The sequence below is a fragment of the Lagenorhynchus albirostris genome, chromosome 19 (assembly GCF_949774975.1).
Source record: "Lagenorhynchus albirostris chromosome 19, mLagAlb1.1, whole genome shotgun sequence".
Lineage (NCBI taxonomy): Eukaryota > Metazoa > Chordata > Mammalia > Artiodactyla > Delphinidae > Lagenorhynchus > Lagenorhynchus albirostris.
The window spans coordinates 29,854,761-29,998,939 of NC_083113.1; the positions used below are offsets into that span (position 1 = coordinate 29,854,761).

General features: G+C 39.3%; 2 protein-coding genes across 9 annotated transcripts; one reads left to right on the forward strand and one right to left on the reverse strand.

Annotated features, from left to right (window-relative positions):
* The first annotated feature begins 7,694 nt into the window (after window positions 1-7,694).
* On the forward strand, window positions 7,695-59,532 carry RBL2 (RB transcriptional corepressor like 2). 3 transcript variants are annotated; one of them, XR_009537314.1, is made up of 24 exons: window positions 7,695-8,041; window positions 10,357-10,487; window positions 12,713-12,913; window positions 16,132-16,196; window positions 19,693-19,821; window positions 21,340-21,500; window positions 21,593-21,657; window positions 22,614-22,800; window positions 31,147-31,313; window positions 33,478-33,587; window positions 34,302-34,405; window positions 35,492-35,629; window positions 37,102-37,266; window positions 37,785-37,896; window positions 40,750-41,019; window positions 41,219-41,499; window positions 41,599-41,775; window positions 46,430-46,501; window positions 47,239-47,344; window positions 48,313-48,518; window positions 49,131-49,295; window positions 51,630-51,801; window positions 55,363-56,528; window positions 58,605-59,532. XR_009537314.1 is itself a non-coding variant. In XM_060132582.1 (23 exons), exons 1-22 carry the CDS (start codon window positions 7,799-7,801, stop codon window positions 51,798-51,800), a joined length of 3,426 nt encoding a protein of 1,141 aa, XP_059988565.1. In that variant the 5' UTR covers window positions 7,695-7,798; the 3' UTR covers window position 51,801; window positions 58,605-59,532. The 3 variants fall into 3 exon arrangements, 2 of the variants coding, with proteins under 2 accessions (XP_059988565.1, XP_059988564.1); XM_060132582.1 differs by lacking the exon at window positions 55,363-56,528; XM_060132581.1 differs by lacking the exons at window positions 55,363-56,528; window positions 58,605-59,532 and adding an exon at window positions 52,289-53,084.
* Window positions 53,145-62,415, reverse strand: AKTIP (AKT interacting protein). 6 transcript variants are annotated; one of them, XM_060132584.1, is made up of 10 exons: window positions 62,286-62,415; window positions 59,779-59,892; window positions 58,403-58,608; window positions 56,121-56,185; window positions 55,936-56,036; window positions 55,331-55,419; window positions 55,154-55,252; window positions 54,954-55,061; window positions 54,100-54,160; window positions 53,145-53,932 (listed from the first exon to the last, which is right to left on the reverse strand). In XM_060132584.1, exons 2-10 carry the CDS (start codon window positions 59,818-59,820, stop codon window positions 53,822-53,824), a joined length of 882 nt encoding a protein of 293 aa, XP_059988567.1. In that variant the 5' UTR covers window positions 59,821-59,892; window positions 62,286-62,415; the 3' UTR covers window positions 53,145-53,821. The 6 variants fall into 6 exon arrangements, with proteins under 6 accessions (XP_059988567.1, XP_059988569.1, XP_059988570.1 ...); XM_060132586.1 differs by having other exon boundaries at window positions 62,282-62,394; XM_060132587.1 differs by having other exon boundaries at window positions 62,310-62,383.
* Between the last annotated feature and the right edge of the window lie 81,764 nt (window positions 62,416-144,179).

Here is a 144,179-nt window from a genome sequence, read left to right on the forward strand (position 1 = left end):
GCTTTACCTAAAGTCCACCAATTTAAATGTAAATCTCATTCATAAACACCCTCACAGAATCATCCTAAATAGTGTTTGACCAAATATCTAGGCACAGTGGCCCAGCCACGTTAACACATAAACTTAACCATCACAGCTTCTATGTTAAGAAGAAATTGTGGTAAAAGGAAAGACAGAAGCAGGAAGGCCAGATGGAAGGACATTGCAAGGATGCTGGTAAGAGAAGATGGAAGCTTGGATCAGAGGACTGGCAATGGAGGAGCTGAGAGGTGGATGGATTTTGAGTAAGTGAAGACTGAGCTGGTGGATTGGATGGAGAAGGTGAGAGAAAGAGGAATCAAGGATGACTCCAAAGTTTTTTGGCCTAGTCAACTGGAAGAATGATGTTGACTTTTCCTGAGAGGGGAAAAATGGAGACCATGGGGTTAGGGGATGGGCTTTGATGACCTGAGGATGGAAGAGTAAGGGTTCAGTGGGCACAGGGGGTAGCAGAGAGGACACAGCCCCTGCTCCTGGCCTTGAAGCCTGGGGGATATGAGGAAATGCTGGGAGTTCCAGAGCACACAAGGATTCGGTGGTCATGGAGGAGAAGGATATTTCATCCTGACCAAAGTAACTCAGGAGAGAAATGACTGGAAGTGTTTTTATTTTTTTTCTTTTTTTAAATTGAAGTATAGTTGATTTACAATATTGTGGTAGTTTCATGTGTACAACAAAGTGATTCAGTTTTTTTATACACACACACACACACACACACATACACATACACACATATATATATGTTCTTTTTCAGATTCTTTTCCCTTACAGATTATTACAAAATATTTAGTATAGTTCCCTGTACTGTGCAAGGGTTTGCATTTTTTTAATGAAAACTGAGGAAATCAGTCTGATCCGCCTGGTCAATTTCATCTCAGGAACACTGGGCCTCACGGAATTCAGTGGTGGCCTTGAAGTCAAACTAGATGTTTAGTTAAATGAATATTAATTGAACTACTGTTAAGTGATAAACACCGTTCTAGGTTTTGGAGACAGAGTGACACTGTTCTCCTTACCCTAAAACCTTAAGTGGCATCCAATCACCTTTAGCATCAAGTCCAAAATCTTAACCAGAGCTTTGACCTCATCTCTATCCATACCTCCTGTTCCTCTTGCTTTTTACACTTCAACCACATTCATATTCCTACAACTCCCTGAACCACCCATGCTTTTTCCCAATTCGAGGTCTTTGAAAAAGCTTTTTCCTCTACCTGAGATGAACCCTTTCCTTCTTCTAGTTATGACTTTTAGACTTCTCCTCGGGGAAGTGAAGGGGAAGAAGGGAAAGCCTTTGTCCACCTCCAACCACCCAGGCACTCCTGCCCCTGTGCCTGAGAAAGGTCTTCTGGGATGCAATCCTGTAGTTCCCTGACTTTCTTTTTTTTGTAATATATTCACACTTGATAATTACTTGTTCTAGGTCTGTTTTTCCCATGAGATCATAAGCTCTTGAGGGCAGAGACCATGCATATACCATTCACTACTATATCTTCAGTGTTTGGCAAAGTACTTGACACATAGTAGGCACTCACTAAGCATTTGCTGAATATTTGAGTGGATGGATGACAAGATCTCTGGCTAAATGAATTAATGAATAAATGAGTGAAAGAGTAATCAGACCCCAAGAACCAAACCTCTGGAATAACCGAGATTGATTTCTCTTTTTTTAAAATTCTTTTTAAAATTGAGATAAAATTGATATACAACATTGTATTAGTTTTAGGTGTACAACATAGTGATTTAATATATGTGTGTGTGTGTGTGTGTGTGTGTGTGTGTATATATATATATATATATATATATATGATTATCACAAGAAGTTTAGTTAACATCTATAACCACACATGGGTACAAATTTTTTGTGTGTGTGACATGAAATTTTAAGATTTATTCTCTTGGCAACTTTCAAATACACAATATGGTATAGTTAACTATAGTCACCATGTTGTGCATTATATCCCCATAACTTATCTATTTTATAACTGGACGTTTGTACCATTTGTCCACCCATTTTTTTCACCCATTTCACCTACCCACTATTGCCCACATCTGGCAACCACCAGTCTGTTCTCTGTATCTAGGAGTTTGGTTTTTGGTGGGTTTTTTTTTTAGATTTCACATATCAGTGATATCATACAGTATTTGTCTTTCTTTGTCTGACTTATTTCACTTAGCATAATACCCTCAAGTTCCATCCATGTCGTCACAAATGGCAGGCTTTCCTTCTTTTATGGCTGAATAATATTCAATTATATACAAATGTCTTTATCCACTCATCTATCAATGAGCACTTAGGTTATTTCCATGTCTTGGATACTGTAAGTAATTCTGCTATGAATATAGAGGTGCAGATATCTTTTTGAGTTAGTGATTTCATTTCCTTCCAGTAAATACCCAGAAGTGGAATTGCTGGATGATATGGTAGTTCTATTTGTTTTTGTTGTTGTTATTGTTGTTGTTGTTGTTGCTGTTTTTGAGGAAACTCCATACTGTTTTCCATAATGGCTGCACCAATTTACGTTCCCATCAACAGTGTACTAGGTTTTCCTTTTCTCCACATCCTTGCCAACATTTGTTATTTGTAGTCTTTTTGATGATAGCTTTTCTGACAGGTGTGAGGTGAGAGCTTACTGTGGTTTTGATTTGCATTTCCCTGATGATTAGCAATGCTGAGCATCTTTTCATGTGCCTCTTGGCCATTTGTATGTCTTCTTTGGAAAAATGTCTATTCAGGTCTTCTGCTGATTTTTTAAATCAGGTTGCTTGTTTTTGTTTGTATTCGTTTTTGTTTTGTTTTGTTTTTTGGCTGCATGGTGCTTCTGGTGGGTACTTAGTTCCTCAAACAGGGATTGAACCTGGGCCCACGGCAGTGAAAGCTCTGAATCCTAACCACTGGACTGCCAGGGAATTCCTGGGTTGCTTGTTTTTTTGATATTGAGTTGCATGAGCTGTTTATGTGGTTTTGATATTAACCACTTATCAGTCATGTCCCATTCGGTAGATTGTCCTTTCATTTTGTCAGTGGTTTCCTTTGCAGTGTAAAATCTTTACAGTTAAATCAGACCCCATTTGTTTACTTTTGCTTTTGTTTCCTTTACCTTAAGAGACAGAGCCAGAAAAATATTGCTATGATTTATGTCGCAGGCTCTAGAGCACAGGCTCAGTAGTTGTGGTGTACGGGGCTAGTTGCCCCGCGGCATGTGGGATCTTCCCAGACCAGGAATTGAACCCATGTCCCCTGCATTGGCAGGCAGATTCTTAACCACTGCTCCACCAGGGAAGTCCCTTGATGTAGTTCTTCATGTTTGTTTTGATTTTGTTGCTTTTGCTCTTGGTGTCAAATCCAAAAAATTCATTGTTAAGGAGCTTACCACCTGTGTTTTCTTCTAGGAGCTTTATGGTTTCAGGTCTTATGTTCAAGTTTTTAATCTATTTTGAAATCATGTTTGTGTATGGTGTAAAATAGTGGTCCAGTTTCATTCTTTTGCATGTGGCTGTCTAGTTTTCTCAACACAATTTATTGAAGAGACTATCTTTTTCCCATTGTATATTTTTGGCTCCTTTGTTGTAAATTAATTGACCATATACGTGTGAGTTTATTTCTGGGCTCTCCATCCTGTTCCATTGATCTGTGTGTCTGTTTTATGCCAATAGCATACTGTTTTGATTACTATAGCTTTGTAATATTGTGATATAGTTTGAAATCAGGAAGTGTGATGCCTCCAGCTTTGTTCTTCTTTCTCAAGATTGCTTTGGTTATTCAGGGTCTTTTGTGTGTAAGTTTGATTTCTTTTTTTCTTTCTTTCTTTCTTTTTTTCCTGCACTGCACAGCTTGCCAGATTTTAGTTCCCTGACCAGGGATCAAACCTGCACCCTCAGCAGTGAAAGTGCAGAGTCCTAACCACTGGACCACCAGGGAATTTCCTGTTCATGTATTTTTTAAATGAATGATAGTGAGTATCTGCTATGATATTTAAGGTCCAATGGAAATATTTCAAGTTTAGTAACAGTTTCACTTTAAAAGGGCTGTAGTTACATGCTGGATGTTACATCCTTTGCTCTTGATCAAACTTTTAATGAAACCTTTTAGATGTCAACTTTAAAGTATGCTAGAAGGTGATTTTTTTTAGGAGGACATACCAAAGCGTGTGAAGACCACTGTGTTTCATTGTAGAAATGTTTATGTGATGTTTCACGGTTAAGTCATATATTTTAGGGTGATATAAATAATGTAAAGGTAAAATTTATTTTTAGATGACTGCCATTTATGGTCTTTGACATTCTATTGGACTATCAGATCACAGCCAGAGTAAGGATTTTACGTGCACAAAACCTGAGACTCCAATAAGAACAAGATATATCTTGATTATCATAATCAGTCATTTATTCAATAAATATTTTGGCGAGTCAACTAGATGCCCAGAACCATGTTAGACTCTGAGGTCACAGGATGGAACTAAACAGACACAGTTGCTACTCTCATAGCACTTAACACATAATGAGGACAATAGACATGAAAGATAAACATGTAAATAATTCACTATGACTATAATGTGTCATGAGAACATTTAATAGGGAAATTCGAGAAATTGACATTGAAGGTGGTACTTGACTGATGGAAAGCGATTTTCAAAGAGAATACAGAGGCAGGTGGGAGGGAACCTGTAGGCCATGGAGGATGTTGACTTCTAAGATCAGTGAGAAACTATTTAACTAGGGGAAAGAGGTGATCAGATTTGTGTTTTGTTTTGTTTTTTTTGCAGTACGCGGGCCTCTCACTGTTGTGGCCTCTCCCATTGCAAAGCACAGGCTCCGGACGTGCAGGCTCAGCGGCCATGGCTCATGGGCCCAGCCGCTCCGCGGCATGTGGGATCTTCCCGGACCGGGGCACGAACCCGTGTCCCCTGCATGCGCCACCAGGGAAGCCCCAGATTTGTGTTTTAAGACGGCCACCCTAACTTCTGGAGGAGAAGGAGATAAGATAAGGGGTAGAAATGTTTTGTACCCATAGTCTAGAGATTCAGTTTCAACTCTTTTCTTAGCTATGTCTAAGTCAGTTAATCTCCATCATCAAAAGTGCCTCTTTTTTCTTTTTTTTTTTAAGGAATGTTAATGTCAATTATTAAGTAATTTTAGCTTTTCAAAGTTAAAAAATTTAATCTATTGGTAAGACTAGTGGAGGCATAAAAAATTACCAAGAAAAAATTCAATTATTAAGTGATTTTTTTTTCTTTCATGATAATTGATAGATACATGTCTTACACTTAACAGGTGTTTAATTATTTATTGCTGCATAACAAACTGTCCTAAAACTTTGTGATTTGAAACAAAATAATTATTGCTTTTGCCCACAGATATGCAGTTGGGCAGGGATCAGCAGGAAGGTTCATCTCTGCTTCATACAGCATTAGCTGGGACAGCTTGACTGGAAGCTGGAGAATCTGCTTGTAAACGGGCTCATTCAACATGGCTGGGACTGAGGGCCAGGGGTCTCATGTCCTATGTGCATGGTTAGAACAGCAAAACTCTCGTCCAAACCCCTGCACTGAGATGCCATAACTCTAGCATGGCTTCTAGCAGCATAAGGCTGTGTCCTAGGGTGACTCCAGCCCCTATTATTGATAAAATGCCTGCCTGAGAAACCTCAATGCTTCCAGAATTTAAAGATTGTTCTTGCCAACACCTGAGGAAAGGTCTCAGCCTTCCCTTTCTTATAGCATTTACTAAATAGGGCTTACAATTGTGATACCTTCCTCTGTCCTTTTGAGATGTACAGTTGTCCCTGGTATATGCAGGGATTGGTTCCAGGAGCCCTGCAGATACCAGTAACTGCTGATGCCCAAGTCTCTTATATAAAATGTCATAGTATTTCCATATAAGCTATGCACATCCTCTTGTAAACTTTAAATCATCTCTAGATTACTTATAATACCTAATAAAATGTAAGTGGGATGTAAATGTAAATGCTAAGTAAATAGTTGCTAGGGTACGTGACAAATTCAAGCTTTGCTTTTTGGAACTTCCTGGAATGGTTGTATGTATTTTGTTTGTTTGTTTTGTTTTTGTTCTTTTTTTTTTAAAAAAGGGAAAGTCTTGTTTTCAGTGAGGTGTTTTTTCTTTTCTTTTCTTTTTCTTTAATTAAATTTACGTATTTATTTATTTTTGGCTGTGCTGGGTCTTCACTGGGGCGCACAGACTTTCTCTCTAGTTGTGGTGTGCAGGCTCCTCATTGTGGTGGCTTCTCTTGTTGTGGAGCATGGGCTCTAGGTGTGTGGGCTTCAGTAGTTGTGGTACGTGGGCTCAGTAGTTGTGGCTTGTGGGCTCTAGAGCACAGGCTCAGTAGTTGTGGAGCACGGGCTTAGTTGCTCCACGGTAGGTGGGATCTTTCCAGACCAGGGCTCGAACCCATGTCCCCTCATTAGCAGGTGGATTCTTAACCACTGTGCCACCAGGGAAGTCCCTGTTTTTGTTTTTCTTAATATTTTTGATCCACAGTTGGTTGAACCTGCGGATGCACAACCTGTGTATACTGCAGACCAACTGTATATCCTACAAATCAGGAGTGTCTTTCTCAATGACCTGAAAGCCATTCCTTTGATATGTAATCATCAGGAAGTACAGAGTCTCTGACTCCCAGTCTCTGTGGCAGGATACAATCCTAACTTCAACAAATTGATAACTAGCAGGTCCACTTGGCCTAATCACATATATAGTCACCAACCCTCCGTAACTTTTTGCTTGAGCTCTGCTCCCTCCCCATCTCTACTCTTTCCTTTTCCCTTTAAATCCCCAATTATCTCTGCACAATTCAGAAAGGAGTCCAGCACTTTCCCCTACTGTCAGGAATGACTGCATAAAATGTTTTCATCCCTTTCACTGATGTCTAGCTTTGTTTATCTTTGACAACAGGCTTCTCTAAGTGACCTGGGCTTCCTCACGGTATGGTGGCTGGGTTCAAATGATCAATGAAGACAGAAAATGACCCCATAGCAAACCAGAAATGCCTTAGGGCTCCTCGTGCATGAAAACGTTTTATACCATACCCCTTTAAGAAATCAAAGACGACTGGAAACAAAGTGATTCATATAAATTTGGAAAGAGAAAGCAAAATGAAAATAAAAATAAAGGAAATGTAAATTTAAGCCAATTGGGTGACTTAGAGTAGGACAAATATGTCACTTATAGTGAATGTAAATTCACCCTATGGGGAAAAAAAGAATTACTACTTTAAAAAAAAATCCAATAATTATTTGAAAGTCGCAAATAAAATTAAAACATAGGAAAGAACTAGAATTAGGAATGACGCCGAAATTTGAATTTAGGCAGACAGGCCCTTTCTATTATCTTTATTTTTTAGATAAGGACACGCAGGTGATGAGTGTTATTTCTGGGGACACTTTGGACACTAAACCTTCACATGTCAACGTTTCTTGGATGTTTTCTCTTCAGTACAGCCCTGCTGAATGGTCTCCCGATGAGGAGGTACTTGAAACGGAGAGAAGTCGCTTTTATTTCCACCCGAGGGAGACGACGCGAGATGATTTTTCTACATATGAGTTTTGATCCCCGTGGGCCCCCGGCCTGGACTACATTTCCCATCAACCCGTGCTCGGAACTACGGGCACCGATGTGTGGCCCAGCGCCGTTGGCCGCGGCGCAGTAGGCAATCAGTCGGCCGACTGGCGGGCGCTTCGCGGTTTGAATGGCTGGGGGCCCAGGCCCTCGGCTCACCTGAGGCCCCGCCGCCCAGGTGTGCGCTATGCCGTCGGGAGGCAACCAATCGCCGCCGCCGCCCCCTCCTCCTCTTCCGGCGGCGGCGGCCTCAGATGAAGAGGAGGAGGAGGATGCCGAGGCGGAGGACGCAGCGCAGTCGGCCCGGTCGCCGGCCCCTCAGACCCAACAGCGGTTCGACGAGCTGTGCAGCCGCCTGAACATGGACGAGGCGGCTCGGGCCGAGGCCTGGGACAGCTACAGGAGCATGAGCGAGAGCTACACGCTGGAGGTGCGCCCGGGGGGAGGAGACCAGCGGCTTTCCGGGCCTAGTGGTCCCGCCCCGCCTCCGGGAATGGGGCCCCTTGTCTCCCCGGCTCGGGCGCCCCGCGGTTGGGGGGTAGGGGGGACCCCTCCGCCCCTGCCGGCCCCGGCTCTCTGGGTCCCCAGCCTGGAGCGGGGAGGGAATCCTCTTTGCGAACCTTCGTCCTGGAAACCTGGCTTTTGAAAAGCTCTGTAGCGGCCCTGAAAGTGAACTCTGTCTCGCTGCTCTTCCCCCTCCGGTTCCGAAGCGGGAACAGCCCTTGCCCTAAAGTAGCACCGCGAGGCTGAGGTCGTGCTGCGGTCCGATTACAAAAACAAGCACCTTGTTGGCAGGATGAACAGGTGTAGTTGTCAAGACCATACGCAGAAGGGGGTGGGGTGGGGCGGGGGCTTGCCTGCTTTAGCTCTGAAATTAACCCGATGTTAGCGCCTGCGTTTCCGGGCTTCTTCTTCAGTTCTTTTTGAACTGTACCAAATTGCCTTTGTCCAGGCCATTGCCTCCGTTTGAGTAAAAGCGTTACGTTTCGAGCTGTGTTTATGTATGTGTGAACAAAGACGAATCTTTCCCCTGCGCAAATGAAACGGGCTTTCTGCCCGCCTGGATAAAGACACGCATTTGTCTGTAGGAAGTCAGGACTGCGACGACCTTGAGGACCTATTGGTCACTCCAGATATTGCCCAGGACTCTTATAGTCGCTGCGATCTAGGCATGTTTTGTCCCTTTCTTCCGACGGGGCTTGCAGCGGAGAAAATGGCCATTCTAGCCAGTGAGGCTCAACCCTGTAGGCACCTCCCCTTTATGGGCCAATGGGAAGTGACACGGAAGTCTGCATTGTTTATCCGCTGTTTGACTGCCTGTGTGAGTGGTATTTAAACTGCAGGCCATACGATTTTAAGTTGTTGAATAGTTTGTGGAAAGAGTAGGGCAAATAGGCTCAGAATGGGAAGGCCTAACCGAGGTGTTATTTAACTATAAGAGGGTGTTTTTGCCTGTGTGGCACTCACTAAGGTTATTATTTTTTTATTCTTGCATTAATAGAATTTTATTTCAGTTCCTTATTCCCATTTTTACATCTGCAGCGGGGCGGGGTTGGGGGGAAGCTAGTAATATACTGGCTTTGGAACCTGACAGACCTAGGTGACTTTGGGCAATTTACTTAACCATTCCAAACTCAATTTTGTGGTATGTTACTTTGAGATATTTGTACCTACCTTACAAAGCTGTTCTGATGGTTAAATAAGGTAACGTCGAGTTTCTGGAGCATGAAGCACTCATATGGATTGCGCTTTGGAGTTTACAAAGCTCTTTCACATGCTTTGGTGATCTGGCTGAATAGGCCATGTTCTTGTTTCTTTCCTAGTGGTTCCTGTAGGCAGACAAAGAGAAGGACTCTTTTTTGGTGATGGGCATAAGTGCCTCCAAATAAGCTCTTATTTTACCCTCAGGATAACCCTGTAAATTCGATAGAAAAAGCATTATTTCAACTCACAGTGGTTAAGTTGTGTGAAGCCCAGGGTTATATAAGCAAGTGACAAATAATAGATGGTTAGTAAATTATTTTTAAAAATAACTGTTTGATTTCTCAGTTTTTTAAAGACTTCGATCTCAGATTCTTAGCTCAGTTTACCCAATAAGTGAATGATATTCATTCATTTCCCAAATATTTTTTGATCACCTGTTCATGGCCAGACACCGTTACGTAGGTGCTGGGGATAGAGCAAGGCACAAAACAAAATCCCTGCCCTTGTGGAACTAGTAGTCAGGTATGCTGTAAAATAATGTCGGGTGTCAGTCTCGTGGAAGTGTACCCTGGAAAATAAAGCTCGTATGATATTTAATATAGAATAGTGGTTATAGAATTTTATCTTTTGATTTCTTGTATTTTCTCAATTCTCACAGTCCTCAGGTAAGAAAATTGAGCCTCTACAATTGTTAAGTAATTTGCCCAAGGTGATCTACTCCCATGCTGGGACTTCCACGGTGTATGTCCTGAGAGAGAGCACCAGGTGGAATTGTATTGCCTTTTATGATCTTGAAAGTTACATAGCATCACTTTCACCTGTGGTACTGGTTGAGACAGTTCAAAGTGAGAGAACACAGACTTCAACCTCTCTGTGGAAGAATGTCAGTGTCACATTATACGAAAAGCATTTGGGACAGGGACATCATTGAAAATGCAATTTCCCACAAACATATAAATAACACTTTGAATTTAAACGAGTTTTTCATACTGAAATATATATAGTTCATTAGCTAAAAATCAATTTTCTTTTCTTTTACAGGGAAATGATCTTCATTGGTTAGCATGTGCCTTATATGTGGCTTGCAGAAAATCTGTGCCAACTGTAAGCAAAGGGACAGTTGAAGGAAACTATGTATCTTTAACTAGAATCCTGAGATGTTCAGAGCAGAGGTAACTATGTCAGAGTTTGTAGAGTGTGACTAATATAAAAGCATAGTGACAGTAGGAATTTCTCTTTATCATTTTCCAAGCATTTGTACCTATGGAGTGCTAAATTTAGAAGTTAGGTCATGGTTTTTCTTTACCACATCTAAGTTAGTGTCCATTATATTTTATTTATTTGGTGAAAAATAATTAAATTTTAACGTATTTGGTACTTGTATGAAGCGTTTACTATTAGGTTATCATTACATTTAATTACATTAAGATAATCAATTACATTTTCATTCCTACTAGGTTAATATTACACAATGACTTATCATTGTGTAATATTGGGAGAACTCTAAGTAAAGATACTCTAAATTGAAAAAGTAAATATTATATGGTATTAAACTGAGAACTACATGTACCGGACTTGTATCTAAAGAGGAGGCAGAAATTGCTTTTTCTATCTGTTGTGTAATTGAATTGATTACATTTATTATTTGTGCCGTTTGGGTTAATTTTCTCTTGGCTTATTAAAGATTGGTGGAAAAAGGATGTTTGGCATTTTGGAGGAAGTGCCACTGTCAAAATTTATGGACCTAGTGGTTTAAAAAAAAATCACTTACTATTAAAATAACAAGAAATGTAATCTTTTAGCTGGAGTCTATTTATTAACCTTGAACTCCATCCTGAGTTATATTTAGGCCTAAGAACAAGAGGCAGCGTGTAAAGAGTTGAACACCTGGGCTGTAAACCTGCAGAAGTGTGCTTAAATAAGGTGCAAAGTATAATCATTACAAAGAAGAAAAGTGGAGTCAGACTCATCCAGTTAAATGACAGACAAGGGACTTTAGAAGCAAAGGTCAAATTATGGAATCATCATTATAAACTCTAGTAAACTAAGCTTACCTAATATTTTAATGCAAGTAATATCTCAGACTTCAGTTTTATTTCCAATTCGAAAGTTCAATTTTTGTTTTTAAATTTTTACCTATGGGTTCAGATTATTTACTTCTCTGCAGCAATGGACTAAATGAATTAAAAAGAAAGAGCAGATTGGGAAAAGATATTTACAGTGTAACAAAAGATTAGTATCCAGAATTACATAAAGGACTACTAACAAATAGTTAAATAATTGACAAATAGCTACTAAAAAATGGGAAAAGTATATGATTTCACAAAGGCCTAAACTCACATAGCTAATACATGTAGGTAAAGATGTTCAGTCTCACAAGTAATCAAGGAAGTTCGAAGTAAAAATAAGGTAATATTTCATTCTCATCAGATTGGGGAAATTTGGAGTCTCACGATACCAAGTTTGGTCATTATGTAGGGAAATAGGAACTCTGTATTGCTGGTGTACATTGGAGAGAGTATAAATTGGCACAGTCACTCTAGTGGGAAATTTGGCAGTATCTAGTAAAGTTGAAGATGCATATTCTCTGACTCAGCAATTCTGCTTCTCAGGGTAGTTCTTAAAGAAACTTCAGCGTACAAGTACAGAAATGTGTTCATTACAGCATTTTTGTTATAGTGAAAAATTAGAAACCTCAATTTCCATTGGTTGGGGAATGAACGCAAGACATGGTAGTTCATATGAAGGAATATTTTTAGCAATTAAAAATTAGATCTACACGTAGCAACATTAATCTCATAAACATATTGAATGAAAAAACAAGTTGTAGAATGCTACTTACAGTATGATACCATTTATATAAAAATTTAAAACCACACATACAAAAGATACTACTAAACTGTTTATGGGTACATATATAATCACACAGTAAGTGTAAAAACTCGGATGGGAAGACTCAGACTATACAGTGGTGCTTATCTTTGGGGAAGAAGAGTCCAAAGGGCACTGGCTGTTTCTGTAGAATCTGAAGCAAACATGGCAAAATGTATTTGATATGTTTATATTTGTTAAATCTGGCAATTGTTACATGAATGTTGGTTATGTTCTCTGGTTAACTACTTATTTTCCACTTCTTTTGTATTGATATGTATTTCATATTTTTTTTAAACTTTTAGGTAATCTCAGGAAAAGAGATTAGGGAAATTAGATTTGGAAGATGAGAGAAATAAACCAATCTGTGAGATTAGCCAGAGAGGCATGAGTTGTGATTTTATATCACTGTCTAAAAGTAATATAATTTAATGAGTTAATTTCAATTACTTTTAATTATCTAATTTGTATATTTTACCCTGTGTTAATTACAAAAAAAAATCTCATTTTTTATTTTTAATATCAGCTTAATTGAATTTTTTCACAAGATGAAGAAATGGGAAGACATGGCAAACCTACCCGCACAGTTCAGAGAACGGACTGAGAGATTAGAAAGAAACTTCACTGTTTCTGCTGTAATCTTTAAGAAATATGAACCCATTTTTCAGGACATTTTTAAATATCCTCAAGAGGAGCAGCCTCGTCAACAAAGAGGAAGAAAACAGCGGTATGTTTTTATATTTGTTAAGCAGGAATACACATTTGTCTGTACTACAGTTTTGATCCCTTAGTTTGTGTCCCTCAGTTTATTTTGCTGGTCTTAAGAAACAAATGTGATTTCATAAGTAATCTTTCTTTCCAATAATAATTTCTTGCTTTTCATTGTATGTTAGCTCTGAAGAGTTTGGCTTCTTTCACGTTGCAAAATGTGTGGAATCTCTGTTTCTATAAACTTTCCCTGTTCATTTAAGCAACCGAAAATGCAAAAATCAGACCTTAGATACTCTCACCAGTTAGCAATCTTGGGTATAGAATATGACTACTTAATTTTCTATTATCGATGATATTGACTATTTCTATTATTTTCTACATATTATAATACATATAGACTATTTCTTTATTTGACTTTTATGTCAAACTGAATAGTAAAAAAATCCCCCTGAAAAGGCTTCTCTATGTATTTTGATGTTTACAACCTGTGAAAAGTAGAGAAACTGGATTGGGGGGAGAATAGTGGAACTGAAAACTGAAACTATTATGAAATTCTGCTTCTGACTATGTGTGCAAATCTGTAAACTTATTCTGGCTCGACGTTTTCCATCTTTCCTGGTAGATAAGGGCAATTATGGGATACAAATTCTCTACTTTTATCACGAAAGTTTTTTTCATAAAGTAGAAATGAAAATTTGTTCTTAAAATAGAACTAGAAAAATGTTGACAAGAAAAGTAGGGGAAAAGAAGTTATTGTAATTGAATGAATAATGTTTGCTTCTCTTTCAATATAAAAATGTTCCCAAACTGTGAAGGATGTTTACAGTAAGTGAGCAGCTTTAAAAAATAAAACGATGTTCATTTTTATATACTTGACCCCACTGATACGGAAGCAGCTGGTCTAGTTTGCTTGCAGTTTTAGGGAATTGTCTATTTATAATTAAGTATTCTAAAGTTTGGATAGAAGCTTGTTTCTGAGTCTAAGTGAGGCTGATATGATCATTTATAGAAAGATATAGAATATCTTCTTTCTCTGAAGTGTTGTAAAAATGATTTCAGATTGTATTTGCTTTGATATTTATTAGGGTGTATGGACTACTTAATTCTAATTCAGAAAATTCTAATAAGTTTACCTAAAAATTTTACATCTATATCACCCTGTATACTTTTTATTAGTACTTTTGGCTAATATTAGTAATAGTAATGTATACCATTTACTGAGTATTTATTATGGGGCAGGGACTCTTCTAAGACTTAAGCATGTATTACTTCAGTTAATCATTACCATGGCTTTATGAGGTTGATACTGTTGTTACACGTGGGGGGAAACAAGCCTTTGAGAGGTTAAGTAATTTGGCCAAGGTCACACAGTAAGTGTGGAGCTCTTATTGAAACTTAAGTAGTCTGCCTGCAGAACCCGTGTATTTCACCGTGACTCAGTATTGCATCTCACACACTGGTCTTTGAAAATTTCTCACTGAGTATTTATTGAGAGCTTACTGTATGTAGGATACAAATGTTAAAAAAAAAAACAAAAAAAAACCAAAACCCAGAGTCACTGTCTTTTGAGAGCTTACAGTAAGTATAGTCAGGGAGAGGCATGTATAAGTGCAAAAGATAATAGAAATGTAGGACTTTGGGGGCAAAAATAAGCCACTCTGTATAAGACAGTTAGGTAAGGTTCCATGGAGTAGGCAGAAATAGGACTGGAAGGATGGGTAGGATTTTGATAGGTGAATTTGGAGATACAGGTAGCCTTCTATGCAGAGGATGAAGAATGAAGACACCGAAGCAGCAAAGTAGGAGGAAATTTGGCTAAGCAGGTTAAGTTTGTTCTAGAGTTCTAGAGCCAGTTTTTGGAGTGGCTTGAGTGTTGTTTTTTTCTTCCAGTTTTATTGTGGTATAATTAACATGCAGCACTATATAAATTTAAGGTGTACAGCATAATGATCTGACTTATATACATCATGAAATGATGACCACAGTAAGTTTAGTGAACAGCCATCATCTCACTTAGAAATACAAAACTAAATAGAAAAAAAATTTTTCTTTGTGATCACAACTCTTAAGATTTATTCTCTTAACTTTCATATATAGCATACAGCAGTGTTAATTATATTTATGTTGTACATTACATCACTAGGACTTATTTTTCTTATAACTGTAAGTTAGAATGGCTTCTAAAATGTTTGACTTTTATCTTGCTAGGTATCAAAACTAGGTAGTTTATCACATGCCTATGGTGGGGAGGCTACTTTTTAAAGCAGGGCAATGACGTTTAATCCTTGCCATCGACTGGTGAATGAAATACAGTATTATACCCAAGTAGAATGATCTTTTAGCAGATGGAGAGACTAAGGCACATGGAGAGCAAGTGTACTTAGCTAATGACAGTGCGGGAACTAAACCCCAGTCTTCAGATTCTTCTCTTCAAAGCACCTTGGTAGAATAAGGCTATTGGGATGTGGAGCCAACAGATGTCTTACCTAAACATTGGCAGAGGATTTGGTAGAAAAGCCAAGTTTAAAACAGGTCTGAAACTCCCTGTAGCAGACATCTTAGCAAATATAACAGGTACACTTTTATTTTCCCCCTTCCTCCTCCCTGCAACAGGTACTCCTAATGATAGAAATATAAGGAATTATGGGGAGCCCCGAATTTACATTAAAAAGTCCTTTTGTGGGACTTCCCTGGTGGTCCATTGGTTAAGACTCCGAGCTCCCACTGCAGAGGGCACGGGTTCGGTCCCTGGTCGGGGTAAGATCCCGCATGCCATGCAGCACAGCCAAAAAAAAAAAAAATCCATTTGTGACTCGATATATAATCTGGAATGTCTTTAGGGAGGGAGGGTTTACATTTCATCAACTATGGTGGAGGGGAAAAAAAGTTGGAGGAATATCTGCCTGCATACATGGGTCTTAAAGCAGCATTAGCCTTGCTGATGTCATCAGAAGAACTACTGTTACTCGTTTTATTTTCTACCTTACTTATCTTGACCTGCAAAAGCTTTTACACCTCTTCAGAATTTTCTTCTAAGATGAGTGCTTTCCCTTGCTCCCAGCTATTCCCTTACCAGTATTTGGTTGGAGCAGAACTTCTTGCACATTTTCCATGTGAAATGAATCTGCTGTCACTCCCTCTAACTGTGGGTTTTGTTTCTCACCTAGTTTACAGTCATTTGTCATGTCTTTTTCTGCTTCTTCTGTTATCTCATGACTTTTTTCTCCCCCAAAGGCGACAGCCCTGTACCGTGTCTGAAGTTTTCCATTTTTGTTGGGTGCTTTTTATATATGCAAAAGGTAAGGAAAGAGTGATATTTATTTAAATATTAGTTTATTTAAAAGTTCAGGTACTACTATTGTCAACCTATAATGTGTATCAGGAAAAGATTCTCACTGAAAAATTTCTCAAGGCTTTTAGTCCCAGGTTCTTTTTTAAGTATTGCCTTTTCATAAGAGTCTTTTGAAATTCTTTACAGTATCCCAAACTTCCTTCATTAAATGGAAAATCCTTCGTTTTGTTCTTACACAACATTTTTTCCAAAGCACATTATCTCTGAATTATGGACTGAAACACATTAGTGTGTCTGTGCTTATATCTTGGGCTGTATTTTTCACGAGACATGTCTTATTTAATTGAGTGGGACTGATCGTTTTCAGAGTAGTTCAGATTACTTTTTACATCTTGTTCAGATAAATATGCTTGATCAAATACCTTTAGATACAACTTATTTTCTCTACCTCCTCTTCTCACTTAACCTGTCCAAGGTCTGCATTCAGTGAAATACATTTTTATTCTTATTATTGTCCTCTCTGTATTTTTTTAATCAGGAATGAATTGACTATCAGTAAGTTTATTGAAATGAAATATAAAATATGTGTAAAATTTATGCAGCTTATTCCTAGGCATAGTGTCTTTTTTTTTTAATTGAGGTATAGTTGTTTTACAATGTTGTGTTAGTTTCTACTGTACAGCGAAGTGGAGTTCCCTGTGCTATACAGCAGGTTCTTACCTCTCTGTATTTCTATGTAGAAATGATTCTTACTAATATATAGAAGAGCAGAAAGTACAGTTACACAGCTTTTTCTATAGATTATATAGAATGCCTTTGCCATTAAGATATCCCAATAAAATGCAAAGTTAAAATCAAAGAATTATTAGAGCTGGCAGGTATTTCATAAATATAAGAGGTTCTCATTATTAAATCCATTTGTCCAACTTATTTAAAGAGTCAGTAACTGAGGCCCAGAAACTAGCTGCTAGAAACAGAGCTAGGATTTGAATCCACATCTCCTAGCTCTTGGTTTCATGCTGCATGTGTAGGCCCTCTAGCAGGGATATGTCCCTTGGTGTCAGTTCAATTTGTCTGATTGTAGCTGGTCCTTTCTAGCTAGTTAGGTTAGAACTTATCCTTCCTTCCCTGAGTTGCATGCTTTATTGAAAAGAAAAATCTTTCTTTTGTCAAAAATGAGCTCTTGGTTATTTTTGCTTTCCATCACACTGGATGTTTCTTTAGCAGAGATGAAGGTGGTGTGATCAGTGGCATGAAATTTAGAAAGGCTTAATAAGAGCATATAAACTGTTTTCATGATGGTTGGAACATTTGCTACCACTTGGCTTACTGTGGCTGGTGTTATGATATTAGTCTTGACAGTAGATTGTGGGCAGGTATATCTGACTTCTAGGATTTATATCTGTTTTATGTCTTATGACATATGTATACTTGGAGGTAAGTATTTGGTACTATATAAATTATTGGAAGAGAAGTGTATTTATTTAGGTTTTGGTCTCACTTGATCAACTGGGGTGGCATAGCTTTTGTCTCTACAATTAACTCAGTGTTTGAGTTTTACCTTACTGTTATTAATTCCGATATAATTATTTGGTCTAAAGAGCCTTTGTCTACCCACGATCCAGCACTATGATCGTTTATGATTCACTAGGATCTTTTCCAATAGAGTAGTTTAGTTGGTTTTATTCAGTTCTTGATTTAGTTATTTGGGGGATGGTGTACTCTTATAGACACCTTTTTCATGACTTTGTCTGCAACAGTGGGCATCCCAGATTATCTCATTCCTGATAAACAAGCTAACTTTTGCCTGTTATCTTTGTTGACTTCCAATGGCAAGTACACAAGAGTGACAAGTTTGGGCTTGTTGTCATGAAGGGCTTTGTGGACTGAAGACTGTTAGGTGCCACTTCCTGTTTTACATGTTATCCCAAGTCTTCAGTCAGATTATCTTTGTTGATTGAAAGATAAAATATCTCACGAAGTGAGATTTATTTCTAAAGTCAGGATTTGAAATGTAGAGTATGTCATGATGGGAGAGTCCTGGAGTTTAGGTTCTGATCTTTAGGGGCATTTCAGATTTTTGTTAGAAGTCACTGTGCTGCCAGTTATTTCCTTCCGTGGCAGGTACAACACCAGCGACAAGTTTAGGCTTGTCAGTGTGTAGGGCTTTGTAGCTTGAAACTGGTAGGTACCACTTCCTGTTTTACATCTGAGGAATTGAGTATATTTTAATATTAAGCATCTTTTTTGTGAAACCATGCAAGTTAGTTTGGTTATATCAATGCAAAGTTTAGCCTATTAATTATCATTTGTCTTTTTGGCAGCAGAAAACTATTTTTTCTCTTTAATCCATTTAAATTGATTTGTTGAAATATTTCCATCTATTAAAAAAAAAAAGAATTGCTTATCCTGCTATGCTGAGGTAAGTGGTAACTTTCTTTAGAGGAAAGGAGAGAAAACAGCCTGAAACAGAGTAGTGTGAGTGTGTGTGTGTATGCATTTGGGTAGTCATTTAGTGTGAAAATGTCAAGGTTTAGAAATAATTCTTCAGATGTATGTTAGCTATTTATGTTGAATTCATCTGATGTTATAAGAGTGTAAAATCAATATGAAGCATATATATGCAGTGTTTAATGCTTAAAGATACAAAAAAAATCTAGAAATATTCCTTAATGTCTAAGAATAATAAAACTGTTTTAACTGCCTATAAAAACTCTTTTCAATGTTAGAGTTAAACCAGAACTACAGAAATGACATGTTTCTTTAGGTTTAGGTTTTGGTTTATTTTTTTGTTACCAAGCATCAACAATTATTCCTGGGATACTAGCTCTAGAACTGAAATATCTTTTATTGTGGTCCTGTTGCATTAATTTATATGAGCTTGTATTACTACATCAAAAAGTATTTAAAATATTACTGTTAGGAGTCTGATTATAGTTTCTGGTCTTTTTAAAATACATACATGAAAAAATAATTACATTAATCATTTTTTCAGCTTTTCCCATCTAAGCATTTCTACCAGTTTTCTTGACAGAAAAATATTTTCATACCAAACAATTTCTTAACAGCTTGAGATCATTTATGAAGTTGTTTGTGTTCAGAATTTTCAAAAGAAAAACCAATTATGATAAAATTTTGATCAGCTATTAGGCATTTAATAAATGCTTATTTAATGAATATTAATGAATGGCATTTATAGTAAAGTTTTGGTTTTTCTTAAACTCTTTTTTTAAAAATACTTATTTTTAAAATTTATTTATTTGGTTGTGCCAGGTCTTAGTTGTGGCCGGCGGGCTTCTTAGTCTTACTCTTATCTATCTAGTTTAATAAATTTCTAAGAGTTTAATATTTCAAACTGTGAATTTGCCAAAACACTTTCTGTAGCTCTTGAGTCAGCTTTGTACACTGTTGTATAATGTCATTTTAACTAAAGGAAGAAATTATTTTAAAAATATTGTGAAGTTGATGCAAATTTAACTCTATAATTGTTTATAATCCTGTAGGTAATTTCCCCATGATTAGTGATGATCTGGTTAATTCTTATCATCTTCTGCTGTGTGCTTTGGACTTAGTTTATGGAAATGCCCTTCAATGTTCCAATCGTAAAGAACTTGTGAACCCTAATTTTAAAGGTAAGTTTGTAAATCAAAGACTATCAGACAACTCACATTTCTACATTATGTTTACTGTTGGGAGTTGTACACATACTATAGCTTTCCTAGCATCAGAGAACATAAATGCTTTTCAAAGCTTCATCACCAGAGTACTTACAACTAGGAGTTGAGCTCTCTGTAAAAATATTTATGGAAAAAGAAATTGCAAATATCACAAAGTTTAAAGTCTTAGATGACAACTTTAGAAGTTTCTGAAATATATATTCAACAAGAAGAAGGAATTTAAAAACCTGGAGTAGCGAAGATGACATTAGAGCTGACGGTGGTTTTCTACATTGGCAAGTTTCATGGCTGACACACAGGAGGAGGTCAAAGCAGATTTATTGAAAGAATCTCCATTTCAGATCTTTTCTATAGAAGAGGAGTAGCTATGGTTCTAAAATAAGTAAAATGAATTTTCAACTCTAAACTAAAAGGTGTTTGGAAATGATAGTTATTTTGGCTATCCATTTAGTAGGCTTTAAGGTATATAATTTCTATGAATGATATACAGTAAGAGACCAATTATGTATAAAGCAAATATTAAAAAGTATTTATTGGGCTTCCCTGGTGGCGCAGTGGTTAGGAGTCCGCCTGCCGATGCAGGGAACGCGGGTTCGTGCCCGGGTCCGGGAGGATCCCACGTGCCGCGGAGCGGCTGGGCCCGTGAGCCATGGCCACTGAGCCTGCGCGTCCAGAGCCTGTGCTCCTCAACGGGAGAGGCCACAACAGTGAGAGGCCCGCGTACCACAAAAAAAAAAAAAAGTATTTATTGAGCTATTATATAATGCTGCTGCTATTTGAATAATAACTTGGTAGGATTCTGAGTGATTGTTAGTTGTGGGGTGGTTACAATTAGAATTTCAGCTTGTCTGAATCTCAAGGTAGATTTTTAAAGTCAGTGGAGTTAATTACTTCAGTTGCTTCTGGTTTGGTAAGTTTAATGTTCTCTGTATTCTGTCCTTTCTTTTATTTCTTTCCTAACTCCCTTTTATATTTCTATATAGCTGCTTCCCTTCATTTTATCCCCTCTTCTTTATTTCTCTTGCATTGAATCTAGAACAAGGGCTGTAAATTAACATGATAAATACATATAATATAATTAAATCAAAGTATATAAAGAGTGTGTACTTTGAACAGTAATTTTTTTCGAAGTGCTATTTTTTATTTGAATGTAACGCTTATTGGCAAAATTTTATTTTTCTGGTTTTTAGATCTTATAGCAATATACTAAATTATTTTTTTAGTTTTTCTTTTTTAACCGTCTCCAGGTAGATAACTGAATAACTGAAATCTTTTGAGCAGTGATACGCTTTACCTCTATTTGCTATTTTTGAAGTATATTTAAATAGAGTCAAATTAGGCCCTTACACTATTTCCTGTACACTCATATGCTAACTCAAGTGCTGATTAGACTCTCTATTATTTATAGTTTAGTTTATTACAGTTTGGTTTATGGAATGCTACCTGCTATCTCTATGATTTTACCCATCACAGGTCTATCTGAAGATTTTCACGCTAAGGATTCTAAACCTTCTTCCGACCCACCTTGTGTCATTGAGAAACTCTGTTCCTTACATGACGGCCTAGTTTTGGAAGCAAAGGGAATAAAGGAACATTTCTGGAAACCCTATATTAGGAAACTTTATGAAAAAAAGGTTTGTAAGTAGTAAAGAAGTAATTTGAAAATATCTTCTGGGCAAAGACTTGATTTAATACGATGACTTAAGGATCTTTTCTTTCATCATAGCTCCTTAAGGGAAAAGAAGAAAATCTTACTGGTTTTCTAGAACCTGGGAATTTTGGAGAGAGTTTGTGAGTACTTCTGTTATAAACGTACTTTAATGTTTTAAATTATGTACCGAGGAAACCTCAGAGTTTCATGTTTTTTGTTTTTTTTTAATTTATTTAATTTATTTATTTTGGCTGCGCTGGGTCTTCATTGCTGCGCGCGGTTGTGCCGAGCAGGGGATGGTCTTCATTGTGGTGTGCAGGCTTCCCATTGTGGTGGCTTCTCTTGTTGCGGAGCATGGGCTCTAGGCGCGCAGGCCTCAGCAGCCGTGGCTCACGGGCTCCAGAGCTCAGGCTCAGCAGCTGCGGCTCACGGGCCTACTTGCTCCGCGGCATGTGGGATCCTCCCGGACCAGGGCTCGAACCCGTGTCCCCTGCATTGGCAGGCGGATTCTTAACAACTGTGCCACCAAGGAAGCCCGAGTTTCATGTTTTTATTGTTTGTGTCCTGGAAATTTAGAATATGTCTTGTGGCAGAATATAGGGATGCAGTAAAAAATTCTGTCAACTATTACTCGAAGCACATGTTTTAGATTTATTGAAAACTGTATGGCCGTTCTTTAAAGCTTTAATAGTTAAGCTTTTGGATCATGATTTTTGAAATAAAGAAATTCTTTTGGAACTACACAGGGGAAGAATGATGATGTGGAAGTACTTAGGTCTTCAAACTTGCCTGGAGCAGCTAAGAAAGATAATTAGGCTTCTCACCAGAAGCTGTACCTACCAGGCAGCTTGGTACAGGATACCCATCCTGAAATACTGTCACCAAAATATACTTACTGTACAATGCATGAGCATAATGGAGCAAGCGTGCATTTTATACTCCTCAGTTTTTATAATTAACAGTGATCCCACTAAAACTTAACTTTTACAAAATTATTAGAATTTTTAGTAAATGAAAAAAATGAAACAAGTAGCCTAAAACAACTGAAATGGCAGTTCCGTGAGTATACATTTTGCCTATTTTTTTTCCCCTATAGTAAAGCCATCAATAAGGCCTATGAGGAGTATGTTTTATCTGTTGGGAATTTAGATGAGCGGATTTTTCTTGGAGAGGATGCTGAAGAGGAAATTGGGACCCTCTCAAGGTGTTTGAATACTGGTTCAGGAACAGAGACTGCTGAAAGGGTGCAGATGAAAAGCATCTTGCAGCAGCACTTTGACAAGGTGAGTTGAGCCATGCCAGAAGAGTGGAAATACAGGAGCAGACATGCCAGAGGTTCTATTTTATTTTGGTAATTGTGTGTGTAGATGCGTTTTACTTGCTTCCAGTATGAAAAAGAAAATTCACATCCTACTTATCTTAATTGAAAAAGTTATCTCCCAGGAGATGGAAACAACCTAAGTGTCCATCATCGGATGAATGGATAAAGAAGATGTGGCACATATATACAGTGGAATATTACTCAGCCATAAAAAGAAATGAAATTGAGCTATTTGTAATGAGGTGGATGGACCTAGAGTCTGTCATACAAAGTGAAGTAAGTCAGAAAGAGAAAGACAAATACCGTATGCTAACACATAGATATGGAATTTAAGAAAAAAAAATGTCATGAAGAGCCTAGGGGTAGGACAGGAATAAAGACACAGACCTACTAGAGAATGGACTTGAGGATATGGGGAGGGGGAAGGGTGAGCTGTGACAAAGTGAGAGAGTGGCATGGACATATATACACTACCAAACATAAAATAAATAGCTGGTGGGAAGCAGCCGCATGGCACAGGGAGATCAGCTCGGTGCTTTTTGACCACGTAGAGGGGTGGGATAGGGAGGGTGAGAGGGAGGGAGACGCAAGAGGGAAGAGATATGGGAACATATGTACATGTATAACTGATTTACTTTGTTATAAAGCAGAAACTAACACACCATTGTAAAGCAATTATACTCCAATAAAGATGTAAAACAAAACAAACAAACAAAAAACACTTTTGGGGCTTCCCTGGTGGCGCAGTGGTTGAGAGCCTGCCTGCCGATGCAGGGGACATGGGCTCGTGCCCCGGTCCGGGAAGGTCCCACGTGCCGCGGAGCGGCTGGGCCCGTGAGCCATGGCCGCCAAGCCTGCGCGTCCAGAGCCTGTGCTCCACAACGGGAGAGGCCACAACAGTGAGAGGCCCGTGTACCGCAAAAAACAAAACAAAACAAAAGAAAAAAAAACACTTTTGAGGACCAAAAAAAAAAGTTATCTGTATGTTTACTGTTTTAAATTTTGTCAACCTTGACTTTCAAAATTTTTGGTTAGATCTGGGAAAAAGAATTTAATATAAATGTAAATGAATGTATCATGCTGATGATTGTTGGTTTTGAGAAGATGGGCCAGTAATATACAGCCCATATTGAACATAGTAAGTGTTTAGAAAATGTTGATTGACCCAAATTGGTACCTTCATCTAAGAGACTAGAGAAACTGAGAATCTGTAGTCTTCAAGAAAGTTCTGTTAAACTGAGTTTCAGGATCATGTGTATATTTCATGCAGACACTTAGGATGATGGCGACTAGGAGTTTCCCTTCTGTTGTGTGGTGTTCATACAACAGAAAATAAGCACCTTCTGACAGGTGCTTCCAGAGGCAGTGTAGCTAATTCCAAGGGGTAACTCACCTGTAAGACCAGACTTAAGACTGGTTTGCTTTCTCATTCAACGAATATTCTCAAGGTATGCTGTATGTCAGATTGTGTCCTGGACACTGGGGCTATGTCAGTGAACAAAACAGCTATGAATATCCTGGAATTTACTGATGGCTTGGATCTAGGGTGTGAAAAAAAAGAAAACAGTGATGACTCCAGTTGGGTGAATGGTATAAAAGCTAAAGTCCTTACAAATGCCTAAAAAGTCTTCAGTGATCTAGCTGTGCTACCTCTCTGAATTCATCTCCCACCACTTTCCTCCTCACCCTTTCCACTCATGCCACATTAACCTCCTTTTTCATTCTTCAGATATGCCAAGCATACTCCCAACTCAAAGCCTTTGCTCTTGCTGTTTTCTCAGCCTAGAGCATGTTTCTTCAAGATGCTCATGTGGTTTACTTCCTCGCTTCCTTCAGATCTCTGATAACCTGACTACTGTATAAAATAATAACCACTAGCATCCTCCCCTACCTCAGGACTTGCTTTCCCCCTTACTTTGCCATTAGTGTTCCTGTTAGTATTTATCAGTGTCTGATGGTTGGTAGGTAGGTAGGTAGAAATAAGGAATTGTTTGTCTCAAGATAATAAATACATAGAAAGAGAGAGAGAAGGAGAGAAAGGGAGGAAGAGAGGGAGAGAGGAAGAAAGGAAGGAAGGATAGATGGATTGTTTATTATCTGTCTCCCTGCATTAGAATATAAGCTTTATGAGGTCTATGACCAGTGTTGTATTCAGTGCTTGTAGGCATTCCATAAATATTTACTATTTACATTTATTGAGGGGAAAGAACAAGTCTAGCAGGGAAAAAATCAAGAATTAGAGTTATGAGCACGTTAAGGGTGAGATGTCTTTTAAATATTCTAGTAGAGGAGTTAAATAGGCCATTTAGAGATACAAGACTAGAGCTCACAGCAAAAGTAAGGGCTGTATATATATATATATATATATATATATATATACCCTTAGGATATATATAGTGTCATTAGGATATGGATGGCTTTTAAAGCCATGGAATTAAGAGAGGTTACCTAGTAGTATGAGTTGATAGACAATAAAAGAGGTCTAAGAAGTTAAAGAGAGACTCTTCTTGATCAGAATGCACAGGAAGCTTTAAACTAAGAACTTAAACAGGGCTACCAAGAAGCCCCATGCTGACCTTGAGGACTACAGGCAGGAAGTTGTTTGTGGTTGTCGTATGTCATTTCCTTTGTGGAAGTGCTGCTACCTGTGGGCCACGTGGTGAGATGCTGCTGGCTGCTGTTGCTTCTCCTCCCAGCAATGCACTGGTTCATAAACAGGGAAGAAGGTGGCTGTAAGAAAAGCTGTTAAATATAGGGAGAAATCTTCTGAATGTAGTTAATCTACGTAGATCATCTTATTGACCTAAAAAAAATTACAGAATTAATTTCTTTGAAACAAAGTGAAAGTCTTGGCTCTACTCTTGTTTAATTCAAGAGAAGACACATATAGATTTATTTCTGTATGGCAAATTACTGTGTTTTTCTGTATCTCATGAAACTTGAATAGTTCTGTTGCCAGGTAAAAATTTTGCTGGGTGTTTTTACAACTATCTCTAGAATAAGCACATTTAATACATAGGGAAATATAGTCTATCTTGAATAGTAAAAAACTCTTTAGCTATCTTAACCTTTCAGAGTTTGTTGGAAAAATTAGAAAAGATATTTTATTAGCCTATGTATTTTTTTAACATCTTTATTGGAGTATAATTGCTTTACAATGGTGTGTTAGTTTCTGCTGTATAACAAAGTGAATCAATTATACGTATACATATGTCTCCATATCTCTTCCCTCTTGCATCTCCCTCCCTCCGACCCTCCCTATCCCACCCCTCTAGGTGGTCACAAAGCACCGAGCAGATCTCCGTGTGCAATGCGGCTGCTTCCCACTAGCTATCTATTTTACGTTTGGTAGTAAATATATGTCCATGCCATTCTCTCACTTTGTCACAGCTTACCCTTCCCCCACCCCATATCCTCAAGTCCATTCTCTAGTAGGTCTGTGTCTTTATTCCTGTCTTGCCCCTAGGTTCTTCATGACCATTTTCTTTTTTTTTTCATATTCCATATACATGTGTTAGCGTACGGTATTTGTTTTTCTCTTTCTGACTGCCACTCTGTATGACAGACTCCAGGTCCATCCACCACACTACAAATAACTCAATTTTGTTTCTTTTTATGGCTGAGTAATATTCCATTCTATATATGTGCCACATCTTCTTTATCCATTCATCTGTTAATGGACACGTAGGTTGCTTCCATGTCCTGGCTATTGTAAATAGAGCTGCAATGAACATTTTGGTTCATGACTCTTTTTGAATTATGGTTTTCTTAGAGTATATGCCCAGTAGTGGGATTGCTGGGTCATACAGTAGTTCTATTTTTACTTTTTTAAGGAACCTCCATACTGTTCTTCATAGTGGCTGTATCAATTTATATTCCCACCAACAATGCAAGAGGGTTCCCTTTTCTCCACACTCTCTCTAGCATTTATTGTTTGTAGATTTTTTGATGGTGGCCATTCTGTCCGGTGTAAGATGATATCTCATTGTAGTTTTGACTTGCATTTCTCTAATAATTAATGATGTTGAGCATTCTTTTATGTGTTTGTTGGCAATCTGTATATCTTCTTTGGAGAAATGTCTATATGGTCTTCTGCCTAATTTTGGATTGGGTTATTTGTTTTTCTGATATTGAGCTGCATGAGCTGCTTGTACATTTTGGAGATTAGTCATTTGTCAGTTGCTTCATTTGCAAATATTTTCTCCCATTCTGAGGGTTGTCTTTTCATCTTGTTTATGGTTTCCTTTGCTATGCAAAAGCTTTTAAGTTTCATTAGGTCCCATTTGTTTATTTTTGTTTTCCATTTCTCTAGGAGGTGGGTCAGAAAGGATCTTGCTGTGATTTATGTCATAGCGTGTTCTGCCTATGTTTTCCTCTAAGAGTTTGATAGTTTCTGGCCTTACATTTAGGTCTTTAATCCATTTTGAGCTTATTTTTGTGTATGGTGTTAGGGAGTAGTCTAATCTCATACCTTTATATGTACCTGTCCAGTTTTCCCAGCACCACTTATTGAAGAGGCTGTCCTTTCTCCACTGTACATTCCTGCCTCCTTTATCAAAGATAAGGTGACCATATGTGCGTGGGTTTATCTCTGGGCTTTCTCTCCTGTTCCATTGATCTATCTTTCTGTTTTTGTGCCAGTACCATACTCTCTTGATTACTGTAGCTTTGTAGTATAGTCTGAAGTCAGGGAGCCTGATTCCTCCAGCTCCATTTTTCTTTCTCAAGATTGCTTTGGTTATTCGGGGTCTTCTGTGTTTCCATACAAATTGTGAAATTTTTTGTTCTAGTTCTGTGAAAATGCCATTGGTAGATTCATAGGGATTGCATTGAATCTGTAGATTGCTTTGGGTAGTATAGTCATTTTCACAGTGGTGATTCTTCCAATCCAAGAACATGGTACATCTCTCCATCTATTTGTATCATCTTTAATTTCTTTCATCAGTGTCTTATAATTTTCTGCATGCAGGCCTCTTGTCTCCTTAGGTAGGTTTATTCCTAGATATTTTATTTGTTTTGTTGCAGTGGTACATGGGAGTGTTTTCTTGATTTCACTTTCAGATTTTTCATCATTAGTTTATAGGAATGCCAGAGATTTCTGTGCATTAATTTTCTATCCTGCTACTTTACCAAATTCATTGATTAGCTTTAGTAGTTTTTTGGTAGCATCTTTAGGATTCTCTATGTATAGTATCATGTCATCTGCAAACAGTGACAGTTTTACTTCTTCTTTTCCGATTTGGATTCCTTTTATTTCCTTTTCTTCTCTGATTGCTGTGACTAAAACTTCCAAAACTATGTTGGATAAGAGTGGTGAGAGTGGGCAAACTTGTCTTGTTCCTGATCTTAGTGGAAATGGTTTCAGTTTTTCATCATTGAGGATGACGTTGGCTGAGGGTTTGTCATATATGGCCTTTATTATGTTGAGGAAAGTTCCCTCTATGCCTGCTTTCTGGAGGGTTTTTATCATAAATGGGTGTTGAATTTTGTTGAAAGCTTTCTCTGCATTTATTGAGATGTTCATATAGTTTTTCTCCTTCAGTTTGTTAATATGGTGTATCACATTGATTGATTTGCGTATATTGAAGACTCCTTGTATTCCTGGGATAAACCCCACTTGATCATGGTGTATGATCCTTTTAATGTGCTGTTGGATTCTGTTTGCTAGTATTTTGTTGAGGATTTTTACATCTATGTTCATCAGTGATATTGGCCTGTAGTTTTCTTTCTTTGTGACATCTTTGTCTGGTTTTGGTATTAGGGTGATGGTGGCCTCGTAGAATGAGTTTGGGAGTGTTCCTCCCTCTGCTATATTTTGGAAGATTTTGAGAAGGATGGGTGTTAGCTCTTCTCTAAATGATAGAATTTGCCTGTAAAGTCATCTGGTCTTGGGCTTTTGTTTGTTGGAAGATGTTTAATCACAGTTTCAATTTCAGTGCTTGTGATTGGTCTGTTCATATTTTCTATTTCTTCCTGGTTCAGTCTCGGAAGGTTGTGCATTTCTAAGAATTTGTCCATTTCTCCAGGTTGTCCTTTTTTTTTTTGCGGTACGCGGGCTTCTCACTGTTGTGGCCTCTCCCGTTGCGGAGCACAGCCTCCAGACGCACAGGCTCAGCGGCCATGGCTCACAGGCCCAGCCGCTCCGTGGCATGTGGGATCCTCCCGGACTGGGGCACGAACCCGTGTCCCCTGCATTGGCAGGTGGACTCTCAACCACTGTGCCACCAGGGAAGCCCCCACGTTGTCCATTTTTTTGGCATATAGTTGCTTGTAGTAATCTCTCATGATCCTTTGTATTTCAGCAGTGTCAGTTGTTACTTCTCCTTTTTCACTTCTAATTCTATTGATTTGAGTCTTCTCTCTTTTTTTCTTGATGAGTCTGGCTAATGGTTTATCTATTTTGTTTATCTTCTCAAAGAACCAGCTTTTAATTTTATTGATCTTTGCTATCGTTTCCTTCATTTCTTTTTCATTTATTTCTGATCTGATCTTTATGATTTCTTTCCTTCTGCTAACTTTGGGGTTTTTTTGTTCTTCTTTCTCTAATTGCTTTAGGTGCAAGGTTATGTTGTTTATTTGAGATGTTTCTTGTTTCTTAAGGTAGGATTGTATTGCTATAAACTTCCCTCTTAGAACTGCTTTTGCTGCATCCCATAGGTTTTGGGCCGTCGTGTTTTCATTGTCACTTGTTTCTAGGTATTTTTTGATTTCCTCTTTGATTTCTTCAGTGATCTCTTGGATATTAAGTAGTGTATTGTTTAGCCTCCATGTGTTTGTATTTTTTACAGTTTTTTTCCTGTAATTGATATCTAGTCTTGTAGCGTTGTGGTCGGAAAAGATACTTGATACGATTTCAGTTTTCTTAAATTTATAGCCTATGTATTCATGCTTAAATTCTTGACGTTAAGCTATATCTTTTTCATATTTGTGTTCAAGAATTTCACTTAAACTTATTTCTCTGAAGATCTGTCTGCTTTGGGGGGAAGAACTGTGATAGGTTCTAGTAACTAAAGGTAAAGAAGGGCAAGAAGACTGAAGAAGGCTGTTCTGCATCAGGTTGTATTCTGCATCTAAGAATGTTTGTTTTATCCTCCTGTGAAGCAAATTTGATTATTTTTTAATAAATTTATTTTATTTATTTATTTTTGGCTGTGTTGGGTCTTCGTTGCTGCACATGGGCTTTCTCTAGTTGTGGCGAGCTGGGGCTACCCTTTGTTGCATTGTGTGGGCTTCTCATTGTGGTGGCTTCTCTTGTTGTGGAGCATGGGCTCTAGGCACGTGGGCTTCAGTAGTTGTGGCACATGGGCTCAGTAGTTGTGGCTTACAGGCTCTAGAGCGCAGGCTCAGTAGTTGTGGCGCACGGGCTTAGTTGCTCCACGACATGTGGGATCTTCACGGACCAGGGCTTGAACCCATGTCCCCTGCATTGGCAGGTGGATTCTTAACCACTGCGCCACCAGGACAGTCCAAATTTGATTATTTAGATGAGCTTTTGTTAAATCATGGATTTCATTTGGGCCAGATTTATTCTCAGCTTTCCTTTGTCAATCTTTGAGTAATTACAAAAATAGCAGTAGATGGGAACGGTGAAATTCTGTTTGTCAGAGATAGCCTTAATATTTTCAGGCTTATGTTTGCCTTCAAGCTCAAGTTTTTGTTTTTTTGTGGTACCCGGGCCTCTCACTGTTGTGGCCTCTCCCGTTGCAGAGCACAGGCTCCGGACGCGCAGGCTCAGCGGCCATGGCTCATGGGCCCAGCTGCTCCATGGCATGTGGGATCTTCCCGTACGGGGGCACGAACCTGTGTCCCCTGCATCGGCACGCGGACTCTCAACCACTGTGCCACCAGGGAAGCCCCAAGCTTAAGTTTTGAAGGAGGAATAATAGGGAACTATGCCTTATCTTAAACATTTAACCTTTTTTTTTATTTTTACTTTTTTTTTTTGGCTGTGCCACACGGAGTGGTTGGTGGGATCTTAGTTCCCTGACCAGGGATTGAACCTGGGCCCTCAGCAGTGAAAGTGTGGAGTCCTAACCACTGGACTGCCAGGGAATTCCCATAAACATTTAACTTTTAAGAGACAAACTTCTTAGTTGTCTAAAGTGCAGATTGTTCTTTCACACAATTTCACATGGATAGTCGTGGCTCTTGGTGGTGTAACGTTTAAATTCCAAGAATAATGACAGAAATCACTAATATTTATTGATAATATAAAGTTCTGATTAGCTTGAAATTCCCATTCATGAAGTAATTGAAAGTAGTTTAGGTCTTTTTGACCTAAAATAATGTTCTTCTTCCTCCTCTTTAGTCTAAAGCACTTAGGATCTCTACCCCACTTACTGGTGTGAGGTACATTAAGGGTAACAGCCCTTGTGTGACTCCAGTTTCTACAGCTACACATAGCTTGAGTCGTCTCCACACCATGCTCACAGGCCTCAGGAATGCACCAAGTGAGAAACTGGAACAGATTCTAAGGTTAGTTTGAGCCATTCTTGTCTTCTAAGATTTGGTTGTTGACTGTTTTCCAATTTTCTATTTTAATTTTTCACCCTTTGTGCCTTAATTCACCCATTGATAATTTTATATCAATTGCATGCTCAGTTCTGTTGTTAGTCCTTAGAGGACATAGCAATATAAAACGTATGAATAGAAAATGACCCTTTTTTTCTCAGTATCTTAGTCTTCTTGGGCTGCTATAACAGAATATGGTAGACTGCTTATAAACAACAGAAATAAATTTCTCACAGTTCTAGAGGCTGGAAGTCCAAGATCAGGGTGCTAACGGATTCAGTGTCTGGTGAGGACTGCTTCCTGGTTCATAGATAGCTGTCTTTTGCTGTGTCCTCATGTAGCAGAAGGAGGCAAAGGAGCTCTTAGGGTCTCCTTTATAAGGGCTCTAATTCCATTCATGAGGACTCCACCCTCATGACCTAATCCCTCCCAAATGCCCCACCTCCATACACCATCACATTGGGGATTAGATTTCAACATATAAATTTGGGGCAGGGGGTAAGGAGGGGGGCAACACAAACATTCAGTCCATAGCTCTCGATTATTTTTTAACATAGTTCAGGAGATAGTAACTAATAACACTAGACAGTGTAGAATAAAGCACCAAACTATCTATTACCAGTTGTTCTCTCTTAAGATTTCAGGGAAGCAGGGGATCTGTAAAGATGGGTGTTTGTCAAAGGGCTTCAGGAAGAGGATTGGACCTGAGCAAATTTCTGAAGGGTTGGTCAGATTTGAAAAGATAGCCAGTTAGATTCATAACCAATGTAAAACCACTGTAACTTTCTAAGTTTTATAAAACACCCTTAGCCTGAGAAGGAAGTCAACTACCTTTAGTTCCTTTGATCTGTCTGATACTAGTAGGAATATCAGGGAGCATTAGTGAAAAACACAATAGACTGAATTTCATTACCTGTGCATAATTTTTGGCAAATTTATTTGACAAAATTACCTCCAAGACTGCTCCTGTTCCTAAAAATTTATGATTTAATGATGTAGACTCTATAGGAGCCAATTTGATTTCTGGTGATGTGGTGTAAGAAAGCTCTGTATAAACATAAAATAATTTCCCACTCATAGCTAGACTCATTAAATACCAAGGCTGACTAATTTTCCTGTACATTTTCATGAAGTCTACTTTATTCATAAACTTGATTGTGATTGACACCCAACAGGGTTTGTCTGTATGGCCTCTTCCTAAGTCATATTTCTCAGATGGACCTTGTTTACCTAGAATTCAGAAGCATTTTATAAATACATTTTAGAAGCCTGTCTTAACTGTTATGTCTTCCAGATCTCTTTACAGTCTCTAACTAGGAGTAGCAGCTTCTTTAATCTTAAATAACCATTAGTGGAGTTAAATATTGCCAGTAGCTACTAGGTAAAACCAAAGGGTCCTGTTTTTGTAACCTCTGTGTATGTTCATAAATAAAATTCTGCTTGCATATGATATTCAGTAGCCATCTCTACCAGGATTATAATTGATTATATTTCCTTTATAATTTTATAAACTTGCTGCATTTTTATAGAGAATATTTATGTTTATGATCGCGATAAAGACATAGTTGTTACAGAAGCCCACATGGTGATCATCTGTATTATGCTTCTGCATTGAACATATATTGCCTTTCTAGTAAAAAAAAAAATCAATGAAATAAACTTCATTTTAGAGGAAAAAATGTAGAATGCCAGTAATGATTTATATAAGTTTGTTGTAGTATAGATCATATACCCCTTCATTCTGTTTTTTTCTAGGAGTTCTTAATAAGAGTTGTACTGCCCTCTAGGGAAACAGTTGAGGGCAGTTTTGTTTGTCATCAGTGATTGCAGATGTGTAGGCTAGGTGGGTCATGCACATCAAATAGGCACCGGTCAAAGTTCCTAAACTTAACTGCAGTAAAAGGTACAGCTCCATGAAAGAAATATTTTTTCATTCAAATGGTAATACTAACACCTTTGATAAGGAATTATGGGATCTCCTGGATTAATAGGGAAGTGTATAGTTTCTATTTGAAGTATTTTATATTTACAGGTTAAAATTACTCTGAAATTACAGAGTTGTAAATAGTTTATCACTTTGTGACTTGACAAAACCTTTAACTCAGATAATTTCTTCTTATTTTTTTAGGACATGTTCCAGAGATCCAACCCAGGCTATAGCCAACAGATTGAAAGAAATGTATGAAATATATTCTCAGCATTCCCAGCCAGATGAGGATATCAGTAATTGTGCTAAAGGTAAGGCTTAATATTATCTATATTGCTCTCATCTTTGAACTTTAACTACATGCATTCCTTTCTTGGAAACCGAGTCAGAAATATGAAGAAAAAATTTGACTTTAGACTGAGGGCCAGAATATGGATGTCCAATTTTTCTGTCAACCAACTGATTTCTGGGCCATTCTCAATAAGAGAGAAATTTTAGACTGATAATCTTTATTATGTTGGACTTCTGGCACTTTAAAAAAATCTTTGGTTTTCATTTGTAGGCTGGATTTTCAGTATAGAACAATAGTGATTCTTCAAAATGATAAGAACAAGGACAGAATATAATAGTTGTTACATGCCCAGACCCATTGGAGTTGTTTGATGTCATGAAGTATGAATACCAAGTAGGAGTAGAATAATAAACCAATTACATATGTCTTAGCACAGAGCTGCTCTATTCAAAATACAAAAAAAAAAAAAAAGTGTGAATCTTGATGGAATGCTATTGCAGTTTTTATGTGCAAACTTCATTTCACAATTTTAGAAAAATTTCAGTGTTACCATGAAGATGAAATTAAGGAATCTTAGGGATGATTGAAATAGCAACTGTAGGAAGTGCATGTATATGAAGTGTTGGGTTGGTTTTTAAATTTTATTCTGCTGTAGGGAATGGGATGGATCCTCATTTTCCCCAATATTTATGTTCTTTGCATGTGATTTTTGTGTTTTTTATTATTTATGCAGAAATTGCCAGCAAACATTTTCGTTTTGCAGAGATGCTTTACTATAAAGTGTTAGAATCTGTTATTGAGCAGGAACAAAAAAGACTGGGAGACATGGATTTATCTGTGAGTAAATAGCTAATGTACTGAGCACCACAATAAAATGTAGTTTCCTTTCAGCCCCACCCACCAAAAAAAAGCCATTATTGAAAAAATAATATATGGCTTTGAGGGAATAAGATTGGCATCTAAGAAAACTTGTGTTCTGAGTCCTCTTACCTCCAGTCCCCCACTTAGTGTTTCTCATTGCAGCAGTTTCTGTGGGTAGTAAGACTCTGTAGTCAAGGATTAAAACATTCAGACTTAACCTTAATTGAGGTTTTTAAATAACATAGAGTTTTAATTCAAGCCATGTATAGAATAAATTGAGTATTGACTATATAGGAATTTAACATAAACATTCAACCATTGATCTTTGGCTAAGATAATTTTTCTAGATTGTACAAGTGATATTACTTTTAATGACATCAATAAAAATAATTTTTTTAAAATTAATTTTTAAATAAATTTTAGAGAAAATTGTAAAATTGACAAATAATTGTTCTAACTCCTTGTAACTATTTACACTTCTCTTATTCTATATAAAAATATGGCTGTGTATACAATGGAATGTTACTGAGCCATAAAATAGAGTGAAATTCTGCCATTTGCAGCAACATGGATGGACCTAGAGATTATTATGCTTAGTGAAATAAATCAGACAGAGAAAGAAAAATACAGTATGATATCACTTACATATGGAATCTAAAAACTATGCAAAACAGAAACAGACTCACATATATTGAAAACAAACTTAGGTTATCAAAGGGGAGGGGGAAGGGGCAAATTAGGCGTATGGGATTAACATATACTAACTACTGTGTATAAAAATAGGTAAGCAACAAGGATATATTGTATAACACAGTCAATTATAGCCATTATCTTGTAATAACTTTATTTAGAGTATAATCTGCAGAAATACTGAATCACTAGGCTGTATACCTGAAACTAATATAATATTGTAAATCAACTGTACTTCAATAAAAATATTATATGGCTGTATATGGTTGTAGGAATTTAAAAGGCTGTTTTAGGACAGTTTTTTTTATTTTGAAAACATACAGAAGGGTATATAAAGGTTTCTAAATGTTCAAGCTTTGTTTTTTTTCATAGGGCATTCTGGAACAAGATGCATTCCACAGATCGCTCTTGGCCTGCTGCCTTGAGGTCGTCACTTTTTCTTATAAGCCTCCTGGGAATTTTCCATGTATTACTGAAATATTTGATGTACCACTTTATCATTTTTACAAGGTATTTTTAAAAATCTGAAACTGATGAGGAAATTGTGGATGAGATCTACTTCCTGTGGTTAGCCATCTAATTCATTTTAATATATGAGTACATTTCTTCTATTTTTAATTACATATTTAATAATTTCCACTCTAAATGGGGAGCAGAGAAGAAATAGGAGTCTTAAGAACTATATATATTCTTTCAATGTATTGTATAGACCTATTTTGTGTAAAAGTTTCATATAATTCCTCCTTTTGTCTGATAAAGTCTTTTAGAATACTTTCATTTTATGAGCTAAGAAGGTTTTAGAAAAGTAGCAAACATATCACTAGCTAATCATGATAGCAACCTTCTTTTTTTAAAAAAAATTTTGACTTATTTATTTGGCTGCGTCAGGGCTTAGTTGCGACACACGGGATCTTCGTTGTGGCATGAGAGATCTTTCATTGAGGTGCGCAGGCTCAGTAGTTGTGGTGCACAGGCTTAGTTGCCCTGCGGGCACGTGGGATCTTAGTTCCCCGACCAGGGATCGAACCTGCGTCCCCTGCATTGGAAGGCAGATTCTTAACCACTGGACCACCAGGGAAATCCCCACAACCTTCTTTTTTATTTTATGAAAATTAAATGAAAGTGTCTTTCAAAAAAAAAAAATTCCTTTTCACATATTATATAGAAGCACAGAGTTATAGCATTGATTTGGTTTCCCTCTTAATATTGATTTAGTGTATGGATTTAATTCTCCTATAGTAGTCAAAACTAATTTTTATAGTGGCATAAACTGAATGTTCAGAGTTTTTAAATGTGAAATTTTGGGACTTCCCTGGTGGTGCAGTGGTTAAGAATCTGCCTGTGAATGCAGGGGGCACGGGTTCGAGCCCTGGTCCGGGAAGATCCCACCTGCCACAGAGCAGCTAAGCCGGCAAGCCACAACTACTGAGCCCGCGTGCCACAACTACTGAAGCCCGTGCGCCTAGAGCCCGTGCTCCGCAACAAGAGACGCCACCACGATGAGAAGCCCGTGCGTCACAGTGAAGAGTAACCCCTACTCACCGCAACTAGAGAAAGCCCATGAGCAGCAACAAAGACCCAATGCAGCCAAAAATAAAATAATAAATAAATAAATATATTAAAAAAATAAATACGAATTTTGAGTAATGTTTTTTAATCTCAATAGACAAGGCATGTTTTTTAAAGATTTTTGAAATTTTTAATTTAAAGATTTTTTGAAATGTATCACTATACAAAAGATTTTATATAATTCATACATGCAGTTTAAATAATTATTTATAAAGATAGTGAAAGGAAGAGCACCTGTTTCAAAATAGTACTATTCTTTAAACTTGTAATTTTTGATAAATTGACTTTTTTGTTTCTATAAATATGTAAAAAAACTTAAATAAGTTTACCAATTTTGCTTTTGCACTTGAACAATTTTTTTTGTTAAAAAATAATTGTTACTAAACAAACCAAGACATTTTTTAAAATTTCAGGTGATAGAAGTATTCATTAGAGCAGAAGATGGCCTTTGTAGAGAGGTGGTAAAACACCTTAATCAGATTGAAGAACAGATCTTGGATCATTTGGCATGGAAACCAGAGTCTCCACTCTGGGACAGAATTAGAGACAATGAAAACAGAGTTCCTACGTGTGAAGAGGTTCGTGAAAAGATGTTAACATCTTTCTATGATAAAAGTATATCAATATATAGTCTATTCATAATTCTCTTTCACCGACCACAGTTAAACTTAGCATCTTCCTCATAAGTATGGGAGGGTAATAGCTGGGTTTAATTTGGTACAATCACCCCTATATCTAAGGGGAACCAAGAGTCAGAAATAACTTGTGACTGCCCCAAGGTTTCAGTGACAGAGTAAGAGTTCAGTGTTCTTTCTTGATTTTCTAATCAAGTTTCAATACCTTAAAATGGTTGTCTAATTCTCTAAATCAGTAATGAAGGTTAATTTATATTTTGTATCCAATTATTAGATTTGAATATTTTAAGCCTGCCAGAATTTTTTTTAACTTCAGTATGAAAGTGGAAAAGACAGGGGATTTTATTTAGGTGGAATAACTGATGAGCCAAGATAGTTTTCTTTTGCCTTAGATTATTATTATATTTCTAATTAAAATACTCTTTTGAATAATGGCATTCTGTGTAAACATTCCCTAATAGGTCATGCCACCTCAGAACCTGGAAAGAGCGGATGAAATTTGTATTGCTGGCTCCCCTTTGACTCCCAGAAGGGTGAGTGAAGTTCGTGCTGATGCTGGAGGACTTGGAAGAAGTAAGTTTAAAATATTAAGGGAAGTATTTTGGGGCCTAGCATCTGGAGATTTAAATTCCATCTAAAACTACAAGTGAAGTTAGTAGGGTGTATATAGAAGAAAGTGTTCTGTACATTATAGTACCACATGGATCACTTTAACGCTTTTGAAAAATATTAAAGAACACAGGAAAATGCGTGAAAAGTCAAGTGTCTTTTAAAATTGATAGAATGCCGTATAGTAATGTGATTCCTATTTATTAAGTGTATCTTTTTTTTTTTTTTTTTTTTTGTTTTTGTTTTTGTGGTACACGGGCCTCTCACTGTTGTGGCCTCTCCCGTTGCGGAGCACAGGCTCCGGACGCGCAGGCTCAGCAGCCATGGCTCACGGGCCCAACCGCTCCGCGGCACATGGGATCTTCCCAGACCGGGGCACGAACCCTTGTCCCCTGCATCGGCAGGCGGACTCTCAAGCACTGCGCCACCAGGGAAGCCCAAGTGTATCTTTTTTCTATGAGCATGCAAAAGGGCTGAAATGGAAAAACCAAACTATTAATGATTATTGTTGGGTAATAGAATTCTAGGTGATTTCTGTAAAGTTTTTAAGATGAATATGTATTACTTTTAAAATCGGAAGAAACAGAAAAATCTTCTTAAAGGTAGAGTGTATGATCTAATTAGGTACAGATGAGCCATTGAGTTAAGAGGACTGAATGGCCTGAGCATGTTCAGCTTTTTTTTTTTTTTCTTTGGCTGCACCTTGCAGCTTATGGGATCATAGTTCCCTGACCAGGGATTGAACCCGGGTCGTGGAAGTGAAAGCAAGTCCTAACCACTGGACTGCCAGGGAATTCCCAAGCATGTTCAGCTTTGACTCTTGTCAGTTGAGCAGTGCTACCCTGGTTAATACAACAGCATTGCTGGCCCTGAGGTACAGAAAAGGGAAATTTTGCTTTTCATCTGGTTACATTTTAGGCAGTTCTTTATAACATCTGCCAGGTGCAACGTTTGTTTACATCAGATAAAACAACTTTTTAAAAAAAGCAATTCTGTAAATCCAGAGAGTTCTAAATCCTTGAATTCCATTAGAAGGACATTCTTGTTTCTAGATCAACTTTTTAATGTAATTGATAAGCACTGGCTATAGAAGAAAGATCAGTTTTAAGGAATCACTTAAAACTGATCAGAGTGAGGAATCAGAGTGAGGAATCACTCTGTGTCAGTGCATACTCAATGAATATGGATGATCTATATGAAAACTTACTCATTTTTGAAAGAGGAGGCATAAAGGCTTAATGGTTTATTTTTCTGCTTATTATCCACTCAGACCCATAGATCTGATAGCTGGTCTTCCTCAGTCCTATTTCTGTAGAGTTTTTCCTTCCCTAATCAATGGATTAGGACTTGACTTTAAACTTCATTTTTTTGTACTTATCACTTATCACTTCTCCATTTTCATGAGGTCTTTTAATATTTTACGAGATAATGATCGTAATTTGAAACACTTATTTTTTTTTTTGGCCATGCTCTGCGGTATGTGGGATCCTAGTTCCCCACCCAGGGATCAAACCTGTGTCCCCTGCGTTGGAAGCATGGAGTCTTAACCACTGGACCGCTAGGGAAGTCCTTGAAACACTTTTAAAAAAATTTTATTGAAGTATAGTTGATTTACAATGTTGTGTTAATTTCTGCTGTAGAGCAAAGTGACTCAGTTATACATATTCTTTTTCATAATGGATTATCAAAGGATATTGAATATAGTTCCCTGTGCTATACAATAGGACCTTGTTGTTTATCCAGAGATAATGATCATAATTAGTGTATTCTTCCTAACTCTGCAGCTTTGTTCCAAATATAAATCTAGTACATTTATTTGCTTTTGTATCACCAGGAAATTATAATGTTAAGCCGCAGTCTGTCAGAACTGCTCCTGTCAGTCCTCTTATGAACTCCCTACATAGATTTTAATATTTAAAACCCAGTGATGTGCAGTTTTTACAGCTGGACATGGAAGAGGGAAAGGGATGCCTCTCAAAAATTCAGACAGTGGGGTGAATACTTAACTGTAATGATTAACAGAGTTTCTGTGTGGGATGTTGAAAAAACTTTGGAAAAGATGGTGTTGGTGTTTGCACAGCACTGTGAATGCGGTGCCGCTGAGCTGTACACTTAACAGCGGGTGAAATGCCAAGTCCTATGCTATACGTATTTTACCACAATTTTAGAAAGCTAGTAATATACCCAGAACCACTGAATTGTACAATTTAAGTGGGTGAAATATGTGTGAATCATATCTCAGTAAAGTTGTTTAAAAAAAAATAAACTAAGCTGAATTGAATCCAAAACATGTATATCCATTCTTGCTAAAGAACCGAATTGAATTTTAGTAACTTTCTACATGTAAAAAATGACAAAGATGAAAATGCATAAAACGGGGTAAATGCTCCCAGATGATACGTAGTAATATCAAATCCATCAAGTCTTATCAAGTAGTGTCTTTACAGTGAAATCACATCTTACATGAGTGTTCTGTAGAAATTGAATATGGTAGAAAAATAGAAAATTATTTAAATTGCCCCTCAGTCCTCAGGACCCTGTGGTAGTGGAGGGCAAAGTCTAGTTTGATTTAGCAAAAGGTGGAGTGAAGAAGGGAACACTGTGAGACACATAGAGAAAAATCCTTCCTTTAAATTTTGCTCTTAATAGTATTCAGTTGAATTTTCATTCATTGAATGTAGCTATGATGTGACTCCTGTAATTTTTGTTTTTTGATTATATAGTATTTCAAACACTAATTAGTTGTGAACATCACTTCTAGGATGGAAGTCAGATCTGTCTCCTTGAGTTAAATGATTTTTTTTTTTTTAACCCTAGGCATAACGTCTCCAACCACATTATACGATAGGTACAGCTCCCCAACAGCCAGCTCTACCAGAAGGCGGCTATTTGTTGAGAATGATAGCCCCACTGATGGAGGGACACCTGGCCGCATCCCCCCACAGCCTCTAGTCAATGCTGTCCCTGTGCAGAATGTATCTGGGGAAGCTGTTTCTGTCACACCAGTTCCTGGACAGACTTTGGTCACCATGGCAACAGCCACTGTCACAGCCAACAATGGACAAACAGTGACTATTCCTGTACAAGGTAAGGAAGGCAGAGTTGAATATTACGTTCCTTCTCTGTGGCACTTATTAGAAAGTTACTCGAAATTTGGCTGGAATGATGATATGAGAGAAGAGTGGGGGAAAGGGGTTGGGAGGGGAAATAATTGAAAACCTCCGCCTGGAGAATCTTATAGTATCAACATTTTCTTCATGCTTTTTTTCTCTGAAACAAATTCTAGGCATTGCCAATGAAAATGGAGGAATAACATTCTTCCCAGTCCAAGTCAATGTTGGGGGGCAGGCACAAGCTGTGACTGGCTCCATCCAGCCCCTCAGTGCTCAGGCCCTGGCTGGAAGTTTAAGCTCTCAACAGGTGACAGGAACGACCTTGCAAGTCCCTGGTCAGGTGGCCATTCAACAGATTTCCCCAGGTGGACAACAGCAGAAACAAGGCCTACCTTTAACCAGCAGCAATATTAGACCCAGGAAGACCAGCTCTTTATCGCTTTTCTTTAGAAAGGTAATTTTTCTAAAGAAAAATGTACCTTACCAGTTCTAGAGCTTGGGAAATACAAGGGTTAGATAAACAAAGTTTGAGATATTTTTGTTTATCTACTAGGTTTATCACTTAGCAGGTGTCCGTCTTCGGGACCTTTGTGCTAAATTGGATATTTCAGATGAACTGAGGAAAAAAATCTGGACCTGCTTTGAATTCTCCATAATTCAGTGTCCTGAACTTATGATGGACAGACATCTGGACCAGTTGTTAATGTGTGCCATTTATGTGATGGCAAAGGTGAGTACCATTAGGAATTTAAAGGAAAAAGTAAAGATGCTACTTCCTTACTCTCAGAACACTTTTAACAGCTTTATTGAGATAAAATTCACATATCGTATAATTCACTCATTTAAAACGCACAGCTCAGTGGATTTTAGTACATTCATAGGTATGTGTGACAATCACCACAGTCAATGTTGGAACATGGTATTCCATTGTATGCATATATAATATTTTGTTTACCATTCATGGACATTTAGATTATTTCTACTTTGGGGCTATTATAAATAACGCTGCTATGAACATTTGTATACAAGTTTCTGTGTGGACATCTTTTCATTTCGCTTCTGTATATACCTTAGGGTGGATTGCTGGGTCATAGGGTAAACTCTATGTTTATTTGAGGAACTGCCAGACTGTCTTCCAAAGTCAATGCACCATTTTACATTTCCACTGATAGTATATGAAGGTCCTTATTTCTCCACATTCTCATCAACACTTTTTATTATCTGACTTTGTTTTTTAAAATAATTTATTGAGGCGAAACTCACATAACATTACCCATTTTAAAACAAACGTTTCAAGTTTTAACATTGGTAACTTTTTTCTTCTTTTTCAAGGTTTGTTTGGCTAGTCTAAATCCCTTGAAATTCTTTATGAATGTGTCAGTTCTGACTTCTTGTCACAAAGAAGTCAGGTGGGGTTCAGATAGAGATTATGTTGAGTCTGTAGATCAGTTTGGGGAATATTGCTATCTTAACCATATTTCACTTTCTGATCAATGAACGTTCGGGACCTATGCTTTTCTTTATGGGTAGTTTATTGATGGATGATTCTTTTTCTTGTTATGAGTCTATTCAGATTGTCTGTTTCTTCTAGAATCAATTTTGGTAGTGTATGTCTTCCTAGGAATTTGTCTGTTTCCTCTGGGCTTTCTAATTTGTTGGCACACAGTTGTTCATAATATTCCTTTTAGTCCTTTTTATTCTTTGTCAGTAGTAATTTAACAATCTCTCTTTTTATCTTAGTGTAGCTGAAGGTTTATCAATTTTGTTGATTTTGTCAAAGAACGTGATTTTGGTTTCATTTATTATTATGCTCTAATCTTTATTATTCCCTTCTTTTTGCTTGCTTTAGGCTTAGTTTTGTTTTGTTTTTCCTGGCTGTGCTGCACGGCTGGTGGGATCTTAGTTCCCTGATCAGGGATCGAACCCAGGCCGTCAGCAGTGAAAGTGCCAAGTCCTAACCCCTGGACCGTCAGGGAATTCCCTAGGCTTAGTTTTTGCTCTTCTTTTTTCAGTGTCTTAAGATGAATGGTTAGGTAATTAATCTTTCTTCTTTTTTACTATAGGCATTAAGAGCTATAAATTTCCCTCTAAGCACTGCTTTAGCTGCATCTCATAAGTTATGGTATGTTGTGTCTTCATTTTCATTCATCTCAAAGTGTTTTCTGATTTCTCTTTTGATTTGACTTACTGGTTATCTAGGTGTGTTAATTTCAACATATTTGTGAGTTTCCCAAATTTCTGTTAATGATTTCTAGTTTCAATCCATTGTGGTCAAAAAACACACTTTGTATTAATTACTTCAATCCTTTTAAATTTATTGAAGTTTCGTAGCCTAGCATATGGTCTATCCTGGAGAATGTTCAATATGCACTTGAGAAGAATGTGTATTTTATTGTTGGGTGGAGTGTTCTATAGATGTCTGTAAGGTTTTTTAGTGTTTTTTATAGTGTTAAAGTCTTCTGTTTCTTTGTTGATCTTCTATCTAGTACCCATCCATTATTGAAAGTGGGGTATTGAGCTCTCTAAATATTATTATTGAATTGCCTATTTCTCCCTTCATTTCTGTCAGTTTTTACTTCATATATTTTGGTACTCTGTTATTAGGTGCATGTGTTTTTTGTTTGTTTTTTTGCATGTGTGTTTTTAATCGTTGTACCTTTCTGATGGATTGACCCTTCATCATTATGAAATGTCCCTTTTTATCTCTAGTAACTTTTATTTTTTGTTTTAAAGTCAGTTTTATAGTGTGATATTTGTATAGCCACCCAGCTTTCTTAGGGTTGCTGTTTGCATGATATACCTTCTTTCCATCATTTTCTTTCATATCTGTTTGTTTTAATGTAAAGTGTGTCTCTTATATAGGGAGTTGGATCTCTTTTTTTATCTAGTCGGACAATTTCTGCCTTTGATTTTGTTGTTTAATCCATTCATATTTTAACATAATTGTTGTAACTGGATTTACATCTATCATTTTACTTTTTGTTTTTTATATATGTCTCATGTCTTTCAGATACTCTCTTCCTCCTTTACTGCTTTCATTTTCATGTGCATTCATGGCATTTTAATTTCAGTGATGACTTTTTTTTTTTTTTTGCGGTATGCGGGCCTCTCACTGCCGTGGCCTCTCCCGCCATGGAGCACAGGCTCCGGACGTGCAGGCCCAGCAGCCATGGCTCACGGGCCCAGCCGCTCTGCGGCACGTAGGATCCTCCCGGACCAGGGCACGAACCCACATCCCCCACACCGGCAGGCGGACTTCCAACCACTGCGCCACCAGGGAAGCCCTCAGTGATGACTTTTAAACTTTATTTTTCTTAGTGGTTTCTTTGAGGCTTACCATATACTTTTTCTTTTTGCTCTATCCCCCTCCATTTTTTTGCCCCATCTTTATTGATATATAATTGACATATCACATTGTATAAGTATAGAATGTACAGTGTGATGATTTGATACATGTATATATTGCATTGTGATTACCACTCAGCTACTTTTTCTTGGTAGTAAGAATATTTAAGATCAACTCTCTTAGCAACTCTCAAGTATACAATTCAGTTTGTTAACTATAGTCATCATGCTGCAAATTAGTTCCCCAAAATTTATTCATCTTATAACTGGAAATCTGTACCCTTCGATCAGCATTTCCCCACTTCCTCCAACCCCCACATATACATCTTTACTTATGAAAGCCAGCTTCAAGTTTATAGTAACTGAATGCCAGTGAGATATAGAAGTGTTACTTCTATGTAACTGTTTCCTTTTTGTTATACAGTGGTAATATTGTTATACATATTATATCCATGAATGTTATAAATTCAAAAACATTGTTATTATTTTAATATTTTTATGACTTTTAAAGGAGCTGAGACAAGAAAGGAGTGCAAGTATTTATTTATAGCTTTTATCATATTAACCTTATTCACTATTTACTTATTTACCTTTTTTCTCTCTGTTGGTTCCTGGGGATTTGAGTTGTCATCTGGAGTCATTTCCTCAGCCTAGAATAGCTTTCCTCCTAATCTCCTCCTTTGTGCTGTTTTTGGCAAATATATATATCACGTTTCTTCATGTATGTATGTTGTTTTATACAATTTTTAAAAAATCAGTTAAGAAATATGCATTTTATATTGCCTTTCCAGTTACATAACAATCTTTACCATTGCTCTTTGTTTTTTCACTTGTATTTGAATTTGTGTGGGGTCACTTTTATTATTTTATTTTATTTTATTTATTTAATCTATTTATTTGGCTGTGTTGGGTCTTCGTTGCTGCACACAGGCTTTCTCTCGTTGCGGCAAGTGGGGGCTGCTCTTCATTGCAGTGCACGGGCTTCTCATTGCGGTGGCTTCTCCTGTTGTGGAGCACAGGCTCTAGGCGCGTGGGCTCAGTAGTTGTGGTGCACGGGTTTAGTTGCTCCGCAACATGTGGAATCTTCTTGGACCGGGGCTTGAACGCGTGTCCCCTGCATTGGCAGGTGGATTCTTAACCAGTGTGCCACCAGGGAAGTCCTGGGGTCACTTACTTTTATTATGAAGAACTTTCCTTAGTATTTTCATGTAAGATGGTTCTGCTAGCAGCATATTTTCTTTCTTTATGTTTATGTGAGATTGTATTTATTTCACTTTCATTTATGAAAGATAACCTTGTTGGATACTGGATCCTTAGTTTTTACTTTGTCCATCGTCTCATAGCTTCCATGGTTTCTAATGAGAAGTTTTCTGTTACTTTATCGGAGTTTCCTAGTAAGCAAAAAGTTGCTTTTCTCTTGATGCTTTCAAGATAATCTCCCTTTCTTTGGCATTCAGCTTTTTTACTCTATGTCTTGGTATGGAGCTCTTTGCATTTGTCCTACTTGGAATTTGTTAAAATTCGTGGATATATAGATTGTTTTTAAAATAAATTTGGGAATGTTTCAGCCTTTATTTCTTGGAACATTTCTTTCAACTCCTCTCCCTCCCCTCCTCCTGGTACTCCCACACTCTCTTGGTGTGCCACATTTCTCTGAAGCTCTGTTAATTTTTCCTCATTCTTTTTTTTCCTCTGTTCTTTGGATTGCACAACTCCATCTTCAGGTTTGCTAAATGTTTTTTGCCAGTTCAAATCTAGTGTTTCATTCCTCTGATGAATTTTTTGTTACTATAATTTTTTATTCTAGGTCTTGGCTCAAATACCATTTATTCCCTCTGTTGTTACTGAATTTCAGTAGATTTTCTTGAATATATATTTCTTCATTTGTTATATGCCTTTTAGGGCCATTTCCAGAGGCTTTAAATGATGTTTTTTAATATAATTTTCACCAGTTTCACTGGGGAGCAGGTTCACGGACCATCTCATAGTATTATGCTGGAAGTCACATTCTCTCTCAGAGAACTCTTATTCTTTGCCAGGTCACAAAAGAAGACAAGTCCTTCCAGAATATTATGCGTTGCTATAGGACTCAGCCACAGGCCCGGAGCCAGGTAACTTACTACATTTTCTCTCATGGCTGAAAATAAAGATCAGTCTTTGAGGCATACAAAAAAGTTAACTACAGTTGATTCTGTGGCCTTTTCTCCAGGATAAAAAACTAAGGTTCTACTTTAAGGGAAGTCTTTATTTTAATCTTATTTAATTATTGACAGATAGCAACGCATCTTGATTAACAGACAGCTACACATCTTGATTAGTTTAAGTTCTCTTTTCACCAAAAGGTAATGATGTGAAATAACTGATTCCTTTTTAATTCAGATAATCACAAGATAGATGTAAATTAGGAAGGTGTTTGGATTCTGTGTCACCTTGAATTCAGTCTGGTTTAGGAAACATAACGCTGTACATTTAACCAAAATGGCATTAAGTGAAATTTTAAAACTCATTTTACCTTTAATGCTATTCATTTGTTTCAAGAGGTAGGTAGGTATGTGAGATCTCTGTATTGACATTTGACTTAGAATGACTTGATTTTACAATTGCATATTATTACTGCTCTGTAGTATTGTAGGCAGTACTTGGAAGTTGAAGCCTGACAGGCCCTGATGTAAATCCTGTATCTGTTATTTAATAGATATGTAACCTTGGCTGCATTTATTAACCTCCCGAGTAGGAAAACTACTACTATATGGAGTTGTGAGAATTAAATAACATGTCAAAGTCACATAGTCTAGGATGTGCTCAATAAATAACTCGTTTCTGTTCCCTCCTCATGACCTGTCTAAAGGTGTATAGAAGTGTTCTGATAAAAGGGAAAAGGAAAAGAAGAAATTCTGGCAGCAGTGACAGCAGAAGTCATCAGAATTCTCCAACAGAACTAAACAAAGACAGAAGTAAGTGGGATCTTTATGAACTTATAAAATGAAATTAAAAGCTTCTCATTTTTTAGGCCTAGGACTAAGGATTAATAAATTACTGTTGTAGAAACTATGAAAATATTTTATTGGCAAAAGATTTGTTGGACAATAAACCAAATTCTAAATTTAGTCACAGAGCTGTTTGTCCTTTATCCCGTGGCTTTGAGGCACATTGTGCATAACACTTTTCTCTAGAGGGATTAGCAAAGGATGGAGAAGGCAGGCATTTGTTAACTTGAGTTCGAGAAAAATGTGGCATGTCAACAGAAACCATGCTATGGAAACACTATCCTTAATTGTTGGTTTATACTACTTAATGCAGGGCTCAGGTCCTAGAAAGCTTGGTATAAATTAATGAAAACTACTCAGTAAGCCCTTGCTACGTTAATAGCATGGTAGTACAGTTAGTATTTTTTTTTTATTAATTAATTTCTTTTTGGCTGCATTGGGTCTTTGTTGCTGTGCATGGACTTTCTCTAGTTGCGGCAAGCTGGGGCTACTCTTCGTTGCGGTGTGTGGCCTTCTCATCGCGGTGGCTTCTCTTGTTGCGGAGCACGGGCTCTAGGTGCGTGGGCTTCAGTAGTTGTGGTGTGTGGGCTCAGTAGTTATGGCTCACAGGCTCTAGAGCGCAGGCTCAGTAGTTGTGGCGCACGGGCTTGGTTGCTCTGTGGCATGTGGGATCTTCCTGGACCAGGGCTTGAACCCGTGTCCCCTGCTTTGGCAGGCGGATTCTTAACCACTGCGCCACCAGGGAAGCCCTGAAGTTAGTATTTAATATCTTATCTGTGCTTTGCTCCTTGGTATGAAGAATAAGAGTGCCCATTTGCTGCTGTTCAGTAAGTAGAGCAGGTAGCCATTCAACCTTATCTTACTGAATTTTCTTTTTAAAAGCAATCTGCACTAGCAGTCTTCCTGTTTAACACTTTTTGTTCCACCGGTTATAGCCAGTAGAGACTCCAGTCCTGTCATGAGGTCAAGCAGCACCTTGCCAGTTCCACAGCCTAGCAGTGCCCCTCCTACACCTACTCGTCTCACAGGTGCCAACAGTGATGTGGAAGAGGAGGAGAGGGGAGACCTTATTCAGTTCTACAACAACATCTACATAAAACAAATTAAAACATTTGCCATGAAGTACTCACAGGCAAATGCAGTAAGTTTGATGAGGATCATTTCACACTTTTTTCACTTGTGAGGAATGAGGAATCACTTATGTTTGAGCTGCTTCTGTGTAAACTAGTTTTACAAATAATTCTTTTTGTTAAGTAAGACTAAGGAAGTCTCTAACAAATAATGGGCTTAACCAACATTATTTCTACTGTTGTGAAGCATTAAACAAGATGATATTTGGATTCCCTACAAAGTATAGTAATATGAGACAGATTGCATAGGTTCAAATTATCCAAAACTTACCAGTTGTGGTGACCCTGCAAGTTATTTAACTTCCTCTGTATCTTGTTTCCTTATATATAAAATGGGACTAGAAGTAGTCCCTCGCTTATAGGGTTGTTGTGAGGATTAAATTACATAATGTATTTAAAATGCTTAAAACAGTGACTGGCACAAAGAAAGCACTTAGATGTTTGCTATTTGTATGGTTTTCTTTAGGTTAAATTTTTGCCACTAATACATCACTATCTACCATTCATAAAGCTACTGGTTTATTATACCTCTTCACTCTTTCAATAAAAATAACCATTTTCAAAAAAAAGCACCTGGTTAGAAATTTCGTTTACCTTTCTTAGAAATTTTTTTTGTTAAACAGATGGATGCTCCTCCACTCTCTCCCTATCCGTTTGTAAGAACAGGCTCTCCTCGCCGAATACAGTTGTCTCAAAATCATCCTGTGTACATATCCCCGCATAAAAATGAAGCAATGCTTTCTCCTCGAGAAAAGATTTTCTACTACTTCAGCAACAGTCCTTCAAAGGTGAGCCTAATATAAATCTTGGCCTTTATTAACCCCAAAATGCTTAGGATTCTAGAAACAGGGTTTTTGGGAAACCCTCAGTACTCACATGAGTGATGGGATCTGTCAAGGAAGAGTGACCAGTAAGTCCCAAAGCAGCAAAAAAACAAGGGTTTTGGGGGAGAACTTTAGAGCTGGAGATAGGGTAAGGGATCTGGATTTTCATTCCTCCCATTTCCTATTTGTACATTTGAATATTCTGCTATAAATCTGGAATTTTATTTTTTTATTCCATTTGTAAAACTTTTAAAATTCCAAATTTCAGTTAGGGAAGGAAAATTTGGATCCCTTAACTGATTTATTTACTAAGTGCCTCCTTCTGGGACAGGAAGTGTCTCAGTCTAAGGGGAGAAATGGGCATTTTGGACACTTGGACAGTGTTACATTAGCACAGATTTAAGTGGTAGCATCTTCCTCAGTCTGCAATGGGGAGGGAAGCTTGAGTGAAGCCTTAGTGGATGAAAAGTTAGCAGATTGCTGAGGGGTAGAAGGAAGGGCATCCAGGATGAAGCAGATAAGGGAAGGGAAACAAAGTTCTTGAGGCAGTAAGGCTAGATCCCTAGGAATCATATGCTATGTTAAGGAGTGCACCTACATCTTAAAGGTCCTTAAGTGATATTTGTATTTATAAAGATTGCTTAGGAAAAACACATATATAACACATTGCCTAGACTCTCAAAAAAATGCCAGTATCATGAAGAGATAGATGATAGATAGATGGTAGGGAGAGTACTGATCTAGAGTAAAGGAGACTAAACAGACATGACAGCCAAATGCAAGGCATGATGATTGATTGGATCCTGCATAGAAAAGCACAGCTATAAAGGATATTTGGGGGACAAGTGGGAAAACTGAATACTGACTTTAACATTAATGTTTATCTTTAAATTTCTATTAAATGTCTTTGGTATTGATGATGGTACTAGATTATACAGACTGTACTGTAAATTTATACATATTAATGTACAATGTATAAATGTATGTTCTACATTAATGTATATTAATGTGTTATGTATAGTAAGGTACACAATTATACACTGCACAGTATATTCATAATATAATGATGTATACACATTATATACAAATAACATTTATACAATTAGTGTATACAATTAACAATTTAAGGAATATTCAAGTAAATGGGAGACTAGAGATAGGAAGTGCAGAGCAGACTTAGGGAGGCAAAGAGTAGAAGAGTCAGTCAGAGGAAAGCTTTCTTAAGATGGTTGAAATTTGAGAAGGTGCATATACTGATAATGAAAAACTGGTGGTTTTATTTAAAACCTCAGAAAAGTGTATTATTTCAAAATAAAAGTAAAATAAATATCTAGGATTTGGTTTAAAACAATCTGGGGGGTGAGAAATGAATGAGGGGTATAGATCAAATAAGACTGGCCAAAATTGTTGAAGTAGGGTGATGGTCATGTGAGGGTTCACTATACACTTCTACTTTCCCGTATATATTTGAAATTTCCTATAATAAATGCATATGAAATGTGCTCAGTATGCTTTCCACTAGGAAACATGGACAATGACATTAGCAGCACATGAAAAAAAATTTTTTTAACTACCAGAAAATAATGCAATAGCTAACTTTTGGGGCTTTGGAGAAACTTAGTGCTGAAGGCACCTATAAATAAATCCAGTCTCTCTAGCCCTCTGGCGAAGTTTTTCTCAATCCGAGTTCTTCATGTGAACCAGAGAATGCAGAAAATAACTGGCCTGAATTTTTCTCAGTTCTCCCAAGGATGACATGTAACTAGTATCAATACATTCTAGAATTCTAGATCATACTAATAAATTACCTACAATGGATGCCTTAGGGAATTAAGGCTTCTCTTGTGAAATTCCATGGCTGTTAAAAAATGAGTAACACTAGACTGGGGGAAAAATGGCCTAATACTGTGTAAAGTCATGCTATTTTTTTAAAAAGAAAATGGAAATGTATGAAACTGATTAAATGTGGCATAACAATGTGATGCTCTATAACTTTTGTAAAAAAAAATCATAAATTTGTGAACTCTTACATTGTGGAAAAGCTTACATCAAAATCACCTCTGGAGCTTGTTAAAAAATAGAAATACTCTGCCTCTATCCCAGATAGTCATCAATGTCAGGCAGCTGAGAAGTGAAATTGGAAGGACATAAAATTTGGTAGTACGTTTCTCTATAAAGATGTTCAAACTCTTCAAGATAAACTGCTTAACTTATTTGAGGTTCTTTGACTTAACACTGAACTATGTGTATTAGAATTTTAAAGTTTTTATATTTATTTTTAACCCCCTGCCCCCCCAGAGACTGAGAGAAATTAACAGTATGATACGGACAGGAGAAACGCCAACCAAAAAGAGAGGGATTCTTCTGGAAGATGGAAGTGAATCACCTGCAAAAAGAATTTGCCCAGAAAATCATTCTGCCTTATTACGCCGTCTCCAAGATGTAGCTAATGACCGAGGTTCCCACTGAGGTTAGTCTGTTGTACTGAAACTGTCTTTTCACAAACTCTGTTTAGCAGCATCATGTAATGCATGCTGGATTATGGGGCTCTTTTCCTTAATCCTTCCAGTATCCTTAGGATATTTTTACTTATCCCAACTGGCTTTTTCCCTACCTTTCAGTGCTTGCCATCAAGGCTGCTTAGAATCCAAACTTGGATTTTTTTTTTTAACTCTTTGGCAAAGCTACTACAAGAATTGCAGAAAACAGAGCGCACTCAAATGTGTGTATAAGAGGTCTCTGTTGAAATACAGTTCCTCTGCTGGAACACGCTAATTCATTCCTACCTGGCCCTCATGAAAAGCAAAAGTAGGTATTTTTGTCCTAAAACACTTGGTAGGAGTGTAAGATTTTTGCATTCCTAAAAGGTGACAAGGTAGAGCGCCCAGATTTGAAGGTCCTAGGTTATTAGTCCAGTCTCCCATTCCCTTTGTGTAATTCTTCCCTCTCCCCATTAGGTGTGGTGCAGTGTGACAAGTGCTTGACTGGTGTGCAGTGTGTGAGTGAACCTGTATAAGAAGTGGCACTTTAGGGCTGTATAAAGCATGATTTTGGAACCCAGATTTTGCTGTATATTTGCAATGGCACTTTCTACAATGTGAACTTCATTAAGTACAAAACTTCTAGGCTGAACTTAATTCAGTATCTTCTTTGATGCTTTTGTACTTTTTAAAAATTGTTAAAGCCCCAATAGCTACCTTTTGGGCATGTGTTTTAAATTCTCCATTTTTTGTTGATAGGGATCAGCTGGCTAGTAAAGAGTTTAAATCAAGTTGAATTAAGAGATTATGAAAAATTATGACCTCTTCCTTTAGGAGGTAGTTATCCAAAAGACGTGTGTCTTTATTAAGGTGATATATTTTAAATATCTTTGGGTGTGTTCCTGGAAGTTTAAAAAATAGATTGGAGAATTTAGGTTTTTATTAGTACATAGTACCATTTATACAAATTAGAAAATGTTAATTTAACAGCTACTGAATTATCTATATATACCTTTATTAATCACTATTGTTCCAGCAGTTTTAAAGTTGAATGAATAATCTTATTAGGGAGAAAATTCAATTGTAAATTGAATCAGTATAAACAAAGTTACTAGGTAACTTCATATTGCTCTGAAAGAAATATGGAACTTACTTACACTGTTCAATTAGAATAGTGTTCTGCAAAAATATTTATAAAACCTCTCAAGATACTTACTGCTACTGTAATTTTATATGAAAATAAGTATTTTTCAATAAAGCACTTATAAATTAATCTTTGTTTAGTTATATTGAGAAAAGCGTATTTAATGTCCTGCATAAATGACAAAGAACAATCATTTATTGGTTTATTGTCTCTACGAAACACATTAGTCATTCATCATTTAAATATCTGACTTCATTAGAAACCGTTTTAACACTTTTTCTCCCTCCTGCCATAAAAATACAATAAGTAATTTGCTTAAAAAAAAACTATGAACAAGTGTTCTGGTTTCTTCTCACTCACCTAATATGTACCTCAGTGACAGCAGTTTGTATATCAGTAACACAGTAGGCTGAAGACTGAGGTTCAAATGCTCTTCCACTTAAAAGTGCTAATAAGCTATGGAAACTGCTCTCTCTATACATCTCCTCTCCATATCCTAACATATGTACACCTGAAACCACTGATTTAAAAATCATTAGATAGGGCTGAACTCCGCCTACTTCATTAGTTTAAATGAATGCAACTTACCTTTAGCATTATATTCAGAAAAATGCATAAGCCTCCAGGTCCCCAAGAATTTGGAGTACTGAACTAGATAACCACCCTGAAGACACTTCTGACAGAAGTAATGCATTACGTAAAGAGAGGTTTCCAGAACTTGCTGTTAGAACCTAAGCATACACGGACAACACTGACACCAGTCACTGCGCACACCGTTTTACTCTGCAGGCAGTCCTTTGCCATTGGTCAGCTCTACTAGCCCAAGTCCAGCAGGAAAGTGCACGGTGCACCAGATTCGCCAGCTCTTAAGTTGCTACCGTTTTCTCTTCTTTACTGAAAGGTTGTACTGAGCCAGGCTTTACCCATGACAGGCCAGCAACGTGAACACTTTTATTGTGCTGTTCTTCAGGCTTCTTCTAGGCACAATGAAAAACAGACATTAAAAAATGACTGATGAGGGGATTTCAGCACTGTGCAAATTTGTTTCCTCAAAAGTTATTTGTATATACTGAGTAGTCTCCAGTGAAGATATTTTAGAAAGGAAACAGTGAGTTAACGATTTCCAAACTGGTAATCTACTTACTTTCTGAGTTAGCATCTTCTCTCTGGCTTCATCATGTACAGAAGGATTCCATGGAGAAAAGCTTCGAGAAGAGAAAAATATTAAAAAATAGCTTACTAAATTTGTTTAACATCCATTGTTTTTTACATTTTTAACCCAGTTGCCCTAACAAAAGTTAACAAGGAACAATCTTTAATCAGTTGTCAATATGTAAGTTTTAGACATTATCTAAATGATTTTCTCACAATAACTATCCCTTAGCACTTTACATGGGTTAGCTCATTTAAGCCTCACAACCACCCCTGAAGTCCTATTACTTGAAGAAAGTGAGGCACAGTAAAATTACGTAATCACTCTGGGTCACCAAAGCCAGTAAGTGCAAAAGTCACTCAGTCTAACCGTAGAGCCCAAGCCCTTGACCACTCCCACTATGCACAGCAACACCAGTGCTGCCCAAGAGCTCAATCGCTTCCGTTTTCAATACTCCTGCAGACACCCTTCCTCAACATAAACTAACACACTGCTCAAGGAACCATCATTCACACTATTCACACTGTTCAGCTTCCCTCCTTTCACCACATCTGTAAGTTGGTTGGGGTGTGGGAGTTTAAGAGGGGCTCCAACTGGAAAGAAAAGTCCTTACATTTGAATGAGCACATTACAAGGATCCTTAGGAAACCAAAGTCATTAAATAGCTTGCTATTGGCACAATGTGTCAGTCCACGTTGAAAGCAGAAATCAAGCTGATACCAAGTTAGAAAGGTTGTAGGCTAACAGATTATACACTTTCCTTTTAAATCCCCATTCTAAGGCCACCTGGAAAACAGCAGCACAGTACTGCAAAGTGTAGTTTATCTTGATAATGTACCACTTACCTAATTGCATAGGGGTCTTCTATTTTAGGTTGGTCAAACAAATGAGCAGTGCACACCTTAACACTGTCAACCACTTTACTTTTAAAAAGCTGAATATCTTTTTCGTACCTGTGTTAAAAGTTTAAATCAAAAGGTTACCAACATAATCTACTTTGCTATCTTTTCAAATTTATCTTACATAACAAAGCAAAGTAACATACAGTACTGCAGCCTCTGGGTTTAGGGGGCTTGCTGTATCAATCTTGTAGAAAACTCTCCTTGCATACATCAATACTTGCCAAATATGATTATAGTTCCGCCTAAAGGGAAATATGGCAGGATTACTGAGGCTTCCTCTTGCTGGCTTATGTCACCACACGAAACTTTTATTTACTAACCTCCATTTTGCAAATGCTCTCTTCACATCCAGTTCACCTGAGGTGGGATCAACTAGCGGGTGAAAGACGGGAATATCAAACACCAAACGCTACATTGAAAGAGAGACACATCCTTTAATGGAAGCAATGGAGCATATTAAACCCACGCGGATAAGTTGTAAAAGAAGCTTCAGGACAAGGCAGTTTTGTTGCTTAAAGTCAAAGAGCTGCCTCAAGAGGGACACCTAACTACTTTCACCATTTTCCTGTAAGACTAAATTTTGCAGTGAAGCAGGGGAAAAGTCGCCCTTCTCTACCACAGCATAACAATCGCAATTCACGTAGTGAGAGCTGTACTACAGCTTCCAGCCTCACTTGCACACCCTGAGCAGAGAAACAAGTAAAGCTGAAGGCAGAGGCTAGCATGGCAAAAGATGCAACAAAGCAAAAAATCCCCCTGAAAGACTACTGAGTAGACAAAACATTTCGGGAAACTGAAATCATAAAAGTATTAGGCCAGGAAAAGAACCAAGAAATCTTTAAAGCCCCTTAAACCCTCTTCCTGCAGTAAGGAGGGTGAGGAGGGTCCAAGAAAGAAAAGAAGCCAGACTGTATCCCCAACTTACTGGACAGTCACCATCTGGGTAGTTATCGGGGATGTAAACTGTAAACTTAAATACACCATCTTGATAAAGTCCATGCCGTATGAATATTACTCCAAACCACACTGTAGGAAAAAATAAAAACAGTTACAGGCTAAGTTTGTGTCAGAGGAACCAAATATGCTATAAAAAGAGCAAATCCTTCTTACTTAATGCAGATCGATAAGATGGCTGCACATAGACACCAGGTAACTTCTGCTTCACAACCAAGGTACTGAAACAGAAGCAGCAGAACAGTGAGATTGCACGGATGGAAACGACATACAGACCAAACCACCCACGTTCATTTTTTGAAAGAAGGAATAGTCCCTTGAAGGGCAGCTGATACTCTAACCATACAGACAGAGTCATCACAATCTCTCACCTGGCCCTGACTGCTGCCTGTTTACTGGTTTCATAACACATGCTTACAGAGAAACACAGCCAAATAAGGGCCCCAGATTAAGAAATTAAAGCCGAAAAGGGATACACAATCAAGTTTTCCACCCAGAAATCAGCTTCCCCAAAACACCACCTTGGAAACCAACCTGTAGGTAATTCTGGACATCAAATTTTAGGTCAGTGCGAGTATCTGTACGATTATTGCTTTTGTGACCATGAACAACACATCTTACCCACACACATTTAAAAGCCTTTTTAAAATACAACTTTAGGTAATTAAGACATTAAAATTCCATGGAATTACCCTCATTTGGGGGTCATTTTAAGTTTGAACACCAGTCGGTGCGGCAGTGTTCCTGGTAGAAGGCAGGCAGCCTGAGGCGCTCACACTGTACTCTGCTCCTGAATTTACCCCCAACTCAGACACTTGAACTCTGTGGGCCGTGGCGTGGGAAACGGTGGGTGCTGAAACAAGGGAAGACAGAGGCTGCACTGGCTCTTCTGGGACCTGGTCACCTGACAGCCATTCTGCTCTGTTCCTGTTTTAGCTGAGCTATGAGCCTAAACAAGTAACACTGTGACCAGACCTTGAAAAGAACAATGTTGACTGAGGGTCTTAAGACACATTAACCTGCCAATCCTGAATGTTACTGCGAAGCAGCTTATTGGACCTCAGCTGTCTGTTTTTATTTATGACCTATTTGCTACCACACTTGTATTTCAATCATTTTAAAGTAGTTATCCCATGTTTAACTCCCTGTAATTCAGCATGTCAACAGCAGCATGGTTGGCAGATGTATCTTCTGCAGTGAGGTTTGCCAAAAAGGCAATTTTGTGTCCTAATACAGACAGCAGATTTAATGCCACAACAGAAGCCTGTCCAACTCACTGCCTCGCCTCAAACACAGGCTTCCATTATAAAGCTAAAGGGACCTGTGCTACCAAATCACACTCGCCATTTACACTGGGGCCTCAGACCCTCTGACCATTACAACGTTAGCACAGTGAGGGACGGCTGAAGGATGCTTTTAAAATTAAACTTCATGTACAAAGGAAGTTTTACATGACTGAAATTCAGAATTAATTCTCCAGACGTCCTGCCCATATAACAAATGATCAAATCAAAGGCCATCTGCACTCAATCACTATTTGAGCCCCTCTGATGGGCCAAGCACTGTGGTACCACTACTAGACTCTGCAGAAGTGCCCGTCTCCTCACACTCTACTGATATGTGCAACTTCAGTCCAATTTTTGACTTCTGTGACCAGTCAAGTTCTTACTTACATGGAGCCCAAATCTTTAAAACTTCCCCATAATGGCCTAGTTCTGCCCCTGCGGGTCATACAGAATAAGTCAAATCCCCTTTCTAATGACGGACCTTCAGGTGAAGACAGCTTTAATAAGTACTTTCCAGGTTTTCTCCAAGTCAGTGGTTCCCGTTCCTTCAACTGCTGACTGCCAAGGTCAGGCTTCCTGACCTCCGCCTACTGGGACCATCTCCTCCTGGGACCATCTCTTTCGGGGACCCTCTCCTCAGTCTGTCAGGATAGATGCCTCTTACAGGGTGATCACCAGAATGGAGCACAAACCTCCAGCTGGGTTTGACCCAAGAAAGAATAGATCGCCACCCTCCCACTGTCCCACCCTCTACAACAACCTCTTCAGAGGTGAATTCCTCACCTCATATAAAGGTAGACCAAAATTAAGTTCCTGGTTGCTTAATAAATCTGTTTCCCCCTCCTCTTGCTCTCCAAAACAGACATGGAAATTAAAGCACACATTTGCCTTTAAATCTTACTTAGCCAAGCTCTCAATAAGAATCATTACTTTTAGAAGAGGATATTTATATAACACCGCTTAGGCCTTGGTGAAGAAAGGTGATTTTGCTAGCAATAGAGTCCATCCTATATACATTAAGGCTAATACTGGAGGGGGATGGGTTTGAGCTTTAAGATTAAATGGCTGCTGTTTACTGAGTCCTTCAGAATAAGTTTCATTCTTCACCTTCAAGGGTCATTCAAAAGTTAACCAGTTTGTTTCAGAACTTACAATTCCGCAAGAAGGGAGTATTCCAGGTAGAAAGGTCCGTAAGAAGCATGCGTGCCATTTGCTGACTGTGTTGCCGGGGCAGGAGATGAAGGCTTAGTTATGGGCAAAGCATTTTTGGGAATAGAAGGCAGCTGTTTCTTTGGAGCAGTGCGTGGAGGACTGGTTTTCACATCCCCTGTTAATGTCTTTTCTTCACCATCAGATCGCTATTCAAGATGAAGCGGTGAGAACATTTGTTAGGATGATTCTTAAATCACAAGACTACATGTGATGTCCTTTAGTCTTTGACTGAAAAGCTGGAGTTACTCTTTTACAAGGACATTCTAGCACCACGATCAAGATGACCTGAAAGTCTGTTGAGCAGGCAGGCTATTACAGAGAGCAGAGCAAAGCTGAAGCAAGGCTAAATCGTAAGAAAATTCATGCATCAGCTGCAGCCTATAAAGACAATAAGGCCAATATTTACAGGATTTACTTGAAACAGAGAAAGAAATGGTTTCTCCTGGCGGCCCCAGAAAGAGGGCAAGGGGTTACTATACAATTAGACAAGACTAGAAAGGTCCCCTAGCATTTAGCTGTAGAAAGTCGGGTGCTAAGCATCTCAAAATAAATAGTATAGAGGACTGAAAGCAGTCACTACCTGATGCCACCACTTCGGTTAGAAACTAAGAATGAAGCTGTTCTCTCACTTGCACGGGTCTGATTTTGATCTTGTCCCTAATGGACACGTTTCCACATCTGGACTATCATCAGTATAAACTGTCATTCTTAGTCAAAGACAGAGGGGTAAATGAGTCAGAGGCTAAACTGCCGTCTCACAGGCATCTCCTCGGCTCGAGCGCAGTCAAAGCCTGCGGAGTTGGCTGCATTAAAAGCGTACACAGCATCGTGTACAGGAAAAAAGATTAATAGTGGTGTTCTCTTACACGTGGAATTATGGGTGACATTCATTTTCTTTTTGTTTGTGTATTTTAAGCTTCCCTAAAATGTATTTTATTTAGAAAACTTAAACCAGTGCCCTCAAGTCTGACTTGACCATATTGGACTGGTCTTGCCCAACCAACACTTCTCTAACCATGAAATCTTGCAGTTTGTCAAAAGACTACTACAATAAAGTGTCACAAATTTCATCATGTGTAAATATAACCTAAGTCAAAATAACAGAATTTTGATTACTAGAATGATTTCTATTTGAGATGTGATCTTGGTCTCAGAAACTGACTTTAATCAACCAAATAATTGTTTCCCAAAAGTAAAACCTAAACTAGAAAAACAAGGTAATTTTGTTAACATTATAGGCAACCTTGGTATGAATTATTTTGGCCTCTGGTCTGACACAGATGGGCTTCCTCAGTAAATTTATCAACTATACCTACTTTGCGTACAGAGCTTGTAGACATGCTCCAGAAAGGGTTCATAACGTGTACTCCAAACAAAGAAATTCAGTGGTCTGTGTCATCAAACTCTTCCGTCCGCAGAATTCACTTTACCTTAAAATGAGATGGGAAAACAGAGAAACAGACCAACACCAACAGTTAAGACTTCTGAAATAGTTAAGAACTAAATCTGTATCTCTAAGCAGAAATACAGTATAATGTTATATAACATGTAGTTATAAAAACCTAGGGGGAAAAATCTTTAGAAATAGTTTCCTTCTATACCCCCTCCCTCTCCTGACTCCAATTTCTTTCCCATCTTTAAATGCCGACAGGAATCTGTGTACCAAGTCCTTGGCCAGGATTCAGAATATTCAGTGACACAGTTCAGCTCTGGTGCCAGAAGTGCAAAAGATATGGACTACAGCAGCTGCTACTAGCATAATGTCTAGGCATTTAACTACTGGGAAAGCCAGGTTCAGAATGCACTGTACCCACTGACACAAAAGGTCTATCACAGTTCTCAGGGTTATGGGAATTAAAGATCCAAGGGAGCTGATTTGAGAGTGTCTTAAGTACAGAATGATTCTCTCCCACAAAACTAGCAACCAAAGGCAGAGCATACGAGACAGAGGGGGAGGGAGAACTGGGTCCTGTCTGGACCATCCACAAAACAAACAAACAAAAAACGACCTTTCCCAACTGCTTCAAGTGTGGAAACAGCAGAATTATGCGAAGTGGATAAGAAAGCATGTCTCAAAAGTCACCAAGTCAGTGGGTCATTTACTAAAAATACAAAGGAAGAGGCAAAGGACAAGCAGCAAGCGGAGCGTAAGAACAGTAATTTGTCTGCTCTGGTGACTTCCCCCAGGCTTGGTCATGTTTAAAACAGAGCTCTGCTAAATTCCTACTTGCACCAGTCAACAAGCTGAAGGTGAAAAGGGTAAAAATTTAAAGCAACATTTTACAAAATTTGTAAGAAGCAAATCATTAGAGAAGCATGTACCAAATGTCCCTAATCAGCAAAAATTTGTTTTCTGCCGAGCCTATGACATCCACAGGTGGGTCCCATACCCTACCAGTGCCCATTACTGCTGCTTTGCTTTCCAAGATACAATGCCACCCAATAATTGAATCCAAGTAACAAGGATTCTGGTTCTCCCACCTACCTGATGACTTACATCCAGTAAGTAGCAACTTATTGCTGAGAGCTCTCTGCAAATCTGTCTTTAAAGGTAACTATGATACAAGCCAAAATGGCTGGGACATCAAAACTGTGTGGGTGTGTATGTTCCTGTTCGGTGCAAATAAGAACAACACTGGTTTTCAGATCCAGAGTAATGTGCAGCACCCAACCATCATCTAGAACAGACCTGATTTAACAGGGAATCCTGTCCCTCTGGGATACAGCGCTCACCACCATGTAAATTTACTGGGGTGGATCAGTCACCTGTAAGGTCCCTTCCAAGTCTAACACGTAAAGATTCTATGACTTTGCCATTAAGAATCAAATAAAACTTAGTCCCAGTTCCTCCTGTCTTTAAGAAGGAGGTACTGTCTACTGCTGCCTTTGTTTCCAGCGACGACATAATCGAGAAATTGTAGCACGCTTTTCATGAGCAACTACACTCTTTAATAGCTATCTACTTTACCCAGGCACAGTACAGCATTTTTCCAACAGGAGTGACATAGATGGAAGAAAACACAAGGCACGTCCTACTCATTCCGAAACAACTTTAGAATTTCTGCTGGTCTGGTCGTACAAACAACACATGATTGTCTCTTTATATCATACAGCTGAGAAGTCGTAGCTCGGCCCTATAAGAATGATCCGCACCTGTCCTGAGCCAAAACTTAAAGAGACGGGCGGTGCTTACCTCCTATGTACCATAGTTCCTAAATAGGCACCTCACCCCGAACAGCCTTAAATTCCACGTTAAGAGGCGACGGAGCAGGGCCCAGGGAAAAGATGAAAACAGCCTCGGCCCCGTCTCTCTGGGGACAGCCGGGACGGGCACCCGCGCCCGGGGCGGAAACGCATCTCCGCGCACGCAGAGAATCTGGACAAACCTGTCTCGGGATGATGCAAGGCAGGAGCCAAATCCCGACCTCGCAGATAGCTCGAGGCCGGCCAGGCCCGCGAGACCCTCTGGTGGGGGGCTGCGAGCCTCGGACGCCCCCCTCAACCTGGGAGCGGGGACAGAGCCGGGAGTGGGGAGCGGGCCGAGGAGTGCGGGCCCCGGACGGGGCGAACCGGTCCGGCCCACCTCCCCTCCTCAGGCCGGCCCGGCCCCGCTCCCGGGCAGCCCCCAGCGCCAGGCCCCGGGCCCCGCGGCGGCCGGTGCAGCAGGTGCCTACGAACGCGGACAGGTGCCCAGCCCCGCCCCCGTGTCCCAGTGCGGCCGCCGTCGCTACGGAGTCGAGGGCCCCTGGTAGGGTATACAAATGCCGGCCCCGAGGACGCTGGCGGTCCGCGTTTGAGGACTCGACAGCCCTCGCGTACCTACCACCTGCCTGGCAGCGCACCCCACCTCGGTGTTTTTAATGCAGTGCTCCCGGCTGCAGAGCGCCGTCGCGGCCCCTCAGCATCTCTGGCCGCAGAGCCAGCCCAGCCCCTACCTACTCCCCGCCCCGCCCCGCCCGGCTCCCAGCCTCCGGCTCCGCCCACTGCCCCCCTCCCTTGGACCCGGACGCTTCCGCCTAGCCTCGCGGCGCCGAGTGGCTCCTACACCTGTCCGTCAAGGACGTTCTTCCGGGGGCGTTGGGGCGGCAGCACTAGGTCCTGCCAATCAAATCTGCTCGGTTCGGGTGGGGCCGCACTTGACCCTCCCCTTACGTAACAGCGTCCAGAGGGAACTGTCAGTCACGGAAGTATCGGCCCCGGGGGAGGGATGGGGCGGAAACAAACGCCGGTACATAATTGGTCACAGCGTCCGCCAGTCACCATGGAGACCCGCCCACAGGTTTGTGCGTGGCCACCGCTGTTGTTCAGGCAGGCTATGGCTGCGGGTTTTCCAAACCCGAGGCAGGGCGGGGCCGGGCTCGGGGCAGGAGCCCGAGAGAGGAGCCCGGTCGCCGCCCGACCGCCTGGTGCCCGCCCCTGCTCGGTCCTCAGTCCCTGGCGTCGCTGCGGGGCCGGAGACCGCCACGTCGGGTCCGCCCGACGTGGGAGGGGCTGGGGCCGCTGTCAGGTTGATAGACCCTGGAAGAACTTCTGGTGTAACATTGAGAAACGCCCGTTTTCTGTGTCAAAGAATGGAGGAGCGAAGGGATACAGAGGATGGGAGCTAAACTCCCAACTCATGCCTTGGCAGTAGCGCTGCCAGAAGGCTTTTTTAAAAGTGTACGTATCGGACCCAACCTATAGAGTCCCAATCCGGGGGGTGGTGAGTACCAGGAATTTACATTTTTCACAAATTCCTCTGGTAATTCTGGTACGGACTGAAGTTTGAGAACCTCTCATGGTAACGTAGCGCCTGGTCCTCTGATTTTTTTTTTTTTAACCTAACAAAGGTGATCTGGAACACCTTTACCACATCTAACTCCTTACTGTTCAAAAACCTTCCACGGGAACCGTTTCAGACTGAATAAAATGTAAACTTAGCCTGATTTACAAGGCACACCCTATGCTGACCTCGTTCCCATATTCCCATCTCATTTCCCACGTTTTTCTCCAGCCTCGTTCTGTGACGGATGCCCTTGGCTTACACCCTCCGAGCCTTTTATTACGATGGTGCCTCCTCTTGGGATGCCCTTCCAATCTCCACCTAACTCAGTATCTTACACTCAGAAGAGGAGGAGTATTCCCTGATCAGGTTGTTTGTTCAATTTTTGGTTGCCTTTGAAATTCTGGTAAAATGACCTCCTTGTAAAATGGCAGACAGCCAAACTCCCCTAATCCCAAGGGTTGGTTCTGAAATCCAACTTCCTCCTCTAGCGAAAACATTCCTGAGCCACTTCCTTTTGTCCAGTTTGAATACACTTAGGAATGTTGTAATGCCCTTCCTTAATATTAGTCTCAATCAATATAAAGAGGAAGATAAACAGGAAATCCTTTCTCCTGGCCACAGGTGGTCTCCCTTGGCACCTCTCTCTGACCCAATCCCTCCTAAACTTCTTGGCAGTCTCATCCTCTCCTAAACTTTTTTCTGATCTCGCCTTCTACCCTCCTCCTTGGCAATCTGTCCCTTCCCTCAGCTTCACCAAGGACTCACATATATTTCTCCAGCTCGGACCTCTCCACTGAGCTTCAGCTGCACGTATCCAACTGCCCATTTGGCACCAGATGCTTCAGACACATATCAGAATCCTTACAGCCGCACATGCCAGAAAACCCAACTCAAATCGGCTTGCATAGCCAGGGGATTTGCCTCACGTGTAGGGCAGGTTCCAGCGGTGGCACTCTGGGCTTTAGGCACTGCTTTCAGGCTGGTCGCAAGATGGCTGCTGCCATTCCAGACACACCCAGATGTGACAATGTCTAGCAAAATAAAAAGCATCCTTTTCTCCCAAAGGTCTTTTTCGAAGAACAAGAAACCCTTTCCCAGAAGCTCCCCCCAAGCGATGCTTACCAGAAATGAGTCACTGGGTCTCTGCCCTCAATGAAACCAGTCAAGGGCAGGTGGAATGAGTCTGTCATGATTGGCTAGGGCTTAGCGAGATTTACCCCAGATCCCTGGCCTTCAGACAGAGAAGTGATATGATTGGATTTGTAGTTTGAAAAGGCCACTTTGTATGGAGAACAGATTGTGCAAATACAAGAGCGTGTGGGGAACCACTGCGGTGGCTCAGCAAGACACCATTGCATGAATTTGACGGTGGAGATGGAGAAGTGAATGAGTTCAGATATTTAAGAGGTAGAATGGACAGGACTTGGCCATGGATTAGATATGGAGGGTAAGGGGTTGAAGACAAGGGGGAGTATCATGGATGGAGCCTAGATTTTGACTTGAGCTACTGGGTGAATAGTGAGGCCACTCACTGAGATGAGAAACAGTAAGCCATACTGTTTACGGGGGTGGGGGAGATGGGGAAATAGTTCTTTTTGGGATAGGCAACATTTGGGGTGTTTCTGTAAGTACTGTTGCTTGCGTACCTGGTAACCATTCTCCCCTTCTTCATTGCTAACAGAGCCTTGATTTTTATTGAGGAGCCCCCCCCCCTTCAGTGGTTTCCTGTTGCTCTTGGGACAAAGACCAAACTCCTTACCATCACCGAGGGCCCAGCATGGCAGGGCCAACACCTGTCAGCCCCACAGGCCCCAGGTTCCAACCACTTACATCCTTTTAATTCCTTGGATGTGTGATGCTCTCCCTCTCTGCCCCACCACAAGAGGGGGCCTTTGCACTCGATGTTCCCTTTGCCTGGACCTTTCTTTTCTCTCCCCCTATACAGACCTCTGCTCAAACACCACTTCCTCAGGGCAATTTTCTGTCTATTTCGGAGATGACTTATTAGTAGCTCTCTCCATACTATACAGTAAGCTCCACCAGGCAGGAACCATGTCTGTTTCATTCCTTCTGGTCTCTGCAGCATCCAGTCCAATGCCTGGATGTAGTAGGTATGCAACAAATACTCGACAAATGAAGGACAGAAGCAACTAAAGTATATTTAAAACACCTGCCTACCTGCATGCCCTCAGCTCTCCACCAAGAAAGGACCTCATTATGAAAATGAGGATGATTTATTTAAACGGAAATGAGGAGGCAGCCTTGAGGTACCATTTCTTTAAGACTAAAATATAAAGTACTAAGAAAAAGAAAACTACTGGCCCTAAACATTACCTGTAAAACATTTTTAATCACTTCATATTACATTCATTATTGTAAGTTTTGGAAGCATATCTGATATTTGTGTCAAAAGATGAATTCTGCATAGAGGGAACTTTCCTCGACATAATAAAGGCCATATATGACAAACCCACAGCCAAAATCATCCTCAGTGGTGAAAAACTGAAAGCATTTCCACTAAGATCAGGAACAAGACAAGGATGCCCACTCTCACCACTCTTATTCAATATAGTTTTGGAAGTTTTAGCCACAGCAATCAGAGAAGAAAAGGAAATATAAGGAATCCAAATCGGAAAAGAAGTAAAGCTGTCACTGTTTGCAGATGACATGATACAATAAATAGAGAATCCTAAAGATGCTACCAGAAAACTACTAAAGCTAATCAATGAATTTGGTAAAGCAGCAGGATACAAAAATTAATGCACAGAAATCTCTTGCAATCCTATACACTAATGATGAAAAATCTGAAAGTGAAATCAAGAAAACACTCCCATTTACCACTGCAACAAAAAGAATAAAATTTCTAGGAATAAACCTACCTAAGGAGACAAAAGACCTGTATGCAGAAAATTATAAGACACTGATGAAAGAAATTAAAGATGATACAAATAGATGGAGAGATATACCATGTTCTTGGATTGGAAGAATCAACATTGTGAAAATGACTCTACTACACAAAGCAATCTACAGATTCAATGCAATCCCTATCAAACTACCACTGGCATTTTTCACAGAACTAGAACAAAAAATTTCACAATTTGTATGGAAACACAAAAGACCCCGAATAGCCAAAGCAATCTTGAGAACGAAAAACAGAGCTGGAGGAATCAGGCTCCCTGACTTCAGAATATACTACAAAGCTACAGTAATCAAGACAGTATGGTACTGGCACAAAAACAGAAAGATAGATCAATGGAACAGGAGAGAAAGCCCAGAGATAAACCCACGCACATATGGTCACCTTATCTTTGATAAAGGAGGCAGGAATGTACAGTGGAGAAAGGACAACCTCTTCAATAAGTGGTGCTGGGAAAACTGGACAGGTACATGTAAATGTATGAGATGACTCCCTAACACCATACACAAAAATAAGCTCAAAATGGATTAAAGACCTAAATGTAAGGCCAGAAACTATCAAACTCTTAGAGGAAAACACAGGCAGAGCACTCTATGACATAAATCACAGCAAGATCCTTTTTGACCCACCTCCTAGAGAAATGGAAATAAAAACAAAAGTAAACAAATGGGACCTAATGAAACTGCAAAGCTTTTGCACAGCAAAGGAAACCATAAACAAGACCAAAAGACAACCCTCAGAATGGGAGAAAATATTTGCAAATGAAGCAACTGACAAAGGATTAATCTCCAAAATTTACAAGCAGCTCATGCAGCTCAATAACAAAAGAACAAACAACCCAATCCAAAAATGGGCAGAAGACCTAAATAGACATTTCTCCAAAGAAGATATACAGACTGCCAACAAACACATGAAAGAATGCTCAACATCATTAATCATTAGGGAAATGCAAATCAAAACTACAATGAGATCATCTCACACCAGTCAGAATGGCCATCATCAAAAAATCTAGAAACAATAAATGCTGGAGAGGGTGTGGAGAAAAGAGAACACTCCTGCACTGCTGGTGGGAATGTGAATTGGTACAGCCACTGTGGAGAACAGTATGTAGGTTCCTTAAAAAACTACAAATAGAACTACCATAAAACCCAGCAATCCCACTACTGGGCACATACCCTGAGAAAACCATAATTCAAGAAGAGTCATGTACCAAAATGTTCATTGCAGCTCTATTTACAATAGCCTGGAGATGGAAACAACCTAAGTGTGCATCATCGGATGAATGGATAAAGAAGATGTGGCACATATATACAATGGAATATGACTCAGCCATAAAAAGAAACGAAATTGAGCTATTTGTAACGAGGTGGATAGACCTAGAGTCTGTCATACAGAGTGAAGTAGGTCAGAAAGAGAAAGACAAATACCGTATGCTAACACATATATATGGAATTTAAGAAAAAAAATGTCATGAAGAACCTAGGGGTAAGACAGGAATAAAGACACAGACCTACTAGAGAATGGACTTGAGGATATGGGGAGGGGGAAGGGTGAGCTGTGACAGGGTGAGAGAGAGGCATGGACATATATACACTAACAAATGTAAGGTAGATAGCTAGTGGGAAGCAGCCGCATGGCACAGGGATATCGGCTCGGTGCTTTGTGACCGCCTGGAGGGGTGGGATAGGGAGGGTGGGAGGCAGGGAGATGCAAGAGGGAAGAGATATGGGAACATATGTATATGTATAACTGATTCACTTTGTTATAAAGCAGAAACTAACACACCATTGTAAAGCATTTATACCCCAAAGAGATGTTAAAAAAAAAATAAAAGATGAATTCTTGGGACTTCCCTGGCAGTCCAGCGGTTAGGACTCTGCGCTCCCAACGCAGGGGGCGCAGGTTCAATCCCTGGTTGGGGAACTAGGATCCCACATGCTGTGCAGCAAAAAAAAAATAAATAGAAAATAAATTTTTTAAAAAAGATGAATTCTTCTTGCATCAGGACTTAGTAGACGTGTGATCTGTATGAGTATTCAAGACTCGTGCTCATTTTCTAATCAGCAAAGTATTCATTGAATCCATTCTTCTTTTGGTCTTTGGGAAATTAACTGTACAAAGCAGTTTAGATCACTGATTTACTACTAAAGGAAGGCCTGAACAGAAGGAAGGGACCAAATGATGGTTAGTTGGAATGTATATGTGTTTCATACATGTGGACACATATGAGCCAGTACGTTAAGCTCAATTCATTTGCCTCCTAAATCCTTTTCTGAAAGGTAGATTCCTATATAGTATGGTATGTGTATCACTGATTACACCCATCGTTAAAGATACATGTGATGATTGTATAGCTATGCATTTATTTTAATACATCAGAGAAAAATTCAACAACACATCACAACCATAACTTTATGGATAGTAATGTTTAGGATGAGACCACAGTAGGCATTTAAGTTGGTTTTTTTTTAAGTGAATGGATTTAAGAGAGGATATTAAGTATTACAGTTAATGATCCTCAGATATGGCAGAAATCATGAATTTTTGTCAATGATTGAAGTTTGAGAAACACTGCTATAGAGGATGATGTGGCTTTTATCCTTTCTACATCCTCACTGATCATTATAATTCTTGCTTATAACATCACAAATGGGCTTCCAGTTTTGGGGTGCATCACATTTTCTTCCCTAACCTAGTTCCTGTAACTCCTGGTTCTTGAATAAATTAGTGAGTGGATGGTTGGATGACTGGATAGACAGATGAAAGGATGAATTTTACAGAATACAGTATTTCAAGTCTAAATCAGAGTAGCCGATGGACCACTGTATTTATGCCTTAAGGAAAAGCAACCAGTACACAACATTGCAGCTCATAGAGGGCCAGAATAGAATTGATTTTCTTTTATAAACAAACAGCGCTTTGGGGATTTTCCAGGTGGTCTGGTGGGTAAGACCCCATGCTCCCAATGCAGGTGACCCACGTTTGATCCCTGGTCGGGGAACTAGATCCCGCATTCCTGCCGCAGCTAAGAGTTTACATGCCACAACTAAGAAGCCCACGTACCGCAACTAAAAGATCCCGCGTGCTGCAACGAACATCCTGGGTGCCACAACTGAGACCCAGCACAGCCAAAATAAATAGAATACCTAAAAAACCCAAAACAGAACACAATCAAACAGTACTTTGAACATGGCATGACACTACAAATAACCACCCACTCTCAGCATGCTGCTAACTATTCCACCAGCCACAAGAGCTATCTTCTCTTTAATTGGCATTCTTTGCAAAATCACCTCACTCTGCAGTTTTAAAGCATTTGGAAAGATGATAAAGGCTTAAGGTTAGCTTTAACTAGAGTGGCAGATTTAGAAAGGGAAAACCAAAAAGAGAGAAAGAAATATTCATTCATTGATAAATAATTCAGGGTCTGCTGTGGGTAGGACACTGTTCCTGACATAGACACCTTCCTTTCTTACACAGGTAAATAGTGATTTGTGGAAGACAAGAAGTCCCAATGATTTTGAGAGTCTGCTACCCAAAGCAAATGACATTGTCACCATCATTTATTCCAACTTTTTAATGTAAAAATTTTCAGTCGTACAGAAAAGTAGAGTACAATGACCATCTTATACTCACCACCCAGTTTCAACAACGTTTAATGGTATAATCATTTTGCTATATTTCCTTTCCCTGTCTACTTTTTTATTCCTGAATCATTTCAAAAGAAGTTGCAGAGAGAGACAAGATGGCAGAGAAGAAGGACGGGGAACTCACTTCACCCCACGAACACATCAAATACATCTACATGTGGAGAAATTCTCACTGAAGACCAACTGGAGACTGGCAGAAAGGCTCTTGTATAACCAAGGCTGAAAGAAAGTTCCACACGGAATTTGGTAGGAAGGGAAGAGAAGCCATCAGGTCGGGACCTGTGCCCCTGGGAGGGGACTCAGAGGAATTCCCTCGGACTCCTTTTACACAGGTGGCGTTCCTCCCTGGGGAGTAAGCACTTTGAGCCACATACTGGCCACACCAGCCATGGGGGATCTGACTCCAGGAAAGGCGTCCGCTTGGCTGGCTGGAAGCCTGGTAGGACTAACAGGAGGACTGTAGGAAGCCTGGACTCCACCTGTGAGGCATGCATAAATGCTTGCCAGACAGCGGAGAAAGGGCAGACTGAAACTGCCTGGGATGCTGGGTTCTTGCGACCACCCTGGCACTCAACCCAGCCTGAGGTGAGCGCCTCCACCAGCCCTGCCTGCTCTGCAGCACAGCTCCACACTACAGTGAGGGCTTCAGGGGCCAAGCGGAGAGCTCCGTTGTGAGGAACAAAGGTGGCTCTGACTCAGAGTGGCCTCTGAGTGGGGTGGGGGCAGCCACTCTGGGTGCTCATGGAGACAGTACATCAGAAGCGATCAGGGACCCTGACTGCAACCAGGACCACCACAGCTGTACCCAGACCCAGGCCAAGCACCAGCACCAGCCCCTCTGGCTCCAGCACTGCTCGCCTCTGGGACAGGGGAGCCAGTGCTGGGGTGGGAGGAGAGCACACCCTTAAAGGGAACAGAGCCAGGTCAGACCTGACCGTCAGGGCTTCTGCTCCAGCAACTTGGAACTTGCCTCCACCCTCAAAATAGTGGTGTTGGCCACTGAACAGAGGAGAAGCCCTGGCTCACACTTGGTGCTGGCTCTAGCCCCTTCATCTCCAGCCCCACCTCCTACCAAGGTGATAGCTGCCAGAACACCCTGGAGAAAGGGGTCAAAAATGTATTTGATGAAATTATGGCTGAAAACTTTCTAAACCTGAAGAAGGAAACAGATATCCAAGTACAGGAAGCACAGAGGTTCCCAAACAAGATGAAGCCAAACACACCCACACCAAGACATATCATAATTAAAATAGCAAAGGTTAAATACAGAGAATTCTAAAGGCAGCAAGAGGACAAAGAGTCATATACAAGGGAACCTCCACATAAAGCTATAAATGATTTTCTCTGCAGAAACTTTGCAGGCCGGAAGGGAGTGACATATATTCAAAGGGCTAGAAGGGAAAATCCTGCAACCTAGCCTAGCAATAATTTCATTTAGAACTGAAGGAGAGATAAAGAGCTTCTCAGACAAGTGAAAACTAAAAGAGCTCATCAATACTAAATCTACCCTAAAAGAAATGATAAGGCTCTTCTTTAAGTAGAAAAGAAAGGGCTATAACAAGAAGTAAGTATAGGAAAGGAAAAATCCCACTAGTAAAGGCAAATATATAGTAAAGGATCAACCTCTTAAATAAGCTAGTACAAAGATTGAAAGACAAAATATTGTAAAATCAATTATAACTACAATAATCAGTAAAGAGATAAACATAAAGATGTAAAATATGACATCAAAAACACAAAATGTTTGGGAGGGGAGCAAAAAGTGTAGATCTTTTGGAATGTGCTTGAACTTAAATGAATGTGCTTAAACAAGTAGATATAGTTTTAGGTCAACATATATGAACCACACGGTAACCACAAATCAAAAACCTACAATAGAAAAACAAAAGTAAACAAATGGGACTTAATTAAATTCAAAAGCTGTTGCACAGCAAAGGAAACCATAAACAACATGAAAAGACAACCCACATAGTGGGAGAAAATGCTTTCAAATGAAGAGACTGACAAGGCATTAATCTCCAAAATATAGAAACAGCTCATGCAGCTCAATATCAAAAAAACAAACAACCCAATCAAAAAATGGTCCTAAGATCTAAGTAGAGATTTCTCTAAAGGAGACATACAGATGACAAAAAGCACATGAAAAGATGCTCAACATCACTAATTATTAGAGAAATGCAAATCAAAACTATAATAAGGTATCACCTCACACCAGTCAGAATGGCCATCATCAAAATAATCTACCAAAAAAAAATCTACAAACAATAAATGCTGGAGAGGGTGTGGAGAAAAGGGAACCCTTGTACACTGTTGGTGGGAATGTAAATCGGTACAGCCACTATGGAGAACAGTATGGAGGTTCCTAAAAAACTAAAAATAGAGCTACCATATGATCCAGCAATCCCACTCCTGGGCATATATCCAGAGAAAACCATAATTCGAAAAGATACATGCACCCCAGTGTTCACTGCAGCACTATTTACAATAGCCAGGACATGGAAGCCACCTAAATGTCCATTGATGGACATAAAGAAGATGTGGTACATACATACAATGGAATATTACACAGCCATAAAAGAGAATGAAATAATGCCATTTGCAGCGACATGGATGGACCTAGAGATTGTCATACTGAGTAAAGTAAGATAAACAAAGACAAATATCATATGATATCACTTATATGTGGAATCTAAAACAAAAATGGTACAAATGAACTTATTTACAAAGCAGAAATAGAGTCACTGATGTAGGAAATAAACATGGTTATCAAGGGGGAGGGGGGAGGGATAAGCTGGGAGATTGGGATTAACATATACATACTACTATATATAAAATAGATAACTAATTAGAACCTACTGTATACCACAGGGAACTCTACTCAATACTCTGTAATGACCTGTATGGGAAAATAATCTAAAAAAGAGTGTATATATGTATTTGTATAAATGAGTCACTTTGCTGTACAGCAGAAACTAACACAATATTGTAAATCAACTATACTCCAATAAAAATTAACTTTAAAAAAGCCCTACAATAGATACACAAAAACTAGAAAGAAAGTAACACAAGCATACCACTAAAGAAAATCATCAAACCACAAGGGAAGAAACTAAAAGTAGAAAAGAATAGAGAGGAACTACAAAAACAACCAGAAAACAAGCAACAAAAAGGGCAATAAGTACATAACTATCAATAATCACTGTGTCAATGGACTGAAGTGCTCCAGTCAAAAGACATAGGATGGCTTAATGGATAAAAAACCTAGACACATCTATATGCTGCTTACAAAGAGACTCATTTTGGAGCTAAAGACACACACAGACTGAAAGTGAGGGGATGGGAAAATATATTTCATGCAAACGGAAACAATAAGACAGTGGGGGTAGCAATACACATATCAGACAAAATAGACTTTAAAACAAATTCTATAACAAAAGTCAAAGAAGGTCATTATGGAATGATGAAGGGATCAATACAAGAAAAGGATATAATTCTTATTAACATATGTACATCTAATACAGGAGCACCTAAATGTGTAAAGCAAATATTAACATATATCAAGGGAGAAATTGACAATAATACAAAAATAGTAGAGGTCTTTAACATCCCAATGGACAGATGATCCAGACATAAAATCAATAAGGAAACAGTGGTCTTAAATGAAACATTAGACCAGTTGGACTTGATAGATATCCACAGGACATTCCATCCCCAAACAGGAGAATACACATTCTTTTAAAGTGCACATGGAACGTTCTCCACGATAGATCACATGCTAGGCCACAAAACAAGTGTCAACAAATTTAAGAGGATAGAAATTATATCAAGCATTTTTTAATACCACAATGGTATGAAGCTAGAAATAAATTACAGGAAGAAAAATGGGAAAAACACAAACATGTGGAGACTAAACAACATGCAGCTAAAACAAACAAACAAAGAAAAAATGGATGGAGTTCCCATTTAAAATCACATCGAAAAGGATAAAATACATAGGAATAAACTTGACGAAGAAGGTCAGACCTATGCTCTGAAAACGATAAAACATTGATGAAGGGAATTGAAGATGATACAAAGAAATGGAAAGGTATTCCACACTCATGGATTGGAGGAATTAATATTGTTAAAATGTCTATACTATCCAAAGCAATCTACAGATTTAATGCAATCTCTATCAAAATACCCATGACGTTTCCACAGAACTGGACAAATAATCCTAAAATTTATATGGAACCACAAAAGACTCCAAATTGCCAAAACAATTGTTAGAAAAAAGAAGATAGCTGGAGGTATCATGCTCCCTGACTTCAGACTATACAACAAAGCTACAGTAATCAAAACAGCATGTTACTGGCACAAAAACAGACACATAGATCAATGGGACATAATAGACAGCCCATAAATAAACCCACACACTTACAGTCAACTAATCTATGACAAAGGGGGCAAGAATACACATTGGAGAAAGGAAAATCTCTTCAATATGTGGTGCTGGGAAAACTGGGCAGCTACATGTAAAAGACTGATATTAGAACACTTTCTCACACCATATACAAAAATAAACTCAAAATGGATTAAAGACCTAAATGTAAGACGTGAAACCATAAAACTCCTAGAAGAGAACATAGGCAGAACATTCTTTGACATAAATTGTAGCAATAATTTTTTGGATCTATCTCTTAAGGCAAAAGAAACAAAAGCAAAACTAAATGAATGGGTCCTGAATTTGTTATATTTGAAAGCTTTTGCTCATCAAAGGAAACCATCAACCAAACAAAAGGCAACATACTCAATGGGATAAAATATTTGTAGATGAGATGGACAAGGGGTTAATATCCAAAATATATAAACAGTTCATACAACTCAATATCAGAAAAACAAACAACCTGATTAAAAGATGGACAGAAGACCTGAATAGACATTTTTCCAAAGAATATCTACAGGTGGCCGACAGGCACATGAAAATATGCTTACCATCGCTAATCATCAGAGAAATGCAAATCAAAACCACCATAAGGTATTACCTCACACCTGTCAGAATGGCTATCATCAAAAAATCTACAAATAACAAATGTTGGCAAAGATGTGGAGAAAAGGGAACCATAGGGCACTGTTGGTGGGAATGTAAATTGGTGCAGCCACTGTGGAGAACAGTATGGAGGTTCCTCAAACAACTGAAAATATAAAACTACCATATGATCCAGCAACTCCACTCCTGGATATATATCTGAAGAAAATGAAACACCTATTTGAAAAGATACATGCACCCCAATGTTCATGGCAGCATTATTTACAATAGCCGAGACATGGAAGCAGTCCAAGTGCCCATCAACAGATGAATGGATAAAGAAGATGTGGTGTATATATATACAATGAAATATTACTCAGCCATAAAAAAGAATGAAATTCTGCCATTTGCAACAACATGGATGGACCTAGAGGGTATTATGCTTAGTGAACTACATCAGACAGAGAAAGAAAAATACTGTATGATATCACTTACATGTGGAATTAAAAAAAATAAAACAAATGAATGAATATAACAAAACAGAAGCAGATTCACAGATATAGAGACCAAACTGTGGTTACCAGTGGGGAGAGGAAAGGGGGAGGCAAGATAGGGGTAGGGGATTAAGAGGTACAAACTACTATGTATAAATTAAATAAACAACAAGGATGTATTATGCAGCACAGGGAAATATAGCCACTATTTTGTAACCACTTTAAATGGAATATAATCTATAAAAATGTTGAATATGTTGTACACCTGAAACTTTTATAGTGAAAATCAACTATAATTCAATTTAAAAAAGTAAGTTGGGGACATCATGAACTTCACTCCTAGATACTTCAGCATGTATCTCCTAAGGTCTAGGACATTACACTACCTACAGGGCCACTGACACACCTGAGAAAATGGTCTAAATTCCTAGCCTCATTGCATGCCTACACCTATTTAAATTGCCCTTATTTTCACACAGCATAAAAAAAGCTTTTATTGTTACTATTTTTCAAAACCACCATCCAATCAAGATCCATTCATTGCATTTGGTTGTGATGTCGCTTTAATCTCTTTATAGAACAATCCTTCCCTCCACCCCCATAACATGGACCACTTGAACAGACCAGGATGGATTTCCTGTGATGTTGTTTAGCTTGATCATCTATCCCTGTATTTCTGGTATACAGTAAGGGCTGAACACTTGATTAGATTTAGCATTTCCGGCAGGAGTACTTCGTGGGGGAGGAGCTTATTTTGACTCCTTGAACTATTGATTTCATAGAATTGCATCCTAATGATGATGGATGAACAATTAAAAACAGAAACATTGTCTGTGCTGACACAAGTTACTTGACTATCTGACACTGTAAACAGTAGTAAATTTTGAAGTTTCCAGTTGGATAATTTGGCCTTTGCTACTTCCCACTTTTAAGGCTGACTTACTGTAAATGACTTTGTTCTCACAGGAATCAATGAGACCATAAATTGGACTTGCTACTCATGGCCACTTGCTGAGCACTTAATGCCAGCCACGTTGAATCCAGTTGAAAAATTAACTGAATGCGGCTCGGAAGACACTAGGCGGAGAAGGGTGGTTGCTGTGTTAGCGAATGTGAGCGAGGAGAAGTGGGGCCGGCGGGCGTCTTAAGGACGATGGTCATGCATTTTGCGCTTGAACGTTTGTTACGTCCCACCTGCAGCCAAGCCTGGGCCTCAGGTCCCCACTAAGGGGTACCCTGTAAACCTGAACGACGCTCACTTTTTTCTCTCTCTCTGGATATGACAAGGTACCAAACATTCCTTAACGTGTAGAGCAGAGAAAATAAAGACTGCTTGAAGGAATATTAAAGCCTGGTGCACTGTTGCTTCCTTTGGCAATGTGACTCTAAACAAAGGTGACGGCAGAGACCGTTACTGTATATCCTAACGGGCTCATGTGAATGTATTTGAATTTCCCCAGTAACAGGCAGCAGTTTTTCCTGACACCATTTATATGGCCCTTCCCTTTCAATTGACACTAACTGGCAAACCTTGCCCTGCTGCGTCTAATATGGCTCCACGCCCGGGAAAGCGCAGGGCGAGTAAATTACCCAAGGGGACGTCGACCTTAACGCCTCCTGGTGGAGGGTCGAGTGCCCTCTGGTGGGCAATGGGAAGAATGCGTGCAGCAAAGCAGGAATTAATTTACCTAAGGATGTTTCTCATAGAGAATATTATATGTACATTTTAAATAGACCCCTGCTCTTAAAATCCTGCACCTACACTTGCATTCTTGAAAAAATCCACAGCTAAAAGAGTTATATTTCCCTTACACAAAATGCTTAATAGTCTCAAGCACGACAGCATCTCCACCAGGGGTTTAAGTACCCAGAGATGAGGGACGGGTTCAAGAGAGAGGTTTTTACTGAATCTTTCACTGAAGACGCCTTAAACACGCTGTAAGTATTATCCCAGAAGCCATTTTCCAGGGCTGCCCCACCTAAGAAACTTAATGCCTTTAACCCCCAGCGTCTCCCCGTTGGTTCTCGCACTTGACTTTATCCCTCTACAACTACCCTCCTCCTACCCCCATCAAAACCAGAACTCGGAATCTTCATTCCCTAAAACATGAATGACTAATGAAAGCTGAACCCTCCCGCACACTCTAGGACCCAAAGCCCGAAGTTAAAGAGATGAAATGCGAACGGGGCGTTTCCAGCACTGACCCAGAGCACGGTTGACCAATTCTATCCACCGCTGGAGGTGGTCTGGGGAATGAAGGGACGGGGGAAGGGATTAGGAGAAACGGGGCTGGGATGAGCAGGCGACCGCTGCATCCCCCTCCCCAAGGCTCCACACTCAAGCTGTTAGATGGTTGCGACACAGTCGAGGAAAAGGCCAGCCTCGAATATGCCCACGTGACAAAGGATGAGGGCGGTCAACTGGGCGTCTCTGACCAGGTTTGCGTTTAGGTAGAAACGCAGGGACAGAGGTGTTCCCCGGGAATACGAGTCACTTAAGAGTTAGGCCGTCGCCTGAGGGTCATGTGATCCAGCTTCTAAGGACAAATATTTACATTAATCACTAATGACTGGAAGCTGCACTGGTTGCCCTGTTCTGCTGGTATGGGCAGATTAACCCAGATGATGCGTCCTCTGGGGTCAGCTGGGGAAATCCCAACTTCCAGGAGGGTTTGGGAGAAAGCCCGCAGCCCCAAACCACCATCCAGCCACATCTTCACAACCAGTAACTGGGTTTACTGGGGTCTTTCTATCTTAAATCCCAGCATGGGGTGCAGTAGGAGGCCCTGCCTACCCCCGCTGTGGGAGTCCCCCCCTTTCTCTTCCCTTCTGGAAGAGCCACAGTGACTCAACCCAGCCACTGTCCCAAATGCAGCTCGTTGGCTGATTAGAATGTGTGTCGCTACTGCCTCCTGACCAGAAATGTCACTCAGCAGTAACATGCAAGGTCGCACACACGGAGAGGAAGGGGAGCAAAGAATTATGCCACAGTACAGACCATCCCTAAGTCATTCATATGCCTCCACTGGTACCATCCTGGTCCAAGCCACCATGACCTCTGACCTCTCACCTGGATGACAGCACCAGCCTCCTTGCTGGGCTCTGGCTCCCCCCGCCTCCTCTTAGTCTGTCCTCAACATGGCGGGTAGAGTGAGCATGTTAAGTCTCAAGTCAGGCCATGTCACTCTCTGCTCAAACCTTCCAATGGTTTCCCATCTCATACCAACTAAAGGCCTAAGAGATCCTAGGTAATCTAGCCACCGTGACCCACTCACCTGTCCCCAGCTCCTTCTCTGACTTAATCCCCTACCACATTTCTCCTCCTCACCCTACTCCAGCCTTGATGGACTCAGCTGTTCCTGGAAATTTCCAGGCATGTGCCTGCCTCAGGGCCTTTGCACTTCCTGGTTTCCCTCTACCTGGAATGCTCTTCCCCCAAATATCTACACAGTTCATTCTCTTACCATTTCAATTTTTTTTCCTATCCATACTCTAACCCTAGCCCTAGCCCTAGCCCTAACCCTAACCCTAACCCTAGCCCTAGCCCTAGCCCTAGCCCTAACCCTATTACATTGTGGACTTTCAATGAAGATACAAGGGGAATGGTATGGCTAGTTATTTTGTTCTTAAATATTACAAAGGATTGTGCTAAAAATCTGCCTAATCTCTGCTGATACCAGAGTACAACAGTTACCAAAATACAATTGTTCAGAACACTACAATTATTTTTCCAATACTGTATTTCATTTTAAAATGGTAAAATGTTTAGTCAGCCAAGACATAATTGTGAGTAACTGGATTTTTTTCAGTGTAGGATTTCATTATATCAGGGAACTAGAAATTGGTATATTAAAATTTCCACGAACACATATGCAGGAAAAGTAGTTCTGTGATTTCTTTTTTCTTTATGTTACATGGTTTCCTTTCTTACTTTATTAAGGTACACACAAAAAGTTGTACATATTTATTTATTTATTTTTGGCTGCATCGGGTCTGTTGCTTGCGCCGGCTTTCTCTAGTTGCACAGAGCAGGGGCTACTCTTCATTGCAGTGTGCGGGCTTCTCATTTTGGTGGCTTCTCTTGTTGCGGAGCATGGGCTCTAAGCATGTGGGCTTCAGTAGTTGTGGTCCGTGGGCTCTAGAGCGCATGCTCAGTAGTTGTGGCACACGGGCTTAACTGCTCCAAAGCATGTGGGATCTTCCCAAACCAGGGCTCAGAACCCGTGTCCCCTGCATTGGCAGGCAGATTCTTAACCACTGCACCACCAGGGAAGTTCCAAGCTGTACATATTTAAATTAAACAACTTGATGAGTTTGGAGGTAAGTATACATCTGTGAAACCATCACCACAATCTATGCCATAAATATATCCTCCCATCCTCTCTCTTATCTGTCATAATCAACACTTAATATCTACCCTCTTAACAAAAAAAAAATTTTTTTTTTTAATATTTTGGCCACACTGCACAGCTTGTGGGATCTCAGTTCCCCGACCAGGGATTGAACCTGGACCACAGCAGTGACAGCGCCATATCCCAACCACTAGGCTACCAGGGAACTCCCTTAGCAAAAATTTTAAGTGTACAAGTTTTATACTTACAACTCTATTGCTAACTACATGCACTATGTGTACAGTAGATATCTACGACTTATTCATTGTGAATAACTGAAACTTTGTACCCTTTATCAACACCTCCTTATTCTCCCTCCTCCAGCCCCTGGTAACCACCATTCTACTCTCAGATTCTATGAATTTGACTATTTTAGATTTGTAATATAAATGGTATTGTGTAGTATTTGTTCTTCAGTGTCTGGCTTATTTCACTTAGCATAATGTCTTCTAGGTTCATCCATGTTGTTGAAAATGGCAAGATTTCTTTCTTTTTTTATGGCTAAATAACACTCTTTTGTATTTAAATACCACATTTTCTTTATCCACTCATCTATCAACGGACATTTAAGTTTCTTCTATGTCTTGGTTGTTGTGAGTAATGCTGCAGTGAACGTGGGACTGCAGATATCTCTTCAAGATCCTGATTTCAATTCGTTTGGACATATACCCAGAAGTGGAATTGTTGGATCATATGGTGGTTCTCTTTTTAATCTTTTGAGGAACCTCCATACTGTTTTCCATAATGGCTGTACCAATTTACATTCACATCAACAGTGTAAAAGGGTTCCCTTTTCTCCACATCCTTGGCCACACTTCTTATTTATCTTTTGATAATAGACCTCCCAACAGGTGTGAGGCTACCTCACTGTCATTTTGATTTGCATTTCCCTGATAATTTTTCATATATCTGTTGGCCAGATACATATTTATATGTCTTCTTTGGAGAAATGTCTACTCAGGTCTTTTGTCCATTTTGTATTTGGGGGGTATTTTGCTATTGAATTGTAGGAGTTCCTTATATGTTTTGTATATTAACCTTTTATCGTCTATATGGTTTGCAAATATTTTCTCCCATAGAGTACATTGCCTTTTCATTTTGTTGGTGGTTTCCTTTGTTGTGCAGAAGCTTTTTAATTTGATGTAATCCACGTTTATTTTTGCTTTTGTCACCTGGGCTTTTGGTGTCATATTTAATAAATCATTGCCAAAACCAATGTCAAGGACCTTTGTTTTTCCTGATGTTTTCTTCTAAGAGTTTTAGGGTTTCAGGTCTTACTTTTTTTTTTTTTTTTTTTGCAATATGCGGGCCTCTCACTGTTGTGGCCTCTCCCTTTGCGGAGCACAGGCTCCAGATGCGCAGGCTCAGTGGCCATGGCTCACGGGCCTAGCTGCTCCGCAGCATGTGGGATCTTCCTGGATCGGGGCACGAACCTGTGTCCCCTGCATCGGCAGGCGGACTCTCAACCACTGCGCCACCAGGGAAGCCCCAGGTCTTACTTTTAAGTCTTTACTTTGAATTGATTTTTGTGTATCATGTTTTTAAGGTCGAATTTTGTTCTTTTGCATGTGAATATCCAGTTTTCCCAACACCAGTTATTGAAGAAATTGTCCTTTTCCCATTGTGTTTTCTTGGCTCCCTTATCAGATATCAGTTGACTGTATACGTGTCCATTTATTTCTGATGTCTCTATTCTGTTCCACTCGTCTGTATGTCTGTTTTTATGCCAGTGCCATGCTCTTTTGAATACTGTAGTTTTGTCATATATTTTGAAATCAGGAAGTGTGATGCCTCCAGTTTTGTTCTTTTTTTCTCAGGATTGCTTTGTCTATTTGGGGTTTTTGTGGTTCCATATGAATTTTAGGATTGTTTCTTCTATTTTATAAAAATTGTCTTTGAGATCTTGATATGGATTGAATTGAATCTGTAGGTCACTTTGGGTAGTATGGATATTTTAACAGTATTAATTCATTGCATGAGCACAGGACGTCTTTCCATTTATTTGTGTTTTGTTAAATTTCTTTCATCAACATTTTATAGTTTTCAGTCTTTCACCTCCTTCGTTAAGTTTATTCCTAAGTATTTTATTCTTTTTGATGCTATTGTAAATGGGATTGATTTCTTGATTTCCTTTTAAGATTGTTTGTTGTTAGTGTACAGAAACAACTGATTTTTATATGTTGGCTTTATATCCTGCAACTTTACTGAATTCATTTATTTCTAACAGTTTTTTTTTATGGAGTCTTCAGCATTTTCTACACATAAGATCATGACATCTCAAACAGAGATAATTTTACTTCTTCCTTTCCAGTTTGGTTGCCATTTATTTATTTTTGCCTAATTACTCTGGCTAGGACTTCTAGTACTATGTTGAGTAGAAGTGGCAAGTGAACATCCCTGCCTTGTTCCCCATCTAACAGGAAAACCTTTTAGTTTTTCACCACTGAGTATGAGATTAGCTATAGGCTTTTCACATATGGCCTTTATCTTGTTCAGGTAAATTCCTTCTATACCTAATCTGTTGAGAGTTTATATCATAAAAGGGTGTTGAATTTTGTTAAATGCTTTTCTGCATCTATTGAGATGATCATGTGACTTTTATTCTTCATTTTGTTAATGTGGTGTATCATATTGATTAATTCACATATGTGGAACCCTCCTTGCATCCCAGGGATAAATTCCACTTGGTCATGGTGTATGATGCTTTTATTGTGCTGTTGAATTCAATTTGCTCCTATTTTGTTGAGGATTTTTGCATCTATCTTCATCAATCGTTTCAGTTTTCTTCTCAAACACCCCTCATCAGTGAGCTCTTTCCTGGCCACCATATTTAAAATAACAACTCCTCTCCACCCTCTAGCACCTGCTCTATTTTGCCCCTTAACATTTATCACCAAACATACTTCACATGTTTATTTATGGTCTGTCTCCCCCACCTCCTTCTCTGACCCATGTAAAGCCAGTAAAGGCAGGGATTTTTATTTTTTGTCTGTTTGGTCACTTCTATAGTTCTTTTGCCTATAAAAAAAAAAGTGTGGCACACAGCAGACAAATAATATGGGTTGAATTGTGTCCTCCCCAAATTTTTATGTTGAAGCCCTAATTCCTAGAACCTCAGACTGTGACTATATTTCGAGGTAGGGTCTCAAAGTGTTGATTAAGTTAACATGAGGTCATATGCATGAGCCCTAATCTGACTAGTGTCTTGGTAAGAAGAGAAAATTTGGACACACAAGGAGACACCCGATTCACACTCTTAGAGGGACAACCATGTGAACAGGCAGTAAGAGGGTGGCTATCCACAAGCCAAAGGTGGAGGCCTCAGAGAAAATGAACCCTACCAGCATCTTGATCTTGGACTTCCAGCCCCCAGACTCTGAGAAAATAAATGTCTGCTGTTTATGCTACCTAGCCTGTGGTATTTTGTTATGGCAGCCTAAGCAAACTGATACAGCATGAAATATTTGTTGGCTGAATCAATGTCTTTGGAAGGCCTAAAATAGTTGCTTCCAGCTGTGGAATGGCTTCAATGTTTTTCTCCTTCCCATATTAAGATAAGCGTCCACTATATATCTTTCACTCCTGGAGGGATCTGTTGGTCCCAGGGAAAGTTGGCCTGTGATTAAGGTTTCCCCACATCTGTACCAACATGTGGGGTGGGCCACACTGGAGGTTCTCAGGAGGTAACTGTACAGAGGCGCTTCTACTGATGCTTTCCCCAATGGCCTACAGCGTGGGTCAGTAGAATTGGCCGTCTCCTATGATGACGCTCTGACCACACTTAAAATCAGAAAACCCTATAAACTGGAAGGGGCGGTAAAGATCCCTGTAATAGTAGTAGCAGCTGTGGCAGTAATAGCAGCTATAACTACTGTTGTTTCTGACATTTAGTGAGCTTTTACTCTGAGTTAATATGGTAAACACTCTATAAATCTTAGCTCTTTAATACTTGTGATAATCCAGTGAGATGGGAGCTTGTACTGTCCCTACTTCACAGAGAAGATAACTGCAGATTGGAGAATGAGGCCACAGTCAGTGAGAATAAGCAGAAATGGAATTTGTTTTTATTTCCCCCTCTTACCAAGCTCTGCTCCTCCTCCTGATAACAGCACCCAAATTTCCCTTGAGAAAGCACCCTCCCTAACTTGTTCTTTGTCCAGGCAACTCAGATAGGACTGACTCCCATGAAAAATGCAAGAGAAAGTGGTTAACACGTAAGTCCGTTCCTTGGATGGGCCCAAGCAGGGCTCTGTCTGTCAGCAGCACAAGAGGTACCAGAGGCAGATGGCCACAACTTTAATAGTTTGACATGGGAACCTTGGTGAGAAACCCAGGTCAGGAAAGAGAGACATCTCTTTGATTAGGAAAAACTCTCTCTTCCACAGCCCTCTTGGTTTGGCTGAGTGGCTCCCAAAGGCATCCTGACTTCTGTCTCATTTATTCAGGAGAAGGATCACATTTTATTTTTATTTAGCACAGCAAAGCCATGGGAAATTTTCCACTGTCAGTATCTACACCACAACTTATAAAAATGAGAGAACATCCCACTCAAGAATAAGAGGGTCAAGTTAATAACTGTGAGGAGAAAGGAGGCTGCATGCAAATGAACATCTGGATACGCATATTGCCACCTGGGCCCCTGGGGCAGCTGACCAAACCCCGATCACTGTCCCCTCCTATTGTCCTTCTATCTGCGCACAAAGAATGGGCAGCCTTAGGGATTCCAGTGAACAGTGAAGGGACCATGAGAGAGCGTCCAAAGAAGGAGAAATCACAGAGATAAATTTTCACACAGAGATGAAAGAACAGCCAGGAACCCTGCAGCCGTGGGTACAAATAATACAGCTCTAGTAACTGGAAAAACCAAGGAAATTAATTCTTCCCCAAAGCTTCCAGAGGGACTGCAGCCCAGCTGACATTACATGGACCTGCCCACCAGAAAAACAAGATCCAGCCTCAGCCACCAGAACACAGGCACTAGTCCCCTCTACCAGGAAGCCTACACAAACCACTGAACCAACCTTAGCCACTGGGGACAGACACCAAAAACAATGGGAACTACGAACCTGCAGCCTGCAAAAAGGAGACCCCAAACACAGTAAGTTAAGCAAAATGAGAAGACAGAAAAAAACACAGCAGATGAAGGAGCAGGGTAAAACCCCACAAGATCTAACAAATGAAGAGGAAATAGGCAGTCTACCTGAAAAAGAATTCAGAATAATGATAGTAAAGATGATCCAAAATCTTGGATATAGAATAGAGAAAATGCAAGAAACATTTAACAAGGACCTAGAAGAACTAAAGAGGAAACAAGCAATGATGAACAACACAATAAATGAAATTAAAAATACTCTAGAGGGGATCAATAGCAGAATAACTGAGGCAGAAGAACGGATAAGTGACCTGGAAGATAAAATAGTGGAAATAACTACTGCAGAGCAGAATAAAGAAAAAAGAATGAAAAGAACTGAGGACAGTCTCAGAGACCTCTGGGACAACATTAAATGCACCAACATTCGAATTATAGGGGTCCCAGAAGAAGAGAAAAATAAAGGGAGTGAGAAAATATTTGAAGAGATTATAGTTGAAAACTTCCCTAATAAGGGAAAGGAAATAGTTAATGAAGTCCAGGAAGCACAGAGAGTCCATACAGGATAAATCCAAGGAGAAACACGCCAAGACATATATTAATCAAACTGTCAAAAATCAAATACAAAGAAAACATATTAAAGGCAGCAAGGGAAAAAAAAAAACAAATAACACACAAGGGAATCCCCATAAGGTTAACAGTTGATCTTTCAGCAGAAACTCTGCAAGCCAGAAGGGACTGGCAGGACATATTTAAAGTGATGAAGGAGAAAAAGCTACAACCGAGATTACTCTACCCAGCAAGGATCTCATTCAGATTTGCTGGAGAAATTAAAACCTTTACAGACAAGCAAAAGCTGAGAGAGTTCAGCACCACCAAACCAGCTTTACAACAAATGCTAAAGGAACTTCTCTAGGCAAGAAACACAAGAGAAGGAAAAGACCTACAATAACAAACCCAAAACAATTAAGAAAATGGGAATACGGACATACATATCCATAATTACCTTAAATGTAAATTGATTAAATGCTCCCACCAAAAGACAGACTGGCTGAATGGATACAAAAACAAGACCCATATATATGCTGTCTACAGGAGACCCACTTCAGACCTAGGGACACATACAGACTGAAAGTGAGGGGATGGAAAAAGATATTCCATGCAAATGGAAACCAAAAGAAAGTTGGAGTAGCAATTCTCATATCAGGCAAAATAGACTTTAAAATAAAGACTATTACAAGAGACAAAGAAGGACACTACATAATGATCAAGGGATCGATCCAAGAAGAAGATATAACAATTGTAAATATTTGTGCACCCAACATAGGAGCACCTCAATACATAAGGCAAGTACTAACAGCCATAAAAGGGGAAATCGACAGTAACACATACATACTAGGGGACTTTAACACCCCAGTTTCACCAATGGACATATCATCCAAAATGAAAATAAATAATGAAACACAAGCTTTAAATGATACACTAAACAAGGTGGACTTAATTGATATTTATAGGACATTCCATCCAAAAACAACAGAATACACATTTTTCGCAAGTGCTCATGGAACATTCTCCAGGATAGATCATATCTTGGGTCACAAATCAAGCCTTGGTAAATTTAAGAAAATTGAAATTGTATCAAGTATCTTTTCTGACCACAACGCTATGAGACTAGCTATCAATTACAGGAAAAGATCTGTAAAAAATACAAACACATGGAATCTAAACAATACACTACTAAATAACCAATCACTGAAGAAATCAAAGAGGAAATTAAAGAGTACCTAGAAACAAATGACAATGGAGACACAATGACCCAACACCTATGGGATGCAACAAAAGCAGTTCTAAGAGGGAAGTTTATAGCAATACAATCCTACATTAAGAAACACGAAACATCTCGAATAAACAACCTAACCTTGCACCTAAATCAATTAGAGAAAGAAGAACAAAAAAACCCCAAAGTTAGCAGAAGGAAAGAAATCATAAAGATCAGATCAGAAACAAATGAAAAAGAAATGAAGGAAACGATAGCAAAGATCAATAAAACTAAAAGCTGGTTCTTTGAGAAGATAAACAAAATAGATAAACCATTAGCCAGACTCATCAAGAAAAAAAGGGAGAAGACTCAAATCAATAGAATTAGAAATGAAAAAGGAGAAGTAACAACTGACACTGCAGAAATACAAAAGATCACGAGAGATTACTACAAGCAACTCCATGCCAATAAAATGGACAACCTGGAAGAAACAGACAAATTCTTAGAAATGCACAACCTGCCAAGACTGAATCAGGAAGAAATAGAAAATATGAACAGACCAATCACAAGCACTGAAATTGAAACTGTGATTAAAAATCTTCCAACAAACAAAAGCCCAGGACCAGACGGCTTCACAGGCGAATTCTATCAAACATTTAGAGAAGAGCTAACACCTATCCTTCTCAAACTCTTCCAAAATATAGCAGAGGGAGGAACACTCCCAAACTCATTCTACGAGGCCACCATCACCCTGATACCAAAATCAGACAAGGATGTCACAAAGAAAGAAAACTACAGGCCAATATCACTGATGAACATAGATGCAAAAATCCTCAACAAAATACTAGCAAACAGAATCCAACAGCACATTAAAAGGATCATACACCATGATCAAGTGGGGTTTATTCCAGGAATGAAAGGATTCTTCAATATACGCAAATCAATCAACGTGATAAACCGTATTAACAAATTGAAGGAGAAAAACCATATGATCATCTCAATAGATGCAGAGAAAGCTTTCGACAAAATTCAACACACATTTATGATAAAAACCCTGCAGAAAGTAGGCATAGAGGGAACTTTCCTCAACATAATAAAGGCCATATATGACAAACCCTCAGCCAACGTTGTCCTCAATGGTGAAAAACTGAAACCATTTCCACTAAGATCAGGAACAAGACAAGTTTGCCCACTCTCACCACTCTTATCCAACATAGTTTTGGAAGTTTTAGTCACAGCAATCAGAGAAGAAAAGGAAATAAAAGGAATCCAAATCGGAAAAGAAGAAGTAAAACTGTCACTGTTTGCAGATGACATGATACTATACATAGAGAATCCTAAAGATGCTACCAGAAAACTACTAAAGCTAATCAATGAATTTGGTAAAGTAGCAGGATAGAAAATTAATGCACAGAAATCTCTGGCATTCCTATACACTAATGATGAAAAATCTGAAAGTGAAATCAAGAAAACACTCCCATGTACCATTGCAACAAAAAGAATAAAATATCTAGGAATAAACCTACCTAAGGAGACAAGAGGCCTGCATGCAGAAAATTATAAGACACAGATGAAAGAAATTAAAGATGATACAAATAGATGGAGAGATATACCATGTCCTTGGATTGGAAAAATCAACATTGTGAAAATGACTCTACTATCCAAAGCAATCTACAGATTCAATGCAATCCCTATCACATTATCAATGGCATTTTTTATGGAACTAGAACAAAAAATCTTAAAATCTGTATGGAGACACAAAAGACCCCGAATAGCCAAAGCAGTCCTGAGGGAAAAAAACGGAGCTGGAGGAATCAGGCTCCCTGACTTCAGACTATACTACAAAGCTTCAGTAATCAAGACAGTATGGTACTGGCACAAAAACAGAAAGATAGATCAATGCAACAGGATAGAAAGCTAAGAGATAAACCGACGCACATATGGTCACCTTACCTTTCATAAAGGAGGGAGGAATGTACAATGGAGAAAGGACAGCCTCTTCAATAAGTGGTGCTGGGAAAACTGGACAGGTACATGTAAAAGTATGAGATTAGATCACTCCCTAACACCATACACAAAAATAAGCTCAGAATGGATTAAAGACCTAAATGTAAGGTCAGAAACTATCAAACTCTTAGAGGAAAACATAGGCAGAACACTCTATGACATAAATCACAGCAGGATCCTTTTTGACCCACCTCCTAGAGAAATGGAAATAAAAACAAACAAATGGGACCTAATGAAACTTCAAACCTTTCCCACAGCGAAGGAAACCATAAACAAGACCAAAAGACAACCCTCAGAATGGGAGAAAATATTTGCAAATGAAGCAACTGACAAAGGATTAATCTCCAAAATTTATAAGCAGCTCATGCAGCTTAATAACAAAAAAACCACAACCCAATCCAAAAATGGGCAGAAGACCTAAACAGACATTTCTCCAAAGAAGATATACAGATTGCCAACAAACACATAAAAGAATGCTCAACCTCATTAATCATTAGGGAAATGCAAATCAAAACTACAATGAGATATCATCTCACACCAGTCAGAATGGCCATCATCAAAAAATCTAGAAACAATAATTGCTGGAGAGGGTTTAGAGAAAAGGGAATCCTCTTGCACTGTTGGTGGGAATGTTAATTGATACAGCCACTATGGAGAACAGTATGTAGGTTCCTTAAAAAACTACAAATAGAACTGCCATATGACCCAGCAATCCCACTACTGGGCACATACCCTGAGAAAACCATAATTCAAAAAGAGTCATGTACCAAAATGTTCATTGCAGCTCTATTTACAATAGCCTGGAGATGGAAACAACCTAAGTGCCCATCATCGGACGAATGGATAAAGAAGATGTGGCACATATATACAATGGAATATTACTCAGCCATAAAAAGAAACGAAATTGAGCTATTTGTAATGAGGTGGATAGACCTAGAGTCTGTCATACAGAGTGAAGTAAGTCAGAAAGAGAAAGGCAAATACCGTATGCTAACACATATATATGGAATTTAAGAAAAAAAATAAATGTCATGAAGAACCTAGGGGTAAGACAGGAATAAAGACACAGACCTACTAGAGAATGGACTTGAGGATATGGGGAGGGGGGAGGGTAATCTGTGACTAAGCGAGAGAGAGGCATGGACATATATACACTACCAAACGTAAGGTAAATAGCTAGTGGGAAGCAGCCACGTAGCACAGGGAGATCAGCTCGGTGCTTTGTGATCACCTGGAGGGGTGGGATAGGGAGGGTGGGAGGGAGCGAGACGCAAGAGGGAAGATATATGGGAACATATGTATATATATAACTAATTCATTTGGTTGTAAAGCAGAAACTAACATACCATTGTAAAGCAATTATACTCCAATAAAAAAAATCTTCCAACAAACAAAAGCCCAGGACCAGACGGCTTCACAGGCGAATTCTATCAAACATTTAGAGAAGAGCTAACACCTATCCTTCTCAAACTCTTCCAAAATATAGCAGAGGGAGGAACACTCCCAAACTCATTCTACGAGGCCACCATCACCCTGATACCAAAATCAGACAAGGATGTCACAAAGAAAGAAAACTACAGGCCAATATCACTGATGAACATAGATGCAAAAATCCTCAACAAAATACTAGCAAACAGAATCCAACAGCACATTAAAAGGATCATACACCATGATCAAGTGGGGTTTATTCCAGGAATGAAAAGATTCTTCAATATAGGCAAATCAATCAACGTGATAAACCGTATTAACAAATTGAAGGAGAAAAACCATATGATCATCTCAACAGATGCAGAGAAAGCTTTTGACAAAATTCAACACCCATTTATGATAAAAACCCTGCAGAATGTTGGCACAGAGGGAACTTTCCTCAACATAATAAAGGCCATATATGACAAACCCTCAGCCAACGTCGTCCTCAATGGTGAAAAACTGAAACCATTTCCACTAAGATCAGGAACAAGACAAGTTTGCCCACTCTCACCACTCTTATCCAACATAGTTTTGGAAGTTTTAGTCACAGCAATCAGAGAAGAAAAGGAAATAAAAGGAATCCAAATCGGAAAAGAAGAAGTAAAACTGTCACTGTTTGCAGATGACATGATACTATACATAGAGAATCCTAAAGATGCTACCAGAAAACTACTAAAGCTAATCAATGAATTTGGTAAAGTAGCAGGATAGAAAATTAATGCACAGAAATCTCTGGCATTCCTATACACTAATGATGAAAAATCTGAAAGTGAAATCAAGAAAACACTCCCATGTACCATTGCAACAAAAAGAATAAAATATCTAGGAATAAACCTACCTAAGGAGACAAAAGACCTGTATGCAGAAAATTATAAGACACAGATGAAAGAACTTAAAGATGAAACAAATAGATGGAGAGATATACCATGTTCTTGGATTGGAAAATCAACATTGTGAAAATGACTCTACTACACAAAGCAATCTACAGATTCAATGCAATCCCTATCAAACTACCACTGGCATTTTTCACAGAACTAGAACAAAATATTTCACAATTTGAATGGAGACACAAAAGACCCTGAATAGCAAAAGCAACCTTGAGAACGAAAAATGGAGCTGGAGGAATCAGGCTCCCTGACTTCAGACTATACTACAAAGCTTCAGTAATCAAGACAGTATGGTACTGGCACCAAAACAGAGAGATAGATCAATGGAACAGGAGAGAAAGCCCAGAGATAAACCCACGCACATATGGTCACCTTACCTTTGATAAAGGAGGCAGGAATGTACAGTGGAGAAAGGACAGCCTCTTCAATAAGTGGTGCTGGGAAAACTGGACAGGTGCATGTAAAAGTATGAGATTAGATCACTCCCTAACACCATACACAAAAATAAGCTCAGAATGGATTAAAGACCTAAATGTAAGGTCAGAAACTATCAAACTCTTAGAGGAAAACATAGGCAGAACACTCTATGACATAAATCACAGCAGGATCCTTTTTGACCCACCTCCTAGAGAAATGGAAATAAAAACAAACAAATGGGACCTAATGAAACTTCAAACCTTTCCCACAGCGAAGGAAACCATAAACAAGACCAAAAGACAACCCTCAGAATGGGAGAAAATATTTGCAAATGAAGCAACTGACAAAGGATTAATCTCCAAAATTTATAAGCAGCTCATGCAGCTTAATAACAAAAAAACCACAACCCAATCCAAAAATGGGCAGAAGACCTAAACAGACATTTCTCCAAAGAAGATATACAGATTGCCAACAAACACATAAAAGAATGCTCAACCTCATTAATCATTAGGGAAATGCAAATCAAAACTACAATGAGATATCATCTCACACCAGTCAGAATGGCCATCATCAAAAAATCTAGAAACAATAATTGCTGGAGAGGGTTTAGAGAAAAGGGAATCCTCTTGCACTGTTGGTGGGAATGTTAATTGATACAGCCACTATGGAGAACAGTATGTAGGTTCCTTAAAAAACTACAAATAGAACTGCCATATGACCCAGCAATCCCACTACTGGGCACATACCCTGAGAAAACCATAATTCAAAAAGAGTCATGTACCAAAATGTTCATTGCAGCTCTATTTACAATAGCCTGGAGATGGAAACAACCTAAGTGCCCATCATCGGACGAATGGATAAAGAAGATGTGGCACATATATACAATGGAATATTACTCAGCCATAAAAAGAAACGAAATTGAGCTATTTGTAATGAGGTGGATAGACCTAGAGTCTGTCATACAGAGTGAAGTAAGTCAGAAAGAGAAAGGCAAATACCGTATGCTAACACATATATATGGAATTTAAGAAAAAAAATAAATGTCATGAAGAACCTAGGGGTAAGACAGGAATAAAGACACAGACCTACTAGAGAATGGACTTGAGGATATGGGGAGGGGGGAGGGTAATCTGTGACTAAGCGAGAGAGAGGCATGGACATATATACACTACCAAACGTAAGGTAAATAGCTAGTGGGAAGCAGCCACGTAGCACAGGGAGATCAGCTCGGTGCTTTGTGATCACCTGGAGGGGTGGGATAGGGAGGGTGGGAGGGAGCGAGACGCAAGAGGGAAGATATATGGGAACATATGTATATATATAACTAATTCATTTGGTTGTAAAGCAGAAACTAACATACCATTGTAAAGCAATTATACTCCAATAAAAAAAATCTTCCAACAAACAAAAGCCCAGGACCAGACGGCTTCACAGGCGAATTCTATCAAACATTTAGAGAAGAGCTAACACCTATCCTTCTCAAACTCTTCCAAAATATAGCAGAGGGAGGAACACTCCCAAACTCATTCTACGAGGCCACCATCACCCTGATACCAAAATCAGACAAGGATGTCACAAAGAAAGAAAACTACAGGCCAATATCACTGATGAACATAGATGCAAAAATCCTCAACAAAATACTAGCAAACAGAATCCAACAGCACATTAAAAGGATCATACACCATGATCAAGTGGGGTTTATTCCAGGAATGAAAAGATTCTTCAATATACGCAAATCAATCAACGTGATAAACCGTATTAACAAATTGAAGGAGAAAAACCATATGATCATCTCAACAGATGCAGAGAAAGCTTTTGACAAAATTCAACACCCATTTATGATAAAAACCCTGCAGAATGTTGGCACAGAGGGAACTTTCCTCAACATAATAAAGGCCATATATGACAAACCCTCAGCCAACGTCGTCCTCAATGGTGAAAAACTGAAACCATTTCCACTAAGATCAGGAACAAGACAAGTTTGCCCACTCTCACCACTCTTATCCAACATAGTTTTGGAAGTTTTAGTCACAGCAATCAGAGAAGAAAAGGAAATAAAAGGAATCCAAATCGGAAAAGAAGAAGTAAAACTGTCACTGTTTGCAGATGACATGATACTATACATAGAGAATCCTAAAGATGCTACCAGAAAACTACTAAAGCTAATCAATGAATTTGGTAAAGTAGCAGGATAGAAAATTAATGCACAGAAATCTCTGGCATTCCTATACACTAATGATGAAAAATCTGAAAGTGAAATCAAGAAAACACTCCCATGTACCATTGCAACAAAAAGAATAAAATATCTAGGAATAAACCTACCTAAGGAGACAAAAGACCTGTATGCAGAAAATTATAAGACACAGATGAAAGAACTTAAAGATGAAACAAATAGATGGAGAGATATACCATGTTCTTGGATTGGAAAATCAACATTGTGAAAATGACTCTACTACACAAAGCAATCTACAGATTCAATGCAATCCCTATCAAACTACCACTGGCATTTTTCACAGAACTAGAACAAAATATTTCACAATTTGAATGGAGACACAAAAGACCCTGAATAGCAAAAGCAACCTTGAGAACGAAAAATGGAGCTGGAGGAATCAGGCTCCCTGACTTCAGACTATACTACAAAGCTTCAGTAATCAAGACAGTATGGTACTGGCACCAAAACAGAGAGATAGATCAATGGAACAGGAGAGAAAGCCCAGAGATAAACCCACGCACATATGGTCACCTTACCTTTGATAAAGGAGGCAGGAATGTACAGTGGAGAAAGGACAGCCTCTTCAATAAGTGGTGCTGGGAAAACTGGACAGGTGCATGTAAAAGTATGAGATTAGATCACTCCCTAACACCATACACAAAAATAAGCTCAGAATGGATTAAAGACCTAAATGTAAGGTCAGAAACTATCAAACTCTTAGAGGAAAACATAGGCAGAACACTCTATGACATAAATCACAGCAGGATCCTTTTTGACCCACCTCCTAGAGAAATGGAAATAAAAACAAACAAATGGGACCTAATGAAACTTCAAACCTTTCCCACAGCGAAGGAAACCATAAACAAGACCAAAAGACAACCCTCAGAATGGGAGAAAATATTTGCAAATGAAGCAACTGACAAAGGATTAATCTCCAAAATTTATAAGCAGCTCATGCAGCTTAATAACAAAAAAACCACAACCCAATCCAAAAATGGGCAGAAGACCTAAACAGACATTTCTCCAAAGAAGATATACAGATTGCCAACAAACACATAAAAGAATGCTCAACCTCATTAATCATTAGGGAAATGCAAATCAAAACTACAATGAGATATCATCTCACACCAGTCAGAATGGCCATCATCAAAAAATCTAGAAACAATAATTGCTGGAGAGGGTTTAGAGAAAAGGGAATCCTCTTGCACTGTTGGTGGGAATGTTAATTGATACAGCCACTATGGAGAACAGTATGTAGGTTCCTTAAAAAACTACAAATAGAACTGCCATATGACCCAGCAATCCCACTACTGGGCACATACCCTGAGAAAACCATAATTCAAAAAGAGTCATGTACCAAAATGTTCATTGCAGCTCTATTTACAATAGCCTGGAGATGGAAACAACCTAAGTGCCCATCATCGGACGAATGGATAAAGAAGATGTGGCACATATATACAATGGAATATTACTCAGCCATAAAAAGAAACGAAATTGAGCTATTTGTAATGAGGTGGATAGACCTAGAGTCTGTCATACAGAGTGAAGTAAGTCAGAAAGAGAAAGGCAAATACCGTATGCTAACACATATATATGGAATTTAAGAAAAAAAATAAATGTCATGAAGAACCTAGGGGTAAGACAGGAATAAAGACACAGACCTACTAGAGAATGGACTTGAGGATATGGGGAGGGGGGAGGGTAATCTGTGACTAAGCGAGAGAGAGGCATGGACATATATACACTACCAAACGTAAGGTAAATAGCTAGTGGGAAGCAGCCACGTAGCACAGGGAGATCAGCTCGGTGCTTTGTGATCACCTGGAGGGGTGGGATAGGGAGGGTGGGAGGGAGCGAGACGCAAGAGGGAAGATATATGGGAACATATGTATATATATAACTAATTCATTTGGTTGTAAAGCAGAAACTAACATACCATTGTAAAGCAATTATACTCCAATAAAAAAAATCTTCCAACAAACAAAAGCCCAGGACCAGACGGCTTCACAGGCGAATTCTATCAAACATTTAGAGAAGAGCTAACACCTATCCTTCTCAAACTCTTCCAAAATATAGCAGAGGGAGGAATACTCCCAAACTCATTCTACGAGGCCACCATCACCCTGATACCAAAATCAGACAAGGATGTCACAAAGAAAGAAAACTACAGGCCAATATCACTGATGAACATAGATGCAAAAATCCTCAACAAAATACTAGCAAACAGAATCCAACAGCACATTAAAAGGATCATACACCATGATCAAGTGGGGTTTATTCCAGGAATGAAAAGATTCTTCAATATACGCAAATCAATCAACGTGATACACCGTATTAACAAATTGAAGGAGAAAAACCATATGATCATCTCAACAGATGCAGAGAAAGCTTTTGACAAAATTCAACACCCATTTATGATAAAAACCCTGCAGAATGTTGGCACAGAGGGAACTTTCCTCAACATAATAAAGGCCATATATGACAAACCCTCAGCCAACGTCGTCCTCAATGGTGAAAAACTGAAACCATTTCCACTAAGATCAGGAACAAGACAAGTTTGCCCACTCTCACCACTCTTATCCAACATAGTTTTGGAAGTTTTAGTCACAGCAATCAGAGAAGAAAAGGAAATAAAAGGAATCCAAATCGGAAAAGAAGAAGTAAAACTGTCACTGTTTGCAGATGACATGATACTATACATAGAGAATCCTAAAGATGCTACCAGAAAACTACTAAAGCTAATCAATGAATTTGGTAAAGTAGCAGGATAGAAAATTAATGCACAGAAATCTCTGGCATTCCTATACACTAATGATGAAAAATCTGAAAGTGAAATCAAGAAAACACTCCCATGTACCATTGCAACAAAAAGAATAAAATATCTAGGAATAAACCTACCTAAGAAGACAAAAGACCTGTATGCAGAAAATTATAAGACACAGATGAAAGAACTTAAAGATGAAACAAATAGATGGAGAGATATACCATGTTCTTGGATTGGAAAATCAACATTGTGAAAATGACTCTACTACACAAAGCAATCTACAGATTCAATGCAATCCCTATCAAACTACCACTGGCATTTTTCACAGAACTAGAACAAAATATTTCACAATTTGAATGGAGACACAAAAGACCCTGAATAGCCAAAGCAACCTTGAGAACGAAAAATGGAGCTGGAGGAATCAGGCTCCCTGACTTCAGACTATACTACAAAGCTTCAGTAATCAAGACAGTATGGTACTGGCACCAAAACAGAGAGATAGATCAATGGAACAGGAGAGAAAGCCCAGAGATAAACCCACGCACATATGGTCACCTTACCTTTGATAAAGGAGGCAGGAATGTACAGTGGAGAAAGGACAGCCTCTTCAATAAGTGGTGCTGGGAAAACTGGACAGGTGCATGTAAAAGTATGAGATTAGATCACTCCCTAACACCATACACAAAAATAAGCTCAGAATGGATTAAAGACCTAAATATAAGGTCAGAAACTATCAAACTCTTAGAGGAAAACATAGGCAGAACACTCTATGACATAAATCACAGCAGGATCCTTTTTGACCCACCTCCTAGAGAAATGGAAATAAAAACAAACAAATGGGACCTAATGAAACTTCAAACCTTTCCCACAGCGAAGGAAACCATAAACAAGACCAAAAGACAACCCTCAGAATGGGAGAAAATATTTGCAAATGAAGCAACTGACAAAGGATTAATCTCCAAAATTTATAAGCAGCTCATGCAGCTTAATAACAAAAAAACCACAACCCAATCCAAAAATGGGCAGAAGACCTAAACAGACATTTCTCCAAAGAAGATATACAGATTGCCAACAAACACATAAAAGAATGCTCAACCTCATTAATCATTAGGGAAATGCAAATCAAAACTACAATGAGATATCATCTCACACCAGTCAGAATGGCCATCATCAAAAAATCTAGAAACAATAATTGCTGGAGAGGGTTTAGAGAAAAGGGAATCCTCTTGCACTGTTGGTGGGAATGTTAATTGATACAGCCACTATGGAGAACAGTATGTAGGTTCCTTAAAAAACTACAAATAGAACTGCCATATGACCCAGCAATCCCACTACTGGGCACATACCCTGAGAAAACCATAATTCAAAAAGAGTCATGTACCAAAATGTTCATTGCAGCTCTATTTACAATAGCCTGGAGATGGAAACAACCTAAGTGCCCATCATCGGACGAATGGATAAAGAAGATGTGGCACATATATACAATGGAATATTACTCAGCCATAAAAAGAAACGAAATTGAGCTATTTGTAATGAGGTGGATAGACCTAGAGTCTGTCATACAGAGTGAAGTAAGTCAGAAAGAGAAAGGCAAATACCGTATGCTAACACATATATATGGAATTTAAGAAAAAAAATAAATGTCATGAAGAACCTAGGGGTAAGACAGGAATAAAGACACAGACCTACTAGAGAATGGACTTGAGGATATGGGGAGGGGGGAGGGTAATCTGTGACTAAGCGAGAGAGAGGCATGGACATATATACACTACCAAACGTAAGGTAAATAGCTAGTGGGAAGCAGCCACGTAGCACAGGGAGATCAGCTCGGTGCTTTGTGATCACCTGGAGGGGTGGGATAGGGAGGGTGGGAGGGAGCGAGACGCAAGAGGGAAGATATATGGGAACATATGTATATATATAACTAATTCATTTGGTTGTAAAGCAGAAACTAACATACCATTGTAAAGCAATTATACTCCAATAAAAAAAATCTTCCAACAAACAAAAGCCCAGGACCAGACGGCTTCACAGGCGAATTCTATCAAACATTTAGAGAAGAGCTAACACCTATCCTTCTCAAACTCTTCCAAAATATAGCAGAGGGAGGAACACTCCCAAACTCATTCTACGAGGCCACCATCACCCTGATACCAAAATCAGACAAGGATGTCACAAAGAAAGAAAACTACAGGCCAATATCACTGATGAACATAGATGCAAAAATCCTCAACAAAATACTAGCAAACAGAATCCAACAGCACATTAAAAGGATCATACACCATGATCAAGTGGGGTTTATTCCAGGAATGAAAAGATTCTTCAATATAGGCAAATCAATCAACGTGATAAACCGTATTAACAAATTGAAGGAGAAAAACCATATGATCATCTCAACAGATGCAGAGAAAGCTTTTGACAAAATTCAACACCCATTTATGATAAAAACCCTGCAGAATGTTGGCACAGAGGGAACTTTCCTCAACATAATAAAGGCCATATATGACAAACCCTCAGCCAACGTCGTCCTCAATGGTGAAAAACTGAAACCATTTCCACTAAGATCAGGAACAAGACAAGTTTGCCCACTCTCACCACTCTTATCCAACATAGTTTTGGAAGTTTTAGTCACAGCAATCAGAGAAGAAAAGGAAATAAAAGGAATCCAAATCGGAAAAGAAGAAGTAAAACTGTCACTGTTTGCAGATGACATGATACTATACATAGAGAATCCTAAAGATGCTACCAGAAAACTACTAAAGCTAATCAATGAATTTGGTAAAGTAGCAGGATAGAAAATTAATGCACAGAAATCTCTGGCATTCCTATACACTAATGATGAAAAATCTGAAAGTGAAATCAAGAAAACACTCCCATGTACCATTGCAACAAAAAGAATAAAATATCTAGGAATAAACCTACCTAAGGAGACAAAAGACCTGTATGCAGAAAATTATAAGACACAGATGAAAGAACTTAAAGATGAAACAAATAGATGGAGAGATATACCATGTTCTTGGATTGGAAAATCAACATTGTGAAAATGACTCTACTACACAAAGCAATCTACAGATTCAATGCAATCCCTATCAAACTACCACTGGCATTTTTCACAGAACTAGAACAAAATATTTCACAATTTGAATGGAGACACAAAAGACCCTGAATAGCAAAAGCAACCTTGAGAACGAAAAATGGAGCTGGAGGAATCAGGCTCCCTGACTTCAGACTATACTACAAAGCTTCAGTAATCAAGACAGTATGGTACTGGCACCAAAACAGAGAGATAGATCAATGGAACAGGAGAGAAAGCCCAGAGATAAACCCACGCACATATGGTCACCTTACCTTTGATAAAGGAGGCAGGAATGTACAGTGGAGAAAGGACAGCCTCTTCAATAAGTGGTGCTGGGAAAACTGGACAGGTGCATGTAAAAGTATGAGATTAGATCACTCCCTAACACCATACACAAAAATAAGCTCAGAATGGATTAAAGACCTAAATGTAAGGTCAGAAACTATCAAACTCTTAGAGGAAAACATAGGCAGAACACTCTATGACATAAATCACAGCAGGATCCTTTTTGACCCACCTCCTAGAGAAATGGAAATAAAAACAAACAAATGGGACCTAATGAAACTTCAAACCTTTCCCACAGCGAAGGAAACCATAAACAAGACCAAAAGACAACCCTCAGAATGGGAGAAAATATTTGCAAATGAAGCAACTGACAAAGGATTAATCTCCAAAATTTATAAGCAGCTCATGCAGCTTAATAACAAAAAAACCACAACCCAATCCAAAAATGGGCAGAAGACCTAAACAGACATTTCTCCAAAGAAGATATACAGATTGCCAACAAACACATAAAAGAATGCTCAACCTCATTAATCATTAGGGAAATGCAAATCAAAACTACAATGAGATATCATCTCACACCAGTCAGAATGGCCATCATCAAAAAATCTAGAAACAATAATTGCTGGAGAGGGTTTAGAGAAAAGGGAATCCTCTTGCACTGTTGGTGGGAATGTTAATTGATACAGCCACTATGGAGAACAGTATGTAGGTTCCTTAAAAAACTACAAATAGAACTGCCATATGACCCAGCAATCCCACTACTGGGCACATACCCTGAGAAAACCATAATTCAAAAAGAGTCATGTACCAAAATGTTCATTGCAGCTCTATTTACAATAGCCTGGAGATGGAAACAACCTAAGTGCCCATCATCGGACGAATGGATAAAGAAGATGTGGCACATATATACAATGGAATATTACTCAGCCATAAAAAGAAACGAAATTGAGCTATTTGTAATGAGGTGGATAGACCTAGAGTCTGTCATACAGAGTGAAGTAAGTCAGAAAGAGAAAGGCAAATACCGTATGCTAACACATATATATGGAATTTAAGAAAAAAAATAAATGTCATGAAGAACCTAGGGGTAAGACAGGAATAAAGACACAGACCTACTAGAGAATGGACTTGAGGATATGGGGAGGGGGGAGGGTAATCTGTGACTAAGCGAGAGAGAGGCATGGACATATATACACTACCAAACGTAAGGTAAATAGCTAGTGGGAAGCAGCCACGTAGCACAGGGAGATCAGCTCGGTGCTTTGTGATCACCTGGAGGGGTGGGATAGGGAGGGTGGGAGGGAGCGAGACGCAAGAGGGAAGATATATGGGAACATATGTATATATATAACTAATTCATTTGGTTGTAAAGCAGAAACTAACATACCATTGTAAAGCAATTATACTCCAATAAAAAAAATCTTCCAACAAACAAAAGCCCAGGACCAGACGGCTTCACAGGCGAATTCTATCAAACATTTAGAGAAGAGCTAACACCTATCCTTCTCAAACTCTTCCAAAATATAGCAGAGGGAGGAACACTCCCAAACTCATTCTACGAGGCCACCATCACCCTGATACCAAAATCAGACAAGGATGTCACAAAGAAAGAAAACTACAGGCCAATATCACTGATGAACATAGATGCAAAAATCCTCAACAAAATACTAGCAAACAGAATCCAACAGCACATTAAAAGGATCATACACCATGATCAAGTGGGGTTTATTCCAGGAATGAAAAGATTCTTCAATATAGGCAAATCAATCAACGTGATAAACCGTATTAACAAATTGAAGGAGAAAAACCATATGATCATCTCAACAGATGCAGAGAAAGCTTTTGACAAAATTCAACACCCATTTATGATAAAAACCCTGCAGAATGTTGGCACAGAGGGAACTTTCCTCAACATAATAAAGGCCATATATGACAAACCCTCAGCCAACGTCGTCCTCAATGGTGAAAAACTGAAACCATTTCCACTAAGATCAGGAACAAGACAAGTTTGCCCACTCTCACCACTCTTATCCAACATAGTTTTGGAAGTTTTAGTCACAGCAATCAGAGAAGAAAAGGAAATAAAAGGAATCCAAATCGGAAAAGAAGAAGTAAAACTGTCACTGTTTGCAGATGACATGATACTATACATAGAGAATCCTAAAGATGCTACCAGAAAACTACTAAAGCTAATCAATGAATTTGGTAAAGTAGCAGGATAGAAAATTAATGCACAGAAATCTCTGGCATTCCTATACACTAATGATGAAAAATCTGAAAGTGAAATCAAGAAAACACTCCCATGTACCATTGCAACAAAAAGAATAAAATATCTAGGAATAAACCTACCTAAGGAGACAAAAGACCTGTATGCAGAAAATTATAAGACACAGATGAAAGAACTTAAAGATGAAACAAATAGATGGAGAGATATACCATGTTCTTGGATTGGAAAATCAACATTGTGAAAATGACTCTACTACACAAAGCAATCTACAGATTCAATGCAATCCCTATCAAACTACCACTGGCATTTTTCACAGAACTAGAACAAAATATTTCACAATTTGAATGGAGACACAAAAGACCCTGAATAGCCAAAGCAACCTTGAGAACGAAAAATGGAGCTGGAGGAATCAGGCTCCCTGACTTCAGACTATACTACAAAGCTTCAGTAATCAAGACAGTATGGTACTGGCACCAAAACAGAGAGATAGATCAATGGAACAGGAGAGAAAGCCCAGAGATAAACCCACGCACATATGGTCACCTTACCTTTGATAAAGGAGGCAGGAATGTACAGTGGAGAAAGGACAGCCTCTTCAATAAGTGGTGCTGGGAAAACTGGACAGGTGCATGTAAAAGTATGAGATTAGATCACTCCCTAACACCATACACAAAAATAAGCTCAGAATGGATTAAAGACCTAAATGTAAGGTCAGAAACTATCAAACTCTTAGAGGAAAACATAGGCAGAACACTCTATGACATAAATCACAGCAGGATCCTTTTTGACCCACCTCCTAGAGAAATGGAAATAAAAACAAACAAATGGGACCTAATGAAACTTCAAACCTTTCCCACAGCGAAGGAAACCATAAACAAGACCAAAAGACAACCCTCAGAATGGGAGAAAATATTTGCAAATGAAGCAACTGACAAAGGATTAATCTCCAAAATTTATAAGCAGCTCATGCAGCTTAATAACAAAAAAACCACAACCCAATCCAAAAATGGGCAGAAGACCTAAACAGACATTTCTCCAAAGAAGATATACAGATTGCCAACAAACACATAAAAGAATGCTCAACCTCATTAATCATTAGGGAAATGCAAATCAAAACTACAATGAGATATCATCTCACACCAGTCAGAATGGCCATCATCAAAAAATCTAGAAACAATAATTGCTGGAGAGGGTTTAGAGAAAAGGGAATCCTCTTGCACTGTTGGTGGGAATGTTAATTGATACAGCCACTATGGAGAACAGTATGTAGGTTCCTTAAAAAACTACAAATAGAACTGCCATATGACCCAGCAATCCCACTACTGGGCACATACCCTGAGAAAACCATAATTCAAAAAGAGTCATGTACCAAAATGTTCATTGCAGCTCTATTTACAATAGCCTGGAGATGGAAACAACCTAAGTGCCCATCATCGGACGAATGGATAAAGAAGATGTGGCACATATATACAATGGAATATTACTCAGCCATAAAAAGAAACGAAATTGAGCTATTTGTAATGAGGTGGATAGACCTAGAGTCTGTCATACAGAGTGAAGTAAGTCAGAAAGAGAAAGGCAAATACCGTATGCTAACACATATATATGGAATTTAAGAAAAAAAATAAATGTCATGAAGAACCTAGGGGTAAGACAGGAATAAAGACACAGACCTACTAGAGAATGGACTTGAGGATATGGGGAGGGGGGAGGGTAATCTGTGACTAAGCGAGAGAGAGGCATGGACATATATACACTACCAAACGTAAGGTAAATAGCTAGTGGGAAGCAGCCACGTAGCACAGGGAGATCAGCTCGGTGCTTTGTGATCACCTGGAGGGGTGGGATAGGGAGGGTGGGAGGGAGCGAGACGCAAGAGGGAAGATATATGGGAACATATGTATATATATAACTAATTCATTTGGTTGTAAAGCAGAAACTAACATACCATTGTAAAGCAATTATACTCCAATAAAAAAAATCTTCCAACAAACAAAAGCCCAGGACCAGACGGCTTCACAGGCGAATTCTATCAAACATTTAGAGAAGAGCTAACACCTATCCTTCTCAAACTCTTCCAAAATATAGCAGAGGGAGGAACACTCCCAAACTCATTCTACGAGGCCACCATCACCCTGATACCAAAATCAGACAAGGATGTCACAAAGAAAGAAAACTACAGGCCAATATCACTGATGAACATAGATGCAAAAATCCTCAACAAAATACTAGCAAACAGAATCCAACAGCACATTAAAAGGATCATACACCATGATCAAGTGGGGTTTATTCCAGGAATGAAAAGATTCTTCAATATAGGCAAATCAATCAACGTGATAAACCGTATTAACAAATTGAAGGAGAAAAACCATATGATCATCTCAACAGATGCAGAGAAAGCTTTTGACAAAATTCAACACCCATTTATGATAAAAACCCTGCAGAATGTTGGCACAGAGGGAACTTTCCTCAACATAATAAAGGCCATATATGACAAACCCTCAGCCAACGTCGTCCTCAATGGTGAAAAACTGAAACCATTTCCACTAAGATCAGGAACAAGACAAGTTTGCCCACTCTCACCACTCTTATCCAACATAGTTTTGGAAGTTTTAGTCACAGCAATCAGAGAAGAAAAGGAAATAAAAGGAATCCAAATCGGAAAAGAAGAAGTAAAACTGTCACTGTTTGCAGATGACATGATACTATACATAGAGAATCCTAAAGATGCTACCAGAAAACTACTAAAGCTAATCAATGAATTTGGTAAAGTAGCAGGATAGAAAATTAATGCACAGAAATCTCTGGCATTCCTATACACTAATGATGAAAAATCTGAAAGTGAAATCAAGAAAACACTCCCATGTACCATTGCAACAAAAAGAATAAAATATCTAGGAATAAACCTACCTAAGGAGACAAAAGACCTGTATGCAGAAAATTATAAGACACAGATGAAAGAACTTAAAGATGAAACAAATAGATGGAGAGATATACCATGTTCTTGGATTGGAAAATCAACATTGTGAAAATGACTCTACTACACAAAGCAATCTACAGATTCAATGCAATCCCTATCAAACTACCACTGGCATTTTTCACAGAACTAGAACAAAATATTTCACAATTTGAATGGAGACACAAAAGACCCTGAATAGCCAAAGCAACCTTGAGAACGAAAAATGGAGCTGGAGGAATCAGGCTCCCTGACTTCAGACTATACTACAAAGCTTCAGTAATCAAGACAGTATGGTACTGGCACCAAAACAGAGAGATAGATCAATGGAACAGGAGAGAAAGCCCAGAGATAAACCCACGCACATATGGTCACCTTACCTTTGATAAAGGAGGCAGGAATGTACAGTGGAGAAAGGACAGCCTCTTCAATAAGTGGTGCTGGGAAAACTGGACAGGTGCATGTAAAAGTATGAGATTAGATCACTCCCTAACACCATACACAAAAATAAGCTCAGAATGGATTAAAGACCTAAATGTAAGGTCAGAAACTATCAAACTCTTAGAGGAAAACATAGGCAGAACACTCTATGACATAAATCACAGCAGGATCCTTTTTGACCCACCTCCTAGAGAAATGGAAATAAAAACAAACAAATGGGACCTAATGAAACTTCAAACCTTTCCCACAGCGAAGGAAACCATAAACAAGACCAAAAGACAACCCTCAGAATGGGAGAAAATATTTGCAAATGAAGCAACTGACAAAGGATTAATCTCCAAAATTTATAAGCAGCTCATGCAGCTTAATAACAAAAAAACCACAACCCAATCCAAAAATGGGCAGAAGACCTAAACAGACATTTCTCCAAAGAAGATATACAGATTGCCAACAAACACATAAAAGAATGCTCAACCTCATTAATCATTAGGGAAATGCAAATCAAAACTACAATGAGATATCATCTCACACCAGTCAGAATGGCCATCATCAAAAAATCTAGAAACAATAATTGCTGGAGAGGGTTTAGAGAAAAGGGAATCCTCTTGCACTGTTGGTGGGAATGTTAATTGATACAGCCACTATGGAGAACAGTATGTAGGTTCCTTAAAAAACTACAAATAGAACTGCCATATGACCCAGCAATCCCACTACTGGGCACATACCCTGAGAAAACCATAATTCAAAAAGAGTCATGTACCAAAATGTTCATTGCAGCTCTATTTACAATAGCCTGGAGATGGAAACAACCTAAGTGCCCATCATCGGACGAATGGATAAAGAAGATGTGGCACATATATACAATGGAATATTACTCAGCCATAAAAAGAAACGAAATTGAGCTATTTGTAATGAGGTGGATAGACCTAGAGTCTGTCATACAGAGTGAAGTAAGTCAGAAAGAGAAAGGCAAATACCGTATGCTAACACATATATATGGAATTTAAGAAAAAAAATAAATGTCATGAAGAACCTAGGGGTAAGACAGGAATAAAGACACAGACCTACTAGAGAATGGACTTGAGGATATGGGGAGGGGGGAGGGTAATCTGTGACTAAGCGAGAGAGAGGCATGGACATATATACACTACCAAACGTAAGGTAAATAGCTAGTGGGAAGCAGCCACGTAGCACAGGGAGATCAGCTCGGTGCTTTGTGATCACCTGGAGGGGTGGGATAGGGAGGGTGGGAGGGAGCGAGACGCAAGAGGGAAGATATATGGGAACATATGTATATATATAACTAATTCATTTGGTTGTAAAGCAGAAACTAACATACCATTGTAAAGCAATTATACTCCAATAAAAAAAATCTTCCAACAAACAAAAGCCCAGGACCAGACGGCTTCACAGGCGAATTCTATCAAACATTTAGAGAAGAGCTAACACCTATCCTTCTCAAACTCTTCCAAAATATAGCAGAGGGAGGAACACTCCCAAACTCATTCTACGAGGCCACCATCACCCTGATACCAAAATCAGACAAGGATGTCACAAAGAAAGAAAACTACAGGCCAATATCACTGATGAACATAGATGCAAAAATCCTCAACAAAATACTAGCAAACAGAATCCAACAGCACATTAAAAGGATCATACACCATGATCAAGTGGGGTTTATTCCAGGAATGAAAAGATTCTTCAATATAGGCAAATCAATCAACGTGATAAACCGTATTAACAAATTGAAGGAGAAAAACCATATGATCATCTCAACAGATGCAGAGAAAGCTTTTGACAAAATTCAACACCCATTTATGATAAAAACCCTGCAGAATGTTGGCACAGAGGGAACTTTCCTCAACATAATAAAGGCCATATATGACAAACCCTCAGCCAACGTCGTCCTCAATGGTGAAAAACTGAAACCATTTCCACTAAGATCAGGAACAAGACAAGTTTGCCCACTCTCACCACTCTTATCCAACATAGTTTTGGAAGTTTTAGTCACAGCAATCAGAGAAGAAAAGGAAATAAAAGGAATCCAAATCGGAAAAGAAGAAGTAAAACTGTCACTGTTTGCAGATGACATGATACTATACATAGAGAATCCTAAAGATGCTACCAGAAAACTACTAAAGCTAATCAATGAATTTGGTAAAGTAGCAGGATAGAAAATTAATGCACAGAAATCTCTGGCATTCCTATACACTAATGATGAAAAATCTGAAAGTGAAATCAAGAAAACACTCCCATGTACCATTGCAACAAAAAGAATAAAATATCTAGGAATAAACCTACCTAAGGAGACAAAAGACCTGTATGCAGAAAATTATAAGACACAGATGAAAGAACTTAAAGATGAAACAAATAGATGGAGAGATATACCATGTTCTTGGATTGGAAAATCAACATTGTGAAAATGACTCTACTACACAAAGCAATCTACAGATTCAATGCAATCCCTATCAAACTACCACTGGCATTTTTCACAGAACTAGAACAAAATATTTCACAATTTGAATGGAGACACAAAAGACCCTGAATAGCAAAAGCAACCTTGAGAACGAAAAATGGAGCTGGAGGAATCAGGCTCCCTGACTTCAGACTATACTACAAAGCTTCAGTAATCAAGACAGTATGGTACTGGCACCAAAACAGAGAGATAGATCAATGGAACAGGAGAGAAAGCCCAGAGATAAACCCACGCACATATGGTCACCTTACCTTTGATAAAGGAGGCAGGAATGTACAGTGGAGAAAGGACAGCCTCTTCAATAAGTGGTGCTGGGAAAACTGGACAGGTGCATGTAAAAGTATGAGATTAGATCACTCCCTAACACCATACACAAAAATAAGCTCAGAATGGATTAAAGACCTAAATGTAAGGTCAGAAACTATCAAACTCTTAGAGGAAAACATAGGCAGAACACTCTATGACATAAATCACAGCAGGATCCTTTTTGACCCACCTCCTAGAGAAATGGAAATAAAAACAAACAAATGGGACCTAATGAAACTTCAAACCTTTCCCACAGCGAAGGAAACCATAAACAAGACCAAAAGACAACCCTCAGAATGGGAGAAAATATTTGCAAATGAAGCAACTGACAAAGGATTAATCTCCAAAATTTATAAGCAGCTCATGCAGCTTAATAACAAAAAAACCACAACCCAATCCAAAAATGGGCAGAAGACCTAAACAGACATTTCTCCAAAGAAGATATACAGATTGCCAACAAACACATAAAAGAAAGCTCAACCTCATTAATCATTAGGGAAATGCAAATCAAAACTACAATGAGATATCATCTCACACCAGTCAGAATGGCCATCATCAAAAAATCTAGAAACAATAATTGCTGGAGAGGGTTTAGAGAAAAGGGAATCCTCTTGCACTGTTGGTGGGAATGTTAATTGATACAGCCACTATGGAGAACAGTATGTAGGTTCCTTAAAAAACTACAAATAGAACTGCCATATGACCCAGCAATCCCACTACTGGGCACATACCCTGAGAAAACCATAATTCAAAAAGAGTCATGTACCAAAATGTTCATTGCAGCTCTATTTACAATAGCCTGGAGATGGAAACAACCTAAGTGCCCATCATCGGACGAATGGATAAAGAAGATGTGGCACATATATACAATGGAATATTACTCAGCCATAAAAAGAAACGAAATTGAGCTATTTGTAATGAGGTGGATAGACCTAGAGTCTGTCATACAGAGTGAAGTAAGTCAGAAAGAGAAAGGCAAATACCGTATGCTAACACATATATATGGAATTTAAGAAAAAAAATAAATGTCATGAAGAACCTAGGGGTAAGACAGGAATAAAGACACAGACCTACTAGAGAATGGACTTGAGGATATGGGGAGGGGGGAGGGTAATCTGTGACTAAGCGAGAGAGAGGCATGGACATATATACACTACCAAACGTAAGGTAAATAGCTAGTGGGAAGCAGCCACGTAGCACAGGGAGATCAGCTCGGTGCTTTGTGATCACCTGGAGGGGTGGGATAGGGAGGGTGGGAGGGAGCGAGACGCAAGAGGGAAGATATATGGGAACATATGTATATATATAACTAATTCATTTGGTTGTAAAGCAGAAACTAACATACCATTGTAAAGCAATTATACTCCAATAAAAAAAATCTTCCAACAAACAAAAGCCCAGGACCAGACGGCTTCACAGGCGAATTCTATCAAACATTTAGAGAAGAGCTAACACCTATCCTTCTCAAACTCTTCCAAAATATAGCAGAGGGAGGAATACTCCCAAACTCATTCTACGAGGCCACCATCACCCTGATACCAAAATCAGACAAGGATGTCACAAAGAAAGAAAACTACAGGCCAATATCACTGATGAACATAGATGCAAAAATCCTCAACAAAATACTAGCAAACAGAATCCAACAGCACATTAAAAGGATCATACACCATGATCAAGTGGAGTTTATTCCAGGAATGAAAAGATTCTTCAATATACGCAAATCAATCAACGTGATACACCGTATTAACAAATTGAAGGAGAAAAACCATATGATCATCTCAACAGATGCAGAGAAAGCTTTTGACAAAATTCAACACCCATTTATGATAAAAACCCTGCAGAATGTTGGCACAGAGGGAACTTTCCTCAACATAATAAAGGCCATATATGACAAACCCTCAGCCAACGTCGTCCTCAATGGTGAAAAACTGAAACCATTTCCACTAAGATCAGGAACAAGACAAGTTTGCCCACTCTCACCACTCTTATCCAACATAGTTTTGGAAGTTTTAGTCACAGCAATCAGAGAAGAAAAGGAAATAAAAGGAATCCAAATCGGAAAAGAAGAAGTAAAACTGTCACTGTTTGCAGATGACATGATACTATACATAGAGAATCCTAAAGATGCTACCAGAAAACTACTAAAGCTAATCAATGAATTTGGTAAAGTAGCAGGATAGAAAATTAATGCACAGAAATCTCTGGCATTCCTATACACTAATGATGAAAAATCTGAAAGTGAAATCAAGAAAACACTCCCATGTACCATTGCAACAAAAAGAATAAAATATCTAGGAATAAACCTACCTAAGGAGACAAAAGACCTGTATGCAGAAAATTATAAGACACAGATGAAAGAACTTAAAGATGAAACAAATAGATGGAGAGATATACCATGTTCTTGGATTGGAAAATCAACATTGTGAAAATGACTCTACTACACAAAGCAATCTACAGATTCAATGCAATCCCTATCAAACTACCACTGGCATTTTTCACAGAACTAGAACAAAATATTTCACAATTTGAATGGAGACACAAAAGACCCTGAATAGCCAAAGCAACCTTGAGAACGAAAAATGGAGCTGGAGGAATCAGGCTCCCTGACTTCAGACTATACTACAAAGCTTCAGTAATCAAGACAGTATGGTACTGGCACCAAAACAGAGAGATAGATCAATGGAACAGGAGAGAAAGCCCAGAGATAAACCCACGCACATATGGTCACCTTACCTTTGATAAAGGAGGCAGGAATGTACAGTGGAGAAAGGACAGCCTCTTCAATAAGTGGTGCTGGGAAAACTGGACAGGTGCATGTAAAAGTATGAGATTAGATCACTCCCTAACACCATACACAAAAATAAGCTCAGAATGGATTAAAGACCTAAATGTAAGGTCAGAAACTATCAAACTCTTAGAGGAAAACATAGGCAGAACACTCTATGACATAAATCACAGCAGGATCCTTTTTGACCCACCTCCTAGAGAAATGGAAATAAAAACAAACAAATGGGACCTAATGAAACTTCAAACCTTTCCCACAGCGAAGGAAACCATAAACAAGACCAAAAGACAACCCTCAGAATGGGAGAAAATATTTGCAAATGAAGCAACTGACAAAGGATTAATCTCCAAAATTTATAAGCAGCTCATGCAGCTTAATAACAAAAAAACCACAACCCAATCCAAAAATGGGCAGAAGACCTAAACAGACATTTCTCCAAAGAAGATATACAGATTGCCAACAAACACATAAAAGAATGCTCAACCTCATTAATCATTAGGGAAATGCAAATCAAAACTACAATGAGATATCATCTCACACCAGTCAGAATGGCCATCATCAAAAAATCTAGAAACAATAATTGCTGGAGAGGGTTTAGAGAAAAGGGAATCCTCTTGCACTGTTGGTGGGAATGTTAATTGATACAGCCACTATGGAGAACAGTATGTAGGTTCCTTAAAAAACTACAAATAGAACTGCCATATGACCCAGCAATCCCACTACTGGGCACATACCCTGAGAAAACCATAATTCAAAAAGAGTCATGTACCAAAATGTTCATTGCAGCTCTATTTACAATAGCCTGGAGATGGAAACAACCTAAGTGCCCATCATCGGACGAATGGATAAAGAAGATGTGGCACATATATACAATGGAATATTACTCAGCCATAAAAAGAAACGAAATTGAGCTATTTGTAATGAGGTGGATAGACCTAGAGTCTGTCATACAGAGTGAAGTAAGTCAGAAAGAGAAAGGCAAATACCGTATGCTAACACATATATATGGAATTTAAGAAAAAAAATAAATGTCATGAAGAACCTAGGGGTAAGACAGGAATAAAGACACAGACCTACTAGAGAATGGACTTGAGGATATGGGGAGGGGGGAGGGTAATCTGTGACTAAGCGAGAGAGAGGCATGGACATATATACACTACCAAACGTAAGGTAAATAGCTAGTGGGAAGCAGCCACGTAGCACAGGGAGATCAGCTCGGTGCTTTGTGATCACCTGGAGGGGTGGGATAGGGAGGGTGGGAGGGAGCGAGACGCAAGAGGGAAGATATATGGGAACATATGTATATATATAACTAATTCATTTGGTTGTAAAGCAGAAACTAACATACCATTGTAAAGCAATTATACTCCAATAAAAAAAATCTTCCAACAAACAAAAGCCCAGGACCAGACGGCTTCACAGGCGAATTCTATCAAACATTTAGAGAAGAGCTAACACCTATCCTTCTCAAACTCTTCCAAAATATAGCAGAGGGAGGAATACTCCCAAACTCATTCTACGAGGCCACCATCACCCTGATACCAAAATCAGACAAGGATGTCACAAAGAAAGAAAACTACAGGCCAATATCACTGATGAACATAGATGCAAAAATCCTCAACAAAATACTAGCAAACAGAATCCAACAGCACATTAAAAGGATCATACACCATGATCAAGTGGAGTTTATTCCAGGAATGAAAAGATTCTTCAATATACGCAAATCAATCAACGTGATACACCGTATTAACAAATTGAAGGAGAAAAACCATATGATCATCTCAACAGATGCAGAGAAAGCTTTTGACAAAATTCAACACCCATTTATGATAAAAACCCTGCAGAATGTTGGCACAGAGGGAACTTTCCTCAACATAATAAAGGCCATATATGACAAACCCTCAGCCAACGTCGTCCTCAATGGTGAAAAACTGAAACCATTTCCACTAAGATCAGGAACAAGACAAGTTTGCCCACTCTCACCACTCTTATCCAACATAGTTTTGGAAGTTTTAGTCACAGCAATCAGAGAAGAAAAGGAAATAAAAGGAATCCAAATCGGAAAAGAAGAAGTAAAACTGTCACTGTTTGCAGATGACATGATACTATACATAGAGAATCCTAAAGATGCTACCAGAAAACTACTAAAGCTAATCAATGAATTTGGTAAAGTAGCAGGATAGAAAATTAATGCACAGAAATCTCTGGCATTCCTATACACTAATGATGAAAAATCTGAAAGTGAAATCAAGAAAACACTCCCATGTACCATTGCAACAAAAAGAATAAAATATCTAGGAATAAACCTACCTAAGGAGACAAAAGACCTGTATGCAGAAAATTATAAGACACAGATGAAAGAACTTAAAGATGAAACAAATAGATGGAGAGATATACCATGTTCTTGGATTGGAAAATCAACATTGTGAAAATGACTCTACTACACAAAGCAATCTACAGATTCAATGCAATCCCTATCAAACTACCACTGGCATTTTTCACAGAACTAGAACAAAATATTTCACAATTTGAATGGAGACACAAAAGACCCTGAATAGCCAAAGCAACCTTGAGAACGAAAAATGGAGCTGGAGGAATCAGGCTCCCTGACTTCAGACTATACTACAAAGCTTCAGTAATCAAGACAGTATGGTACTGGCACCAAAACAGAGAGATAGATCAATGGAACAGGAGAGAAAGCCCAGAGATAAACCCACGCACATATGGTCACCTTACCTTTGATAAAGGAGGCAGGAATGTACAGTGGAGAAAGGACAGCCTCTTCAATAAGTGGTGCTGGGAAAACTGGACAGGTGCATGTAAAAGTATGAGATTAGATCACTCCCTAACACCATACACAAAAATAAGCTCAGAATGGATTAAAGACCTAAATGTAAGGTCAGAAACTATCAAACTCTTAGAGGAAAACATAGGCAGAACACTCTATGACATAAATCACAGCAGGATCCTTTTTGACCCACCTCCTAGAGAAATGGAAATAAAAACAAACAAATGGGACCTAATGAAACTTCAAACCTTTCCCACAGCGAAGGAAACCATAAACAAGACCAAAAGACAACCCTCAGAATGGGAGAAAATATTTGCAAATGAAGCAACTGACAAAGGATTAATCTCCAAAATTTATAAGCAGCTCATGCAGCTTAATAACAAAAAAACCACAACCCAATCCAAAAATGGGCAGAAGACCTAAACAGACATTTCTCCAAAGAAGATATACAGATTGCCAACAAACACATAAAAGAATGCTCAACCTCATTAATCATTAGGGAAATGCAAATCAAAACTACAATGAGATATCATCTCACACCAGTCAGAATGGCCATCATCAAAAAATCTAGAAACAATAATTGCTGGAGAGGGTTTAGAGAAAAGGGAATCCTCTTGCACTGTTGGTGGGAATGTTAATTGATACAGCCACTATGGAGAACAGTATGTAGGTTCCTTAAAAAACTACAAATAGAACTGCCATATGACCCAGCAATCCCACTACTGGGCACATACCCTGAGAAAACCATAATTCAAAAAGAGTCATGTACCAAAATGTTCATTGCAGCTCTATTTACAATAGCCTGGAGATGGAAACAACCTAAGTGCCCATCATCGGACGAATGGATAAAGAAGATGTGGCACATATATACAATGGAATATTACTCAGCCATAAAAAGAAACGAAATTGAGCTATTTGTAATGAGGTGGATAGACCTAGAGTCTGTCATACAGAGTGAAGTAAGTCAGAAAGAGAAAGGCAAATACCGTATGCTAACACATATATATGGAATTTAAGAAAAAAAATAAATGTCATGAAGAACCTAGGGGTAAGACAGGAATAAAGACACAGACCTACTAGAGAATGGACTTGAGGATATGGGGAGGGGGGAGGGTAATCTGTGACTAAGCGAGAGAGAGGCATGGACATATATACACTACCAAACGTAAGGTAAATAGCTAGTGGGAAGCAGCCACGTAGCACAGGGAGATCAGCTCGGTGCTTTGTGATCACCTGGAGGGGTGGGATAGGGAGGGTGGGAGGGAGCGAGACGCAAGAGGGAAGATATATGGGAACATATGTATATATATAACTAATTCATTTGGTTGTAAAGCAGAAACTAACATACCATTGTAAAGCAATTATACTCCAATAAAAAAAATCTTCCAACAAACAAAAGCCCAGGACCAGACGGCTTCACAGGCGAATTCTATCAAACATTTAGAGAAGAGCTAACACCTATCCTTCTCAAACTCTTCCAAAATATAGCAGAGGGAGGAATACTCCCAAACTCATTCTACGAGGCCACCATCACCCTGATACCAAAATCAGACAAGGATGTCACAAAGAAAGAAAACTACAGGCCAATATCACTGATGAACATAGATGCAAAAATCCTCAACAAAATACTAGCAAACAGAATCCAACAGCACATTAAAAGGATCATACACCATGATCAAGTGGAGTTTATTCCAGGAATGAAAAGATTCTTCAATATACGCAAATCAATCAACGTGATACACCGTATTAACAAATTGAAGGAGAAAAACCATATGATCATCTCAACAGATGCAGAGAAAGCTTTTGACAAAATTCAACACCCATTTATGATAAAAACCCTGCAGAATGTTGGCACAGAGGGAACTTTCCTCAACATAATAAAGGCCATATATGACAAACCCTCAGCCAACGTCGTCCTCAATGGTGAAAAACTGAAACCATTTCCACTAAGATCAGGAACAAGACAAGTTTGCCCACTCTCACCACTCTTATCCAACATAGTTTTGGAAGTTTTAGTCACAGCAATCAGAGAAGAAAAGGAAATAAAAGGAATCCAAATCGGAAAAGAAGAAGTAAAACTGTCACTGTTTGCAGATGACATGATACTATACATAGAGAATCCTAAAGATGCTACCAGAAAACTACTAAAGCTAATCAATGAATTTGGTAAAGTAGCAGGATAGAAAATTAATGCACAGAAATCTCTGGCATTCCTATACACTAATGATGAAAAATCTGAAAGTGAAATCAAGAAAACACTCCCATGTACCATTGCAACAAAAAGAATAAAATATCTAGGAATAAACCTACCTAAGGAGACAAAAGACCTGTATGCAGAAAATTATAAGACACAGATGAAAGAACTTAAAGATGAAACAAATAGATGGAGAGATATACCATGTTCTTGGATTGGAAAATCAACATTGTGAAAATGACTCTACTACACAAAGCAATCTACAGATTCAATGCAATCCCTATCAAACTACCACTGGCATTTTTCACAGAACTAGAACAAAATATTTCACAATTTGAATGGAGACACAAAAGACCCTGAATAGCCAAAGCAACCTTGAGAACGAAAAATGGAGCTGGAGGAATCAGGCTCCCTGACTTCAGACTATACTACAAAGCTTCAGTAATCAAGACAGTATGGTACTGGCACCAAAACAGAGAGATAGATCAATGGAACAGGAGAGAAAGCCCAGAGATAAACCCACGCACATATGGTCACCTTACCTTTGATAAAGGAGGCAGGAATGTACAGTGGAGAAAGGACAGCCTCTTCAATAAGTGGTGCTGGGAAAACTGGACAGGTGCATGTAAAAGTATGAGATTAGATCACTCCCTAACACCATACACAAAAATAAGCTCAGAATGGATTAAAGACCTAAATGTAAGGTCAGAAACTATCAAACTCTTAGAGGAAAACATAGGCAGAACACTCTATGACATAAATCACAGCAGGATCCTTTTTGACCCACCTCCTAGAGAAATGGAAATAAAAACAAACAAATGGGACCTAATGAAACTTCAAACCTTTCCCACAGCGAAGGAAACCATAAACAAGACCAAAAGACAACCCTCAGAATGGGAGAAAATATTTGCAAATGAAGCAACTGACAAAGGATTAATCTCCAAAATTTATAAGCAGCTCATGCAGCTTAATAACAAAAAAACCACAACCCAATCCAAAAATGGGCAGAAGACCTAAACAGACATTTCTCCAAAGAAGATATACAGATTGCCAACAAACACATAAAAGAATGCTCAACCTCATTAATCATTAGGGAAATGCAAATCAAAACTACAATGAGATATCATCTCACACCAGTCAGAATGGCCATCATCAAAAAATCTAGAAACAATAATTGCTGGAGAGGGTTTAGAGAAAAGGGAATCCTCTTGCACTGTTGGTGGGAATGTTAATTGATACAGCCACTATGGAGAACAGTATGTAGGTTCCTTAAAAAACTACAAATAGAACTGCCATATGACCCAGCAATCCCACTACTGGGCACATACCCTGAGAAAACCATAATTCAAAAAGAGTCATGTACCAAAATGTTCATTGCAGCTCTATTTACAATAGCCTGGAGATGGAAACAACCTAAGTGCCCATCATCGGACGAATGGATAAAGAAGATGTGGCACATATATACAATGGAATATTACTCAGCCATAAAAAGAAACGAAATTGAGCTATTTGTAATGAGGTGGATAGACCTAGAGTCTGTCATACAGAGTGAAGTAAGTCAGAAAGAGAAAGGCAAATACCGTATGCTAACACATATATATGGAATTTAAGAAAAAAAATAAATGTCATGAAGAACCTAGGGGTAAGACAGGAATAAAGACACAGACCTACTAGAGAATGGACTTGAGGATATGGGGAGGGGGGAGGGTAATCTGTGACTAAGCGAGAGAGAGGCATGGACATATATACACTACCAAACGTAAGGTAAATAGCTAGTGGGAAGCAGCCACGTAGCACAGGGAGATCAGCTCGGTGCTTTGTGATCACCTGGAGGGGTGGGATAGGGAGGGTGGGAGGGAGCGAGACGCAAGAGGGAAGATATATGGGAACATATGTATATATATAACTAATTCATTTGGTTGTAAAGCAGAAACTAACATACCATTGTAAAGCAATTATACTCCAATAAAAAAAATCTTCCAACAAACAAAAGCCCAGGACCAGACGGCTTCACAGGCGAATTCTATCAAACATTTAGAGAAGAGCTAACACCTATCCTTCTCAAACTCTTCCAAAATATAGCAGAGGGAGGAACACTCCCAAACTCATTCTACGAGGCCACCATCACCCTGATACCAAAATCAGACAAGGATGTCACAAAGAAAGAAAACTACAGGCCAATATCACTGATGAACATAGATGCAAAAATCCTCAACAAAATACTAGCAAACAGAATCCAACAGCACATTAAAAGGATCATACACCATGATCAAGTGGGGTTTATTCCAGGAATGAAAAGATTCTTCAATATAGGCAAATCAATCAACGTGATAAACCGTATTAACAAATTGAAGGAGAAAAACCATATGATCATCTCAACAGATGCAGAGAAAGCTTTTGACAAAATTCAACACCCATTTATGATAAAAACCCTGCAGAATGTTGGCACAGAGGGAACTTTCCTCAACATAATAAAGGCCATATATGACAAACCCTCAGCCAACGTCGTCCTCAATGGTGAAAAACTGAAACCATTTCCACTAAGATCAGGAACAAGACAAGTTTGCCCACTCTCACCACTCTTATCCAACATAGTTTTGGAAGTTTTAGTCACAGCAATCAGAGAAGAAAAGGAAATAAAAGGAATCCAAATCGGAAAAGAAGAAGTAAAACTGTCACTGTTTGCAGATGACATGATACTATACATAGAGAATCCTAAAGATGCTACCAGAAAACTACTAAAGCTAATCAATGAATTTGGTAAAGTAGCAGGATAGAAAATTAATGCACAGAAATCTCTGGCATTCCTATACACTAATGATGAAAAATCTGAAAGTGAAATCAAGAAAACACTCCCATGTACCATTGCAACAAAAAGAATAAAATATCTAGGAATAAACCTACCTAAGGAGACAAAAGACCTGTATGCAGAAAATTATAAGACACAGATGAAAGAACTTAAAGATGAAACAAATAGATGGAGAGATATACCATGTTCTTGGATTGGAAAATCAACATTGTGAAAATGACTCTACTACACAAAGCAATCTACAGATTCAATGCAATCCCTATCAAACTACCACTGGCATTTTTCACAGAACTAGAACAAAATATTTCACAATTTGAATGGAGACACAAAAGACCCTGAATAGCCAAAGCAACCTTGAGAACGAAAAATGGAGCTGGAGGAATCAGGCTCCCTGACTTCAGACTATACTACAAAGCTTCAGTAATCAAGACAGTATGGTACTGGCACCAAAACAGAGAGATAGATCAATGGAACAGGAGAGAAAGCCCAGAGATAAACCCACGCACATATGGTCACCTTACCTTTGATAAAGGAGGCAGGAATGTACAGTGGAGAAAGGACAGCCTCTTCAATAAGTGGTGCTGGGAAAACTGGACAGGTGCATGTAAAAGTATGAGATTAGATCACTCCCTAACACCATACACAAAAATAAGCTCAGAATGGATTAAAGACCTAAATGTAAGGTCAGAAACTATCAAACTCTTAGAGGAAAACATAGGCAGAACACTCTATGACATAAATCACAGCAGGATCCTTTTTGACCCACCTCCTAGAGAAATGGAAATAAAAACAAACAAATGGGACCTAATGAAACTTCAAACCTTTCCCACAGCGAAGGAAACCATAAACAAGACCAAAAGACAACCCTCAGAATGGGAGAAAATATTTGCAAATGAAGCAACTGACAAAGGATTAATCTCCAAAATTTATAAGCAGCTCATGCAGCTTAATAACAAAAAAACCACAACCCAATCCAAAAATGGGCAGAAGACCTAAACAGACATTTCTCCAAAGAAGATATACAGATTGCCAACAAACACATAAAAGAATGCTCAACCTCATTAATCATTAGGGAAATGCAAATCAAAACTACAATGAGATATCATCTCACACCAGTCAGAATGGCCATCATCAAAAAATCTAGAAACAATAATTGCTGGAGAGGGTTTAGAGAAAAGGGAATCCTCTTGCACTGTTGGTGGGAATGTTAATTGATACAGCCACTATGGAGAACAGTATGTAGGTTCCTTAAAAAACTACAAATAGAACTGCCATATGACCCAGCAATCCCACTACTGGGCACATACCCTGAGAAAACCATAATTCAAAAAGAGTCATGTACCAAAATGTTCATTGCAGCTCTATTTACAATAGCCTGGAGATGGAAACAACCTAAGTGCCCATCATCGGACGAATGGATAAAGAAGATGTGGCACATATATACAATGGAATATTACTCAGCCATAAAAAGAAACGAAATTGAGCTATTTGTAATGAGGTGGATAGACCTAGAGTCTGTCATACAGAGTGAAGTAAGTCAGAAAGAGAAAGGCAAATACCGTATGCTAACACATATATATGGAATTTAAGAAAAAAAATAAATGTCATGAAGAACCTAGGGGTAAGACAGGAATAAAGACACAGACCTACTAGAGAATGGACTTGAGGATATGGGGAGGGGGGAGGGTAATCTGTGACTAAGCGAGAGAGAGGCATGGACATATATACACTACCAAACGTAAGGTAAATAGCTAGTGGGAAGCAGCCACGTAGCACAGGGAGATCAGCTCGGTGCTTTGTGATCACCTGGAGGGGTGGGATAGGGAGGGTGGGAGGGAGCGAGACGCAAGAGGGAAGATATATGGGAACATATGTATATATATAACTAATTCATTTGGTTGTAAAGCAGAAACTAACATACCATTGTAAAGCAATTATACTCCAATAAAAAAAATCTTCCAACAAACAAAAGCCCAGGACCAGACGGCTTCACAGGCGAATTCTATCAAACATTTAGAGAAGAGCTAACACCTATCCTTCTCAAACTCTTCCAAAATATAGCAGAGGGAGGAACACTCCCAAACTCATTCTACGAGGCCACCATCACCCTGATACCAAAATCAGACAAGGATGTCACAAAGAAAGAAAACTACAGGCCAATATCACTGATGAACATAGATGCAAAAATCCTCAACAAAATACTAGCAAACAGAATCCAACAGCACATTAAAAGGATCATACACCATGATCAAGTGGGGTTTATTCCAGGAATGAAAAGATTCTTCAATATAGGCAAATCAATCAACGTGATAAACCGTATTAACAAATTGAAGGAGAAAAACCATATGATCATCTCAACAGATGCAGAGAAAGCTTTTGACAAAATTCAACACCCATTTATGATAAAAACCCTGCAGAATGTTGGCACAGAGGGAACTTTCCTCAACATAATAAAGGCCATATATGACAAACCCTCAGCCAACGTCGTCCTCAATGGTGAAAAACTGAAACCATTTCCACTAAGATCAGGAACAAGACAAGTTTGCCCACTCTCACCACTCTTATCCAACATAGTTTTGGAAGTTTTAGTCACAGCAATCAGAGAAGAAAAGGAAATAAAAGGAATCCAAATCGGAAAAGAAGAAGTAAAACTGTCACTGTTTGCAGATGACATGATACTATACATAGAGAATCCTAAAGATGCTACCAGAAAACTACTAAAGCTAATCAATGAATTTGGTAAAGTAGCAGGATAGAAAATTAATGCACAGAAATCTCTGGCATTCCTATACACTAATGATGAAAAATCTGAAAGTGAAATCAAGAAAACACTCCCATGTACCATTGCAACAAAAAGAATAAAATATCTAGGAATAAACCTACCTAAGGAGACAAAAGACCTGTATGCAGAAAATTATAAGACACAGATGAAAGAACTTAAAGATGAAACAAATAGATGGAGAGATATACCATGTTCTTGGATTGGAAAATCAACATTGTGAAAATGACTCTACTACACAAAGCAATCTACAGATTCAATGCAATCCCTATCAAACTACCACTGGCATTTTTCACAGAACTAGAACAAAATATTTCACAATTTGAATGGAGACACAAAAGACCCTGAATAGCAAAAGCAACCTTGAGAACGAAAAATGGAGCTGGAGGAATCAGGCTCCCTGACTTCAGACTATACTACAAAGCTTCAGTAATCAAGACAGTATGGTACTGGCACCAAAACAGAGAGATAGATCAATGGAACAGGAGAGAAAGCCCAGAGATAAACCCACGCACATATGGTCACCTTACCTTTGATAAAGGAGGCAGGAATGTACAGTGGAGAAAGGACAGCCTCTTCAATAAGTGGTGCTGGGAAAACTGGACAGGTGCATGTAAAAGTATGAGATTAGATCACTCCCTAACACCATACACAAAAATAAGCTCAGAATGGATTAAAGACCTAAATGTAAGGTCAGAAACTATCAAACTCTTAGAGGAAAACATAGGCAGAACACTCTATGACATAAATCACAGCAGGATCCTTTTTGACCCACCTCCTAGAGAAATGGAAATAAAAACAAACAAATGGGACCTAATGAAACTTCAAACCTTTCCCACAGCGAAGGAAACCATAAACAAGACCAAAAGACAACCCTCAGAATGGGAGAAAATATTTGCAAATGAAGCAACTGACAAAGGATTAATCTCCAAAATTTATAAGCAGCTCATGCAGCTTAATAACAAAAAAACCACAACCCAATCCAAAAATGGGCAGAAGACCTAAACAGACATTTCTCCAAAGAAGATATACAGATTGCCAACAAACACATAAAAGAAAGCTCAACCTCATTAATCATTAGGGAAATGCAAATCAAAACTACAATGAGATATCATCTCACACCAGTCAGAATGGCCATCATCAAAAAATCTAGAAACAATAATTGCTGGAGAGGGTTTAGAGAAAAGGGAATCCTCTTGCACTGTTGGTGGGAATGTTAATTGATACAGCCACTATGGAGAACAGTATGTAGGTTCCTTAAAAAACTACAAATAGAACTGCCATATGACCCAGCAATCCCACTACTGGGCACATACCCTGAGAAAACCATAATTCAAAAAGAGTCATGTACCAAAATGTTCATTGCAGCTCTATTTACAATAGCCTGGAGATGGAAACAACCTAAGTGCCCATCATCGGACGAATGGATAAAGAAGATGTGGCACATATATACAATGGAATATTACTCAGCCATAAAAAGAAACGAAATTGAGCTATTTGTAATGAGGTGGATAGACCTAGAGTCTGTCATACAGAGTGAAGTAAGTCAGAAAGAGAAAGGCAAATACCGTATGCTAACACATATATATGGAATTTAAGAAAAAAAATAAATGTCATGAAGAACCTAGGGGTAAGACAGGAATAAAGACACAGACCTACTAGAGAATGGACTTGAGGATATGGGGAGGGGGGAGGGTAATCTGTGACTAAGCGAGAGAGAGGCATGGACATATATACACTACCAAACGTAAGGTAAATAGCTAGTGGGAAGCAGCCACGTAGCACAGGGAGATCAGCTCGGTGCTTTGTGATCACCTGGAGGGGTGGGATAGGGAGGGTGGGAGGGAGCGAGACGCAAGAGGGAAGATATATGGGAACATATGTATATATATAACTAATTCATTTGGTTGTAAAGCAGAAACTAACATACCATTGTAAAGCAATTATACTCCAATAAAAAAAATCTTCCAACAAACAAAAGCCCAGGACCAGACGGCTTCACAGGCGAATTCTATCAAACATTTAGAGAAGAGCTAACACCTATCCTTCTCAAACTCTTCCAAAATATAGCAGAGGGAGGAATACTCCCAAACTCATTCTACGAGGCCACCATCACCCTGATACCAAAATCAGACAAGGATGTCACAAAGAAAGAAAACTACAGGCCAATATCACTGATGAACATAGATGCAAAAATCCTCAACAAAATACTAGCAAACAGAATCCAACAGCACATTAAAAGGATCATACACCATGATCAAGTGGAGTTTATTCCAGGAATGAAAAGATTCTTCAATATACGCAAATCAATCAACGTGATACACCGTATTAACAAATTGAAGGAGAAAAACCATATGATCATCTCAACAGATGCAGAGAAAGCTTTTGACAAAATTCAACACCCATTTATGATAAAAACCCTGCAGAATGTTGGCACAGAGGGAACTTTCCTCAACATAATAAAGGCCATATATGACAAACCCTCAGCCAACGTCGTCCTCAATGGTGAAAAACTGAAACCATTTCCACTAAGATCAGGAACAAGACAAGTTTGCCCACTCTCACCACTCTTATCCAACATAGTTTTGGAAGTTTTAGTCACAGCAATCAGAGAAGAAAAGGAAATAAAAGGAATCCAAATCGGAAAAGAAGAAGTAAAACTGTCACTGTTTGCAGATGACATGATACTATACATAGAGAATCCTAAAGATGCTACCAGAAAACTACTAAAGCTAATCAATGAATTTGGTAAAGTAGCAGGATAGAAAATTAATGCACAGAAATCTCTGGCATTCCTATACACTAATGATGAAAAATCTGAAAGTGAAATCAAGAAAACACTCCCATGTACCATTGCAACAAAAAGAATAAAATATCTAGGAATAAACCTACCTAAGGAGACAAAAGACCTGTATGCAGAAAATTATAAGACACAGATGAAAGAACTTAAAGATGAAACAAATAGATGGAGAGATATACCATGTTCTTGGATTGGAAAATCAACATTGTGAAAATGACTCTACTACACAAAGCAATCTACAGATTCAATGCAATCCCTATCAAACTACCACTGGCATTTTTCACAGAACTAGAACAAAATATTTCACAATTTGAATGGAGACACAAAAGACCCTGAATAGCCAAAGCAACCTTGAGAACGAAAAATGGAGCTGGAGGAATCAGGCTCCCTGACTTCAGACTATACTACAAAGCTTCAGTAATCAAGACAGTATGGTACTGGCACCAAAACAGAGAGATAGATCAATGGAACAGGAGAGAAAGCCCAGAGATAAACCCACGCACATATGGTCACCTTACCTTTGATAAAGGAGGCAGGAATGTACAGTGGAGAAAGGACAGCCTCTTCAATAAGTGGTGCTGGGAAAACTGGACAGGTGCATGTAAAAGTATGAGATTAGATCACTCCCTAACACCATACACAAAAATAAGCTCAGAATGGATTAAAGACCTAAATGTAAGGTCAGAAACTATCAAACTCTTAGAGGAAAACATAGGCAGAACACTCTATGACATAAATCACAGCAGGATCCTTTTTGACCCACCTCCTAGAGAAATGGAAATAAAAACAAACAAATGGGACCTAATGAAACTTCAAACCTTTCCCACAGCGAAGGAAACCATAAACAAGACCAAAAGACAACCCTCAGAATGGGAGAAAATATTTGCAAATGAAGCAACTGACAAAGGATTAATCTCCAAAATTTATAAGCAGCTCATGCAGCTTAATAACAAAAAAACCACAACCCAATCCAAAAATGGGCAGAAGACCTAAACAGACATTTCTCCAAAGAAGATATACAGATTGCCAACAAACACATAAAAGAATGCTCAACCTCATTAATCATTAGGGAAATGCAAATCAAAACTACAATGAGATATCATCTCACACCAGTCAGAATGGCCATCATCAAAAAATCTAGAAACAATAATTGCTGGAGAGGGTTTAGAGAAAAGGGAATCCTCTTGCACTGTTGGTGGGAATGTTAATTGATACAGCCACTATGGAGAACAGTATGTAGGTTCCTTAAAAAACTACAAATAGAACTGCCATATGACCCAGCAATCCCACTACTGGGCACATACCCTGAGAAAACCATAATTCAAAAAGAGTCATGTACCAAAATGTTCATTGCAGCTCTATTTACAATAGCCTGGAGATGGAAACAACCTAAGTGCCCATCATCGGACGAATGGATAAAGAAGATGTGGCACATATATACAATGGAATATTACTCAGCCATAAAAAGAAACGAAATTGAGCTATTTGTAATGAGGTGGATAGACCTAGAGTCTGTCATACAGAGTGAAGTAAGTCAGAAAGAGAAAGGCAAATACCGTATGCTAACACATATATATGGAATTTAAGAAAAAAAATAAATGTCATGAAGAACCTAGGGGTAAGACAGGAATAAAGACACAGACCTACTAGAGAATGGACTTGAGGATATGGGGAGGGGGGAGGGTAATCTGTGACTAAGCGAGAGAGAGGCATGGACATATATACACTACCAAACGTAAGGTAAATAGCTAGTGGGAAGCAGCCACGTAGCACAGGGAGATCAGCTCGGTGCTTTGTGATCACCTGGAGGGGTGGGATAGGGAGGGTGGGAGGGAGCGAGACGCAAGAGGGAAGATATATGGGAACATATGTATATATATAACTAATTCATTTGGTTGTAAAGCAGAAACTAACATACCATTGTAAAGCAATTATACTCCAATAAAAAAAATCTTCCAACAAACAAAAGCCCAGGACCAGACGGCTTCACAGGCGAATTCTATCAAACATTTAGAGAAGAGCTAACACCTATCCTTCTCAAACTCTTCCAAAATATAGCAGAGGGAGGAATACTCCCAAACTCATTCTACGAGGCCACCATCACCCTGATACCAAAATCAGACAAGGATGTCACAAAGAAAGAAAACTACAGGCCAATATCACTGATGAACATAGATGCAAAAATCCTCAACAAAATACTAGCAAACAGAATCCAACAGCACATTAAAAGGATCATACACCATGATCAAGTGGAGTTTATTCCAGGAATGAAAAGATTCTTCAATATACGCAAATCAATCAACGTGATACACCGTATTAACAAATTGAAGGAGAAAAACCATATGATCATCTCAACAGATGCAGAGAAAGCTTTTGACAAAATTCAACACCCATTTATGATAAAAACCCTGCAGAATGTTGGCACAGAGGGAACTTTCCTCAACATAATAAAGGCCATATATGACAAACCCTCAGCCAACGTCGTCCTCAATGGTGAAAAACTGAAACCATTTCCACTAAGATCAGGAACAAGACAAGTTTGCCCACTCTCACCACTCTTATCCAACATAGTTTTGGAAGTTTTAGTCACAGCAATCAGAGAAGAAAAGGAAATAAAAGGAATCCAAATCGGAAAAGAAGAAGTAAAACTGTCACTGTTTGCAGATGACATGATACTATACATAGAGAATCCTAAAGATGCTACCAGAAAACTACTAAAGCTAATCAATGAATTTGGTAAAGTAGCAGGATAGAAAATTAATGCACAGAAATCTCTGGCATTCCTATACACTAATGATGAAAAATCTGAAAGTGAAATCAAGAAAACACTCCCATGTACCATTGCAACAAAAAGAATAAAATATCTAGGAATAAACCTACCTAAGGAGACAAAAGACCTGTATGCAGAAAATTATAAGACACAGATGAAAGAACTTAAAGATGAAACAAATAGATGGAGAGATATACCATGTTCTTGGATTGGAAAATCAACATTGTGAAAATGACTCTACTACACAAAGCAATCTACAGATTCAATGCAATCCCTATCAAACTACCACTGGCATTTTTCACAGAACTAGAACAAAATATTTCACAATTTGAATGGAGACACAAAAGACCCTGAATAGCCAAAGCAACCTTGAGAACGAAAAATGGAGCTGGAGGAATCAGGCTCCCTGACTTCAGACTATACTACAAAGCTTCAGTAATCAAGACAGTATGGTACTGGCACCAAAACAGAGAGATAGATCAATGGAACAGGAGAGAAAGCCCAGAGATAAACCCACGCACATATGGTCACCTTACCTTTGATAAAGGAGGCAGGAATGTACAGTGGAGAAAGGACAGCCTCTTCAATAAGTGGTGCTGGGAAAACTGGACAGGTGCATGTAAAAGTATGAGATTAGATCACTCCCTAACACCATACACAAAAATAAGCTCAGAATGGATTAAAGACCTAAATGTAAGGTCAGAAACTATCAAACTCTTAGAGGAAAACATAGGCAGAACACTCTATGACATAAATCACAGCAGGATCCTTTTTGACCCACCTCCTAGAGAAATGGAAATAAAAACAAACAAATGGGACCTAATGAAACTTCAAACCTTTCCCACAGCGAAGGAAACCATAAACAAGACCAAAAGACAACCCTCAGAATGGGAGAAAATATTTGCAAATGAAGCAACTGACAAAGGATTAATCTCCAAAATTTATAAGCAGCTCATGCAGCTTAATAACAAAAAAACCACAACCCAATCCAAAAATGGGCAGAAGACCTAAACAGACATTTCTCCAAAGAAGATATACAGATTGCCAACAAACACATAAAAGAATGCTCAACCTCATTAATCATTAGGGAAATGCAAATCAAAACTACAATGAGATATCATCTCACACCAGTCAGAATGGCCATCATCAAAAAATCTAGAAACAATAATTGCTGGAGAGGGTTTAGAGAAAAGGGAATCCTCTTGCACTGTTGGTGGGAATGTTAATTGATACAGCCACTATGGAGAACAGTATGTAGGTTCCTTAAAAAACTACAAATAGAACTGCCATATGACCCAGCAATCCCACTACTGGGCACATACCCTGAGAAAACCATAATTCAAAAAGAGTCATGTACCAAAATGTTCATTGCAGCTCTATTTACAATAGCCTGGAGATGGAAACAACCTAAGTGCCCATCATCGGACGAATGGATAAAGAAGATGTGGCACATATATACAATGGAATATTACTCAACCATAAAAAGAAACGAAATTGAGCTATTTGTAATGAGGTGGATAGACCTAGAGTCTGTCATACAGAGTGAAGTAAGTCAGAAAGAGAAAGGCAAATACCGTATGCTAACACATATATATGGAATTTAAGAAAAAAAATAAATGTCATGAAGAACCTAGGGGTAAGACAGGAATAAAGACACAGACCTACTAGAGAATGGACTTGAGGATATGGGGAGGGGGGAGGGTAATCTGTGACTAAGCGAGAGAGAGGCATGGACATATATACACTACCAAACGTAAGGTAAATAGCTAGTGGGAAGCAGCCACGTAGCACAGGGAGATCAGCTCGGTGCTTTGTGATCACCTGGAGGGGTGGGATAGGGAGGGTGGGAGGGAGCGAGACGCAAGAGGGAAGATATATGGGAACATATGTATATATATAACTAATTCATTTGGTTGTAAAGCAGAAACTAACATACCATTGTAAAGCAATTATACTCCAATAAAAAAAATCTTCCAACAAACAAAAGCCCAGGACCAGACGGCTTCACAGGCGAATTCTATCAAACATTTAGAGAAGAGCTAACACCTATCCTTCTCAAACTCTTCCAAAATATAGCAGAGGGAGGAATACTCCCAAACTCATTCTACGAGGCCACCATCACCCTGATACCAAAATCAGACAAGGATGTCACAAAGAAAGAAAACTACAGGCCAATATCACTGATGAACATAGATGCAAAAATCCTCAACAAAATACTAGCAAACAGAATCCAACAGCACATTAAAAGGATCATACACCATGATCAAGTGGAGTTTATTCCAGGAATGAAAAGATTCTTCAATATACGCAAATCAATCAATGTGATACACCGTATTAACAAATTGAAGGAGAAAAACCATATGATCATCTCAACAGATGCAGAGAAAGCTTTTGACAAAATTCAACACCCATTTATGATAAAAACCCTGCAGAATGTTGGCACAGAGGGAACTTTCCTCAACATAATAAAGGCCATATATGACAAACCCTCAGCCAACGTCGTCCTCAATGGTGAAAAACTGAAACCATTTCCACTAAGATCAGGAACAAGACAAGTTTGCCCACTCTCACCACTCTTATCCAACATAGTTTTGGAAGTTTTAGTCACAGCAATCAGAGAAGAAAAGGAAATAAAAGGAATCCAAATCGGAAAAGAAGAAGTAAAACTGTCACTGTTTGCAGATGACATGATACTATACATAGAGAATCCTAAAGATGCTACCAGAAAACTACTAAAGCTAATCAATGAATTTGGTAAAGTAGCAGGATAGAAAATTAATGCACAGAAATCTCTGGCATTCCTATACACTAATGATGAAAAATCTGAAAGTGAAATCAAGAAAACACTCCCATGTACCATTGCAACAAAAAGAATAAAATATCTAGGAATAAACCTACCTAAGAAGACAAAAGACCTGTATGCAGAAAATTATAAGACACAGATGAAAGAACTTAAAGATGAAACAAATAGATGGAGAGATATACCATGTTCTTGGATTGGAAAATCAACATTGTGAAAATGACTCTACTACACAAAGCAATCTACAGATTCAATGCAATCCCTATCAAACTACCACTGGCATTTTTCACAGAACTAGAACAAAATATTTCACAATTTGAATGGAGACACAAAAGACCCTGAATAGCCAAAGCAACCTTGAGAACGAAAAATGGAGCTGGAGGAATCAGGCTCCCTGACTTCAGACTATACTACAAAGCTTCAGTAATCAAGACAGTATGGTACTGGCACCAAAACAGAGAGATAGATCAATGGAACAGGAGAGAAAGCCCAGAGATAAACCCACGCACATATGGTCACCTTACCTTTGATAAAGGAGGCAGGAATGTACAGTGGAGAAAGGACAGCCTCTTCAATAAGTGGTGCTGGGAAAACTGGACAGGTGCATGTAAAAGTATGAGATTAGATCACTCCCTAACACCATACACAAAAATAAGCTCAGAATGGATTAAAGACCTAAATGTAAGGTCAGAAACTATCAAACTCTTAGAGGAAAACATAGGCAGAACACTCTATGACATAAATCACAGCAGGATCCTTTTTGACCCACCTCCTAGAGAAATGGAAATAAAAACAAACAAATGGGACCTAATGAAACTTCAAACCTTTCCCACAGCGAAGGAAACCATAAACAAGACCAAAAGACAACCCTCAGAATGGGAGAAAATATTTGCAAATGAAGCAACTGACAAAGGATTAATCTCCAAAATTTATAAGCAGCTCATGCAGCTTAATAACAAAAAAACCACAACCCAATCCAAAAATGGGCAGAAGACCTAAACAGACATTTCTCCAAAGAAGATATACAGATTGCCAACAAACACATAAAAGAATGCTCAACCTCATTAATCATTAGGGAAATGCAAATCAAAACTACAATGAGATATCATCTCACACCAGTCAGAATGGCCATCATCAAAAAATCTAGAAACAATAATTGCTGGAGAGGGTTTAGAGAAAAGGGAATCCTCTTGCACTGTTGGTGGGAATGTTAATTGATACAGCCACTATGGAGAACAGTATGTAGGTTCCTTAAAAAACTACAAATAGAACTGCCATATGACCCAGCAATCCCACTACTGGGCACATACCCTGAGAAAACCATAATTCAAAAAGAGTCATGTACCAAAATGTTCATTGCAGCTCTATTTACAATAGCCTGGAGATGGAAACAACCTAAGTGCCCATCATCGGACGAATGGATAAAGAAGATGTGGCACATATATACAATGGAATATTACTCAGCCATAAAAAGAAACGAAATTGAGCTATTTGTAATGAGGTGGATAGACCTAGAGTCTGTCATACAGAGTGAAGTAAGTCAGAAAGAGAAAGGCAAATACCGTATGCTAACACATATATATGGAATTTAAGAAAAAAAATAAATGTCATGAAGAACCTAGGGGTAAGACAGGAATAAAGACACAGACCTACTAGAGAATGGACTTGAGGATATGGGGAGGGGGGAGGGTAATCTGTGACTAAGCGAGAGAGAGGCATGGACATATATACACTACCAAACGTAAGGTAAATAGCTAGTGGGAAGCAGCCACGTAGCACAGGGAGATCAGCTCGGTGCTTTGTGATCACCTGGAGGGGTGGGATAGGGAGGGTGGGAGGGAGCGAGACGCAAGAGGGAAGATATATGGGAACATATGTATATATATAACTAATTCATTTGGTTGTAAAGCAGAAACTAACATACCATTGTAAAGCAATTATACTCCAATAAAAAAAATCTTCCAACAAACAAAAGCCCAGGACCAGACGGCTTCACAGGCGAATTCTATCAAACATTTAGAGAAGAGCTAACACCTATCCTTCTCAAACTCTTCCAAAATATAGCAGAGGGAGGAATACTCCCAAACTCATTCTACGAGGCCACCATCACCCTGATACCAAAATCAGACAAGGATGTCACAAAGAAAGAAAACTACAGGCCAATATCACTGATGAACATAGATGCAAAAATCCTCAACAAAATACTAGCAAACAGAATCCAACAGCACATTAAAAGGATCATACACCATGATCAAGTGGAGTTTATTCCAGGAATGAAAAGATTCTTCAATATACGCAAATCAATCAACGTGATACACCGTATTAACAAATTGAAGGAGAAAAACCATATGATCATCTCAACAGATGCAGAGAAAGCTTTTGACAAAATTCAACACCCATTTATGATAAAAACCCTGCAGAATGTTGGCACAGAGGGAACTTTCCTCAACATAATAAAGGCCATATATGACAAACCCTCAGCCAACGTCGTCCTCAATGGTGAAAAACTGAAACCATTTCCACTAAGATCAGGAACAAGACAAGTTTGCCCACTCTCACCACTCTTATCCAACATAGTTTTGGAAGTTTTAGTCACAGCAATCAGAGAAGAAAAGGAAATAAAAGGAATCCAAATCGGAAAAGAAGAAGTAAAACTGTCACTGTTTGCAGATGACATGATACTATACATAGAGAATCCTAAAGATGCTACCAGAAAACTACTAAAGCTAATCAATGAATTTGGTAAAGTAGCAGGATAGAAAATTAATGCACAGAAATCTCTGGCATTCCTATACACTAATGATGAAAAATCTGAAAGTGAAATCAAGAAAACACTCCCATGTACCATTGCAACAAAAAGAATAAAATATCTAGGAATAAACCTACCTAAGAAGACAAAAGACCTGTATGCAGAAAATTATAAGACACAGATGAAAGAACTTAAAGATGAAACAAATAGATGGAGAGATATACCATGTTCTTGGATTGGAAAATCAACATTGTGAAAATGACTCTACTACACAAAGCAATCTACAGATTCAATGCAATCCCTATCAAACTACCACTGGCATTTTTCACAGAACTAGAACAAAATATTTCACAATTTGAATGGAGACACAAAAGACCCTGAATAGCCAAAGCAACCTTGAGAACGAAAAATGGAGCTGGAGGAATCAGGCTCCCTGACTTCAGACTATACTACAAAGCTTCAGTAATCAAGACAGTATGGTACTGGCACCAAAACAGAGAGATAGATCAATGGAACAGGAGAGAAAGCCCAGAGATAAACCCACGCACATATGGTCACCTTACCTTTGATAAAGGAGGCAGGAATGTACAGTGGAGAAAGGACAGCCTCTTCAATAAGTGGTGCTGGGAAAACTGGACAGGTGCATGTAAAAGTATGAGATTAGATCACTCCCTAACACCATACACAAAAATAAGCTCAGAATGGATTAAAGACCTAAATGTAAGGTCAGAAACTATCAAACTCTTAGAGGAAAACATAGGCAGAACACTCTATGACATAAATCACAGCAGGATCCTTTTTGACCCACCTCCTAGAGAAATGGAAATCAAAACAAAAATACTCAAATGGAACCTAATGAAACTTCAAACCTTTTCCACAGCAAAGGAAACCATAAACAAGACCAAAAGACAACCCTCAGAATGGGAGAAAATATTTGCAAATGAAGCAAATGCCAAAGGATTAGTCTCCTAAATTTACAAGCAGCTCATGCAGCTCAATAACAAAAAAACAAACAACCCAATCCAAAAATGGGCAGAAGACCTAAATAGACATTTCTCCAAAGAAGATATACAGACTGCCAACAAACACATGAAAGAATGCTCAACCTCATTAATCATTAGAGAAATGCAAGTCAAAACTACAATGAAATATCATCTCACACCGGTCAGAATGGCCATCATCAAAAAATCTAGAAACAATAAATGCTAGACAGGGTGTGGAGAAAAGGGAATCCTCTTGCACTGTTGGTGGGAATATAAATTGATACAGCCACTATGAAGAACAGTATGGAAGTTCCTTAAAAAACTAAAAATAGAACTAACATATGACCCAGCAATCCCACTACTGGGCATATACCCTGAGAAAACCAAAATTCAAAAAGAGTCATGTACCAAAATGTTCATTGCAGCTCTATTTACAATAGCCAGGCAATGGAAGCAACCTACGTGTCCATCATTGGATGAATGGATAAAGAAGATGTGGCACATATGTACAATGGAATATTACTCAGCCATAAAAAGAAATGAAAGTGAGTTATTTGTAGTGAGGTGGATTGACCTAGAGTCTGTCATACAGTGAAGTAAGTCAGAAAGAGAAAGACAAATACCGTATGCTAACACATATATATGGAATCTAAGGGAAAAAAATGTCATGAAGGACCTAGGGGTAAGACGGGAATAAAGACACAGACCTACTAGAGAATGGACTTGAGGATATGGGGAGGGGGAAAGGTAAGCTGTGACAAAGTGAGAGAGTGGCATGGACATATATACACTACCAAACATAAAATAGCTAGCTAGTGGGAAGCAGCCGCATAGCACAGGGAGATCAGCTCGGTGCTTTGTGATCACCTAGAGGGGTGGGATAGGGAGGGTGAGAGGGAGACACAAGAGGGAGGAGATATGGGAACATATGTATATGTATAAGTGATTCACTTTGTTATAAAGCAGAAACTAACACACCATTGTAAAGCAATTGTACTCCAATAAAGATGAAAAAAAAAGAATAAGAGGATCTGTCCATCAGCTGTGGCCTTCTGTGCATCTATATACATTTTCCTTCAGTTCTGTCACCTCTTCTAGATCTGAGGGAGAATCTCGATGAATGGTTCTCTCAGAGTCTGTGCTTGGGAGGAGTGAATGGGAGCACAGTGGTGCCTGGGCGAAATTTAGTGATGCCGGAGGGAGGCCTCCACCTGCCAGAGCCTTCCTATGGTTGGGTAGATCACTACCCTTATCTCTGCTTACACAGGAGACAGCTGACTGCATGTTGCGAAAAGGGGACATGAAAGACATGGATCTCAGCACAAAACAGTGGTCGCAATAAACCCCTTGTTTGGCTTGACAGTCTCGGAGACACTGAGATTTTCTTTTTTTTTTCTTTTAAGTTTTATTGGAGTAGAGTTGATTTACAATGTTGTGTTAATTTCAGGTGTACAGTAAAGTGAATCAGTCATACATATACCCACTCTTTTTTAGATTCTTTTCCCATAAAGGCCATTACAGAGTATTGAGTAGAGTTCCCTGTGCTGTACAACAGGTTCTTATTAGTTAGACACTCAGGATTTTCCAGTGACAGCAAATACTTCTGATTGTCCCCTCCCTTTTGCTAACTACACACCCAAGAAGCCCACCCAACAGTAGAGGAAGGGGCAGGGCCGTGCGTCAAAGGAGCAACCCCATCTGAAACAGGATCAGGACAGACCACATACATCCTGGCTCCAGAGGACCCTAGGTGGAGCGTCACACATGATTTCTGCATAATTCAGGCCCAGCTGCTGCTTTAGCTGGGCTGTGTCCACAAGTTCGTAACTTTGCAGCTTGACCGACTGAAGGTTGGGGACTCCAGGCTCAGAGGTGTTTTCTGGCACACCCACCCGCGCAGGAGCCTGGCAGAGTTGGAGCCATGCTTCAGATTCTTCCACGGTCAGCCCTTCCTGAGAGCACCCACAGCTGCCTACATCCTCACATGTCATTTGCATTATTTTCCAAGACACGCTGCTTCTTATTCGTGTGTCTCCACCCAGCCCCTTGCTCTGGCAACGACAGGACACCTGACAACGTGGCCACTTGCCTGAGTGTCCCCAGAGAAAGGTCTTTGTGCTTCTACAACTTAGAGTCTTTCTGCTCCTGAGAAAGAGAAAAATAACCCTCGGCTGCAGGGAAGTTGGGGCTGGTGGAGCTGTGGTCAAGAAGTCCATCCCCAGCACTATCCTGCCATGATTGTCACTATCAGCTGGGACATGGGTTCCCTCTCTTGCAGGAGGAGCCTCTGCTTCCCACACTGGGAACCAAGAAGACTGGTTTCAATTCCCTCGCCCCTCCCAGCTCTCAGCTTGTCGGTGTTAAAGATCTCAAATCAGAAAGGACTTTAAAGATAAAATAGTGTAATCCTCCGATTTTGCAGAAGAAATGGGGACCTAGGAAGTGAGGTTTAGTGTCTCCCAGCTCATCAGCGGCACGTGTGGTGGTGTGTAAGCCTGGTGGAGTGTGCGTGCCCGGGCACGTGTGTGCAACGTATGTGCAGTGTGAGTGCAGAGAAGGGGCAGAGAGGGTGAGAGGTGGCGAGCGAAGCAGAGAGAGAATGTCTCTTTCCTTTCACAGATCACCCCAGAGATTTTCCTGACTTTACAGGTGGAACTGAAGATAAATGGATTAGCCAGATGAATAAACCTGTATTAAAAACTTTCTGAAAAATCAATTTGAGAGAGAAGATTTGGGAGAATAAAATATGACCAACTGTGTCAGGTAGCTCGAATAAATCGATGCCTGCAAGTCTGATAAACAATTTCTGATCTACGGCCCCCATGGTCTCCTTGCTGGTGATAGTTACCTCGGTAATTGGACCGTGGGATGAGGCCAGGCCAGAGCGAAAGGCATTAAAAATGATGTTTCTTCAAGTGAAAATTAATTTATATACTGACCAACAAAGACCAAAGTAATTTCAGAATTTTAAGGATGGTGAGACATCATAAAATTGTTTACATTTTTCACCCCCTCCTGAAATTAGACATAGAAATGAAAGAGAAATGAGCCTCTCCATCTGCACACATGATATTCCAAGCACAGAGGCAGTCAGCTACTGTTTAGAGGAGCATCTCATGGCTCCAGGAGCGGGGGCGAGGGGGTGGGTAGCATCCCACATCGGGCCACACTGAACCAATATCTGTGCGTACGGCAGGAGGGAAATCAACATGGAAAGTCAGAAAGGGCTTTCTCTTCTGCTCTGGACTTTCTCCACACAATAGTTAAAGAGAAGTAGCTTTTGGCCCTGGAATGAATCAGCCTCCAAAAAAAAAAAATGAAATCCACTGCTGAAATAAAATTAAGACCTAAGGCTAGCTTTTCTATATAGAATGGATAAACAACAAGGTCTTACTGTATAGCACAGAGAACTATATTCAATATCCTGTAATAAACCATAACGGAACAGAATATAAAAAAGAATATATATATATATATATAACTGAATCACTTGGCTGTACAGCAGAAATTAACACAACACTGGAAATCAGCTACACTTCTATTTAAAAAGATTGATTAGAAAAAGAATCTAAACTCAGTGTTTATTGCCAAGTAATATCTGCTTATGTACTGCTCTGTGGATATGGCTGAAACAGGCCAAAAATTCCCTTGCCATCTTCACAAGGAATATTCAATACTTTTCTTGTAGTAGAATGAAGTGAAAGTGTGAATAACTAGTTTTATACAAGTGGATATACTAGTTTTACACAGCATTAAGATAAACTGTCATTGTCTTTGAAATCTGTAATTTCAGAAGTGTATATTCTTAGACCCTGTTGGAAATATCTAATTTTCTAAGCTCAACAACAACAACAAAAAGACCTAAGGCACCTTAGCAGAAAAGGGAGGTGGGATGGAAGAAGCAAATGTGAGGCAGTGATCGGCGTGGCCCTGTAGCAAAGGTGGCGTGGAGGCGTGTGTGATTTCAGGGACTCCAGAAGGTCCGTACGGCAGCCGGCATGATCTTGACACGGATCAAAGCATCTCACTTCCCAGCTTAAACCAGTGGTGCGCTGGGGGCCCTTCTTTCCAGCTTGGAATGTTTTGTTTTGTAAAATGCCCTTTAGTACTTTCAATAAAATGAATCCTGAGATGCAAAGAGTTATCATTTTCACCCAACGGATGGTCTTTTGGACACACAGCTCTTCCCAGACTCGGGTCCAGGGACCTCGTTTTAGTAGCTTGAAATTGGTCATGATGGGAGTATTTCCACCATTGAAATCTGTCAACAGTACAAATCAGCCCACACGCCCAGCTGACTGTTGCCCATTTACCAGTGCACCATTGCTAAAAACCCTCCTTACGCTTTAAACTGCAACCAGAGACAATCCAGTCCTTCACTGTGGCCTCGGGGGCTCACCTCTCCACCGTCAGCTGGTATTTCTCCCCCTTTCACCTGCTCTGCGTCAGCCCACGAGCCTTACACCTACTCCTCAGATGTTCCCTGGATAGCCTGTCTCCTCTGCGTGGAAAGCTCCTTCCCCAGATCCTTCTTCAGGCCTCAGCTGAGATGTCACCTCCCCAGAGGCCTTCTCTGACCTTATCCTCTTCACTCACTGTTACAGCATCCTATTTTATCTTTTTTTTGCAGAATTCACTACTTCCTAAAATCCTCATTTGTTTGCCTAGTTTTCGTCCGGGCTCCTGCTAGGACATAAGCTTCCTTAAGTGTGGTGATCCTAACTTTCTCATGTCCTCAGAGTCCAGCCCAGTGCCTCATACATTCATTCCAGGCTCTCGGTCAATAGTGGCTAAGTTGAATAATGAATGAATGAATAGCACAGAGCCTCCAATGCCACTATGGACCAGACATCCTTTTTTGGTAAGTATGGCTCCTTGATTACTGTTCTGAAAGTAAATCATTTCAGGGACAATCCCACTTCTAGTCACTAAAACCCTTGAGGGAATAAGTTTCTCGAGTTATTTCCTCCTGGGCAAAGGGGCCCAGAGCAGCTTGGACCTTTGGAAGAGGCCAAGCAAAGGAAAGGGCACCAAATACAGACTTTGCTCATATAATTCTTCTGCTGAGTGACATTTCTGGGGGCTGTGTTGAGAGCCACAGGCAATCTCACCTGTACTAAGAGAAATGCAAACTAAAAGTCCATTTTTAAAAACTCAGACTGGAAAAGATTGAATAATTTGCTTACAGACTGTTGGAAAATGTGTCAAACACTCTCATATATACGGCTTGTAGGAGCTTAAATTGGTACCACCTTTGGCAATATCTATTAGAAATCCAAATGCCTATGCCCTTTGACCGAATAATTCCACATCCAGGAATTTACCCAAAAGATTTATGTTCACACGGGTGCAAAATTCCAAGCATATAAGGTTATTAATTGCGGAAAAGATTGGAAACAATGTAAAAGTCCCTGACTGGGGGCCTGGTTAGACAAATGACAGTACATCCAGAAAATGAAATACTACAGAAATAAAAAGAATCATGAAGTTCTTTATGTACTAATATGGAACAATCTTCAAGATACACTAAATGAAGAACAATAGGCCTATGATACCATTTGTGTAAAAATGAGCAAAGGGAGAAGTGGGTGTCCACATGGACACACTGATGCTTGTAGATGCTAAGAAGCTCTCAGAAAGAAGGTACAAGAAACTGGGGACTGGACTTCCCTAGTGGAACAGTGGTTAAGAATCCGCCTGCCAATGCAGGAGACACAAGTTTGAGCCCTGGTCCAGGAAGATCCCACATGCCACAGAGCAACTAAGCCCGTGCGCCACAACTACTGAGCCTGTGCTCTAGAGCCCGCGAGCCGCAACTACTGAAGCCTGCGCGCCACAACTACTGAGCCTGTGCGCTAGAGCTCGCGAGCCACAACTACTGAAGCCTGCGTGCCACAACTACTGAAGTCCACATGCCTAGAGCCTGTGCTCCACAACAAGAGAAGCCACCGCAATGAGAAGTCTGTGCACCGCAACGAAGAGTAGCCCCTGCTCTCCACAACTAGAGAGAAGCCCGTGCTCAGCAACGAAGACCCAACACAGCCAAAAATAAAAAAATGAATAAATAAATAAATTTATTTTAAAAAAAAGAAATGGGGGACCTGGGGGGCTCTGGGTAAGGAGTCAAGTGGCTGAGGGGCAAGGGTAAGAGGGAGCCTTTTCACTCTGCTTTTTGAATCTGAACCATGTAACTATATTTCCTATGATAAATAAATAAATAAATAGATAGATAGATAAATAAATAAATTTAAGCTATAGATTCGGCACCAGAGCAGTTGAGAGAACATTCTGTATTTCAGTCATGTTAATAAGTCAGCAGAACTTTTCCACCCAAATTTCCTCCCTGTAAAAGTGATCCAGATGGGGAACAACTTCCAACCCCGCTGGCAACTGACCTGATGCTGTCTTCTTTGCTGGTTTTGCCATGTGTTCCTGGCCTCAGGCCCGGGACCTCCTCTCTTCTTCTATACTCACTCGCTTGGTGACCTCATCCAGTTGACACACTGGTGCCTCCCAATCTGAGTCTCCAGCCTGGATCTCTGTGCCTGAACTACAGACTCCTGCCACCAAATGCCTACTCTGCGTCTTTACCCAGATGCGGTCATCTCATCTACTGTGACACATGAGTCCTCCACGGGCTTCTCCTGTTGTAAATGGTCAGAACCTTACAGTCAGCCCTCCTCTCACCTGTCAGCAAGTCTGGGTCGCCCCTGCTTCAACTATATGCTGAATCCAACCGCTTCTCACCATTAACCTGGTCTATCCTGGCTGACGCCACTCTTACTGTTCGCCTGGGCTGTTGGCAATGCCTCCTAATCGATCTCTCCCCGTTTGCTCTGCAAACACAGCCAATGTGATCCTGTTAAAATCTAACTCAGACCATGTCACTCTTCTGACTCAAACTCTTGACGCTTTCCCATCTCAGAGTAAAATCCAAAGTCCTTGCAGGGTCCCTTAAGACTTAGACCATCGCCTGTCCTCACCCCATCACTGTGACCTCGCCTCCTAGCGTTCTCCCCCCTCACCTGTGCTACTCCAGCCATGGCAGCCTCCTTGCTCTTCCTCAGATCTGCCAAGCACAGGGCCTTTGCACTTGCCCTTTCCTCTGCCTGGAAAATTCTTCTTCCAGATAACTATATGGCTCACCCCCTCACTTCCTTCAGGGCTTTACTCAAATGTCACCTCCTCAGTGAGGTCTACCCTGGCCACTTTATCTACAATCGCAACCCTTCTCCCCCCACGTCCACCAACACCCTCCTTTCCCCTGCTTGGCCATTGCCCTTCTCACCATCTACTGAACCATGTGTTTTACTGATCTGTCTTGTATATTATCTGTTTCCTGCTCATGGATATCCACTCCACAAGGGCAGAGATATTTGTCTGTTTTCCTCATGGCTATGTCCCCAGAATTTAGATCAGTGCCTGACACACAGTAGATGCTCAATAAATATGTGTTGAATGATGAATCCTCCACTTGATCGGCTGTCTGGGCAGTGAGTGTCAACCTCCTTGAGTTTGTGTTTCACTGTCTAAAGACAGAATTCTCAGCAGCAACCGTGACGGACTTAAGCTGCATCCCTGCTTATCACGCTGGTCACCTGTACATCACCTACATCACCATCGACCGCCCTGACCACACTCAGCAGGCAGAGTCCTGTATATTCCTAATATCTGCTCTTTCTGGTGCTGCATTAAGGATACTGTACAGCAGCGGTCCCCAACCTTTTTGGCACCAGGGACCAGTTTCACGGAAGACAACTGTTCCACGGGCCAGCGGCAGGGGGATGGTTTTGGAATGATTCAAGTGCATTACATTTATTGTGCACTTAATTTCTATTATCATTACATTGTAACATATAATGAAATAATTATGCAACTTGCCATAATGCAGATTCAGTGGGAACCCTGAACTTGTTTTCCTGCAATTAGATGGTCCCATCTGGGGGTGATGGGACCACCTTGGCTCCATCTCAGATCATCAGGCATTAGATTCTCAAAAGGTGCGCACAACCCAGATCCCTCACATGCGCAGTTCACAGTAGCATTCCCACTCCTATTAGAATCTAATGCCGCCGCTGATCTGACAGGAGGGGGAGCTCAGGTGGTTATGTGAGCGATGGGGAGCGGCTCTAAATACAGATGAAGCTTCGCTCGCTCACCCGCTGCTCACCTCCTGCTCTGCAGTCCCGTTCCTAACAGGCCACGGACTGGTTCCAGTCCGTGGCCTGGGGGTTGGGGACCCCTGCTGTAGAGCATTGGCCAGAAATCCACAGAGACTGGATGGGACACAGAAGTGAGGCACTTGAGCCAGGCTCAGGCTGGGGTGAGGTAGAGGCCCAGCCTAAGGGGCAACCCCTGCCCAGCTCTCCCTACTGCTGCCAGGCAAGGACAGCCTTTACCATCGTCAGGACTTCTGATTTTTCAGAGAAACTGGAAATCTGGATATTTTTTAAAACGGGAGATCTCCTAACTTTTATTTTTTTCCTTTCATTTAGAATTCTTTTATTGAAGTATAGTTTTTAAAAATATTTATTTATTTATTTAAATGGCTACACCGGGTCTTAGTTGTGGCATGAGGGATCTTTAGTTGTGGCATGCAGGATCTTTTTTAGTTGTGGCATGCAGGCTCTAGTTCCGACCAGGGATTGAACCCAGGCCCCTTGCATTGGGAGTGCGGAGTCTCAACCACTGAACCACCAGGGAAGTCCCTATTGAAGTATAGTTGATTTACAATGTTGTATTAGTTTCAGGTGTACAGCAAAGTGATTCAGTCATACACATATATTCTTTTTCAGATTCTTTTCCCTTATAGGTTATTACAAGATATTGAGTATAGTTCTCTGTGCTACACAGTAGGTCCTTGTTGGTTATCTATTTTATATGTAGTGGTGTGTATATGCTAATCCCAAACTCCTAATTTACCCCTCCCCCCCATCCCTTTTCCCTTTGGTAATCTCACGTCTGTTCTCTGTGTCTGTGAGTCCGGTTCTGTTTTGTAAATAAGTTCACTTTTGTCATATTTTAGATTCCACATATAAGTGATATCATATATTTGTCTTTCTCTGTCTGGCTTACTTCACTTAGTATGATAATCTCTAGGTCCACCCACACTGTTGTAAATGGCATTATTTCATTCTTTTTTATGGCTGAGTACTATTCCATTGTGTATATATGCAAACACACACACACACACACACACACACACACACACACACACAAGAGATCTCCTAATTTTAAAAGCAGAAGGTTTAAAAATGCTCAAACATGGAGGGTTTGATCCACCCACCCTAGGGGTCACTGGTTGGAGACCTCTGCATAAACCTTGGACCCTGTAGAAAGCTGAACCCAGGAGACAGGGTGGAGTGGGATAGGGTCTATCAGCAGTTGTAATGTGCTGGGACGCGTACTGTCTCTCTCGTTGTTTTCTAGGGAGAGTGGATCCCAGTAACTGAAGAATCTTGTTCATTGAGTTCAGGCTTAGCCTCCTCGTCGTCGTAAGGCCATCAATCCTTCAATGGCCTGTTCTCTGCTTACAGAGAACATTAAGTTCATGTGGGCAGCAGGCTTGAAGGAGCTGAGTATGAGCTCACATGCATATGAAAGGAGCAGAATGAGGGGAGAAAACAAAGATGGATGGAGGAAGGCTTGGAGGGACGAGAGGAGAGAGAATAAGAACAAGGAGGCCAAATGGAGACTTTTGTTCATCAAGCACTGCGGGTGTTCACGGCGGCCCCTTCCTTGCTCTGTGTACACAACCTTTAGTAAAACATACACGGCCGACTCCATGTGTTCGTGCCGATGGAATTTGTCATTGAGTGGGGGAGGAGTTTGAAAAAGGAGGGAAGGATACAATTGACGTATGAATCACCGTGGACAAGATTAATTTTAAATATTGATCAAGGGCTTCCCTGGTGGTGCAGTGGTTGAGAGTCCGCTTGCCGATGCAGGGGACACGGGTTCGTGCCCCAGTCCGGGAAGATCCCACGTGACGCGGAGCGGCTGGGCCCGTAAGCCATGGCCGCTGAGCCTGTGCGTCCGGAGCCTGTGCTCCGCAACGGGAGAGGCCACAACAGTGAGAGGCCCGCGTACCGCAAAAAAAAAAAAAAAAAATATATATATATATATATATATATAGAGAGAGAGAGAGAGAGAGAGAGAGAGAGAGGGAGAGAGAGAGAAAGAGAGAAAGAGAGAGAGAGAGAGAGATCAAAAGTTGGTGGCGATGACCCGGTGATTCTACTCCTAGGGTTACATGTATTCAGAGGAATTGAAAACGAGTATTCCAACAGAAACTTGTACACGGATGTTCATGGCAGCACTATCTCCAATAGTTAAAGATGGAAACAACCCAGGTTCCCTTGAATGAATGAATGATGAACAAAATGTGGTCTATTCCTACAGTGGAGCATTATTTGGTCCTAGAAAGGAATGCAGTACTGATACACACTACGATTTGATGAAGCTTGAAACCGTTATGCCAAGTGAAGGAAGCCAGTCACAAAGGACCACATGGTATATGATTCCACACATCTACAATGGCCAGAACAGGCAAATCTATAGAAACATGAAGTAGATTAGTGGTTGCTTAGGGAGCGGGGAACCTATGGAGGTGAAGGCTTAAAGGTACGAAGACTCTTTCTCAGACGATGACAAAATTCTCAAA

Bases quoted from the DNA above. Each gene is read 5' to 3' on its own strand.
- RBL2 (XM_060132582.1), top strand. From the start codon at position 7,799: ATGCCGTCGGGAGGCAACCAATCGCCGCCGCCGCCCCCTCCTCCTCTT. The intron at 12,914-16,131 runs GTATGTTTTTAT...TCTCCCCCAAAG, and splicing joins CAAAGAGGAAGAAAACAGCG to GCGACAGCCCTGTACCGTGT. The intron at 33,588-34,301 runs GTAAGGCTTAAT...TTATTTATGCAG, and splicing joins TATCAGTAATTGTGCTAAAG to AAATTGCCAGCAAACATTTT.
- AKTIP (XM_060132584.1), bottom strand. From the start codon at position 59,820: ATGAACCCTTTCTGGAGCATGTCTACAAGCTCTGTACGCAAA. The intron at 55,420-55,935 runs GTAAGTTGGGGA...CTTTCAATGTAG, and splicing joins ACCCAGATGGTGACTGTCCA to CGTTTGGTGTTTGATATTCC. The intron at 54,161-54,953 runs GTAAGTGGTACA...CTCTTCTCGAAG, and splicing joins GAAGACCCCTATGCAATTAG to CTTTTCTCCATGGAATCCTT.